This window comes from Lepus europaeus, chromosome 15 (assembly GCF_033115175.1).
Source record: "Lepus europaeus isolate LE1 chromosome 15, mLepTim1.pri, whole genome shotgun sequence".
Lineage (NCBI taxonomy): Eukaryota > Metazoa > Chordata > Mammalia > Lagomorpha > Leporidae > Lepus > Lepus europaeus.
The window spans coordinates 71,297,894-71,442,072 of NC_084841.1; the positions used below are offsets into that span (position 1 = coordinate 71,297,894).

The 144,179-nt window shown below is 39.3% G+C and overlaps 1 protein-coding gene across 1 annotated transcript; it reads left to right on the top strand.

The window, feature by feature from the left end:
• The first annotated feature begins 2,324 nt into the window (after positions 1 to 2,324).
• On the top strand, positions 2,325 to 69,560 carry SLCO4C1 (solute carrier organic anion transporter family member 4C1). Its single transcript, XM_062211815.1, has 13 exons — positions 2,325 to 2,658; positions 6,478 to 6,741; positions 39,248 to 39,430; positions 41,934 to 42,030; positions 44,064 to 44,185; positions 46,027 to 46,145; positions 48,510 to 48,654; positions 48,992 to 49,187; positions 52,892 to 53,045; positions 57,166 to 57,356; positions 62,473 to 62,537; positions 64,895 to 65,032; positions 67,136 to 69,560. Exons 1-13 carry the CDS (start codon positions 2,337 to 2,339, stop codon positions 67,279 to 67,281), a joined length of 2,142 nt encoding a protein of 713 aa, XP_062067799.1. The 5' UTR covers positions 2,325 to 2,336; the 3' UTR covers positions 67,282 to 69,560.
• The last annotated feature ends 74,619 nt before the right edge of the window (positions 69,561 to 144,179 follow it).

The following is a 144,179-nucleotide window of genomic DNA, read 5'->3' on the forward strand; positions in this document are numbered from 1 at the left end:
AAAAATATAGCACCTGAAATCCACTAAGAGAATTTATCAATTATATTCTGAATTTTAATATGACATATTTTCACTATGCTTATTAGAGATAGATTAACTTCAGATTGAGCAAAGAATTAATTTTTAAAATGACAGGGACATAAACTACCAAGTATTTTTTCTTTGTCTTTGCTGCAAACTTGAACCCTCTTCCTTCCATTGTTGCAGCACAAAGCATGTAAGAGAACAGGAAAGTGGTGTTGGCAATAGCTTCAGTAAGAGCAGGATGTATTTAAGATGCAGCAATGGCATTTTTGCTGATCCTTCAATGGGGTTCTACTCTAGCACTCTTAAGAGTGGGGCTTTCTCCTTGATGTTCGTGAATTGACCCATGTCATGATTATACTGCTCTGAGTTTGATAGTATAGTTTGAATTCATTAATTCAAAGCTGCAAAATAACCTTAAGGTGAGTTTTTTTTGGTAACTACATCTCATTAAAGCAAAACTTGCAGGTTGGGTAAATTGCTAAAGACCATAGGTTAAATGGTGATCATGGCTCTTTACGTATTTCGATACCTACTCTGAGTTCATTTCTTTCAGAAGAAGGCCTAGGAGGATTACACACCACACTTAATTTGGATACCTCCAAAGTCTGAAGTGTTCAGAGCAGCATTTGTCCTCTGAATCTTGTAAGTATCAGGGAAATCCAAGTTTGGGATCTCAGAATTGCTATGCAATAATGCTGAAGTAATTATACAAACAGAAAAGGCAAATCCAGGGAGGATGCGTGGCTGAGGCAACAGAGACAAAATCCTAAATAAGTGGCAAAACACTTTTTAGCTCCACGACTTAGCTTCTGATCCTCTCTAGAATGTGGTTTCTTCAATGGATGACAGATGTAGGTAACAGCTACTGCTCTTATAAGTACTAACAACAGGCAAACAGCAGATATTTCAATATGTTTCTACTTCTACTCCTTCCCCAAGTTCTAGGCCTGTCAAAACTTTGTTTTTCTTGACTTTGAGGGAACAGAAAACAGAATGTGTATCTGATGAAAAGTAAGACATATATTTTACGTCTCAACCCCTCAATTCAGTAAACACAGCATTATCTAAAATTGAAATGAAAGTTTTAGCTAACAGTACTTGTTTATCCTATTATGTGCCATTACTTATTATCTGTATCCTATGGGAATGAAAACATTATAAGAAGAGGGACATTTGTGGGTGCTTGCTCACTCCTGTACCCCAAGAGCCTAGAACAGCTGTGAATGAATGAATGAATCTGCCATCACACAATGGTGTGAATTTGTTTGGTGTTTTTCTTATTAGTTTCACAGGTAGAAACCATTTACATGGCTAAAAGTGCTGGTGATCTTATTTTTTTAAAGTTTATTTTTTCATCCATTGGAAAAGCGGAGAGACAGAAAGAGAGAAGAGTTATCTTCCATCTGCTGGTTCACTCCCTAAACGCTGCAAAGCTCAGGCCTAGGCCAGGTTGGAGCCAGGAGCCAGGAACCCAACTGAGTCTCCAGTGGGGGGTAGGGCCCCACCTACCTGAGCCATCACCTGCTGCCTCCCAGGATGAGCAGTAGCAAAAGGCTGGATGGGAAGCTGCCTGGACCAGACCCTCGGCAGCATGGCTGATTCAGATATGCGGCAGAGAGAAGGTCCCATACGTGCTTCTCAAGTTTCTTCATGTCTCTGCCCTTCAGTTTCTGTTCCACCAAACACGTGGCTCTGCTGTGATGTTAATGACGGTTACCCTGTGATGCGGGGGTGGAGTGCGGGGCGGCTGACACATCAGTCATCCTAAAGTGCTGAGCCTGGCCTGCTGCACGCTCTACGGCATCTCGTGGCAGTTCGACCCGCGCTGCAAGTACCAGGTGGAATGGAATCCAAAGCAGGACACATGCGGCTCTGGACACTTGGCGTCCAGCCCCAGGCCGCGTCGGCCAGCCAGCGGCAGAGCAGGAACGTTGAGGCTGTCATCTCCACAGGCCTTCGGACTCCCACTGTGTCTACCAGAGTTCCTGTCAGCACCCTGGGGGCGGTGGAGGGCCTGGGGCCGCAGACTCCCGCCCTCTCCGCTCCCGCCGAGGCACTGCGGGCTCTCCGCGGGTCGCCCGGCCGCCGCAGGGGCCGCACGCGCTCAGTCCTGCATTCCAGCCGGCCCCAGAGGCCACAGGTGAGGCGCCGCGAACTGCGCCAGGAGGCCCAGGGCGGCGGCGTCCGAGGGCAAGGAGGCGGCGTCCTCCCGCACGGGGGCGCTGTCACCTGCCCGGGGGCGGAGCCAGCGAGGAACCTGACTGCCCCGCGCCTCCGCGGCGCCGGAGTCGGGAGAACCCAACCTGATCATGAAGGGCGCCCAAGGCATCGAGAACCCGGCCTTCGTCCCCTGCAGCCCCGACACGTCGCGTCGCCTGTCGTCGTCGTCGCCATCCCAGGTGCAGGTCTCCGCCGCGTCCTCCGACGCCCAGGGAGCCGAGCCGCGGCCGCAGGAGGAGCCCAAGTCCCCCGAGGCGCCCCCAGCCTCGGCGGAACCGCCGGGGCCGCCGTCGCTGTCCGAGTTTGAGGAGGGGCCGTGCGGCTGGAGGAACTTCCACCCTCGGTGTCTCCAGCGCTGCAACACGCCCCGCGGCTTCCTGCTCCACTACTGCCTGCTCGCCCTCACACAAGGTAAAAGCCCCGCGCCCCGCGCCAGGTGCGAGGGGGACGCACGCCCACCGGCCCGCCGCCCGCCGCCGAGCGCCGCGGTTTACAAACTTGCGGGGCCAGCCGGTCCTCCGCCGCCGGCCGCCTCAGCGTAGCGCGCGGCGGTCCTCGCCCGGCTCGGGATGACAGGAACCTGTCCGCGGGGAGCCGGACACCTGGGGCCGCGAGTCCGTCCCAGCGGCCGGAGCCTGCCGAGCCTCTCTCGGCGGGTTTTTATCATGATGGTGGCATTTCAGAAGGACTCACCCATTCATGGATTGGCAACGGAGGCTGTGGGGGAAAAAAACTACTTAAAAATCTGAGGTGTGAAAGGGACGCCCGCATCCCCGGTTCCGAGAGGGAAGGCGGAGGGGGTGAGTGAGGGAGCCGCCTTCGCGCGCCCAGGCCACGGGAGTGGCCCGGGACCTGTTTATTCCACGATCTCCTCTTGCTTGTTCTCCCTGGAGTTGACGGATTTAGTCCAGGTTTACGCGCCCCTGGCCCTGGGGATTCCTCAGTCTACACTGAGTTTGCGGGAGAGAGGGATGCTGTGCAGGGAGACGGCTCCCTTTGCGGTAAAAGCCGGGATGGAAGAGAAGGCAGTGGGTGCAGGGGACCCACTGAGGCGCGCTGCGCGTGGGGTCTCGCCCGCCCAGGGCTTCCTTTGACTTTGGTTAGGTTTGATGCTTCAGGTCCCTTGAGTCACCGTCTCAAAATATGTTGTAAATAAACAATCAAGGATTGCCTGGGAGAAATGCAACCCAAGGAATATTTGGGGAGGGGGGGACGGTTGGTAATTGCTTTTTTTTTTTTTAAATAAAGTTCATATGAAAGTAAGCCAGTCTTAAGTTGATAAAAAAGGAAATCAAAGTAGGTACTTCCTGTTCTTAGTCCTGCCCAAGGCACCTAGCTCTCCCAGCTTTGCAAGTGTTGTGCTAGGTAAGTACTTCCTGCTGAAGGTCAGTTTTCAGCCCCTCGACAGTGTTCTGCCTGTTCCGCCTTGATGTCAGTTGTCTAAGATGAGTGGCAGTGAGGCATCTTAGTGTGCAAAGCATGTGAAGTGCAGAAAGTTGGACACTGAATTAAAAATGTTTTTTATCATACAGTTTATTCTGAAATGTATATATTATTCCAGAACATGTCATTTTGTAGTCAACAGAAAATATCGTTTCCTTGTCAAACATAATTGGCATTCATAGAAAAAGTCACGGGTTTAGCCTGGAGCGGGATCTACTGGGAGGTTACCAATTAAGCATAATTTCAGATAAAAGTGACGGATCACTTAATTCTTATTTAAGATCAAGTTTGAATGATGGCAAAATACTGTTGCCCTGTTTCTCAGAGTCCTTGGGAAGACTATTTCCACCATGTATTAATAGATATCTTTTGGAAGAAAAACAAAAACACATCAAATGCATTTATTTTATTTAAGCTGGCATTTCTCAAAGACAAAATAGGTTTCTCTTAGCACTTAATTTCCCAAAGTACTTCCTATCTTCATGCATTAACAATAGATAGGATTTTGGCATTTCATGTTTTTTTTTTTTTTTAAATTTTAAAGCAGTATTCTTGGGAGGTGCATAACTTAGAATTCACTTTGGAATTCATAGGATTATAATGCCATTCTCCCAGGGGAACTTCAAGTTCAAGTTTTTGAAAAGGAAGTTTTACCATCAAGGCAATGATTCATCATGACTGATTTTTAATCAGTATGTCAGATGTGTTGGGAAATTGATTTTTTTTTTTTGGATGGAAAGATTTTCATGTTATCAGATAAATTTATCTCCTTATAAAAGTGTCATTCCTGGGCACTTTATATTTACCTTGAAAGTTCAAGAATTATAAATTGGTTTATAGTGTTATTATACTGGCATAAAAGCAAAAATCATGTTAGGTCTTTTAAACATTGCTATATCAATTTTATTGAAATATATTTTCAGTTACAGTCTTGATAAAACAACAGTTAAAGGAACTGTAGTGATCATGCAATGTGTATAATTGTACTCAACTAAAGAGTGAAAAGAATTCATAGTGCCTCAAGTAAGAGGAGTAACCAGTGAAAATTTGCTTATAAGCATTGTATTTTCAGTTAATACCCTTGTTTTAAACTCCTGTGTTATTTATATGTAGATGGAACATTTTGAGATCCATCCAAATTGGATTTTCAGTCTCTCCTGTTTAGCTTCTACTAAACCTTCATTATAATTATAATAAGCAAATGAAATATATGTATTTTTTCTTTTACCTTTTGTTTGAAGAGGTTTATTTAAAGAGGTTATTTATTTATTCACCTATTTATTTGAAAGGCAAAAATGACAGGGAGAGAGAAAGAGAGAAAGTGAGTTTCCATTTGCTGATTTCCCAAATGCTTGTAACACCTGGATTCATCTACTTGAATTATAGGGACCCAAGTACTTGAGTCATCACTTTGCTGCCTCCCTGGGTGCACATTAGCAGGACGCTGGATAGGAAGAACAGCAGAGACTTGAATCCAGGCATTCTGTTAGAGGATGCTGGTGTCCCAAATGGTGCTTTTTTTATTATTATTTTTAAAGATTTATTTTATTTATTTGAAAAACCCAGTTAACAGAGATGTGGAGGCAGAGAGAGAAATCTTCCATCTGCTGGTTCACTCCCCAATGGCTGCAACAGCTAGAGCTGAGCTGAGCTGATCTGAAGCCAGGAGGCAGGAGCTTCTTCCGGGTCTCCCACACGGGTAGAGGGGCCCAAGGACTTGGCTGCATCAGGAGTGGAGCAGCTGGGACTTGAACCTGCACCCATATGAGATGCCAGCGCTGCTGACCAGGGCTTTAACTTGCTTTGCCACAGCGCCGGTCTCTTAAATTGTATCTTAACCCCTGTGTCAAATACTTGACCGTCCCTTTTACTTTATGATTTAGAATGTGAGTGGTTGAAATAAAACAGCTTATTTTTGCTCAAAACTTTTAAATGATAACATTATAAGGCTGTTAGAAAAAAAATGTCTTAGGCAAGAAAAGGTTGAGAACTCAATTTCTCCCTTGTTGAGACTTAGTTAAGATGGTCTCTTATAATAGATAAGTATGCTGAAGGATTTGGTAACTTGGGGAGCAATTGAGCATAACTGAACTAGTACCTTTTGTACTCTTCCCAGTGAGGTGCACAGGAGTACACTACACTTGAAATCTATTTAGCAAACTGACTTCATGGGACTGTATCAGTCTGACTTTGTGGTTGTCATTTAAAGAGAAGTAAAGTAAGGCCAGTTAACTACAGTTTAGTATGTGGCAATCATCAGTTTTGTTGAACACCTGAAAATTAGCAAATATATAATTTAAAAAACAAACGGATTTTCAAGGAAGTATGTTTGAGTTGCTGAACTTTGAAAGTTTAAAAAAAAATGGACACATTTAAAACTAAGCAAACAGAAAACCAAACTTTAGCACATTAAAAAAATTATTTACTTATTTGCAAGATAGAAATACAAAGAGAGAGGGAGGGACACACATAGGCACACTCCCCAAATGGCCACAACAGGCAGGGCTGAGCCAGGCCAAAGCCAGGAGCCAGGAACTCCATTCCATGTGGATTGCAGGGCCCAAGTACTGGGGCCATCTAGTGCTGATTTCCCAGGTGCATTAGTAGGAAGGTGATCTAGAAGTGGATCAGCTGGGACTCAAACCAATGCTCATATGGGATGCCAGCATTGCAGGTGAAGGCTTGACCAACTGCACTGCAATGCTGGCCCCAATGCATTGGTTAAGAATAGTAATGTGTATGATAAAGTTGTAATAATGCATATGCATTTCCTTTGGTTTCTTTTAGGTATTGTAGTAAATGGCCTCGTAAATATTAGCATTTCCACGATTGAGAAGCGCTATGAAATGAAGAGTTCTCTTACGGGCCTGATATCATCAAGCTACGATATCTCATTCTGTGTGTTGTCTTTATTCGTCTCATTCATTGGTGAGAGAGGACACAAGCCCAGGTGGCTGGCATTTGCATCCTTTATGATAGGACTGGGAGCACTCGTATTTTCATTGCCACAGTTTTTCAGCGGACAATATCATTTGGGATCCATTTTTGAAGGTAAGTTTCTGTTGTGCTTTTGTTTGGTTTTCATCTCAAGAAGTGGCAAATGAGGAAATTAACTCTATATTGCAGTTCACTTGTACTGTAGGCTGAGGATCTGAGTCTCAGCCACTGCTCACTGCTTTGTTGGTTACGTGAATTGTGTGAGGTAGGAGATTAGAGGCGGATTGTGTATTGTTCATTGCTTCCGTGGTTCTCCCAGTTTTTAATCCTCTGATTCTGGTTCCCCAAGAAGAGATGATGATCTGTCCTTTACTGGTGGTGTGACCTCCCTGGGGTTTTGAGAGCTGTAGTATTCCTTTTTGTGCTTTTGTTACCTGTGCTCTGCACCCTGGGTGTGTTTGCTCTTGATTTGAGACAATAAAGAGAGGTGACACTTGTAGGGTAGGACATTTCCTGAGAACTGAGGCCAGCCCAACTGGACTGTGGTTAGAGCCACAAAACTTTAGAGCGGCATGTAGTGTTGCTCTGGTTAGATGAAGAAGTGCGTTATCCCAAGACTCAGAAAGAAGACTTGATTATCTAAATTTGTTTTCAAAGAATAATTTTTAATAGGAAAAACAAAAATCATAGAGCCAGAGGAATGTGCTAGTGAAAGTAGTCCTTAAAAGTTTTCATGTTCTTCCTTGGGTGTTTAATAGCAAATATTGAAGTAATTAAGAACAAAGTCAGATGATTACAAATTTAGAAGCTGTCAGAGGTTAAGTCACTGGAGAAAAGTTTATAGTAAGGAGAGAATGGAGAATTAGAACTTGCTGCTCTTTAGACATTATTTTTTAAAAAGTTAAGAGTGCTATATTTTTGTATTAATATTAAAAAGTAAGGTGGTAGTCTCTTTCTAGATCATTTTCTCATTTATAGAATTGGAAGAAATGGAGAAAAGATATTAATGTGAGATGTTAACGGGAAATGGGTGAGGGATATATGAGAACTCTTGTATCACTGTGCCGTATTTTTGTTTTGTGAGCTTAAAACTATTCTGAAATAACATGTTTAAAAATTGTTAAATATTGTCAATAACATGTATCTACTATGCAGCATGGCTTTTGCTGTTCTGAATTTATTAGGTAAGTAGAGTTCATATTAGAAATGAGAATAGAATATGCAAGTAGTTGGATGAATAGAGGGAGTTTATAAAATATGGCTGAGTTTGGAATGAATAAAACAAGGAGAGTATGTTATCAGTGGAAAGAATGCTCATGTAGGTTCAGGTACACTATCCAAGATTGAACAAGACTGCATAAAGCAAACTTGACCCTGTCTCACTGGGGTTAGTTTTAAAAACTAGTCAAATATTGCAGCATCGGCTTTAGTACATCACTCTTAAAATCTGAATGGTAATGGAAATCTAAATTTTAATCTGCCATACAAGAAAATGAGATCCTGATCCTCTGATAATGAAAATGTTCTGGGCTTTGTAGCATTTAGGTGGTAATCTTTGTGCTGTGTCTTGGCCCTTGCCTTTCAGGTTAAAATCATGTGTCCTACTTGTTTTTAAAGTAAACACAGAAACTTTGCTCAAAAATCTCTGACTCTGTAAACTAAAACATAAACATCTCTCCCAGTACAACAGCCTGATCTGTCTTGAGCTATTTTGGCTTCCTCTTTTGCTATGTACACCTGGTGTTACAGCCAACTTGAACAATTTATATTTCCCAGTGGAAATGGCCACAGGTTAAATTGTGTGGATGGCTAGAGACAAAACTAAGAAGATAGTTGAAGCCAGATCATACACTTTTTGTATGCTATTTTACACTGTGCAGGTTGTCATTGAATTCTTGATAAAACTGACTTTTTTGGTTATTTAAATAGATTATTGAAATAGATTAGATAAGGCAGTTGACTGATCTGTAAAATTTCCTCTCCAAATAAATTGACTCATAATTCAAACAATAGCTTATCTATGACAAATGAAAGGAAAAACTCGAGTTGCTGTTATATTGTCATTCACACACTGAACATTTGTTGGTATGGAGCTGAGATACAGCAGTAAAACAGTTCATGCCATCTGCATGGGAATAGATACACAATTAAGCACACAAGGTACCTGACGACTGAGAAGAGTGGATGAAGGGAACAAGTAGTATGAAGTGCACATAAGGGTATACAGGTAGACCAAGGCAGTACTTTAGTAATTAGTTGGTAATGAGGAACAAGCTTTTGAGTTTACTTTCCAGGCTGGAGAAAAATATGATTAAGGGCTTCGTAGTAGGGAAGAGCTTGGTAGGTTTTGGGAATTGTCAATTTTGGCCATCATAGTCAAAGCCCAAGAGAGTGTGGCACGAGTGAACTTGGAGAGGCAGGTTGATGCCAGTGAGGTATTTAGATTTTGCTTTGACAATGCAAAGTCATGGACTAGTTTACACAGGGCAGTGCATGATCTTATTTGTGTTTTAAAATGATCATTTTGGCTTCTGTGATTCCAAAAGGCAAGTGTAAATGGCAAAATTTCATCCTTTTGATGGCTGAGTACTATTTCATTGTGTATGTGCCACATTTTCTTTATTTGTTCATCAATAGATCCACACATACATTATTTTCATTTTCTGGCTATTGTGAGTAGTGCTGCAGAAAAAACATGGGAGTGCAGATGTCTCTTCAACAGATGGATTTCATTTCCCTTCGATATATACCCAGGAGTGGGATTGCTGGATCATTTGGGACATTTCACTCTGTATATCTGTAATAAAACATCACACAGCACTCCATAAATATTTATAATTTTCATACATCTGTTACTTTTTTTAAATAAAAATTTTTAAAAAGAGTAAATGGGAAGATATCACTCACGAGATATATTTCTTTAAGGATATGATTTTTTTTGTAAAACTGTACTTATTTATCTGTTGAAAGGCAGAGTGACCAAGGGAGAGACAAAGAGGGATCTTGCATCCATTGGTTCACAACTCAAATGTCACAACAGCCAGGGCCAGTCAGCAGCTCCATCCAAGTCTCTGACATGGGTAATAGGAACCCATGTACTTGTTCCATCATTTGTTGCTTCCCAGGAGCATTAGCAGACAGCTAGATGGGAAGCAGAGGTAGAACTCTGATATGGGGTTCAAGTGTACCCATGCAGCAGCTTAATCCACTGTACCTCAGCATCCCCCCAAGGGGCTTTTCTTTAAAGGCCAGGTGAGGGATGAAGATGGCTGGGACTGAGATGGTAGCAGTAGAGATCCAAAGGATGGCTGAATTTTGATGTTTTTTAGAAGAAAAAGAGATAAGATTCTCTATTGGATTTGCTGTGAAGTAGGAATGAATAGTGAGTCCTTGGTATTTGACTTGACCAACTGTGGCCATTTACCATAATATGGAAACTAGAATGAACAGAATTGGCAGTGGAACCCAAGGATTCCTGTTTGGACTGGTTGAGTATGAACTGCATACATACTATATTATATCTTCTGTTGCAGTATATAATCTGCAAACGTGTTCATGTAAATGTACAAGTCATTCAATGGTCATGATTCCTAGAAGTGTAAATACTGTATTTTAAGAGCTTCTGCATTCTAATTTTTAAAGGTAATGTCACATTGACTTTCAGGAAGAGATATACTAGTTCCTCTTCTACTGTCAGTGCATGAAAATGGCTATTTTTAATTTCTGCATTCAGTTTTCACCCCTGGAAAGCTGGAAGTTTTCCTTAACAGTATTGTTGGATGTGTGTGTATGTATGGGTGTGCATGTGTATGTATGCAGGCGTTTATGTGTCACAGATTAGCTATGAATATTGCTGAAATTACATTATATGCCTAAAGGAACCTAGGCATTCAGAAACAGAAGCAATGGTAGGAATCATGAATTCCTTCTTTTTATAACGTGGAACCTTAGGAAAAGAGAAAGTGATTTCATAAATGGTTAATAACAGCTAAGATGGATCTAGTTTTTATGTTTGTTTAATGCTTTTCAAGTTTTTTATGCTTATTACTCATAAGGTTACTAAGGATATTAAATGATTTCAGACTTTTATGAATTTAAACCATGTCTTTTCCAATTTCAAGTAGTGAAGTGTGATGGCTTACATCTTCTTTAACACATCACACTAGTCTGTTCAAGTAAATTAATCCACTTTTGCAATATGGGAACTTATTTAAGAAAAACAGAGGAGAAAATTAGGACCTTATATGGGAAAAGGAAAACAAATTAGTTGAAAGCTTCCTGGAAATAAGTTAGAGGCAAGGGAATGTGCAGTCTTCTTGAGCAACATAATGTAATGTAACCTAGTGAACATAACAGCAAGAGATTAGTATATTACTTGAAGTCAGACATGTAATTTAATTAGAAATGGACATTGAGGAAATAAACATACACTTGTATGCCTTTTTTGTTGCTGTTATTTTTTTGAGCATGAGCAAAACGAAAGTCATGGCTCATTTTACCTGAGATAATCTCCATAAGAGGAGATTAAAGTAAAATAATACAAGGAGAAGGTAGAAGTAAACAAAATATGAAAGGTGATAGGCATCTATAGTTTCTACAGGTGTAAGGCTAACATAAAAAGAGATTAAGAGGTAGTAAAGGGTAGAAAGATGTATTTGGAAATGGCCTGAAGTTTCTATTGTTTTGTAAAAATACAAATTTAAGTCAGTTTAAGAGAGGTTTTTGGAAGAACTTTTCTTGAGACATAGGGTTGCAAGTGATTATTTAGCTTTGGAGGTGATAAAATTTGTCAAAGTAAAGTTTTGGTGGTTGCACTGGATAAAACAGGGGAAGTGTTAAGAGAAATAAATACTTCTAAGTAGTAATTTTTGTCCATGTTAACCTGAAAACAGATTAATGTTCTAAAAACATTTTCAAATTAATCACATTTGACCTTAGCCTTTTAAAAATATTTATCTGTATTTGAGAGAAAGAGAGATAGAGAGATTATCTTCCATCCATTGATTGACTCCACAGGGCTGGGTCAGACTGAAGCCAGGAGCACAGAACTTAATCCAGTTTTCTCCCATGTATGGCAGGGACCCAAGTACGTAAGCTATCACCTGTTGACTCCCAAGGTGTATGTTCATGAAGCAAGAAATGGAAGCAGTAGAGACTTGAACCTAGATACTCCAAATAAGATACAGTATCTTACTCAGTGCACCAGATGTCCACCCTGGAACTCATTTTTGATGTATTTTAATATAATATTGACATAGCAGCATATTTTAATGTAACCTTTAAACATTTAAAATGTAGTAAATAAGTTTTTACCTCATAACAACAGTTTGTTTTCATTCAAGCACTTTTCAATTCCTTTTGGATTAGTGTTGTTTTAATATTGCTAAGAAAGATAATCTTTTTGTCTTTTTGAGAGAAGTTATTAAAAACAAGGAATTATAGAAAAGTGATGACTAAATCCAAGAAAATTCTTTTACTGACTGATAATTGGCAAATTTTTTCCTACATTGTATTGTTTCTAATTTCCATCACTTTCCCTCAAAAGTAAGACTTGATGATAAAAATTTTCACTAGCTGCAGCAGTAAATTTTTAAGGTGTTAGTTTGATGTTTTAGGGAGGTTTCTGTATGAAAGAACGTTGGTTATATTGGGGAACTACTTCACAAAGCTGTTTTAGGGAAGTGATTAGAATGGGAGTCAAAGTTGGGCTTAATTTCTGGTTACTATTTTACCTTTATCTGTGTCCTGAGTTTTTTGTTTTTATTTTTTAATTTGGAATACTGGCCTAGACTGGAGAAGACATCAGTCAAAGAATCCTTACAGAGATTTCCAAGCATTAATTCAATATAGGATGCCTTAATTCGGCTTGGCCTTCTTCCTTCTTTCATATTCTTAATTTACGAAAATCACTTTAATCTTTCTTGTATTTCGATTATATTGTAACTGAAATTAATAAAGACCTAAAGGGAAGTTATTTCCTAGGTTAGGAGATACAATGGTGTAATGAGACAAATGATTCCAACTTAAACTTCGTACACACCAGAACAGGGCTGGAGCTAACGTTTAGGGTAGTCAGTGCTCTAGTTGAAGCTATGATGGTATTTGTTGTCAGAGTACTTCAGTCTTCCTCAAACTGTGAATTACTCTGGAGAGTTGCTATTCCTATTTAATGCTATTCTATTCCTATTCCTATTTAATGCCACCTGTTATGGACCCTGATTCAGTAAATCTGGACTTAGAGATCAGTATTAAAAAAAAACTACCAAGGTTGTCTTTGTCCAATTTGGGACACACGTGCCTTCTGGTGTAGGCTCTGATTGTTTTCAGACTTTCAACTGTGGAGGTATTTATTTTTATAATGAGAATTTCACAAGTACCACAAATACTAGGTGCTCTAATGTAGCCAGCTTTGTTGAAATTCCAATGAATAAATATCTGAAATGGAAAAACAAACTCACAGAGAAAAATCAGTATGAAAATGTATCAATGAGATGATAGCACAGGCCCCCACTTCTATTCACATGTGGAATACAGGTTACTAGTAGGTAGTAGTTTAAAACATCCAGAGTTACAGTGAAAAAAAAAATTACCAATGTCTTCCAAAGTACAGTCTGCAGAACAATTTCTAGAGATATTAGGAAGATGTCCCAAAAGTGTTCAGTGTTTGAATGAGTTGGGAAAAAAATGGGAGCTAGGAGCTAAACAGGCATATTTAGTGCATCACTATGGTAGTGACTGCATTGAGTAACTCTTTGGTATGGGATCTGGTACGTGCAGTCCTGAACCTACTGACTGAGGGACTCCACTGCTGTGCTTGTACCTGTCATCCTGTTGCCGGCTTCCACTTCTCCTTTTCTCCTTCAGGTACAAGCTTCAGTGAACACATTTTAAGAAAAGCTGCTCTGTGTTGTCTTAGGTCTAAGTCTGTGTTTTTGAAAGCCCTTCTTGAATTTAGAAAACTGCATTATGGGTGCTAGCCATAGTGCTCAAGCAAAAAAGTTGTTGAGTTGTCAACTGTATTCATTAAAGAACAGATCCCTTTTATGGAGCAGAGTAGGAGCCTAATGACAATAAGACTAGATCATAGCAAATAAAGGCAGTTTGAGGTTTCCTGTCCACATTTTCCATAAACATGAGCCAAAGAATGTGACTTTCTCTCGCTCGCTCGCTCTCTCTGCCTCTGAAAGTGGGAAGAATTGTGTTCAGTAACAAGAGGCAACAATTATCTGCCATAAATAATCTTTATGAGTAAGATTTAGATTCTGAAAAATTTACAATGTGAAAAAGGAAGCTAAAATGAGAAGCATATTCAGAAACAGTTGCACACAGATTTAATGTTCTACTTTTGGTTTTTGTCTTAGCTATTTGTTGAAATGATTTCATTGTAGTACTTTTAAGGTGATGATAAAATGTCAGGATTCTCTTTTGATAGGTCTTATTTACCTTCATGTGTAAAATAAATTCTATGACAGGGCATTGAAGTTGTATGTAACAGATATACATGTGGGAGGTAATGATTAAGCAATTTTTTGTAGCTTCCTCAGAAAGATTGGTAAAAATGTGGTATGTGGCAAGAAATGAGGAAACTCTACTGTCTTAGTCACAGTCCTTAAATATGCACAAATTGGCCAACGTGTGCTTTGATGCATTCTTTCTGTACTAAATACTATTAGCACATGACATTTGCAACATAGCAAGAATAGCAGGGTCAGAAAGAAGTGAGTTTAAATTTTTGCACACACACTGTATAATAGAACTGTGTAGTTCTATGTAAGTTTTTTCAAGAATAATTCATACTAATAGCATGACGGTTTCCAAAATGTTCTTGGGAAATTTGTATAATCCTTCAATTCAATGTTTGCACCAACTTTTGGAAGCCCTCCCTTAACCATTGCCTCACAGAAGATTATGCATATGCAGTGATAAGGCAGTGCTGGTCAGTAAACCAGAGCAATGGGTAATAATGATGCTCTTGATAAATAATCTCTATCTTGGTTTGTTTAGTTATTGGTGATAGTAGTTACAAAATAACATAAACAAGTAAAAAAATCTTCCAAAATAGTAAAATTTTTTTGTAGGTTCCACTTGGTCTTGACATATTTCAAAGTCTGACCAAACATTTTCAAAATAATACATTAGAAAAGAGTTTTAATGATATGTTTTCAGGACAGTATTCTTTTTACTTATTTATTTGAGAGGTAGAGTTACAGAGAGTGGGAGAGACAGAGAGAAAGGTCTTCCATCTGCTGGTTCACTCCCCCAATGGCCACAATGGCTGAAGCTGGGCAGATCTAAAGCCAAGAGCCAGGAGCTTCTTCTGGGTCTCCCGTCCAGATGCAGGGGCCCAAGCACTTGAGCCAATCTCCATTGTTTTCCCAGGCCATAGACAGCTAGATCAGAAGAGGAGCAGCCAGGACAGAAACTGGCAGCCATATGATATGCTGGCACGGCAGGTAGCCTACTATGCCACAGCACTGGCCCTGGTTGTATTCTTTTTATAAGGAAAATGTATTTGTTTAGGTTAATTGACTTCATTTAGCATTAAATGTCGACTCATGAAATATCCTTTATTTTTAAAAAATTTTAAACATGATATGTACTTTGTAAGACATTCAGTAAATAGAAAAACACAAGCAAAAATAGAATAATAAGGGTGATAATTTTTTTCCTAACACAGTCTAGATTAATCCCTGTTAATATTGTTCAGTCTTTTTGATGTATACATACATTCACAGGCATTAACACACATGTATCATACATCCATCATGTATGACTGGCATTAACACACATTCATGCACACACTAACACCCACTTAACTTTTCTACCCCTCACACATATTCATACATCCTTGCATCACATTCAGGAAGGAAAAAGGTTTTGAACCTATGGATATCTAATTTAAAAAAAACTTGTGGCCGGCGACGCAGCTCACTAAGCTAATCCTCCGCCTGTGGCGCCGGCACCCCAGGTTCTGGTTCCAGTTGGGGTGCCAGATTCTGTCCCGGTTGCTCCTCTTCCAGTCCAGCTCTCTGCTGTGGTCCGGGAAGGCAGTGGAGGATGGCCCAAGTGCTTGGGCCCTGCACCCACATGGGAGACCAGGAAGAAGCACCTGGCTCCTGCTTCAGATTGGTGCAGTATGCCGGCCGCAGTGCGCCGGCCATGGTGCTACTTGGGGGATGAGCCAACGGAAAAAGGACGACCTTTCTCTCTCTCTCTCTCTCACTGTCTAACACTGCCTGTCAAAAAAAAAAAAAAAGAATTTAAAAAAAAAACCTTGTAGTACATTTTGGACATAATTTTTATTAATAAAGATGGAACTACAGGATCTTTATACATTTATTTAGTTCATTTTATAGATTAGCCAATCATCTGTTGTTATGTTTGTTTGTTTTTCTTTGAGAGACAGAAAAACTAATTAAATTGAAAGTAGATCTTTGTAAAAATTGAGAGGGAATGAGAAAGGAAGGAGGAGGAAGGATGGGGGCATGGGAGTGCAGGAAGGTAGGGTGGTAAGTATCACTATGTTCCTAAATCTATATGTATGAATTACATGAAATTTGTTTACTTTATATCAAATTTTTTTAAAAGACTGAGTTCCTATCAGCTGGTTCACTTTCTAAATGCCTGCAACAGCTGGGTATCCTGAGGGTGTAAGCTGGGAACTCACGTCCCCCATGACGGGGGCAGAAACCCAACCATTTGAGTCATCGCCACTACCCACTATGATCTGTGTTAGCAAGAAGCTGGAGTCAGAACCCAGCATTGAACCCAGCACACCAGTGGGGAATGTGGGTGTCCCAACCAGCATGTTTTTAAAAAAGATTTATTTATTTATCTGAAAGTCAGAGTTACACACAGAGAGAAAAGGAGAGTCAGAGAGAGAGAGAGAGAGAGAGAGAGGTCTTCCATCCAACTGGTTCACTCCCCAGTTGGCCGCAGTAGATGGTGCTGCACTGATCTGAAGCCAGGAGCCAGGAGCTTCTTCCAGGTCTCCCACATGTGTGCAGGGGCCCAAGGACTTGGGCCATCTTCTACTGCTCTCCCAGGCCATAGCAGAGAGCTGGATTGGAAGTGGAGTGGCCAGGACTCGAACTGGAGTCCATGTGGGATGCCAGCACAGCAGGCGGCAGCTTTGCCTGCTACACCGCAATGCTGGCCCCACAAACAGCATTTGAACCTCAGGCCAATCACTGCCCCAACCTTGCTATGTTTTTATTAATGCTTTTTTAATTTTCTGTTTAGAGAGTTTCTATAAGTCATTGCAATTTGGATAACAGCAAGAGAAAAAAATACCCCAATTCACTGTTACTGTTTTCTTGAGAACAACTTTGTTGTAATGTTTCTACTGTTCTGTTTTTTAGTTAATATATTTTCAACCTGTGAGCATTTTTATTCTTGCATAACATTGCATTTTACATTTTAGTCATTTTCATAAATCTGAAAACTTTTAAAGTGTTTTGTATTATAAATTTATAATAAACATTTTTATGTTTAAAGATTTTGCCATATTTCAGTAAGTATATAGTATATTGCCTTTTAGAATTGGCTTTTCCTACTCAACATAATTCTCTTAAAACTCATCAAGGGGCTGATGCTGTGGTATAGTAGGCTAAGCCTCTGTCTGTGGCACCAGCATCCCATATAGGCACTGGTTCATGTCCTGGGTGCTCTTCTTCCGATCCAGCTCCCTGCTATGGCCTGGGAAAGCAGTAAAAGATGGCTCAAGTACTTGGGCCCCTGGACACACATGGGCTACCTGGAAGAAGCTCCTGGCTTCTAGCTTTGAATAGGCTCAGCTCCTGCCCCAGGAGACCATTTGGTTCCTTCTCTCTGTAATTCTATCTGTCAAATAAATAAATAAAATCTTAAGAAAAACTCATCATGTTTCATGCTTTTTAAGTGCTGATTAGTAGTCCAGGGTAGGGAGTGCCATGATTTGTTTAACCATTTCCCTGTTAAGGGACATCTGATTAGTTCCTGGTTTGGGGTTATCACAAATAAAGCTCTGAACATTTGTGTATGGATTTTTGTGAAAATGTAAGTTTTCGGGTGAACCAACGGCAAAAGGAAGACCTTTCTCTCTGTCTCTCTCTCTCACTATCCACTCTGCCTGTCCAAAAAAATAAAAAAATAAAAATAAAAATAAAATGTAAGTTTTCATTTCTCTGGGATAGATTCCTTAGAGTAAAACTGCTGGATCATATGATAGTTCCATGTCCATCTTTTCTTGAGAAAATCAAGTGTTTTCCCGAGTCATTGTACTATGTTATTTTTCCTTTGGCAACATGTGAATAACCCCGTTGATCTGTACTTCTTGCCAGAAGTTAGTGTTGTCATTCATTTTAATTTTAGTCATTCTGATCTGTGTGTCGTGTTATCTGATTATCTTTTAATTTGCCCTAAAGGCTCATTATAATATATTTGCCAAAATAAAAATTTGCCCTAAAGGCTGATAATACTGAGCACCTTAGCTTGTGCTAATTTGTCATGTGTATATCCTCCTTGGGGAATTGTCTCTTCTTGTCTTATGCACATGATCTACCTGGACTGCTTATTTTTTTACTGCTGACCTTTGAGAGTTACACAGGTATTCTGAATACTTTGTCCCATAGGTAATGTGCAGACATTCATCTGTCTATCACTTGCCTTTTCACCCTTTTAACAGGTTTTTTTAAAAATTAAGTACAATTTATCAGTTTTTCTTTTTCTGATTATGCTTTTGATGTCAAGTGTAAGAAAGTCAGATCAAGGTTCATTTTTATGATTTTCGTGTATATGTCTATAGGTGTCCAGTTGCCCCAGCACCATATCTGTGTGGATCTATTACTTGGGTCTCTATTCTGTTCAGTTGATCCATGTGTCTATCAGTATCACAGTACTGATTATTATTATTATTTTTTTTGCTGGATCCATATATTTGAAAGGCAATGAGAAAGAGGGAAGAAGGGAGGGAAAGAGAGAGAGAGGAGGAAAGGTAGAGTGAGAGAGAGGCAGAGAGAGAGAGAGAGAGAGGAAATCTTTTGCCTGGTTCACTCCCCAAATGACTGCACTGGTTAAGAGTGGAACAAGCCAAAGCAGGAGCCAGAAACTCCATCTGGGTCTCCCACATGGGTGGCGGGGGCCCAGGCACTTGTGAAATCTTCCATTGTCTTCCTCGGTGTATCAACAAGGAACTGGATTGGAAGTGGAGCAGCTGGGACTTGAACCAGCACTCCAATATGGGATGCTGGTGTCACTAGTTGTTGAAGTTGATTTCTTCTGAGAGGATTCATTCTGAGAGGAGGAGCGTGGTGGGGGCAAGAGGCATGGAGTCACCACACAGACCCTAGGAAAGTGGGCCAGAGGCAAGCAGCCTACAGACTCATTTATTTCAGTTGCTACAGCTGCTTATATAGCCAAGGCAGCCAATCTGGTCAAGGGGCGGTCTATGCCCTAACCAATCACAGCTGTTGCCAGGCAGTTTCCAAAGCCATCCAATCACAGCCTGTTGCCAGTCAGGCTCTGTTGCCAGGCAGTTTCTGAAACCATCAAATCATGACCTGTTGTCAGTCAGGCTCTGTTGTCATGTGGTTTCCGAAGCCATCCAATCACGGCCTGTTGCCAGGCAGTTTGTTGTTAGCAGCCATCTTGGCATGACCTTCTCACCTCTGTGGCCATCTTGGCATGACCTTCTCACCTCAGTGACCATCTTGGCATGACCTTTTCACCTTCTCATTCCACCACAGCTAGTGGTGGCATAATCTGCTGCACACACAAGGCCAGCCTCTATTGTATTGGCTAATGTAGGTATGCAATCAGTTTTGAAATCTGCTAGATTACTTCCAACCATTTTATTTTTAAAAATTGTTTTGACAACTGTAATTCATTTTAATTTACATACAAATTTTAGAATAAGCTTGTTTACAACTTTCTGCTGTGGCCCGGGAGGGCAGTGGAGGATGGCCCAAGTGCTTGGGTCCCTGCACCCGCATGGGAGACCAGGAAGAAGCTCGTGGCTCCTGGCTTTGATCGGTATAGTTCCGGCCGTGGCAGCCATTTGGGGAGTGAACCAATGGAAGGAAGACCTTTCTCTCTGTCTCTCTGTCTCTCACTGTCTGTAGCTCTACCTGTCAAATAAATAAATAAAATATTATAAAAAAAAAGCTTGTCTATATCTATAAAATACTTTGATAGAATTTTGACAGCAATTATATTAAAACTGCAAACTGGTGAATAGCCAACTTTATTGTGTTGAGTCTTCCAATTCATGATCATGTGTATTTCTTCATATATGTAGATAATAATTCCTGTCATTGGTGTTTTATAATTGGAGCTTGTAAGTTATGTACATGTTTTGTTAAATTTACACTTAAGCGTTTACCCTTTTATGATGGTAAATAGTACAATATTTTAAATTTGTTTACATGTATTCATCACTAAAACATAGAAGTATCATTGACTTTTGTATATCTTATTTTGTGTTTGTGACCCTACTGAACTTATTATTAACTCTTAAAAGTTATTTTGTAGATCCCTGGTGTTTTCTTTGAAGACAGTTGTATCTTGTGCAGACAGGGATGGTTTTAATTCTTTCTCTACATTCTGTGTATCATCAGTTGTCTTTTCTTGCCATATTGCACCAATTAGAAGTTCCAGTATTATTTTGAATAAGAGTGATGAGTGCAGACATTCCTACCTTGTTCTGTATCTTAGGACAGAAGCTTTCAGTCTTTCACCATTGCTGTAGGTTTTTATAAATGTTTTTTACCAAATTGAAGGAGTTATATATCTCCACTTTTTCTGAAAATTTTTTCATGAATGATTGCTGAATTTTGTCAAATGCTTGTTCTACATCAATCGGTAGAATCATGATTTTTTTCATCTTTAGCCTGCTAATATAATGGATTACATTTTGAAAAAATATTGATTACTAACCATTCTTGCATCTGAGATAAGCCTCACTGGACAGAATTATATTTTGATATTTTTCTGGATTCTGTTGGTAATATGAGGCAACCTTAATAAGTTTGTGGAAAAATATTATTAAAAGATGAATTTATTTTGGTGTAAAAAGTGTGAAATTCATAATAGTTTTGTATAATATGCATCTTCTGTGAGTGTTTGAAGATCTTCATATTTTATTAATAATCTTTGTATCTGTATTCACAAGAAATGTTAGTATATCATTTCCTTTATTGTATTGTCTTTATTGGTTTTGATTTCAAGGAATTGCTAGCTTCATAAATGAATTGAGAGGTGCTCCTCTTATTTTTTTAAGAGATTATGTAGGATTTTATTTCTTTATATGATTGCTAAAATTCTCCAGAGGAAACTATTTATGCTTCAAGATATCTGTTTGGGAAGTTTTCCAATTAAGATTTTAATTTTCCCAATAGTTACAGGACAATACAAACCTACTTCATATTGGGTGAGTGGAGGTAATTTGTGCTTCCCATTAAATTAGTCCATTTCAATAAGTTGTCACATTTATGTGTATTATATTCCTGGTATTTCTTTATCAATAGGGTCTGCTTGGAAATTCTTTGATTACTGACAATCTATAATATTTATCTTCTCTCTTATTCTTTGTCAGCTTTGCTGAGGTAGCCAATTTCATTCTCCTTTTAAAGTAAACTTTTAGTTTTATTGATTTTTTTTTCCTATTCTTTGTTGAAACTCATTGTTTCTACTCTTTATTTTCTTCCTTGTGCTTGTTTTAGGTTTATTTTCTTTTCCTTTTCTCTAGTTGGTTGATATAGAAACTTGCATTATTTATTTTAGACTTTCCTTATTTACTAATGTGTGCATTTTAGTGCTATAAGTTTTCCTCTTAGTACTGCTTTAGCTATGTCTCATAATTGTGGTATACTGTATTTTAATTTTCATTTAATTCAATATGCTTTTTTCCCTCTGGAAATTTTGACCCATGGACTATTTGAAATTGTGTTTTTTTGTTCCCAATATTTGGTTATTTTTTTTCTGTTGTCTTTTTTTTATTATTATTATTATTTTTGAGAGGCAGAGCTAGAGAGAGAGAGAGAGATGGAGCGAGGGAGAGAGAACCATCGACTGGTTCACTCCCCAAATGGCTGCAACTGCTGGAGCTGTGTCAATCCAAAGCCAGAAGCCAGGGGCCTCCTCCAGGTCTCCCATGTGGGTACAGGGGCCCAAGCACCTGGGCCATCTTCCACTGCTTTTCCAGGCCATAAGCAGAGAGCTAGATCAGAATAGCAGCAGCCAGGACAGGAACCGGTACCAGAGGCAGAGACTTAGTCTACTATGCTACAGTGCGGGCCCCTGTCTTTTTCTTAAATCATGTTTAGTTAGATTCCACTGTGTTAAGAAGACATACTGGGCCGGCGCCGCGGCTCACTAGGCTAATCCTCTGCCTAGCGGCGCCAGCACACCGGGTTCTAGTCCCGGTTGGTACGCTGGATTCTATCCCGGATGCTCCTCTTCCAGGCCAGCTCTCTGCTGTGGCCAGGGAGTGCAGTGGAGGATGGCCCAAGTGCTTGGGCCCTGCACCCTATGGGAGACTAGGAGAAGCACCTGGCTCCTGCCTTCGGATCAGCACGGTGTGCCAGCCGCCGCGGCCATTGGGGAGTGAACCAATGGCAAAGGAAGAACTTTCTCTCTCTCTCTCTCTCTCACTATCCACTCTGCCTGTCAAAAAAAAAAAAAAATACTATATAAAATTTTAATTCTTTTAAACTTATTGAGGTTTGCTTTATGTTCCAGCATATGATCTCTCCTCATATGTGTTCTCTGGGAACTTGAGAAGAAAGGATTTTTGTTGATTGTTAGGTGATGTGTTTTATAAATGTCAGCTAGACTCTTAGTAGATACAGTTAAGTTGTCCTATATCCTCGTGAATTTTCTGCCTAGTTGTTCTATCAATTGCTCAGAGGTGAGTGTTAAAATCTTATCTGTTTCTCCTTTCATTTTATTAATTTCTACTTGACTTTTTGCAAAAAGGTTTATTTAATTGAAAGAGAGAGAGAGAGAGAGAGAGAGAGAGAGAAATCTTCCACCCACTGGTTTATTCCTCCAAATGCCCTCAACAACCAAGGCAAAGCTAGGCCAGGCTAGGCTAGGAACCAAGAACTGTATCCTGGTCTCCAGCCAGGGCTGACAGGAGCCCAAGTACTTGTGGCATCATCTGCTGTCTCCCAGGTGCCTTAGAAAGAAGTTGGATCAGAAGTACAGAGCAGCCAGGGAATTGAACCAAGCACTCCAGTATGGGATGTGGGCATACCAAGCAGTGGCTTAACCTGCTGCACCACAACACCTGCTCCTACTTCATGGTTTACAGCTCTGTTGGTGAATATGGGCTTAGGATTACTATGTCTTTTTGGTAGATTGACTATCTTCTCATTATGTAATGTTGCTGTGTCTGATAAAGTTTTTGCTCTGAAGTCAGTTTTGTTCTGATGTTAATATGCTCCTACATTGTATTTATTGTTTGTATGTATTTTTTATCCTTTCATTTTCAAACTACCCATGCCATAATATTTGGAATGAGTTTCTTGTAGACACCATATTGGTGGGTTATTTTTAAAAATTATTCTGCTAATGTGTTTTATTTATTGTATTTATTTTCAGTGTAAGAATAGTTAATGTTTACTCTTGTACTTTGTTTTGTGCTTTTTTTAAAAGATTCATGTTAGAATTGTATCTACAAATTACATTGTGTTAAAACTAATTTAAATTAAAATTAAAAATTTAATAGATTTATTTATTTGAAAGGCGGAGTTATACAGGGAGAGGGAGAGATAGAGAGAAGGAGAGACAGAAAGAAAGAAATTTTTTGTCTACTAGTTCACTCCTTAAATGGCCACAACCCTGGTTGAAGCCAGGAGCCTGGAACTCCATCCAGGTATCCCATGTGGGTGGCAGTGACCCAAGCATTTGGGCCATCTTCTGTTGCTCTTTCAGGCACATTAGTAGGGAGCTGGATTGCAAATTGGGTGCCCAGGACACTCATAGGTGATTCCAGCATCACAGGCTAGGCCACAACACCAGCCCCTTGTTCTGTTTGTTTCTTCGTTTTATCCTTCCTTGCTTCTCATGAGTTACTGAACGTTTTTTAGAGTTCCATTTTGGTTTGTGTAGAAAGTTATAAGTGCATTTCCTTGCACTGCTTTTTGAATATTTGCTATAGGTAATGTACTCTGTTTGGTATCGTATTATTAAACTCTGCATCTTATTTAAACCTATTTATCTGCTCGCTGTGACACTGCTCTGAAGGGTTTGACATGGGTTGTGTGCTGCCTTGTTGTTGCCAGGTGAGGAAACAGTCCAACTTCCTGTATTGGCCTAGATTGACATACAGTGTTCTTGTTATTGGGAGCGGTATGTCTGGATATCCCCTAAAGAGGGTTGGAAGTGACTTGTTCTATTCCCCATGCAGCCTCTACTGAACCCACAGAAGAGAAGGGTGACCCAGTTCCCAGTGGATTATTGTGAAAGTCCTAATTTCATTAAGCTTCCTCTTGTACCACCCCAGTAACAGAGAGGGAGGGGGGTGCCTCATTACTGCATGGACATGAGAACCAAGGCAACCAACATAGGTCCCACTGGCACCAGGTGTGGGGCAAAGCACCTGTTGATAGGGTTGAAAGTCCCAGATGCCTTCTCAGCTGTGATTGGGCACCTTGTTGTAGCCTCTGTTTATGTGAATCTGTTGCTGCAAGTGGGGGTGTGGGTGGCACCGGTTTTCCCCTGCTGTGTTAGACTGAAGTAATTATTTTCTATTTTTTTTTCTGCCTTGCCAAGGTGCCCCTTTCTTGGTCTTATAATGAGGGTTTTCTGTTGGTTTCTCACTCCATTCCCTCACACACTGTATCATTTGTCCTTTAGCTCCAAATCTGGGAAAACTGAAGCAAAAACAAAACCCAAGGAACCACCACATTGTAGTTTGAGTACCACTATTGCGAGTCAGTCTGTCTTCTCTTTAACCTCAGAGGCTTCTTATATTTGTTTTAAATACAATACTTTTAGTTCTATTATCCTGTCTCTTTTCCATTTGGTTTGTATTGTTTTATTTGTCATCACCTCCTCAGCACTTTACATAATGCTTAGACTCTCTGGTTATGTTTGTTGAGTGGCTGAATGAAGGTCACTCAACCTGCAGTCTGGATAAATTGTCTATGCTTTAGTAACATACAGCCCTAAAATTTGAATGGCTTCAAAAAGTCTTATCTATTTATCTTTTACTCAGTATATCATTCATGGGTGGTTGCAGCTAATCTCAGGAAAAAAAAAATAAATGAAAACTAAAACTAAAAAGGAGGAGGATAGCAAAGGAAGCTTTCTGAAGGAAGAGAAATAGACCTCAATTGTTATATTGTGGTCTAAGAAAGAAATGAGCAGGCAGTTTCTGTAAAGTACAAGACAGTGAATAGTTTAGACTTACAGGTCATTCAATCTCTTGCAATTACTCAACACTATTGTTATAACCTGAAGCAGATGTAGCAACCTATAAACAAATGGGCTCAGTTGTGTCTCAATAAATTCTTTTTTATAAAGACAGCCAGTGGGCTGGAATAGGCCCTTGGGCCATAGTTAGCATTCCCTGATCTAAGAGACTGTTGCTCTTTGGTGTTGTGCTGTGCTACATTCCCATCTGGGAAAACAAATACAATGACCCTGGAGTACTCCACCTGCCCCAGAATTGCTTTTCCTAGAAATGTAAGTTCTTTGGGCCCAGGGATTGGTCTTGTTTATTGCTGTATTTTCTATGCATAGGGATTGTGTATAAAGCGTTTGGTAAATATTTGTTAAGTGAATGAATAGCTTTTAGCAAATTTAGGATCCAAAGAAAAATTATGCACCCTTTGAGGGAAATAAAAACTGTAAGGTATGGACATTGTGGCATGGTGGGTTAAGCCATCATGTGGGACACCCACATCCCATATTGAAGTACTCTGTCTCTCTCTCTCTGTCTTCCTTTGAAGTAAGTGAAAATAATAGGCATTCAACAAAAAGACCTTGTTGAGAAGAGAATTCATATTTTCTCTCTGAGTATATTTCTTTCCCTCCCACTAGACTCGAAGAAGGAATAATTGTTTTGGTCACTTCTTATCTAACATAGTTATGCACAAAATGGATTAGTCACTCTAAGAGGAATTATAGTTACTATTTTAAATAAAATAATTAGTCATTACTGAAAATTAATTATAACATCAAATGTCAGCAACCTTTACATATCAGTAAATGTTAACACCAAAGTTATGTAGTTGAGGAAGCCTCTTGAGCAAATTAATGGGATAATAGTGGCTTTTGGACATAAATTCTTTGACTTTTTCTGCCCTTCATCTTCCATGTTCCCCCATCCCATGTAGCAAAACTATGAGCATCCTCAACTTTTCCTCATTGTGCTGATTGCCTTCCTTTTTCCTGATAGAACTTGCCTACTGTCTCTTAGATATCTTTATCTACTTCCATTTCAGTAGGTACATTCTTTCAGAATTCAGTACATAAATGTTTCACATTTCAAAAAAAGGAGAACACCTCTCTTGATTCCTTATTCCTAGTTTGCATTCTCCATTCCTTCTTTTAACAGCTTAACCATATGAGAAATGCATCTGTCATATTAGTCATTGCTGCTTGGAAAGGAGAAGATACACGGGAGGTTGTGGCTCGTGGGAGTTCTGAATCTCCCTGGGAAGATGTTATTATGATTATTTCTTGGGTAAACTCTACTTCTGATTTTTAATTCCTAGGGACTTCATTGCTCACTGTTCTCCAGGAGTCCTCTTTTGGTTGCTTTCTGTACTAATCGGCTTTTCCCTACTTCAGAATTTCTGAGAGGAGCTTCTCGGGAAGGAAAAGGTTAATTTTGGCATATGGCTTGGAGAATTAGACAGCCCCATTAGTCTGGTGGAGGCTGGCCATGGTGGAGCATGTGTGGAGGAAGGGCTGCTTTATCAGTCGGGGAGCAGAGAGAGAAGCTGGGTTTAAATTACCAACCCTTTCTCGAAAAACTGCCTCCCTAGGGCAAGTCCCCGGTGACCTAGAGCCTGGCCCTACCTCCTAGCCACCATTAGACCATCTCCACCCCAATCATCAACAACCAGTATTAACCCATTAACCTTTCTAAAACAACCTCTTACCTAGTTGATCCCAGGTATAGATTCCACACTTTTTAAAATACACCCTTTAGGTTTGCTATATGGCTGATATTTCGAACTTCAGGTCTCTTGTCCCTTCAGACTGTACGGACAGGCACTTTTCTCTGAGAACTGTCTTTTCCAATAAAAAATATTTGCTTTGGTTCTGCCTTAATTCTTTCAGTGGTTTTAATAAAGGGTGAGGCCATTTGAATTTTGATCTTTTGTTCTGAAGTCTTCTGAGTTTTATCTTTTAAAGGATTTCCATGGAAAGCAGTTGCTTCTTTCTAGTCCTCCTCTAGTTCTCTTTCATCATATCAGGGATATTTGGCAGAGACTCAGAGGCCAATACAGATGTTGTTACTGTCAGTTTTTTGGTTATAGGAGGAGATCAGAAATGCAATGACATAAAAGACTCTGTAGGATGTTAAAATATGTTACTTTAAAAAGGATTCTAGGGCAGGTGTTGTAGTTCAATGGTTTAGGCATTTGCACACCCAATATGGAGAGCCTGCTTCTTGTCCTGTCCTTGGTTTCCTATCCAGTTTCCCACTAATACACCAGAGAAGCAGCAGGTGATGGCCCAAATACTTGGGTTTCTGCCACCCACGTGTGAGACCTAGATGGAGTTCCTGGCTCATGGTACCAGCCTAGCCCAGGTCTAGCTGTTGTGGACATTTGGGGAGTGAATCAGTGGATGGAAGATCTCTCTGTCTCTTCCTCTCTCTCTCTCTGTCACTGTGACTTTCAAATAAAATAAATGAATCTTAAAAAAGAGTTGCAGCTCACCACGTTGCTGTTGCACCATTGTTTAGCATGTTGTCACACAGTTAGTAGATAGTTGGTGATCAAGGGGAGAGATGAAAAAAGAGAAGAAGGAGATGTTTCCAAAAGTTGGAGAATAAACAGTTAAAAATTTCTTTATCGAAATACTCCAAGTACCTTTAATATTAAGTTGTTCATGGGGCCCCTAGGAATCATATGTGGAAAACATTTCTTTCCTTAAAAATTGGGAAAATCTCTGCACCCATGCCATTTTCTTTTTGTAAATGACATTTCCCCTTGTCTCCATATTATTATCAATCTAGTCTTGTTTCCAATTTCAGTTTTATAAAAGCAATTAATAAATCTGTAACAAAGTATTTTATTTTTTTCTGCAATTTTTAATGGGATTGGTGCTGTTAAAATAGTACATAAAGGGGCTGGAATTGTGGTGCTGCAGCAGGTTAGACTGGCGCTTGGGACACTGGCATTCCATATTAGGACACTGGTTTGTGTCTGGGCTGCTCCATGTCCAATTCAGCTTTCTGCTAATGCACCTGGGAAGGCAACAGATGATGGCCCAAGTACTTCAGCCCCTGCTACCCATGTGCAAGACCCAGATGGAGTTCCTGGGTCCCGGCTTCCGCATGTGGCCATTTAGGGAGGAAACTAGCAGATGGAAGATACCAGCTGGGACACCAGCATCAAAGGTGGTGGCTTAACCTGCTGCTCCATAACATTAGCACCTAAATGTTTAATAAATTTATTAGCATCAAGAGCTTTATGCTGTTTTATCTAATGTAATCTTATATTCTTATAGTAGCCCTTACTTTTCAAAAATTTACCAAAGACCTATAGAATATATTGTACTGTATATTTTTCACTTGTCCTCCCAGATCCTAAACATAAAGTTAATTGGCTAAGCTAACATTAGAGGCAAAGTTGTCTCCAGTCACCAAACAAGTTGTCAGGACTGAGTTGATAAATGGAGAATTTTTAAGTCCCATGAACAAAAATATATTCTGAATCTTTGTAGCAGAGATTGACAACCCTTTATTGGATTCCACAACCTAAGCCAGTTCATAGACCTAGTTTATTATTCGCTGGGATGATGGATCCCTTTGGATGTATTTATAACATGCCAGGAATGTCTCTTCCCCTAAACCTATCCTGGAGGGACCTGAAGGCCTTTACTGCAGTGTTGCAGGGAGAAGTCACTGGGGGTCACTTAATGTTGTCTCTGAACTGAACCTGATCTTTGGGTTCTGGAGTGCTGCCATGGTTCACTGAAACACAGGCCTTGTGGAAGTCCAATGGTAGAGCAGGCCCTGGATGATTTTTTTAACAGAGAGCCCAGAGATACCATCCTGGAGTCATTTCTCTACCTCTAAGGTTCACAAAGTACACAGATGCACTAACTGGCAGAACTAGTGGATTGGGAGTATTATTGTTAGAAGAGCCATGAAGAAACCCCTGAATGAGATAGTAAAGTAGCAGTGACATAGCAGCCCTGAGAATAAAAGAGCTTAGTGATAACAGCAAAGATGTGAAAGATTAGAAATATTGATTCCCACTATACTCTCATTTTTATTCAACTATTTGTCTAGTGCAAATGCAAGATAATGTAATGGAGAATGACTACAGATCAGGTATCTAATATGTAGTGATCTAGCTAATATATTCTTTGACTTCTCAATTGCAAAATCAATCAGCCTGGTTCACTTTTTCAGGCTATCCCATCATTAATGTATCATCATGATCTCAGTGGCATAGAAATTGTCCTGGTCTCTGTCATAAGGGTCTGGAACAATGTTTCTCCAGTGTGGCCACTTTTCCATCTCCAGAGACATTGTTTACTGTTATGGCTGTGATGAAGGATGCTACCTGTCTTTCATGGGTAGAGCCCATGGAGACTGATAAACATCACGCACAGGAGAGTCCCCTACAACAAAGATCAACATGGTCTCAAAAGTTAGTAGTACCAGGTTGTGAAACTGCAGTCTGGAGGTACCATGATCAATTTGCTGTTCTATAGTACATCTTGCAGGGATTCACATGTGTAGTATGCAGCTAATTTGATTTGGAGAATTGAGAATTATCTTGGATGCCTTTGTAAAAAGGATGCATGCCAGAGGATAAGTGACAAATAGCAAAACATGTAGGGGCCTTGTAGAGAAAGTTTTCAGAGGTTCAGCGTCCAGATCTGTGTCATGTTATCTACTCTCTGCATACTAAGAATGAGACACAGTATTCGGCATAGATTTTCAGGATTCAGAGACAGCTTGTGCTTCATTTGTGTGCATTCCTCCAGTAGTTGGTAGGTTAGAACCAAACCTATGATTGTGAACACCGTGTGACCTGAACTTCCCATTGTGAAGTGTCTTTTGTACCAATTGTAAAGTTTGACCTGTAGTGTGACATTCACTGTTGGATGAGTGGTAGATACAGATAGATATGGAAGGTACAAGCAACCACGTAGGCAAGGATCCCCAGGCTACTATCATGTTTTCTTTTACTGCCCTGCACTTGGCCTTTTTAAAATGGAGGAAGGCACTTCTTAGAGGCAGAAGTTAACATGACCTTACTGAAAAAATCTAGGTGTTCTCAATGTGGGATGCTCCCAGAGAATTCCTTGTGGCTGCTAAGAGAGGAAGAAGAAATGCAGCCTGGTATTCAGAGAGTTTGCAAGGTGTGCTGGCACCTGCGAAAGGAGACAGCTCTGAATAGTAGCTGCAGTCAAGCATGTTCCTTACAGGCGATGATGCATGGAAATTCGCTTTTGATAGGGGAGAAGTCCTGAGGTCCACAGAGACATGTGTTGACAACACTAAGACTATCTGGCCATTCAAAAGCTTGAAGAAAATGAAAATGGAAGCTTTTTTTTTTTTTTTTTTCCAAATACAAGGGAATTGTAGCCAAAAGATATGTAGATTGCCTCTTGGAATGCACTGAGAATGTAAAGGTGGTTCTGTCACTTGACAGTGCTTATCTGAGATTGTTGTAGAAGAGGCTCCCAGGCAGGATGAGAGCATGACCTGTTCAGTAATTATCCAATAGCAATGGTGGTATTTGTGAGATTGTGCAATTGTTTTGTGTCACAATAGCCTTAACTGGATAAAAACAGGTTAAGCGTGTGAGTTCAAGATTACACAGTTTTCCGTATCAAAGTGTTATAGCTCTCCCCATTGCAGATTGGTTGCTTGATTTACCAACTTCAAAAGTAGATCCTGAGGCCCTGTTACCACAGCATTTCCCAGGTCAATCAACATTCCCCAGGTCAGCCAATGTCTGTCTATTCTGAGTGCAATTTCTCCTTCTGGGATAGATATGTAGTCTAGATATGAATCTGTTTCCATGCCTGAAATGCTTCTAACAACACCCAGCATTGACTTATGTAATGTCTTATTTATTATCATTATATCCAGAGTCAGTTTTAAAAAAAGATTTTATTTGTCAGAGATAGTTAGAGGGAGAGAGAAAGTGAGAGAGGGAGAGGGAAGAGAGAGATATAGAGAAAGGGAGAGGATCTTTCATCTACTGGTTCACTCCCTAAGTGGACGCAATGGCCAGGACTGAGCTAGGCTGAAGCCAGGACCCAGAAGCTTCATCCAGATCTCTCTTGTGGGTGGCAGGGGCCCAAGCACTTGATCCATTCTCTGCTGCTTGTCCTAGGCCATTAGCATTGATCTGGATCAGAAGTGGAGCAGCCCGGACATGAATGGCTCCTGTGTGGGATGCCCTTGTCACAGGAAGCAGCTTAACCCACTATGCTACAATGCTGCCCCCTAGCATTATTTTGATGGAGAAACTCGTTTGTAACTCCTGCTCATGAAATTCACTTGTCTCTTCATAAATGCCCCCACACCCAGAAGCTGCTGGCTTGATAGAATGGTGTCTGTTGAGGAATAACATTCAGAATAAAGTTTCTTCTGCTACAGAATGTGTGTGTGCGTGCGTGCGTGTGTGTGTGTGTGAAAGCAGAAACCTCTCTGTGGAGCTGGATCCTCCAAAACCAGAATGTCCAGGGTAGAGAGCTAAGGGGTGAGGGTGGGGGAATGGATTGGTGCTTCTTGCTACTGTATCTAAATCGGCAACTTAATGGAAATTTTGCTTCCTGCCTGGGTCTTGCTGAATCCTACTTCCCAAGGGACAGATACCTCCATCAAGGGACACCATCATTGTTCCCTTAAATTCACAGCTAAATATGTTCCCTAATCATTTTTCATCTCACTAAATAATAATCAGGAAGAGAAGAGGGTCCCCAGACGAGTAGAATTGAGGGGTCCTGGTGACTGAGGGGAAAGAATGGTTTCCTTACGTGTACATTGAGAGTGTGTGTTGGAGTGAAGGGTTTGCTACCATGCCTCCTCACTCCCCCTGCCTGACAGTATGTGAGTCTCCTATGGAGGGGCTTGTAAAAGTCTCTGTCAAATCCCGAGTGCAGGGGTACAGGGAACACAGTGTGGACCGTGGGAAAGGAAGCTATACTTACGGCTCAGGCTTTTTGATGAGCTGTAGGGGAAGAACCACAGAGCTTGGTAGCTGTCCCACTGCCTTGGGTTCCTCCTCCTCCATACACAAAGATGTCTACTGATAGCTAACCTGGCGGTGTTGGCGTCAGGTGGGAGAGTCACTGACATTACCTAACGCTGTTATTTCACTGATAGTTTCCTGAAGATTCATTATACAAAGTGGAGTCATGGGAAAGAGAGGAAAAGGCTCAGGGCAGGGACTGTCTCCCAGAGCCAGCCCAACAAGACAGCCTGCCCTGTCTTTAAGACTGTTTTTACTTGGCAACTGCTGCAGAACTTCCTACTCTAGCTGGAAGACTAGTTTTGCATAGGAACTCACCGCTCCTCAGTCAGAGCCTCCAGCTCGCTCCAGCGCCGAAAGCGCCAGTGAACTGTGTTGTACCGTGATGTGCATAGATTGCTCTGTCCTCCTAAAGCCTGGGCTTCCTTTGTCCTCTGGGCATGCCAGAGACTGCCCTGGTGTGTGCATATGTGTCCTAGGTTGCAATCCTGTTTGTTTATTCCCAAATAAAAGTTCCTTTATTGGAGGTTCATCTCTATATTATTACTTGGCTTGGACAATTTTTGTGGGTTTCTGGTATTAGAATATTTTTCCCGGGGCCGGTGCTGTGGCTCACTTGGTTAATCCTCCGCCTGCGTCACTGGCATCCCATACCAGGTTCTAGTCCCGGTTGCTCCTCTTTCAGTCCAGCTCTCTGCTGTGGCCCAGGAGAGCAGTGGAGGATGGCCCAAGTGCTTGGGTCCCTGCACCTGCGTGGGAGATTGGGCAGAAGCACCTGGCTCCTGGCTTGGGATCGGCACAGTGCCAGCCGTGGCAGCCATTTGGGGAGTGAACCAATGGAAAGAAGACCTTTCTCTCTGTCTCTCTATTTCACTGTCTATAACTCTGTCAAATAAATAAATAAAAAATTTAAAAAAGGAATATTTTTCCCACAAAGATAAAAATGGATGCTAAGTTACCAAAAAAAAAAAAAAAAGCCGCATATACTTAATCATTTACTTAATTAATTTAGGATGGGAATTCAAAACACTTCCTTATCTATCAAGATCAAATAAAGGGGCCACGCTGTGGTGTAGCGGGTAAAGCCTCCGCCTGCAGTGCCAGCATCCCATATGGGTGCCGGGACTTTGGCTCAAGTCCTGGTTGCTCTACTTCTGATCTAGCTCACTGCTTTGGCCTGGGAAGGCAGTAAGATGTTCCAAGTCCTTGGGACCCAGCACCCATGTGGGAGTCCCAGGAGAAGCTCCTGGCATCGATCAGCACAACTCTGGCTGTTGCAGCCATCTGGGGAGTGAACCAGCAGATGGAAGACCTCTCTCTCTGCCTCTGCCTCTGCCTCTCTGTAACTCTGCCCTTAAAATAAATAAAATAAATATTAAAAAAATCAAATAAAGTAAGAAAAATGACAAAAGTTTTGATGTAAGGTATGACTAGCCGTTAAAAGAATGCTAAATTACGGTAAAAAGATAAGAAAAAGGATAAGAAAAACCAGTACCATGAACTAAATGAAAAGGAATGCTGGCTGGTGCTGCGGCTCAATAAGCTAATCCTCTGCCTGCGGCACAGGCACACCCAGTTCTAGTCCCGGTCGGGGCGCTGGATTCTGTCCCAGTTGCTCCTCCTCCAGTCCAGCTCTCTGCTGTGGCCCGGGAGGGCAGTGAAGGATGGCCCAAGTGCTTGGGCCCTGCACCCACATGGGAGCCCAGGAGGAAGCACCTGGCTCCTGGCTTCGGATTGGCGCAGTATGCCGGCCGTAGTGGCCATTTTGGGGATGAACCAACTGAAGGAAGACCTTTCTCTGTCTCTCTGTCTCTGTCTCTATCTCTGTCTCTCTCTCTCTCTCTCTAACTCTGCCTGTCAAAAAAAAAAAAAAAAGTGGAGCATCCAAGGACTTGCACTGGTGCCCCTATGGGATGCTGTGCCATAGTGCCAGTCCCTAACCTAACCTTAATTTTAGTAAAGGCATGCTGCTCTTTTTCTCAGAACATCTTTCATAGATGCTGTGGCAGCTTCTTTAGCAAATCACTTACTTGATGGACTTGCTCGGGTTCCTATGGCAAGTGAGTAGCAGGCTCACCTCCCAGGTAGGCGTCTTGTGTAGGCAAAGGTTCTTCAGGCCCCTAGGAGAAAGAGAGTGCTGGATTACTTGAGATTGCTTGTACAATCTCAACCTCTTTCTATCCCCATTCTCTATTCTCATGAATATGAGAAGCCCAGGAGGCCCCTGCTACCTCTTGGCTCATCCCCTGTTTCAGGCAAGAATATGAACTTGGACTTGAGTGTGGTGCTCCTAACCTTCAGGAGGAATATTTTTCTTGCTGCCTTTGGCCTGGTTAAAACGGGCTCTGTGCTGGATCCTGGGCTTGGAGGGCTGCACACATCCCAAACATGGAAACTCAAAGAGCCTTTGTTTTTCTTTACGTTTCTTTACATACATAAGGAAAGTTTCAGAAAAATTGGTTATGGGACAAGTGGGCGGAGTTGATAGGAGAGGAATGAGCCCCAGCCCCTAGGCTGGGAGGTACACCTGAGACCTGCGGCTGATCAAGTGTTCACAAAAATAGCAGCTCTTTCCCCTTCCCAGGCAGTGGCTGGGAGGTGGGGAGTGGGGCCCAGGAAGGAAAGGGCACCCACTTCTTGGGAAAGGCGAAAGCTGGGCTGAGCTTGTGGAAAGGTGGTTGCCTCAGAGACCCTGATGCAGGTGCTTACAGAGGCTGGGTTACCCAGAAGGCTGTGCAGCTTCATTCCTCCCACTGCAGGAGACATAGGCACCCCTTAGAAATCAGGGCGGTGTGGCTGGGGAAGGCAGTCCTGTCTCAAAGTAGTAGCACCTGCCCAGGGGAATTCAGTGCAAATACCTGGAGAAAAGGCTGTAGACTTCTGTGTGGAATTGGTGGCTGGACTCACCTTAATATTTAACTTCCAAATACTTTGACTTACAGTAGGAGCATTTTCTCTTGTCTTCTCGCTGTGCGCTTTGCATAAGCAAACATTGACTGGCTCCTGGTTTGTCCATTCAGTGAAGGCCCGATCCTCCTGAACAACGTAGGAGCTCCATCTTGCGGCGTATTGTCAGATCGCAGGCTTTGTATTTCCTGTTCAAAGTACTTTTCTCAGCAATTGATTCCTGGTGAGATGAGGGAATCCTAAGTTCTGAAAGGTTACTCAACTGCAGTCCTGTGTAATTCACAGAACAGGAAACTTAGCTCTTATATAAAACCATACTGTAACCATACAATGGGATACGTTATTTTATGCTTGCTTCTGATGATCTGTGGGCCCTCATGGCATCTCTGAATGAACACTTCTTGGTGTGGAAACGTAGCATCTGGTAGTTTTTAAAACTACGGTTATCTTTAAAACTGTCCTTGCCTTTATCTGAATGGGATTCTGACCACACTTGAACTGTGTGAGTTGCAGCATCTGTCACCACTTGTTTTCTTAGGGAGACATAGAGAAAACTTTCCCGAAATAAATGCTCGATTTCATTGGTAACTTTTAAAAAAGAAGTAAATTTATCTACATTGCTTGAGCCACTTAGATGGATGTGATTTCAGTTTCATTGTGTAAAGTGTTGCTGCTTTGTTTGTAGGGCTGAGTATTTGCGTAACAATTTGGCAGGTTGACAATTTCAAAATATAAACATTTACATTTCAACCTACCAGTTTCACTCTTTGTAACTTGTTGGGCAGGTAGGTTTGCACAAATTTGCCAAAGGTAAATTTATACATCACAACCTATTTGTAATAAGAATAGCAAACAATGATCTAGATAGATGTATAATCTGATTAATATTAACAATACATAGTACATTATTCATTATTAAATATATGTGGTGGACTAGGTAAATAAATTAGAGGACATTTCTACTGTGAACATTATAAGAGTGCCAAGAAAGAAATTCAAATATAGCTTTATATGCTGGTGTTAAAAATGCTAGGGACATAATCAGTGAAATTCAGAAATTCTTGAATACATAGGTGGTGTGTTTAAGTACGGCCATATTTGTTTTAAAAGAATGAAAAAAATGTTCAACATGTAAGTGGGTGATTAAACACCTAAAAATTCTAGAAGGTACTCTTAATAGGAGTTACCTTATCTCTGTGTCTTGGGGAGTGGGTATAAAGTGAGTGTAGCAGTGGGGAGGGTTTTTTTGTTTGTTTGTTTATGTTTCTCTTAGTATTCTTCTGTGCTGTTTGAAAAGTATTTAAGAATTTCTTTCTCTGAAAAGTAAACATAATTGTCCCACATTATACTCCCGAAACTGAAATGCCCACCAGATTAGCACAAAAGACAGATGCCAGTTATTCAAAGAGGGTAATTATAAAAACAGAATTAAGAAAATATAATAAAGCAAAAATGCATGTAGGTAAATTCAGTTTCACTGTGTTAAATCTTAAGATATTGTTAGTCCAATCTACTACCTCAAGAAAGTGATTATTAAGGGGCCGGCATTGTGCCACCAAGGGTTAAGCCACCACCTGTGATGCTGGCATCCATATGAGCCCTGGTTCAAGTCCTGGCTACTGCACTTCTGATTCATCTCCCTGCTAATCTGCCTGGGAAAGCAGCGGATGATATGTCAAGTGCTTGGGCCTCTACCACCAATGTGGGAGAACAGGATGGAGTCTCTGGCTCCTGACTTCCACTCGGCCCAGCCCCAGCTATTGCAGCCATTTGGGGAGAGAACCAGCACAAGGAAGATCTCTCTTTTTCTGTCTCACCCTCTGTCACTTTGCCTTTCAAATAAATAAAATAATTTTTTTAAAGAAAGTGAATTCTGATACCAGGGATTACAACCCCAGCAGGTGCTATGGCTGGGAAGTAATATCAATACAGTAGATCCAGCCAGGTTATGAACATAAATTATCTTTCAAAATATTCATCAAACTTTTATAACATGAATATAGGTGTCTACAATGCTGGACAGTATATTTCAAGCTTAAGATGTAAAAATAAATTTTTTAAGATTTATTTATTTATTTATTTGAAAGGCAGAGTTATAGAGAGGCAGAGGCAGAAAGAGAGAGCGAGAGCGAGAGCAAGAGCGAGAGCGAGAGAGAGAGAGAGAGAGAGAGAGGTCTTACATCCACTGGATCACTCAACAAATGGCCGCAACGGCTGGAGCTGTGCCAATCCGAAGCCAGGAGCCAGGAGCTTCTTCCGGGTCTCCCACAGGGGTACAGGGGCCCAAGGACTTGGGCCATCTTCTACTGCTTCCCTAGGCCATAGCAGAGAGCTGTATATGAAGTGGAACAGTCAGAACTCGAATCAGCACCCATATAGGATGCCAGCACTGCAGGTGGCGGCTTTACCTGTCACGCCACAGTGCCAGCCCTCAAGAGTATATGTGTTATGCATCAGTTGCACCCCATAATTTGATGACCATCAATTTAATTTCTTCATTTCAATTAATAGTAAAAAATCCCAGATGGAGAATCTCAGGATTTGTGCTTTGGTGGCCTTTTCTTATCCACAAAGAAATAGTACATCTTCATCTGATATCAAGGAAATAAAAATAGAATTAGTTGAGATGATTGTTAAAATGCAGATCCTTGGCCGGCGCTGCAGCTCACTAGGCTAATCCTCCGCCTTGCGGTGCCGGCACACCGGGTTCTAGTCCCGGTTGGGGCACCGATCCTGTCCCGGTTGCCCCTCTTCCAGGCCAGCTCTCTGCTGTGGCCAGGGAGTGCAGTGGAGGATGGCCCAAGTCCTTGGGCCCTGCACCCCATGGGAGACCAGGATAGCACCTGGCTCCTGCCATCGGATCAGCGCGGTGGCCGGCCGCAGAGCGCCTACCGCGGCGGCCATTGGAGGGTGAACCAACGGCAAAAAGGAAGACCTTTCTCTCTGTCTCTCTCTCTCACTGTCCACTCTGCCTGTCCAAAAAAAAAAAAAAAAAAAAAGTAGATCCTTGAGGACTACACCAGATTCAAAGAGAAAGAGCAAGGAGTAGTAGTTTTGTTTTGCTTTTATATTTTATTTTATTTATTAGAAAAGCAGAATTACAGATAGAGATGGGGGCGGGTAGAGAGAGAGGAATCTTCTATCCATAAAGTCCAAAGCCTTAAACTCCATCCGGATCTCTCACATGGGTGGCAGGGGCTGATGCCTGGGTACTTGAACCATCTTCTACTGCCTTCCCAGGCACATTAGCAGAGAGAGAGATTAGAAATGGAGTAGCCAAGTGGCCAGGTCTTGAACTGGTACTGTGATATGGAATACTGGCTTTGTAGGCAGTGGCTTAGCTTGCCCCAGGAGGATAGTATTTTTTTTTTTTAAGATTTATTTATTTATTTGAAAGGGAGAATTACAGAGAGGCAGAGGCAGAGCGAGGTCTTCCATTAGCTGGTTCACTCCCCAAATAGCTGCAACAGCCAGAGCTGGGCCAATTCGAAGCCAGGAGCCAGGAGCTCCCCACAATGGTACAGGGACCCAAGCACTTGGGTCATCTTCTACTGCTTTCCTAGGCCATAGCAGAGAGCTGGATCAGAAGTGGAACAGCTGGGTCTCGAACTGAACCCCATATAGGATGCTGGCACTGTAGACAGCAGCTTCACCTGCAACAAGCATTTCAGTCCGTTAATGTTTTATCAGATCAATTTGGAAAATAGGTACATACTATAGTAGTCAGTCTTTAATTTGAATGTGATTTTAAATAAGATTTTGATCGATTCTTAAAGATATCAGTTTTTCCTTTGATAATATTCAAAAGAATACCCTATGGCTCTAAGTATTGCTCCATAAAAATTTTATAAAATAATTTGAGCTATAACACATTAGATACAACTTTAGCATTTCTGCTTTTTAATGAATATTCAGGATTACTGTTTTGGCCCAGATATTGTACAAGTTAAGTTCATTTTTCAAATATGTTTAAGGTATATAAATTCACTATGGTGGTCATATTATTCTTAGGATTTAGAAAAAATAAAGGGTAGTTTTTTTTCTTTCTTAATTAAAAAACTATTGTTCCGGTTACCTCTTGCATCAATTATGCTTGTTAGTTTATCTGAAAATTTCTTTTGATTCTTAATGCAATGTATCTCAATTTTGTTCTATATTTTCTGAATTTTGACATGGTGATTTTCTCTAAAGTAATTTAAATTTAACCAAAGTGAAATGGTTGGAAGAAATAATTAAAGAAAGTTATGTTAGGTGAGTTTAACTTGTGGATAGATATATAAATTATTAAATTTCTGTAAACTTACAATTAATTTTTTTTCCCATCAAAGATACTTGCTTAACAGCAAGGAATAGCACCAGTTGTACCTCCTCAACGTCCTCACTTTCTAACTATCTGTATGTCTTCATCCTGGGACAACTGCTTTTGGGCATGGGGGGAACCCCTCTCTACACCCTGGGAACAGCCTTCATCGATGACTCTTCACCCACGCACACGTCTTCTCTCTATATAGGTAAGTTATTCTCAGGCACAGCTTTCTCAGTATGATTTTATTGTTTTGTTTTGTAAGTAAAGGATAACATAGGTTTATTAAAAATTAGTTGTAATGGCCTAGGTGTTTTTATGTGATAAATGCCATATGAATTTTATTTGTTTAGTTACTTGCTGCTGTACTGAGTCAGACAATGAATGCCATGATTTTGGTTGATGTCTTGCTCTGTTTCCTGCTCTGGACATGGGGAGTTTGAGCTCTACTCTTTTGTGTGGCATTACATCCTAGATTACAGGTATCCACTAAAGAAACCACCAGATGGTACTCAGAAGTTCTATGGAGTTTTCCATCTTAAATGAAATCTTTGTGTGAGTGCATGTGTGTGTGTGTGTGTATACACACAATATATTTATTAAGCAGTCTTTCCCTTTGTGATCTCATTTCTGGTAGCATATGTTTCTTTTAAATTCCCTCCTTGATGTAGAGGTAGAGCTCACTAGATTACGCATGGTTCCACATGTACTTACTGCATAATTTTTAAATTAATTGATTAATTTTTATTGATCTAAGGGCGGAGAGACAGAGAGAGGGAGGAGGGGGAGGAGTGAAGGAGAGAGATGAGACAGACAGCTCCTCTCTTCTAGTTACCTGGTTAACTCTCCAGATTCCTGCAGTGGCCATTACTGGGCTGGGCCAAAGGTGGGAGTAGGGAAGCCAATCTGTCTCCCACATGGAGGGCAGGGACCCAATTACTGGAGCCATATCTGCTGTCTCCCAGGGTCTACATTAGCAGGAAGCTGGGATCAGCGTCTGGGGCTGTGAATTGAACCAGGCACTCTGATACACTGCATAACTTTTTTAAAAAGATTTTATTTTATTGATTTATTTGAGAAGTAGAGTTAGAGACAGGGAGAGGGAGAGGCAGAGAAGAAGGTCTTCTTTCCATTGGTTCACCCCCCAAATGGCCACCATGGCTGGCACTGCGCCAATCTGAAGCCAGGAGCTGAGTGCTTCCTCCCGGTCTCCCACGTGGGTGCAAGAGCCCAAGCACTTGGATCATCCTCCACTGCCCTCCCGGGCCACAGCAGGGAGCTGGACTGGAAGAGGAGCAACTGGGACTAGAACCCGGCGCCCATATGGGATGCCGGCACCGCAGGTGGAGAATTAACCAACTGAGCCACGGCGCCGGCCCTGCATAACTTTTTGTACGTGTGTTTTCTATTTATCAGTCTATTGTTTCAACATAAGGAGATGCATTGCCACAGTCACTGGAAGTTAGTACGTGCAGTCCAGCCTGACAGAAGCTCCTCAGGCTACTTTAGCACATCCCTAATATGGAAATTTCTATAGTACTTTTATACCTCTACCAAATTTAAAAAAAATATCCCTACAATTTATCAGTCTAACCAAATCAGAAATTATAAAACATATAAAGGTCTGTTACCAAAAGTAATTTTCAAATCACTTATCTCCAGCATTTTTAATTATGTACCTTTATCCATAAAATTTTGAGCATGAATCCTTTATACTTATGTATATAAAGCACCTTTAAAAGTTGATGAGCGGTTCATATTTTGAAAACCCTATGCATGGTTTTTTTGCACCAATATAAAATTACTATTTAATTTTTTCATGAACTTTCTGAAATAGCTTCAGAAATACATACCTTAATTTATCTACTAATATATTTTCACATTTTAAAATAGAGCTGTAATATAAATTAAGATAGTTGGCAGATCAATGAAAGTTCATATACATTTTCATTTCATCTTGTGTGATCTTTTCTTTGGAGACGTAGCTACTTTGCAGGTCATTTTTGTCATTGATGTATGCTAAGTTTGTCTATAAAGCAAAATTTCCTGTTCTTTAGTGCATTAGGGTGAGAATCTCAGCAGTTAATAAGATATCTGGATGGTGGCAGTTAATCAGGACACTAGTATATGCATGAATGTTTTTTACAAAAATGTAATTATATGTTAAACTTTTAGACATCTGACAGAGATGAGCTTTATTTAATTCTCCTGCTAGTGAAAGTGGAGAGGGTCCCCGAGAGCAGAAAGTTTAGCTAATGGCCTGCGTTGAAGAGCAGACTTAGCAGATCCAGGCTCTGAAGTCAGCTACTGTAGCACAAGATGAGGAATGCTTTCTGAGCGGGTGCAGATTGAAAAGCCTTCTTGTTTCACATCATTTTCTTCCACAAGATTATAAACTATAATTATTAGCACTATCAGTAAAATAGTAGATAAACTACTCCTGCCACAAGTTATAACTTTCCATAGATTTATAATTGTTCAGTTTGTTACAGATATTAGTAGATCCAAAAGCTTTTGCATTGGGTGGTACATTTTAGACTTCTTGATTTGGTTGTTGTTTGGAAGATACCACTGAGATAGTAATTTGTGTAATTTTGGTGTGAATCTAATCATTTAGATAGTTCTACAATGAAATATCTCTTTCTTGCTATCACTAGCCATGTCAAGCAAAGATGTACAAATGACTATTTTCAATGTCTTTGTTCTCCTAGGAATTGGCTACTCTATGTCCATCTTAGGCCCTGCCATAGGCTACGTGTTGGGAGGACAGCTGCTCACCATGTACATTGATGTTGCAATGGGATTAAGGCAAGGCAGTATCTATTTGTCCTTTATTTGCATTTCATTACTTTTAACAGTGCTAACATCATAGAAGTTTCCCATGAGGCGCTTTTTGGGAAATAAAACTGAGGACACACAGTTTTTATATAGTATGGTATCTTTGCATATTTCTTTATGCATGTGTGCCACATCATCTCTTTGTGTTGTAATTGTTTATAGATGAGGAAGTTCAGTGGAATCGCCTGGTGAAATAAAAAAAAAATACATATATAGGATGCCAGGAATTTTTCAAAACTGAGAATTTAATAAAAGTCGGTTATGTTTTCAGTAGATTTAGATGAGGGTAGATAGCTGAAGCAGTCTGCAAGGTGTGAGATCTGGGGAGTTCTGTACTAGCGCCAGTCAAGTCACAATCACAGCTGTGCTGCCTTCACACCAGTGACAGTGAGGGATACTAATTAGTAACACACATTTGTCCTGTGCTGTGTTCCACATGACATAGTTTGTGTGTTAACTTACTACACCATTTTATTTAATCCTCTTGATAATCCTGGGAGTAGTTGATACACACAAGTTGGTAAGTGACCAAGATGTAAACTGAAGCGGACCTTTTGACTCCAAAATCCCCCTCTTAACCACTGAATTCCCCCTTCTCTTACTGAATTGAGAAGTTAATGACCTTTGCCAAGGCCGTATTTTCTCATTTTACCAGTAGGAATCATGACTGCACTATGCTTTGTGTGACTGTGGGCAGTGAATAAGAAAATGGGGTCATGGATTTGTGATTTGCTGTCTGAGCTGCTGGTCCTGGGTTAATCTTTTAGAGATGATAAAAGAGCGTACAGAAACAGAGAGTCAGGTTTTTGAGAAAGGACATTTTCATTTCTGTGGAGAATTAGATGAGTACTAGGGATGGTGTAATTTTGCAAAGGGCCTGCTGATTGTAAAATGTGAGACCTATTATAAAATAGAGTCAATAAATCACTGTAAGAATAATTTCAAATTTTAAGAAATGCCATAACTGAAGCACACTATATGGACTTCTAACATAGGGATTTGCAGTGAGTTTTTTCTAATTTAATACAGCAGCAGAGAAATGCTTAGCCAAAGTTAAATAAAGAATATTCAGAAATTCTATGTATGTTTTCAAATATTTGAAATAGTTACTATTAAATATCTTAAGCTTTTGTGTCATATTGTCATTTGAAAATACTTTGTAAACCATTGTTCTTTTTTTAAAAAAATATTTATTTATTTGAAAGGCAGAGTAACAGAGAGAGAGGGAGAAACAGAGAAAGAGATGGGGAGAAATCTTTCACCTGCTGGTTCACTCCCCAAATGGCCACAAAAGCCAGAGCTATGCCAGGCTGAAGCCAGGAGCCAGGAACTCCATCCAGGTCTCTCACGTGGGTAGCAGGGGTCCAAGTATTTGGGCCACCTTCTGCTGCTTTCCCAGGCACATTAGCAGGAAGATGGATGGGAAATGGAGCATCTAGGACTCAAACTGGCACTCATGTGGTATGGCAGTGTCACAATCAGTGGCTTAACTAGCGTACTACCATCCCAGTCCCTAAATCATGAATTTTTTTTGACAAGTAGAGCTATAACAGTGAGAGAGAGAGACAGAGAGAAAGGTCTTCCTTCTGCTGGTTCACTCCCCAAATGGCCGCTATGGCCAGCATTGCGCCGATCTGAGCCAGGTGCCTCTTCCTGGTCTCTCATGTGGGAGCAGGGACCCAAGTACTTGGGCCATCCTCCACTGCCCTCCCGGGCCACAGCAGAGAACTGGACTGGAAGAGGAGCAACCGGGACTAGAACCTGGTGTCCATATGGGATGCCGATGCTGCAGGCAGAGGATTAACCAAGTGAGCCACGGTGCTGACCCCAATCATAATTCTTATAACACACATATCTGTCTGCTACCTGTTGTTAATAGTTCCATTAAAATTTACAATAATATTCTACCGTATGCACTTGAATTATAAAGTAAGTGTTGGTCATAAGTGAGTGCTATTAACGAGATGGAGTTGATCTTGACCTCTTGTTTTCCTCGCTGACAGCACTGATATCACTGAGGATGACCCCCGATGGCTGGGGGCTTGGTGGATTGGATTCCTCATTTGTTGGCTCTTTGCTTGGTCTTTGATAATACCTTTCTCATGTTTCCCAAAACATTTGCCAGGTAAGTATGCTTCCTTTCTTGGAAATCAGGGGGCTTCTTTCTAAGTCAGATGTTGTTTTCTGTGATTAATAAGACCATACAGTCATGCTATTTTTGTTAGATAATTTGAGTTCTCTGCCTATGAAAGCATTTGACTGCCAATGTTCGTTTTAGGAAATATTGGATATTTTAATATTCATGTTCAGTGGAATCTTAATATTCATGTCTTTTCTTTATTAATAATAGTAATTGGTAAATTAATAATTAATAAAATTACATATATACCACCTAACTACTTACTAAATTTGTTTATTATTTTTAATATAGAATTTTGCTTTTTTTAAAAAAGATTTTATTTATTTGTTTGAGAGGTAGAGTTACAGACAGAGAGAGGGAGAGAAACTGGTTCACTCCCCAAATGGCTACAATGGTAGGAGCTGGGCCGATCCGAAGCCAGGAACCAAGAACCCCATCTGGGTCTCCCTTGTGGGTGCAGGGGCGCAAGCACTTAGACCTTCTTCCACTGCTTTCTCAGGCAACTAGCAGAGAGCTAGATCCAAAGAGGAGCAGCTGGGACTCCATAAACTGGCACCCATATGGGCTTTCAGCGGCACAAGTAGAGACTTAGCCACAGCGCCAGCCCCTAGAATTTTTGCTTTATGTGTAACAAGATACAATAGCTTTTAAGCTATTATTCTGAATTAAGCAAGTCATCAATTTCAAGGACACATTTGCCTAAAATAATTCTTAATTGTTTGTAATTGAAAGTAAAAGTACTGATTTTTAAAATTGTCACCGAAATAATGGTGCAGTACACATTATTATTATTATTTTACCAGATTTCAGTACTAGCTTGTCATAAAAGAAAAGGTTGATAGGAAAGACTACTTATTCCTCTTTTAATGAGGTCTTGCTTCTGTATTATTGTGTAATTAAAATACATGTCTGTAGCAGTATTTTTTTCTAGGTTGAAGGTATCCAGTTTTTTCTTGTTTATTTGCATTAGAGTACAGCATTCTCTTTTTTTATGATTTATTTATTTGAAAGGCAGGACGACAGAGAGAGATCTTCAATCCACTGGTTTACTCTCCAAATGTTCATAACAACCAGGGCTGGAGCAGGTTGAAGCCAGAAGCCAAGAACTCCATCTGGGTCTCCTATATGAATGGCAGGGGTCCAAGTTCTTAAGCCAACATTCACTGCCTTCCCAGGCACAGTAGCAGAGAGGTAGATTGGAAGTGACCCACCAATATGGGATGCTGGTATCACAAGCAGAGGTTTAACCCATTGTGCCACAATGCCAGCCCTAGATGATTCTTTTTGGAGCTGGGAGTTGGGAGACAAGAAATAAATGGACTTACTAATTGGTTTTGATCCTGGGCAATCTAATTCATGATTCCATATTTTAACGTTTCTGATATTCATCATACTCTACTATTTTTATTAAAAATTAAAGAGACATGATGATACATAACAAATACTATTTCATTTGCTGAACTTGTTAAAGGCAGAAAAGGTGAAAAAAAAAAAAACCCACATAAATGTACCTTAATATATAAAGGATGAAAAAGAGAAACAAGTGAAAAAGGAAGAAAAAATGTTAACAGATCTTATAGAAAATAACAAAATTGTCCCCTGTTAATGTCAGACAGATTAGAACTTCCTTAGCTAGTGATGACAAACATGTGGCCTGGACCAGCCTGATTACGATGTAGATATTTGTACCAGTGTGTTGACAGAGAGGAATTGACATCTGTGTTAGGGAAGTTAGATATTTTGGAAGTCTGTGTCAATTAAAAAAATAAGCATTTTATGAAGTAAAGAGTGAAGTGATAGAGCAAATACATTTGCTTTGTTTTTAGGTACAGCAAAAATTCAAGCTGAAAAAATTTCCCAGACTCATCAGAATAAGAGTAGCTCCTCACAACACACAGATGAGAATTTTGGAAAAAGTTTTAAAGATTTTCCAGCTGCTCTAAAGGTAAAAACAAACAAACAAAAAACACCTCAAAAAGACCTGTGCTGTATCTATATCTCTCTCCTTGATGTACGCACATGCTCACATACATGTACAACTCCACATGTGTGTATATGTAATGCATACATGTATTACATAGTCACTTAAATGGCCACATACTCACACACACACAAACAAATCTTTTCATAATTATTTGCCTATTTACCAGTGTTCTAACTTTTTTCTTTAAAATTTTTGTTAATTGTCATTTTATTTTTAATGTAGCAAAATGAGAGAGAGAACCAGACAGAATGAGATCTTCCATTTGCTGTTTTACTCTCAAAATGCCTGCAACAATCAGGCCAGGCTGAAGTTAGAAGCCTGAAACTCAATCTGGGTCTCCCTTGTGGGTAGCAGGGACTCAAGTACTTGAGCCATCACCAGCTGCATTCCAGGGTTCTCATTAGCAGTAAGCTGGAATTGAAGTGGAGCTGGGACTTGAACCCAGGCACTCCTAAATGGGATGTGGGTCACCCAAGTGGCATCTTAACTACTCTACCAAATGCCCTCCCCTCTAGCTCTTGTAAAAAACTCTTCAGAGGTAGTTTTATTTTCTTTCAGAAAATGAAAACTGTTCCAGAGTCCAAAGGTTGAAAGAGTGTTAGCAACAGCAATGGCGATAATAATAATTAGTGGTTTCTTCTTAGCACTATAGCCCATTATTCTGTGCCACTTCCCTGTGTAATGGATTCATCAGTTACCACTGAATTGCAGATATATTTGAGAATGCAGATTAATATTTTTCTGTTGTGAAAGAGATGGTGGTCAATGGTAACTTGGTTTGAATTTGAGGTCAAGGAAACAGAAGTTGTATAGTTCATTCTGTTGAACTCAGCAGAAAAGCATTCTTTAATTTTAGCATCATAAAATTCTGTTCTTAAGAGAATTTACAACTTTACTTTTAAAAATATGCAATTATTATTATTTTTGTCTCCTTCTCAAATGAAAGCCTTACCATGTTTTTATACCTCCACTCTGCTCACTTTTCAACACTCCCCTCCTGGTCCCTCACACAGGAACATCCCTGTGTTAGCTGAGATTGTTCATAGTTTTAAATACTAACTACTATTATCTTATAGTAATTCGCCTCTATTTTTATATATCTCTGTTTATTTTATAAGTTCTAATTTAAATTTCCATTTCTCACCATTGCTACTTTTGTCCTTAAGACCTTGTGCCTGGAGAGCCATGTTCTGACTCGGGTCCCTGTGGGTGGTATCTTATTGCTGGTTCCCTTGCTTGGGGTCCCGCCTACTTGTCCCTGACTGTCTGAATGATGTGGATTTGGGGGATCCTTCTCTCCTTGGATCCCAGTGTTCTGTGGCCACTGTTGCTCTTCTCTGTGTAAACATATTGCAGTTGAGGAGTTCCCTGTTGGTATGGTTCTGACTCCTCCATCTGTAAGTCTGCGTGTTCTTTTCCATTTAACTTTGATTTCAGGAAATCTACTTTATATCTAACAATGTGGCTTTTTTGCATTAATCCTTCCTGGGAATCTATTATCTTTTTCAGTTGGAGGACTTAAGTATTTTCTGTTGTTATTATTAAGTTATTAGCACGTCTCCATCCAGATACTTTTTCTCCTTTTGTCACCCTTGTTAGTCTTAGGTTATGTGGCTTGGCTCTGACTTTGAAAATTTCTTAACTTGCTCCTTTGTAATTCCTGTGTGTGTGTGTGTGTGTGTCCCAGTTTTATGAAATGTTTTGCACTGAATATTCTTGAAGTATAATTTGGTTTTTATTTTGTGACTAAATATGTTAAAAATAAATCTCTATATTCTTCTCTATAGTTCTGTAATATTCTAGGAGGTCCAGCAATGCATATAGCTGTTTAAAATTGCTTAACCTCAAACCTATCAAAGGTTCTAATTACTGAGCCCTTTAGTCATGGAATAGTACTGCAAGCTTGGTACTTACCTGCCATTCTCATCCCTCCTCACACTCTCAAATTCTCTGCTTAGTGCACACAGGAATTCAAAGCACAATAAAAACTTAAACAGCCTGGGGAGTCACAATGAGTATGAGGAAGGAAACCTTTCTGAGCAGATTTTTGTTGCCTTTCCTTGGTTCCTTGTGATAAAGGCATAATCAAAATATTGATGAATCATAGTTTTATAATATCTCACATATAAATTTTCTCACCATTGTATCCATGAATCTATTAATTGTCCATAGTTACATTCTTGTGCTGGAGGAAATGCTGGAATCTTACAGTTCATTATATTGTGTTTATTAAAAATTCTGCCATGTCATCATGATACCAGTCTCCTGCTGCACTTTGCAGTATAATCATAATTATTCATTTGGTGAACTGTATTTTTTCTTTAGAATTTGATGAGGAATACTGTCTTTATGTGTTTAGTTCTATCAACTTCTTCAGAAGCCTTAGTTACCACTGGATTTGCTACATTTTTACCTAAATTTATTGAAAATCAGTTTGGATTGACATCCAGCTTTGCTGCTACCCTTGGAGGTAAAACATTTTCTTTGTTCTTACTGAATCCAATGAATTCCCTTTACTGTGCTAGATTTTTCTTAGGATAACATTAGGCAACCTATTGTACTGACTGAGAGAGACAAAGGCTATGAGGCTTAAAGAGAAAGTGTACTTATCTGAGTGCTCAATATTAAATTTTATTAACCCCTCAGTGGAACTGTTAACTCATTTATGCATATATTTCTATATCAAGGGAATACTCTTATATGTTAAAATCATATTTCTGTGCCCATTTTTGGTATTTTCCAATTGTTAATATGTTACTGATTAGACTCGTGTGTTTTCTTACTCTCTGTGTCTTCTTTCTCTTTAGGGGCTGTTTTAATTCCTGGAGCTGCTCTTGGTCAGATTTTAGGTGGTGTCATTGTCTCGAAATTCAAAATGACATGTAAAAATACAATGAGGTTTGCACTAGCCTCATCTGGGGTTGCACTTATGCTGAGTTTTGTGTTTATTTATGCCAAATGTGAAAATCGGCCATTTGCTGGTGTGTCTGAATCATATAATGGGTAAGTATATTCAGTGCTTTTTGATATTAATATCAGAGTAATAAACTAAACCTGAATTTCCAAATATATATGCCTTCTTAAATGGTGAGGAATTAGCTTCATTTTTTATTAAAAATAATTTTAATTTATTTATTAGGGAAACAGAGATAAGTACACATGACAGGGAGCATAGAGAGTCAAGCGGGTACACCAGACAGAGCGCCCATCTGTGGGTTCATTTCCCAAATATCTGCAATGCCTTGGGCTAGGCTTGGGCTGAAGCTAGCAGCTGGAAATTCAGTTCAGGTCTCCTACATAGGTGGCAGGAACCCAATTTCTTGAGCCATCACCTGCTCCCTTCCAGAGTCTGCATTAGTAGGAAGCTGGAGTTAGGAGCTAGAGACATATTCAAACCCCACGTAGTTTTTTTTTTTTTTTTTTTTTTTTTTTAGAAAACTTTTATTTAATAAATATAAATTTCAAAGTACAACTTTTGGATTATAGTGGTTTTCCCCCTATAACCACCCTCCCACCCACAAACCATCCCATCTCCCACTCCTTCTCCCATCCCATTCTTCATTAAGATTCATTTTTAATTATCTTTATATACAGAAGATCAACTTAGTATATACTAAGTAAAGATTTAAACAGTTTGCACCTACATAGACACACAAAGTATAAAGTAGTGTTTGAAGACTAGTTTAATCATTAATTCTCAGAGTACAATGCATTAAGGACAGAGATCCTACATGGGGAGTAAGTGCACAGTGACTCCTATTGCTGATTTAACAATTGACACTCTTATTTATAATGTCAGTAATCACCCGAGGCTCTTGTCATGAGCTGCCAAGGCTATGGGAGCCTCTTGAGTTCACAAACTCCGACCTTATTTAGACAAGGCCATAATTAAAGTGGAAGTTCTCTCCCCCCTTCAGAGAAAAGTGCCTCCTTCTTTGATGGCCCATTCTTCCACTGGGATCTCACTCACAGAGATCTTTCATTTAGGTCATTTTTTTTTTTTTCCCACAGTGTCTTGGTTTTCCATGCCATATCCAAATGCCTAAGGACTGATTCTGAGGTACATGGGTGTCTTAACCAGTTTCTTAAATTCTTCTAAAGACCTGCCCTGAGGGATTGGCTGATTGAGAATATATCATTTCTTTTTTAAAATTTAAATAACTGATATCTTCTTAAAAGTTGAGAGTATTTAGAGAGCATGGTACTGGGTACTGTTCTTGGCTCAGGGGCACAAAAAGTTATTGCAATGGAATATTTACCTTTGAGGGATTCACATCTGGTGAGCTTCAGATGTGTCCACGAAAACTTCATGTGTTGTAGCTTAATCTCCAAAATCAGATTAAATAGGAGATGAGTCTTCTGGAAGTAATTACTTTGAGGTGAGGTCATGAGGATGGGGCCCCCATGGAGGCTTAGTCGTTTTGTAAGAAAAGGCAGTGCGACCTGAGCAAGCAGCTTGCACTGTCTCCGTGTGATGCCCTCTGCCATGTCATGATGAAGCAGGAGGGGTTTCGCAGGCCCAGTGCTACTGGGCTACCCAGCCTCCAGAACCGTTAGCCAGATCTCCTTCTTTTCCTTCTCCTTCTCCTCCTCCTCTCCCCTTCTTTTTCCTCCCCCTCCTGCTCCTCCTTCTCCCCATCCCCCTATTCTTTCTCCTTCTCTGCCTCCTCCTCCTCTCCCTCCTCCCCCTCCATTCCTCCTTTTTTTTTAATAAATTACTGAGTCTCAAACACTTTGTTATAACAACAGAAAACAGATTTGAGACAACATCCTGTGGAGAATTTCATATTGTATGTTTCCACTGATTTAATTTTTTAAAATGAAAATGACTCTGTGATAAAAATTTCTTAACATGTGGGCTGAAAGCAATAGAAGAGAAATTAAAATAAAGCTAGTCCTAGGTAATGCAAATCATTGTTGCATTTACTGAGAAGTTCATGTTTGTGGCAGAGAAATAAATAACTTGTTCTGACCTGTAGACATGTTCCTGTCTGTAACTGGCTTGGGACTTTATCTTCCTTCATCTAATTTGTTTTGCTTTGAAATTCTAAGCCATGAATAGGGGATTACGAAGGAGGGCATTTCACAGCAGTGTGTATTATAGCTCAAGGTACTGCATTAATTTTTTAATTGTGTGTGTTTGAGGTCGTTGAGGGAGCTAGCACGCTAGGTCAAGGACTGTACTTTTGTATAACATGACATTCACATGACACAAATAAAATGTACTTTGGAAAGATTTGCCAATCACAATTATCGGGATTTGTTGCTACTCTTCAAGTACCTGTCATTCTTGTACATTTATGTGAAGCTGAGCTTTCTCGAGCAGTGTTTTGTTACACTCCATTACACTCATTCATTCTTTGTGGAATGCTTCCTCTGGCTGACCTTTATGGCAAAATCCCTACAACAATGCATTAGGTAATGGGGCATTGTTACAAAATCCGAAAGAAGGAGGTTGTTTTTTTTTTTTTTTTCCTTCAGTTTATTTGATAGACTCAAGGAGAGCTTCATGATGTAGTAGCCAGCAAAATGGAGGTTAAACATCCTTTAAGGATACAAAGAATTTGGACAGATCAAGATTTGAGAAGAAGGAAAGGGGAGGCGGAATATGCTAAAACAAAGGTGTAAATGCTATAAAAAGTGAGGGTTAGGTTCAGCAACCAGTTTAACCGAATTTAGGTTTAATCTGCATATAGAATATCTAAAAGTGTTGACAGGTAGGTAGAGGTGAATTATGCAGATTCAGCTTACACCCTTATAAACTGTACCAAGATCCAGTCTGGCAAACAACCTTTCCTGTGTGCTCCATTTGGAAAGGTGGAAAGTTCTAAGGCTCAGGCAGCGGCTACTGCAGGCCCCCTTCTGTAAACTTCGGCTTCTGTTAGGGTGGCATCCTCAGAGCTTCGGAAGCGTACACGGGAGACGTCTCCAGCCACACTCAGCACGTTGGTGCCTCCTTGTATGTGTCCACCTCTGCTCCAAGACTGAAATCGCAGAGGACACAGATGGGTTACTCACAGCTTCGTATTCCCACTACCTAGTGCTTGCCCAACATACAGTGAAGCATGAATGACTTGTGAATAAATGAATGAGGGGTTGGGGAAACCTCTGTCTTTAGAAAGCAACCCTCCATGGTAGGAAAGAGATTGCTTCCAGTTAAGGGGCAGCCTGTGACAACACTGGATCTGGGGACCAGGAAAATTAACCTTTGACAAAGAATATGCAAGTAGCATCTCTAGGCCTAAGGTTTCCTGAGGCTGACACTAGTGTGTTGTACAACGTGATGTCATTCATCCTCCAGGTTTAGAATTTTGCCTGCACCCCGAGCCGACGTGGCGGTGTCTGGAGAGATTCTGGTTGCCACAACTCAGGAGAGTGCTGCTCGGTGTGTTGGTGCAGGTCTGCAGTGCCGCTGAGATCCACAGGGCCAGCCCGCAGGGAAAAGTCATGGAGAGAAAACCTGCTTTCTTCCCTTCCTCTACCCCATTTTTCTTATCACCGACAGACACTCTGTTCTATAGCCAGTGCTTTTAGTGCCTCTCCCTGAGCTGCATGGGCGAGGCAGACATGTGTTTTTTCCTTCAGTCATCCTGTGTTGAGTGAATGAATGCTAGACTGACTTGCAAACTGTAACCCAGTGCTTTTGAACTGTTCACTGAATGGGGATGGCGTAAACACTTTATCCTTCTTTCTTTTCTTGTTCGCAGGACAGGAGAACTAGGAAACTTGAGTGCCCCTTGCAATGCCAACTGTAACTGTTTGCGATCATACTATTATCCACTCTGTGGAGGGGATGGAGTCCAATATTTTTCTCCCTGCTTTGCTGGTTGTTTAAACACTGTTTCAAAATCGAAGCCAAAGGTAACTGTGTCTGCTACTTTCCCCTCAAAGAGGCAATGTGTTTGTGCATTTAAAAAACATTTTATTTACTTAATTTTCACTTTATTTGAAACACAGAGAACTAAATGCCCACTCCCTAAGTGCCCACAACAACCAGGACTTGCCTGGTCAAATCCAGGAACCTGGAAATGCAATCCTTGTCTCCCACTTGAGTGGCAGGGACCTAAATACTTGAGCCATCCTCTACTTACTTGCAAGATACACTTTAGTAAGAAATTGGATCTGGACTGGAGGAGCCAGGACACAAACCAGGCACTCTGATTTGAAGGCAGGCAGTAAAGTAGAGTCCTAAGAGCTGTACAAGTGCCCCCACCCCCATATTTGTGGGTTTGCTGTTGTCTTTCTTGATCCCTGCAGGGGGCTCATGCACCTGCCTGTTCTTTTCCTGCTGCCCCTCCTCCTCCATTAAGCAGCCTTTGACCCCTGCAGTGAAAAGACTCCTCTCCCTTCATACCTCACACAATTTGCTGAAATATCAATTAGGCAGTTACTCACATACTACTTTGCAATAGCACTTCTGTTGTAGTGGTGAAAAGAATATTTCCCTTTTTGTTTTGTTTTTACTCAATGACAGTTTAAGATACTTGGAGGCAAGAAACATACTTACTCTTTCAAAAAATAAATCAATTATTTGTATTTTTTTTGAAAGAGAGGAAGAGATTTTCCATGCATGGATTTACTCCTCAAATACCAGGACTTGGCTAGGCCAAAGCCCAGAGCAGGAAACTTGCTCCCAGTCTCCCATATGGGTAGTAGAGACCCAACTACTCAAGGCATCACCTGCTGCCTCCCAGGGTGTACATTAACAGGAAGTTGGAATGGAGAGCAGAGCTGAACTTGAACCTAGGTATTCTGACATGGACTGCGGGCATCCCTAGTAGGGGCCTAACTGCAGTACCCAACACCTGTCTTATTTTTCTTAAGTTTAAGATGTGTAATAGAAAATAAATATTTGTTTAAGTGATTCACTCTGGATATATTTTAAAATGTCCAAATCATTCATTCATTATCAAATACAAATTTAATTGTAATTGTGGATTACAATGAATATTAGTTTACTCCAGTGCCCTTTCTTTTTAATAGTTATATAGTTTAAGAGAATAAACAGTTCATTTTAGCTAAATTTAAGAGTCTTGGAAGTGTGTATTATTCAGATTGTGCATGGTACATAATATATTTTGCATTAGTAGATATTGTGATAACTTTAAAAGGACCTGTGAGAAGTTCATAGTATGGAGTGAGACCATAATGAATAAAATATGTAAGAGTTTTATGAAAATATTGAACATTTGAAATACAGAATAGTGAAATGGCATTCTTTTTCCTGTATAAAGATCAACCGATTATAAAATATTTTTACATAAATAAATTATATAGCAATTCTTTTTTAAAAGGCTTTTTTTTTATTTACTTGAAAGTCAGAGCCATGGGGGAGAAGAGAGAGAGATGGATTTTTCATCTGCTGATTTACTCACCAGATGGCTGCAACGGCCAGGGCTGAGCCAGGCTGAAGTCAGGAGCCAGCAGCCTCATCCAGGAATCCCACATGAGTGCAGGGGTCCAAACACTTGGGCCATCTTTCACTACTTTTCTCAGGCCACTAGCAGGGATCAGAAATGGAAGTGGAGCTGAGACATCAACCAGTGCCTGTATGGGATGCTGACATCAAAGACAGTGGCTTTACCTGCTATTTCACGCCAGCCTCTATATGTCAATTCTTTTGAAAGTTAAATAGGTAGCATTTCCTGTATTTAAATATGATCAATAAATTGAATTGATTTTGATCAGAAGAAGAGTATGACAGGTAGTTAAATTATTAGAAGGATTTTACTTCCATAATTAAAGATGGATGGACAAAAAATATCATGTTCAAAGAAAACCCAAAACAAAATACATTCACACAACAATAACAAAACGCCAGCACAGTTGATTATTTTTATATAGTTAAACTGGCATTCATATTTTTTGCTAAATGCCAAGATAATTGCCATCACACATAGAAAATTGTCTTCTAGTTATTTTGACCTCCAAATTTTATGTTTGTCTTGGTATTTTTATATTCAGTCTAATTTATTTATTTATTTATTTTATTTATTTATTTTTTTAAAATTTTTGACAGGCAGAGTGGATAGTGAGAGAGGGAGACAGAGAGAAAGGTCTTCCTTTGCCATTGGTTCACCCTCCAATGGCCGCCGCGGTAGGCACACTGCGGCCGGCGCACCGCACTGATCTGATGGCAGGAGCCAGGTGCTTCTCCTTGTCTCCCATGGGGTGCAGGGCCCAAGCACTTGGGCCATCCTCCACTGCACTCCCTGGCCACAGCAGAGAGCTGGCCTGGAAGAGGGGCAACTGGGACAGGATCGGTGCCCCGACCGGGACTAGAACCCGGTGTGCCGGCGCCGCAAGGCGGAGGATTAGCCTAGTGAGCCGCGGCGCTGGCCTATATCCGATCAGTCTATATAAAAATACACTGATTCTCAGGGTGCTTTTTTCTTCTGAAATATTTCTCTTATAGGCAAAATGTATTTATAATAACATAATAAACAACAGTAGACGTTTATTCATAGAAATATTGGTCTTACATGTCAAATCAGTGACCCAAACTACAGGCTGTTGACTCAGTTATACCGAAAACCGATGTGTTCTTTTGTGTCGGGAGTCGTGTAGTTTCATCTGGATAGGAAACATTTTCTAAGTTTTCTGACGTAACTGATTGTGGAGTAGGTCATGGTCAATGTGGAGGTGTCATTTGCATATTTGGCTTTCTTGAATTAGTACCATTTTCTTTGAATTGGCACCCAAGAAGGGACTCTGGACCTTGGAACAAAGAGAGCACCTTTTCTCTTTGACTTTGCCAGCCTGCTCTGATTTTGTTAAGGTTTTACATGTGCAAAAGATTTATACTAGGAATGGAGATGAAGCATCAAATACTTTAAGAAATAATTATACCTAAGAAACTTATAAACTTCTGAATTTTGTTTGTTTTGTTTATTATTTTTGAGATAACATATTTTTAATTTACATTATAGTCAAATGCTTAATGCTTCATTAAATAGTTCAACAAATAAAAATAAAAGCCCATCTTTTAGTAGGAAAATAGGCAAGGGCTATAAACAATTACCAAATGAAAAGGTTTCCAACTATATGCTGATAAAGTAAATTCTAAAATAGCCACAAAAATCATTAAAACTATAGTAATATATAATTAATAATTTGTCAAAGATGTAAAGCTAAGTTTGACAAAACACTGTATTTGCAACAAAACTTACACACAGGCATTTCTTTCATTTTTGTTTATTGATTTTTTTTTTTAAATTTTAGCCCCCCATTAAAGGAAGACATCCTGTTAAATGAAATGAGCTGGATACTAAATTATTTCTCTTACAAAGAAAATACTTGTTATTTTATCATGTTGCCTTCCTACATTTCATATTATTAATGTATATATATATATACACTCATATTTTATGAGAGAAATTGTTAATGTGTAATTCTATGTAAAATAGCCTCTATTCTAATATTCTAAATGTACCATTTTAAGAGGGATACAGTTTGCACTCAATTCAAAAATGTTCAGAAAATTGTGGTTAAAAGCAACAACTTTTTCAAGGTGTTAGGAGGCACTAGTTAATTTTATGATGGCACTTGTCACAATTGTAGTGTTTGTTTTTGCAAACTAGTGAAGATGATGATTATCTCTAAAGATGCCAGTTTTCCTTCCGTAATGGAAAAGAAGAAAGTTAGCAGTAAAACATTATTTGAACAACTATGGTCTGTTGAAAGTAGTCTAGTGTGATGTAACTATTGTAATCTCACCTATCTGTTTCACAAGTCAGGAGCCAATAATAGATTACAAGTTGAAGTAATGGCCAAAATATTCAAACTTAAGTGATTCTGCTTCCTACATTTGGTTTGTTTCCTTTGCTTCATTTCTTAGGGGTTAGTGCTCAGAATTCTTTGTTGTCTATGGATTCAGATAGTGTGTCTGTGTTTGCTCTATCTAAGTTTCACCCACTTTGCAATTAATGTAAATATATTTTCAAAGTAAACACTAAGTCTCTTTATGTCTGATATTTTACAGCTATATTATAACTGTTCCTGTACTGAAAAGAAAACAGAAATGCCATTGACTGCAGAAGGCTTAAGCTTTGAGGCTAAAGCTGGAAAATGTGAAACCCAATGTACAAACTTGCCCATATTCCTTGGCGTTTTCTTCATCACAGTTGTCTTCACCTTTATGGCTGGCACTCCTATAACTGTGTCCATCCTGAGGTAAGTATTTATAGTGACACTTGCAGTGGATACATGATTGGAAAGGGCTCTGTATCCCAAAAAGATGTCTGCACTCCAGGTTCACTGCAGCTTCATTCACAACAGCTAAGACACAGGATCAACCTAAGTGCCCATCAGTAGATGAACAGATAAAGAAAACATGGGATATAATACCACTGAACCTTAAAGAAGAATGAAATTCTGCTATTCGTGACATGGATCAAACAAGAGGCCATTATATGAAGTGAAACAAGCCAGGCACACAAAGACAATTACTGCATGATATTACTCACATGTGTATTCTAAATAAGTCAAAGAAGCGGAGAGTGGAATGGTGGCTTCCAGGGCCTGAGGATGGGGAAATGGGATGACACTGGTCAAACAGTACAAAGGTTCAGCAATGTGCATGGTGACACAGGTGACACTCCAGAGTCTACTTGCAATTAGCTAAGACGTTAGATTTTAAATATGTTCACCATATACACACAAATGGCAACATGTGAGGTGATAAATATCAGCCTGATTGCAGCAATTGTTTCCTAATGTATATGAAAACATCATAGGGCCCAGCATCACGCCATCAGAGTGCTGGTTCAAGTCCCAGCTGTTCTGCTTCAGATCCAGTTCCCTGCTAATTAGCCTGGGAAAGCAGTAGAAGATGGCCCAAGTACTTGCACACCTGTCTCCTATTTAGGAGAGCATGATAGCGTTCCTGAGTCCTGGCTACAGCCTGATCCAGACCTGCCTGTTGTGGTCATTTGGGGAGTGAACCAGCGTATACAGTGGAAGTGTTTTCTCTCTCTCTCTCTCTCTTTCTCTCTCTCTCTCTCTCCCTTTCAAGTAAATAAATACATCTTTTTAAAAATTGCATTGTATACTTTTAAATATATATAATTTTCATTTATCAATTTACCTCAATTTTTAAAATTTTTTAAATAAAACTAATAATTGTGCAAAAGAATATTTATTTTGATTCTGTTACTTTGTTAGTACATAATTCATACTCTAACACTGAGGCCAAAAGGGTTCAAATTTGAGACAATATAAAACAGTTGCTAAAGATCAACCTGATTAAACAAGGATTTTTAATTTTTAAAAAAGTTATTTATTGGCCAGCACCACGGCTCACTTGGCTAATCCTCCGCCTGTGGCACCGGCACCCCGGGTTCTAGTCCCGGTTGGGGTGCCGAATTCTTCCAGTCCAGCTCTCTGCTGTGGCCCAGGAAGGCAGTGGAGGATGGCCCAAGTGCTTGGGCCCTGCACCTGCATGGGAGAGCAGGAGGAAGCACCTGGCTCCTGGCTTTGGATCAGCACAGTGTGCCGGCCATAGCGGCCATTTGTGGGGTGAACCAACCGAAAAGGAAGACCTTTCTCCCTTTCTTTCTCTCTCACTAACTCTGCCTGTTAGAAAAAAAAAAAAGAAAAAAAAAGTTATTTATTTATTTAAAGTCAGAGTTACAGGGAGAGAGGTAGAGACAGAGAGATTCCATCTACTGGTTCACTTCTGCAATGGCCAGGGCTGAGTCAGGCCAAAGCTGGGAACCAGGAGTCTCCATATAGGTCTCCCATATGAATAGTAGGGTCCCAAACATTTGGGCCATCCTCCAATGTCTTTCCCAGGCCATCAGCAGGGAACTGGATTGGGAGTAGAGCAGCCAGGACATGAACCACCATCCAAATGGGGTGTTGGCATTGCAGATAGTAGCTTTACCTGCTACACCACAATGCTGGTCCCTAAACAATGATTTTTTAAGCAATGAGCCTCAGAGATGAATGAGACATAATGCTAACAAGAGAATCATTAAGAGATAAAAGATTAACTAGTCTTTTAAAGCAGATAAGTAGTTAAAAGATGACACATAATTTTTCAAAATGAATTTTTAAAATGCATATCTCCCTTCTCTACCTTCAATTTTCATGAAATGGATGGTTAATAATTTAATATTTTTAGATAGAATCTCCAAACTTTCTATTCATCAAAAAAAAGTATGAGGAGCTGGCATTATGGTGCAGTAGGTTAATCTGCCACTTGGAATGCTTGTATCCCATGTCAGAGTGCCTGGTTTGAGTCCCATCTATTCCATGTTTCTGCCAGCTTCCTGCTAATACGTCTGGGAGACAATGGAAGACAGCCCAATTGCTTGGTTCCTGCCTCCCACATTGGAGACCTGCATAGAGTTCCCTGCTCCTGGCTATTGCAGGCATTTGAGGAATAAACAGTGGAAGATCTCATTTTCTCTATTTGTCCCTCACTCTGTGTCACTCTGGTGTTCAAATAAATAAATACTATATATAAATGTAGATAGATAGATTATAGATATAATTGAAAGGTGAAAAGGCTAGAGATTGTTAGGAAATATGAAAGTACTCAAAACAGTTTTGGAAAAGAGAATTAAAAGTTAAGTTTATTTTGTTGCAAAAATATTTGGAATTCATGTAGTTTTTATATGACAATATTTCCATTAACGTTTTGAAGACCCCCTCATATGTATGAACTTCAAAAACTTCTTTGCACCAAAATAAATTATCTTATAATACTACATTCCAACAAACTTTCTGAAGTGCACTTGGATACAGAACAGCTATTTTGTAAAGCAATACATGGGGAGGAAGAACAACTGTAATCAGAGAATGTTGGTGAACAGCCAGGTGACTGCCATCTTATGAATTAGCATTATACACAGGAAGACTCAATACCATAGCACCTACCATGTAAGGCAGAATGCATGTCATTCTGATTCCAGTGTATGAGGAGTGTACTTAATTTCCACGAATGAACCTACCATCAGCTCACAACTGAAGCTTCATGAAAGAGGCAGAGAAAGTAGCACCGAGGATATGCCAAATGCACAATGTTAACACATTTTCACACACATGATCCCATTTAAACCTTACACACCTGGGGCTCATTTCCCTAGCATGTATACACAGTAGTGGAATTGCTGTATCAAATAGTGGTGCTCTTTTTAGTTTTTTTGAGAAGCTTCTAATCTGTTATATAATGATTGTACCAATTGACATTCCCACCAATAGTGTACAAAAATTGTCTTTTCTCCACCTTGCCAACATCTGTTATCTTGCTTGTTTTTGAAAATAGACACCCTAACAAGTGTTAGGAGATCTCTCTTTGTGGTTCTGATTTGCATTTTGTGAATGATTGTAATATTGAACTTTTTTTCATATACCCATTGTCCACCTGTATGTTTTCTTTGCAGAAATTTCTATTCCAGTCATTTGCCCATTTAAGAAAATTGAATTATTTGTTTTCTTGCCATTGAGTTGTGTGCGTTCCTTATATATTTGGGTATTAATCTCTTATGAGCTGCACGGTTCCAGATATTTTCTCCCATTCTGCATGTTGTCCCTCACTCTGCTAATTATCTTCTTGGCTGTGCAGAAGCTTTAGAAGCTTTTTGTTTTGAAGAAATCCCATTTGTCTGTTTTTGCTTTTGTTGCCTATGCTTTTTAGGTAATATCCAAGGGGCTGGTGCCGACGCCACGTCAAGCACATTTTCCCCTAAGTTCCTTTCTAGAAGGTTTAGGATCTTAAGCCTTTTTGTCCATTTCGAAATTATTTTTCCATATAGAATGAGATAAGGGTCTAATTTCATTCTTTGGGACGTGAATACCATGATTTATTGAAGAGACTTTTCATTTTTGACACCTTTATCAAAGAGCAAATGACTGTGAATGTATTGATTTCTTTCTAGGTTCTGTATTCTGTCCCATTGGTCTTTATATCTGTTTTTAGCCCCAAACAATACTATTGTAATTACCATAGTTTTGTAATATATTTTGAAATCTAAAAACATGATGCATCCAGCTTTGTTCTTCTTGCTCAAGGTTCTTGAACTATCCTGGATCTATTCTGGCTCCATGTGAGTGTCAGCAGTGTTTTTTCTATTTTGTGTAACATGCCTTTGGAATTTTTATGGGATTGGAAAAAATCTGTGCATTGCTTTGGGTAGTGTGGACATTTTAGCAATATTAATACTTTTTTTAAAAAAAAAGATTTATTTATTTATTTGAAAGTCAGAGCACAAAGAGAGAGGGAGAGACAGGAAGAGAGAGAGAGATCGATCTTCTATCCACTGGTTCATACCTCAGTGCTGGGCCAGGGAGAATCCAGGAGCCAGGAGCTTTGTTTGGATCTCTCACATGGCTGGCATCTTCCTCTGCTTTTCCCAGGTCATTAGCAGGGGGCTGGATTGGAAATGGAATGGCTACGACATAAACGGGTACCCATATGGGATGCTGGTCTTGTAGGCAGTGACTTTACTTGCTATACCACAATGCTGACCCTAATAGCAATATTAATTCTTAGAATTCATGACCATGGATTATCTTTCTATTTATGTATGTCCTCTTTAGTTTCTGTGTTATCGCCAGTGTTGTATATATTTTCAGCATACAAGTCTTTTATTTTTCTCATTATGTTTATTCATAAGTATTTTTATTTTTTGATACTATTATAAATGAGATTATTTTCATGGCTTCTATTTTAGATTATTGATTGTTAGTGTTTGGAAATACAGCTGGTATTTTATGTTGATTTCTTTCCTGAAACTTTATTCATTTGTTAGTTTTTTTTTTTAAAGTATTTTAGGGTTTTTGCATGTATGATCCTGTCAGCTGCACGATTTTGTTTGTCCTTCCCAGTTGGGATGCCTTTTATTTATTTTTTCTGCCTAATTGCTCTAGCCAAGACCTCCAAAACTATGTTGAATGTAAGTTGTGAGAGAAGCATCTTTGTGTCAGTCCTGGTCTTAGAGAATAGGCCTTCGGCTTTGCATCGTTGCCGTGGGCTAATCAGAGTTGGCTGTTATATGTTCAGGTACTTTCCTGCGCTTCATTTGCTGAGGGGCTTCATGAAAAAGAAGTCTTCTGAATTAATGTTAATTCATAGGGGCTAGTGACTGTTTTTAATGTTATTTTCAATATTTTATTTCAGATAAAAATTCTCTTATTTTGTACTTCCAGAAAGATTAAGCCATATATACTCATACAAAGAATATGTTTTTTTATTTGTACAGCATTTAATATAGAAATGATTAACTGGTATAAATATGAACTTACTCAACCTTTCTTGGTCTCATATTGTATTTAATATTTCCAGGTGTGTTAATCAAAGGCAACGGTCTCTAGCATTGGGAATACAGTTTATGTTGCTTCGATTATTGGGTATGCCATTTCAATTAATTCACTGGTAAATGTTGCCATTCTGACTTATAAGTGTTATTGATTTACATTTTTATGCCAAATATATAACTAAATCATAGTGGAAGACTATTTAATTGTTATTGAAGAAAGCTGTTTTTTTCCAGTGATTGAGATGTAGCGTTACTTAGATAAGACACTTACAAATATGACTTTACTGTTCACCTACTTGATTTTTACCTGTTGTTTCTAATTCTGTTGCAAATAAAACTTCAAAAGGCATATTTATATGAAAGGAAATATTGAATATGACATCAAAACAGTTTTTCCTCCCTGCTTTTATCTCCATTTGTGCCACTACTATGTTGGTTTAGCAAGAAAATCAATGAGTTAGTTTCTCTATAATAACTTTTGTAGATTTGTGACTAATCAAGAATTTATGGAAGAAAGAATTCATGCTAGAGAATTGTGTAAGGTTCTAGATGTAGGAAGAATAAGAAGGAAGGGGCAAATATAAACATTTCACTAAGATCAAATATAAACATTTCACTAAGCTCATTTTCTACAACAAAAGCAAAAAAGTGGTAACACAGAGGGCAGCTCATTCAAAGCTCCCATTTGTTCAGAAGAGTGAACTAAGGCCCTGAAAGATTTAGGATTTTGCTCACTGCTACACGGTAGATGGTGGAAATGTGGAAATGAGACCAATGATCCCTTTCTCTCAGTCCAGCACTCTTTTGACTGTATCATACTACAAATCAAAGAACAGACTAGAGGTGGCCAAAATATTTGTCTAAGAGCTATCACCTCAAATCATTATTTGATATATAACAACTAGAAGCACCTTAACTGTAGTTGTCTCTCAGTATCTGCAGGGAATTGGTTTTAGAACCCCCACACCAAAACCTAAGGTGCTCAAGTATCTTATGTAATGGCCTACTGTTTGCATATAGTCCACACACATCCTTCCATATTCTGTAAATCATTTCCAGGTTGTTTTGATATCTAATACAATGCAGACATTATCTAAATGGTCATTATATTATGTTGTTTAGGGAATAATGACAGGAAAATAAGTCTGCATATTTAGTGCAGGCACAGTTTTTTTTTTTTCAAATATTTTTGATCAGATGTTGGTTGAATCTGTGGATACAGAGCCCACAGATATGAAAGCCACACTGAAAATGGAAATTCAATGCCTCCTGGCCTGAGCTCATGAGTGTGTGTGTAGGATAGTAACACTTCAGTGTATGAAAGTCTGTATGTACATGTATATATGCTCTCACACATATGCACATGTTAGTGTATATACATGCACACATACATATACATGTGCACATTAATTTTTATACACATGAACAAACATTTTGACATAGCACATATGCAGTAGTTCAGTGCATGGTTTTTTTCTTTTTTTTCCTTTTTTTTTTATCTTTTATTTAATGAATATAAATTTCCAAAATACAGCTTATTGATTACAATGGCTTTCTTCCCCCTGCCATAACTTCCCTCCCACCTGCAACCCTCCCCTTTCCCGCTCCCTCTCTGCTTCCATTCACATCAAGATTCATTTTCAATTCTCTTTATATACAGAAGATCAGTTTGGTATATATTAAATAAAGATTTCAATAGTTTGCACCCCCATAGAAACACAAAGTGAAAAATACTGTTTGAGTACTAGTTATAGCATTAAATCACAATGAACAGCACATTAAGGACAGAGATCCTACATGAGGAGTAAGTGCACAGTGACTCCTGTTGTTGACTTAACAAATTGACACTCTTGTTTATGGCATCAGTAATCACCCTAGGCTATGGAAGCCTTTTGAGTTCACCGACTCTGATCATATTTAGACACGATTGTAGTCAAAGTGGAAGTTCTCTCCTACCTTCAGAGAAAGGTACCTCCTTCTTTGATGACCTGTTCTTTCCACTGGGATCTCTCTCACGGAGATCTTTCATTTAGGTCATTTTTTTTTTTTTTTTGACAGAGTGTCTTGGCTTTCCAAGTGCATGCTTTTTTTTCATCAGGAATAGTTTATTTTGATTTTTTGGAGGTGCAATAGCTAATTTCAAAGACACATTTTTTCATTATATTATAAATGCTAACAATATAGTTCTGTGAAAATACATTTTGAGTTGATTAGAAATATCAAAATATATCAATAACTATGTTAATGTACATGATGATAATTACATATAATTTTCTAAAAAATTCATCTATACTACAAGCCTTTCACTTGTACATGAATTAACTTGCTTATAGATACATGAATGCCTATTTTTATGTATATAAAATATATGTATAACCCTGTACATGAAAAATCTGTAAATATATATTGTAATCTTTACCAATATGTGTTCACCTATAATTCTTTTAGGCACAATACCTGGACCAATTATATTTGGTGTCACAATAGACAGCACATGTATTCTCTGGGATATTAATGAGTGTGGAATTAAAGGAGCTTGCTGGCTTTACAATAACATCAAGATGGCCCACATGCTAGTAGCCATAAGTAAGTGGTAACTTCTCAGTAACCTTGGAGTAAACTAGTGGCGTCAGCAACGACTTGGCATAGCTACTGTTCAGTCAATTCTGTTGGACAATCCTGAGGTCCAGATAGATGGAAGGCCCAGTCATCATAGCGTGTCAGGAGAGGCTTTGAATGGACCTTGCAAGCCTCAGTCTTCAATAGAAGAAAATACAATTTTCGCTTTCATTATACCACCTGTAGTTTAGTTTTCTTTTAACAGTGTCTCTTAAACTCTTTTGAAAACGATACCCTAAAGCCAAAAGGGAATTCTGAGAAACTCACTGGGGTGGTTGTCACCTGTGTGTCTGGGCTTTGGAAAACGCAGAGATGCAATAAGGAAGGATCCATTGCACTAAGGCACTTCTGAGAAACTTTCCTAGTATAGGTCAGCCATGAAGGTTAGCCTTTTTTCTCCTTTATAGTCTACAGTCTTGGTTAACAATAAATGAAAGTTAAGAATAAGGAAGTGAAGAGGAGCAACACATCTAGTTTGTAAAATAAACCTTTATAATTTCAAAAATAATCTGAGAAATTAGAGTATTAAAAATAGAAAATTCTGAAATCAACCATCATTTTCATTGCTGTTATTTTGACACATTTATCAAAATAAGCTTATTGCTCTTTATGTGTTAAAATCCCAGCTGAATTTATGACAGAAATAAAATATCCACTGAGGAAATAAATATATAAACTTTAAAAAGCAATGAAGGAATAAACACTGATGAGAACAGTCACAATTAATCTCCTCATCACTATTAGCTGCTTTCTTTAAGATTTAATTTTTATATTTATTTGAAAGGCAGAGTTGTGGAGAAAAGAGGAGATGCAGAGAGAGAGAGGGGTCTTTTTTCCTCTGATTCACTCCCCAAATGGCCGCAACAGCTGGGGCTGGGCAAGACTGAAATCAGAAGCTAGGAGCTTCTGTTGGGTCTTCCACGCAGGTGCAGGACCCAAGGATTTGGGCCATCCTCCACTGCTTTCCAAGGCACATTAGTAGGGAGCTGGATGGGAAGTGGAGCAACTGGATCTTGAACCAATGCTCATATGGGGTGCCAGCAATACAGGTGGAGGCTCAACCTGCTACAGCAGAACACTGGCCCTTAGCTGCTTTTATAAACCATTTTTTATTCCATGTGTTTATATTTATAATTTATTTAATTGCTTGTGCATATATTTTCTGGCCATATACATAATGCATTCTGCCTTTTCCTATTCTGTGATGAGTGAGAGAATTCACTCTCCTCCTCTAAAACATATACACCTTTAAATTTTCAAAAGCCAACCAACCAACCAACCAACCAAAAACCATTAACAGTTGTACTTGTGTCACTAACACTCCTATAAATCAAGTAATGCTTACATCAATGAGCAAGGCTGTTTTTCAAATAAACATTTTAAAATATTAATGAATAATTAAAAGCAAGAAGATACTGAAAAACTACACATGTCATTCATTTACAAGCTCTTATTAAATGCTTGTGTTATAGTTAGAACATTTTCTCTTCATGTAGCTGAGCTCAAAATCAAACCCAGTCAAGCTTGTGAATTTGAATGTTTTATATTTTTAGTTGATAATTGAGAGAAAATTGGGGTATTAAATGTGATATATTCTCTAGAGCTTTCCTTCTAAGAACTCCAAAGCCTTTTTAATTTCCAGAATTGTTTTTTATTGTAAACATGAAAAATTACGCAATTTATCAAGTTCAAGGGTGGTTTGAGCTATTTGGTTTTGTCATTGACATTTGTCTGCTTATAATTGTTGATAGATATATACTGTGTTGAAAGCAGAAATGGAACATGGATTTATTTAATCCTATATAACACTTTTTACAAGATCAGATGATCATGACTGACAATAGGATAATTGTTACCATGCATTTTTTATCATTTAGAAGGAAAATAAATACCATTTCATCAAATTGTGTATAAATATTTTATTTCTCCCTAATGTCTTAAAAATGTGGAGCATAAAATTAATGTTCCCAAAATTCTTCACTTTAAACTGGTGAGTTTCTATTCATGAATAATTTTTGTGTGAGGATATAAAGGCCTGATGTAAGGTTTTTTTTTTTTTTCAATATTTAGGTGTTACTTGCAAAATTATCACCATTTTCTTCAATGGACTTGCAGTCTTTTTGTATAAGCCGCCACCATCAGGCACAGATGTGCTGTTTCAGAACCAAAATGCAGTGGTAGTGGAACATGTCAGCAAAGCAGAAGATGAAGGGTGACACACGAGAAGACAACTCTATACACAGCTGGAAGATTGACTTCTATTTCCCAACACACACATTGCCATGGCAGCATTATCTACCCAGGGTGGACTGACACACTTAAGAATTCACGTTGTGTAATTGAATGTGTTTTTATGTATATATGAGGACTCGTTTGTTTTTGTTTTACTGCAAGAGACAGTTTGGTGCCTTCAAACCCCACCAAAAGCCTGGAAACAAACATATTTGTTTAATTCCCTTGGCTACATGTGGAATCCCCAATTGTTAACAAGACAAATTGCCAATACTCAGTTTACATTCAGATGCTTTTGTTTCTTTTACAATTTGTTTTAATTTTTATTGCCAGTAGTTTGGATTTATTTAGAAAATTTATGATTCAACAATTGTTACTAACCAAATTTATGTGATGATTTCTAGGAATTATTATTGAATACCCATGAATTTGAAACCAATTTTATAATCAGGGATCTTAAAAAAGCGCATGGAAGATGAATGTTATGAATAAAGTATGCACAGATTTCAAAGTCTTTTTGCACCAAAACAAGCGTCTTTTAACTTTGTTTTTCCATGAACTTTTTGAGGCCCCTTCATACACTAGTCAGGCCTTTGTTTATCACAGCAAGTTATTGAATTATTGGAATTTAAGTTAGTTATCTTTGTATCCTTATCTATAGTGAAAACAGAAATATCAGCATTTTATATACAAACTTTCAGTTTATCTCAGGGATTCCAGGAGGTAATTTATTGATTTTGCTGATCTTCAATGTTTAACTCTTATTCTGTGATAGTATTATTCAATTACATACATTCCAGTGGAAATTACCAGCTTCAGTAAAAACCAGTGCCAATTAGACAGGGGAAGACTTCTTAATGAACTACTGATCAATGTTTACATACTCAGTACTTTGATTTTTCTTGTTTTAAAAAGCCATCTCCTAGCACATTACTTGTAGCAACTAACGTAGTGCTTTGCATGCGCAGGCATGTGTGTAATATTATTTGATGAAAACATTAAAGCCTATTCTTTAACTGATAGATGTATCTGAAGCTTGAAATATTTCACAAACCTGAAAACATTATATCTTCACTCTAGTCGTTCAGGTCAGACTTACGCCAGTTCAGAACATGGCAGAAGTAGACCAATGAATGTCAACAAAAATAATTTCTATCTTGATTAGGATTTTACTAATTAAGAAATGTGTCAACACTCAAACTCAGAGATGATTGCATTTGGAGTTTTCATAAAATAAACGTTGCTCAACTGATAAGATTCATTATCAGATTTCACCTATGTTATTTTTTGAAGCAGTGTTACATATGCACTCTAACCAGGAGAACACAAACTGAGAATGAAGATGTGGGTAACCAGAATTATAAGCACTCGAAATTTGCAGAATTTAAGAGGTTATTTAGGGGTGATCTTTGGTCAATGATGAGTCAACCAGATGAGTCTGTAAACCAAAATTAAAAGGGAAGGAATGAGTCAGGAGCTAGCCAAGGAAGCACATCTTTGTATTAGAAGAGAGAAACCATCAGTGAGTCAGAAATCTAAAAGACCTACTGACACCCAGCACATGGAAGTACCAAAATTCAAAACCATATAGGTAGCACATATTGGGGAAACAAGAAATAAAGCAACCAAAGGTAAACTTTTAGACAGGGGACTATAGATACGTGATACCTCGATTGAGAACCTCCTCTTCAGCCAGCCAGACACTGTTACAGTGCTTGTTCTTGTTGGAGCCAAGCTGATGGAGACTTGGCATTTTATGTGTCCTGTATGTGGGGACAGAGTTGAATGGAAGAATTTCATAGCTGTTAGGTAATCACAGATCTGAAGGAACTCACTGATAGAGATGTGGAATGAGTATAAGTGAGGACACAGAATAGCTGCAAAAACCGTGTAGTCTAGGAGCATTTCCTTTAGAGAGAAGAAAAGCAATCACTCCATACATAGAAATAATTTGATAAACAGGGCACTACATGGTTGGTATTCATACAGTTTCTTGGTGATCAAGGGCAACTCTGTATACTCAGTTTTATAAAATGATGCAGGGTTTTGTTTATTTTTTACAAACTTAAATGAAAATGGTTAAAGAGAACCAATGATTTTGACACTTGGGAGCTGGACTCTTTCATTTATGATATGCATATTTTGAAAGAATACCTCCTTTCACAGGTGATACACACACTACTATGATTATAATCATTGCTAGTACTGTTAGATTCACCTATATTATATGGGTTGGCTTGTTACTTCAAGAAAAAATTTTTCATGATACATGTTTTTCACAATTTATACTGATTCTGAAATAAAATTGAACTTATTCATTGACCAGTTATGATTTTGTACATAATTAAATATATGTCTTAAAACTTTTAATGTTTGTGTGTCCTTGGTTGTAGAAAATGTAAATGGAAAACTTTATACATGGAACAAATTGTACATAATTGACTCTACTATGTAAATTGAAGGAAAGCATAAATAAAAATTTTAGATCTATTTTCCTTCAGGATTTTCTATTGTAAACAATTATGCAAAATAAATTTACATACATTTCATTAAATCAGAATGCTTGTATAAGGTTGTTTTAAGTGTTTGACCTTATTAAATGGCATAGATTTTGAAATCTGGGTTTTCTCTGTGAATATAAGCATTTTTTATGGATGGTAAAGGGAGACCAATGTACTTCTCAGTTTAGTGACCATAATTCAATTCCATGATTTCTGGTGTCTCAAATGATGTATTTGTTACAATGAGAACCACATTCCTGAGGCCAGAGATGTGGCGAAGTGGGTAAAACAGCTGCCTGCAGTGCTGACATCCCATATGGGTGCTGGTTTGAGTCCCTGCTGCTCCGCTTTCAATACAGCTCTCTGCTATGGCCTGAGAAAGCAGTAGAAAATGGCCCAAGTGCTTGGGCCCCTGCACTCGCTTGGGAAACCCAGAAGAAGCTCCTGGCTCCTGGCTTCAAATCAGCTCAGTTCTGGCCATTGAGGCCATCTAGGGAGTGAACAAGCAGATGGAAGACCTCTCTCTCCCTTGCTCTCTCTCTCTCTCTCTTTCCTCTCCCTCCACTCCCTCTCTCTGCCTCTCTGTAACTCTGCCTTTCAAACAAGTAAAAATAAATCTTAAATAAAAAGAAATGCAATTTAAAAATTAAGAGAGCACTACTTGGTGCTTGAAGTACATTGGTGATGTACTTCAGCGATAATATGTATGGAGCCCTACAGGATATTTCACAGACAGATCCTGGAGTAGTAGGATTGTACTCATGGCCTCAGGCAGTGATGGAAATGTGAGAAATCTTGGTAAGGGACATGGGGTTGACACCAAGTTGAGGTGTCAGATACCCTGACGTGTTCTGCAGCCATATACATATATTTAATGATTTATTTATTTGAAAGGTTGAGTTACAGAAAGAGGGAGAAAGAGAGCGAGAGAGAGGGAGACAGATCTTTTATTTGCTGGTTCTCTTCCTGAATGGCCACAATGCTCAAGGATGGGCCTATCTGAGGCCAGGACCCAGGACCCAGGAGCTTTTGGGTCTCCCACATGGGTGCAGGGGCCCAAGCACTTGGGCCATCCTCTGCTGCTTTCCCCGGTGCATTAGCAAGAAGTTGGATGGGAAGTGGAGCAACAGGGACTTGAACCAGTGCCCATATGGGATGCTGGCACCGCAGGTGGCAGCTTTACCTGCTATGCCACATTGCCAACCCCTGCAGCTATATTTTTTAAAGGTTTATTTATGTATTTGATAGGCAGAGAGAGAGAGGGAGCTTAATATCTTCTTTCACTCCCCAAATGGCTGCAATGTTCGGAGCTGTGCCAATTTGAATCCAGGAGCCCGGAACGTCATCTGGGTCTCCCACATAGGTGACTGAGGCTCAAACTTTTGGGCCATCTTTTGCTGATTTCCCAGGAACTTTAGCAGGGAGCTGGATCTGAAGTGGAGCGACTGGCTTTCCAGCCTGCACCCATCCAGGATGCTGGTGTTTCAGGCAGGCGATTAACCCACTGTACCACAAGGACAGTCCCTGCAGCTCCTTCTTGAGATCTTTCAGATGATCTGCCCAGCAGCAGAACTTGCTGCTCTCTTTGCCAGCTGTCAGCAAAGCCAGGGCCTTCCTGGAGAGAAGGGGAAAGTAAGCACAACATCAGACGTGCCTGAATTTGATTCCTTCTCTTGCCTTTGAGCATCTTGCTTTTGTCATCACTGGGTTAAATCAGCCAGTTATTAGCTTTCCTTTTGTATGAGTAAATGTTGTACTGACAGTGCTGTCTGTCCTTGACAGGTGATTTGAAGGTCTGGAAATCTTAAGATGCAAGAATTTGTTGAGTCACACTTCCTGTGCTAACACTTTCCAAAAGCCTCTAACAAAGATCAAGTAATTCTAGGGAAAATGACGTAGCTGTCAGTTACTGGTTACCTACGTGGTCTGAGGAAATGTGCTAGAGGCAGTAAACATTTTACGCTTACACGTAAGACAACTGAAACTCAGGGAAATTGTTTTCAAAGTGGAAAACCACTGTCAGTACTAACACTTGAGTCTAGGTTCCTGTGGCCCCAAATCTCAGGCTTTGTCTTTCTGCACTAAAATATTCTGAGGCTAACTTCATAAATTAAAAACAAATCCACAACTTTTACTTTAAAAAATTAGAAAGATTTATTTATTTTAATGGCAGAGTGACAGAATGGGAGATTTTCCATCTGTGGATTCACCCCCAAATGGCCACAACAGAGAGGGCTGGGCCAGCTTGAAGCCAGGAGCCTGGAACAGCATTTGGGTCTCCCATGTGGGTTGCAGAGACCTAAGCATACGGGCCATCTTCCACTGCTTTTCCAGGCACTTTAACAGGGAGCTGGATCAGAAGAGCAGGTGGGACTCAAACTGGGGCTCTCATATGGGATGCCGGTAGCTTAACCTGCTGCATGCAGTACATGCTGACCCAAATCCACAACTTTTAGAAATGAGAATTCAATAATATTTTTTTAAATGTGACATTTTACTAAATAATCAAACCAATCTTAGGCAGTTTTAAAAATGAAATAGTGTCAGGGGCCGGCAGTGTGGCATAGGGAGTTAAGCCACCGCCTGCAGTGCCGGCATCCCATATGGGCACCAGTTCGAGTCCCAGCTATTCCACTTCCGATCCAGCTCTCTGCTATGGCTTGGGAAAGCAGTGGAAGATGGACCAAGTCCTTGGGCCCCTTCACCCACGTGGGAGACCCAGAAGCTCCTGGTTCCCAGCTTCAGATCGGCGTAGCTCTGGCTGTTGTGGCTTATTGGGGTGAACCAGCAGACGGAAGATCTCTCTCTCTCCCTGTGCCTCTCCTTCTCTCCTTGTGTAACTCTGACTTTCAAATAAATAAATCTAAAAAAAAAAAAAAAAGAAGAAGAAGAAGAAGAAGTGTCAAGGAAAAGTGTTTCTTTCCAGACTTGCAATTTCCATGTAACCAGCAGGTGGCAGTGTTGCTTTACTAGCACAGAAAAGGTGCTTTGTTTTCTGAACCTCTGTGTTCTTGATGGAGGCCTATTCTGGCCTCCTGCAAAAATTACATTTGCATTTTCTCATTATCATTGTTCCTATTCTTCTACTAATTTTGCTGGAATTCTTTTCTCAATGCAGATTATTGCAAACATTTCTCGTTAGAAGAGAAATGATAATGAGAACTATTTTGTGAATGCAGCTTTCTTTTCTATTTTGGGAATAAAATGAGAGATATTTGTTATCTCACAGGTTTTACTTACAGATATTGGCCAAGAGTGAATTTTTGATACTGTTCTATAGCTTATCTTAAAATACCAAAAAGAATTGTCAAGAACAAAGTATCAAGAAATGACAAATCTCAAAATCTTCTCCAGGTTGTCTTTCCACTGGCAAGGATGAAGACTTTCTACTAAAAATATTGGCATTTATTATTGACATTTTCTCCAATAAATGTCTATAATACCTTTTCAGAGTAATTTTTAATTTTATTTACTTAATTTATTTGAAAGGGAGAGAGAGAGAGATACACAAAGAGAAAGAGAGGAAGGGGGGAGGGAAGGGGGAGAGAGAGAGAAGGGGAGAGAGAATCTTCCATCCACTAGATCACTCTCCAAATGCCTGCAATATCTGAGTGAGTCTGAGCCAATCTGAAGCCAGGAGCCAGGAGCTCCATCCAAGTCTTCCACATGGACTCAGATACTAGAGCCATCGTCTACTGGGTACATACTAGCAAGAAGCTGGGTCAGAAAGGGCGATGGGACTCAACCCCAGGCACTCTGATGGGATGTGGGTGCCCCATCGTGGAGCAGACATCTCGAGTTCCCGAGTGTCTGCTCACTTCATTCTGCATAGCTGATGCTGCTTTTTCACATTAGAGGGAATACAGAGATTACTAAGCAGTCTTTTGAAAGGTAAACCATCAAGTCCCCTGAACTTCCTGATCTTCTTCTGAAGGACCCAAAGCTGGCGGGATCCTTGGTAGCACCCTGGGGACCCAGAAATTCAGACTCCGGACACCGGAGATGCAAACAGCAAGAGGTGGTTTATTTACATTTTGCGCAAAACGGACCCCTCCCTCCTGAGAGAGTGAGGTACTGGACGAGGGTTACAGGCAGTATTTAAAGGCAAAAACCACAAAATTATCTTAAGCAAGTGAATACAAAGGGGAAGGGGGTTTTTGTTTACAGTAATTTCACTTATCTTAGTATACAGCAGTTCTACTTATCTCAGTACACATCAGTTTTACTTATCTTAACCATTGCACAAGGGGGGTTTCCAAACTGCTATTCCCTGTTATCTGCTAAGTTGCAGTTTCCCAGAAACTGACCTTTCTTGAAACTTTCTAACTGACCTTTCTTGAAACTTCCTAGTTTTTTTTAGCAGGTTAGTCTGGTAAATTTTCACAAGTCCTTCACTTCCTTGGAATGTTGCTCAATTCATTTCTGTATTTTTTAAAGTTTTATTTGTTTATTTGAAAGAGTTACAGAGAGGCAAAGAGAGAGAGAGAGAGAGAGAGAGAGAGAGAGAGAGAGAGAGAGTTCTTCCATCCACTGGTTCACTCCCCAGATGGCAGAAACAGTCAGAAATGGGTGGATCCAAAGCTAGGAGCCAGGACCTTTTTCTGGGTTTCCCACATGGGTGCAGGGGTCCAAGGACTTGGGCCATCTTCTACTGCTTTCCCAGGCCATAGCAGAGAGGGAGGAGGAGCAGCCGGTGTCCATATGGGATGCTGGCACTGTAGGGGGCAGCTTTACTGGTTACAGCACAGCAGCAAACCCTGCCCCCCATATGCTCTCTAGGAAATATTTTTTTTTCTGCTCCCTCTTCCATCTGCCTCCTATTTGAAGTGTTCAAGATTCTCCCTTTTTTGTAGAAAATGCTCCCTCTCCCGCCTGCTTTCCAAATGCCCAGATCAAACTGCAATGCCGGCCTATAACCAGGTTTGGTGGACTTCTCCCTTTGGTTGACTGGCTCTGTTTGTCAGCAGTTAAATTCACAGCCTAATCCACCCCCACTCTGTGCTGTCTTCCCTCTACTGTTTTCTGCATTTTGACTAATGGCAGTGCCCTATGATCCAGGCTCCTTCTGAGCCCATCCACAGTACCTACCTCAACAACAGATAGTAAACCGGCACCAACTATCACATAGAAGGACTATAATTGCAAGGAAAGGATAGCATATAAACATCATTTAAAATCTCTTCATTGTTGGTTTTTACTATGTCAAAGCAAAATACAATGAATGCCATAACTATATATGGACTATATGCTTTTGGCCATTATCAAGAAACTTAATTAAGGAAAAAAAAATGAAGAGTGACAAAATACTTAATACCATTTCTTATTTTAAAATGTTATTTGATAAATGTATGCTAATTTAATAATCTCAAATTTAAATCACTGATATAAACAAGGATATAGAAATGCTTTTTTCTTGGAATCTTACTTTCTAGTTTCACAAAACACAGCTCATAGCCCAGAAAAGGCTATGGAAGGAAGTTGATGGTTTTGAATATTTTTAAATACTTTTGTCAGGCACTTGGATGTCAAAGTAAAAATTGCGTTAGACAAAGTTTACCTGGTAAGAAAGCTTTATTTAAGGCTATTGCATTAGGGAGAGACTCCAGAACCCAGTCTGAACTCAGTTGCACTGAAGCAAAAGGCAGTAGGAAGTGAACTGAGAGGGAGATTAGAGGTATCTGTGTTTTTCAGGCCTCTTTACCCAAAGGAAAGTAAACTCCCCCTTATCTTTAGGACAGGAGGTGGTTTTACAACCTGGAGGAAGGAGCTCACTGATGTTGGAATCCTGCCTTACCACAGAAACTGGGCTGCTCTCTTTCAGGGAGATTCTATTTCAAAGGAATGGCTCAGGGGTTTTGAGAAAGACATTCTTGGGCCATCAAACCTGTAAGAGGCTTTTAAAAATATTTGCATCTCAAAGGTGCAGTGAAAGGATGGATAATACAAGTTGCCTGTAAGGAAAGGGAGAGGAGGTCCCAGGTTGAGTTAGGCCTAGGGAAATGGAAGGCTGGGTTGGCCAGGGGGATGTGATTTCCCAGACTCCGTTTCGATTTGTCCTGGAGGCTTTCTTAGCACGTTCGGTACTGTGGTTGCTTCGTATTTGATTTCGCTCTCAGAGACCCAGTAACACAAAAAGCCTTCTTAAATTTTAGTCTGACTTCACCCATTATTTTTTAATTAAATCGCACGTCTGTCATTGGATTTGTGGTTTTAATCAAATGAGTATAACAGAACAATTAGTAGCTAGATACTGAAACAGGAAGCCACAGTGTCCTCAACAGACATTGATCCTATTTTTAGGCTTTTAAATTCTAATGTAAGAAGAGTGCTCATAGAAGACGGCTGTGAAGAGAGCAGGCTGCGATAACAAGGCTCCCACGCAGGAAAGCTAATTACCAATGGTGAATTGTTTGAATGTGGGCCAATAAGAGATTGGGGAGTAAGCATATTAAAGCCACTATAATAGAAGACATGAAATGAGACAAAAGAAATGAGGGATGGAATTGTAATGCAAGGGAGGGAAGTCATACAGGAGATTAAGAAAATTACACGGCTATTGTATTTTATTTCTGCTAAGGTAAATGGCCCTCTTTGGCAATGGCTCATGAATCAAGTTTTTTTTTGTTTTTTTTTTAAGTGAATTTGGACACATACAACGGTTGATGGCATGCAAGCTAACTGCTTTTTGCTTTCCTGTGTTTTTTTGCACCTTTATGGCTTGCATAATTAGCTATATTGCGGATGTACAATCTGTACATGAAACCCCAATGAATGGAAATGGAATAAGCTATACTTAGCTAGCTGAAGGTGGGACTTTTGACGTCATGTCTTCCCCATCAGTCACACAACTGGTAGATTTACACATGAATAACTGTTTAGTGGTGAAGGGATGTGTTCTTGGAGCACTTTGTCAATTTTCAGTGAATTTCTAACTGTAGCTGGGTGTCATGGTCCTCTGTTAGGTGAATATTTTAATTTTGGTATAAAGTTTTTTAAATTAATTTATTCTTATGCAAACATAAATATGAAAAATATGTGTCATTATTTCCATGACAATAAAGCAGTGGGCCTTGGGTTTGGTGAGAGGAAAGGAAATCAAAGTTGGGCGCCATCTTGGATCTTGGTTCTTTCTTCCTACATAAAAAGATTGTCATAGGACCCTGGTCATTCTAATGAATATGCACTTAATTCTCAGAGGATAGGAGATGAAATAACTTTCTAAAATTATAGTGAAGAAAAGAGACACACACAGAGGTGAGTTTACAGAGTCCATTGATGAGTGCAATAGTTTTGTAGATAGCTATTGGCTGAGAGTTTCCCAGACTGCCCCAGTTCTCAGAAAACTTGGTGTCTCAGTACTTTTTCATAGCATATATAGAAGCAAACAGAAGTCTAACATTTATGTTTATTAACCATCTATTAACAAAAGTAATTTTGCAGTTTATCATTTGAAAAAACAATAAACATGCATTTAAAAATACACTTTGATTCTTAAAGAAACACAATTGGCAATGTGTGCACCCGTTGGACATTGTACAATGCCTGAAAACCTTGGAAACAGATTGAATACTGCCTAGTTCCTTTCCAATTCCACGTTGATTTTCACAGGTAATTGCTTTTTATGATAGTGGTGGCTGAAAATTCAGTGTGGTAGAGACATACCATCTATATATATATATATATATATATATATGTATATATATATATATTTACTTATTTATTTGAAAGTCAGAGTTACACAGAGAGAGGAGAGGCAGAGAGAGAGGTCTTCCATCCAATGGTTCACTCCCCAGTTGGCTGAAACAACCAGAGCTGTGCCGATCTGAAGCCAGGAGCCAGGAGCTTCTTTCGGGTCTCCCATGCAGGTGCAGGGTCCCAAGGACTTGGGCCATCTTCTACTGCTTTCTCAGGCCATAGCAGAGAGCTGGATTGGAAGTGGAGCAGCCAGGTCTTGAACTGGCACCCATATGGGATGCTGGCACTGCAGGCCAGGGCGTTAACATGCTGCGCCACAGTGCCGGCCCCAAAACATATCTTAAGGAATAGAGTGCAATCAAATATTAAAACTCTAAATTCCCCAATCTTCCAGGTAACAAGTCTAACTATATTTTCTGGCAAAAAAAAAAAAAAAAAAAATCGAGTGTCCTCTAAGTTCCTTTTAGTCTGTTAGGGCACACTGGGTATGTAAGGGCAAATGCAAATTAAAAATAAGAGGTTCAGGTCTTCCTATGGAAAATAAAGAAAGAGATTTCTCCTCTTGCTTTTCTTAAAGCACTTATTTTAGAAAATCTGCAGTTGTAACTTCTCTCCATCTCTTTGAAATACATGCAAATATTTTGCAAAGCTAAATGAGCTTCTTGCTGACTCATTGACCCAGGAATATCTTTCTCAAAGCCCTGGGAACCAACTGTTTTAAATGTAATAATGTGAAGGGGGGTGTTTGGCCTGCTGGTTAAGATGTTCACCTCCCATATCAGAGTGCCAGGGTTTGCGTCCTGACCCTGGCTTCTGAGCCCAGCTTCCTGCTAATGCAGACCATGGGAGGCAGCAGTGATGTCCCTGCCGCAACTAAGTTCACAGCCTCTGCTTGGGCCTGGCCCAGCTCTAGATGTTTGCAGGCTTTTGGGGAGTAAACATCACTCTGTCTGTCTCTATGTCTCTCAAAGAAGAAACCAGAAAGAACACCATCACCCATCATCAGAAGCTGAACCACAGTCTTGACTGTGAACCTCCAGAAACGTAAGAGGGAATAACCTCCTCCCTTCATAAGCAGTTTATCTCACATATTATGTGACAGTGAGGAAATGCCCGCAGCCATATAATTGGTGGATGAGTGGAGAACAAGGCAGCTTGTCAGAAACTTAGTATTTTCTTCTACCACAATGAAAAGTCAATGGATAATAGCTAGAACTGACGAACAAAGAACTGACAACACATTATTTAGTAATAGGGGAGTAAATAAATAAATGAATAGAAAGATAACAGACATACTTTTCTCTTGTCAATAGGATGGTGTTTGTTTATGGAAGTAGGGTAAAGAGGTAGGCATTAGCAGAAACTCTTGTTTTTGTTAAGCTTTCAGAACCATTAACCCTTCCAAACTCTGAGTGTTCGATTTAGGCAAAGATTACATCTAAAAACCATTCCATTCATGGAGGAAAATGAAATGTTTTTAGGAGAAAAGCACATTGATTTACAAAGGTTCAGTGGGTTTTCCAGTGGAATGTCTAATATTTTCCTTCCATTTTGATTTTGGAAGTTTCTATGTACCTTTCATGGCCTGTCTGCTTTCATTGTGTGTCTCCTTGGTACCTATGAAAAGGGTGCCCAGAAATTGATTGATCTCAAAGGGGAGCAGAAGTTGGAAGACTGTCCAGTGTGCCAGCTTGGGAGAACTGTGATTTGTCTGGAACTTTGGAATAGTTATAGGTCTCCATTTTATGTGATGCCAGAATAATCGGCTCCAATTGTAAGAATTTAGTCAGTCAAGAATATGCAAAAATCTTTTGACTCATTGCCAAGTTTTACCCATCTGGTGTAGACAAAAACTCAGTGCTTTCCAGCATTTAATACATGATTTTTCAGAAAAGTTTTTTAAATGTGGAAAAATTACTCAAAATGAACTATTAACACAGACCTAACAAACATTTCAGTTGCCCTAGTTCATTCCTCTAGATTCCAATTATTTCATCTATAAAAGGGGAATATGCAAAAGTTTTGAAAAGATTTGTTGTGACATAGTTAAATATTGTTAACTTCCAACTTTTGTAAACACATACAACCACACACACACACACAAATCCACTTCTCACTATGTGTCTTTTTTTCCCCCTAATATAGAAGGAGTAAATTCTTGTTTTGAAAAAGTTTTGACCACAGGGATTGAAATATGTAAACACAGAATGCTTCATGTTAATGCCAGAAGTAAAACCTTAAATTTATTTGATTGAAAACTCAATGCTGGCAGCTTATGGAATGAGAATAGGCAGGAGTTGGTCAGAAAGGCCAGTGCTGTGGTTTGTTCCTGTAGGATTAACATCAGTGGACTATGGGTCTTGAGAAGTATGTGTTCCACATGACTTTATTAATCAGAAACCTGTAGAAGAAGAAAGTAATCATTATTTCTCTATTACCAATAAGCAGCCCTCAGCAAAAAGGCTGAAGCATGAGAAACCTTCTGCTAAAATCATCACTGAGTTCATTTACTATCAGGGTATCAGAAGCTTTCATGTTAAACTAATGAAAGGGAAACAGTTCATTCCACTGCTGAGATGCTACAATGAGAGATAATAAGCCTGAAGAGAACAAGCCAGCAGGGCCTCACAGTGCTTCTTTTTTCTTCCTGCTAGGACATTTCAGGAATGATTTTAAGGACATTTCTTGAGTCACAAAACTGCTAACATTTGGACCTGAAATGCAACTCTGATTAGGTGAACAGCATTTACAATGCCAACAATGGCTAACTTGGCAGTGGCAATGTTATTTTAGGTTCTTTCTAAATTAGAAAAAGATATGAAACAGGATTCTTATTAAGCAAGGTCAAAAGAAAGTCATTTGGACTCAATGACTATAGCTATGGGATATTTAATAATGAGTCTAATAACTGAGGTTGCAAACTAGCTGTCAACAAAATAGCTTGTCCAGAATATTCTATTTTCTTTATCACTGATTTTTTGAATAGGTGTTGAGAACATTTAAAATGTACTCTCAGCAAACTTGAAGTGTAAAATGTAGTATTTAATATATTCACAGTACTGTACATGAAATCTTCAAAATTTATTCATTTTTCATGGTTGAACCTTTGGATTTCTTGGCTAATATTTCATTTTTCCAGGCCCTGAAGATCACCGTCTATGCTCAGCTTCTATAGTTTAAACTTTTCAGTTACGTATATAAGTGAGATCATATAGTATTTGCCTTTCTCTCTCTGGCTTCCTTTTTCTTTGTCTTCTCCTTCTCCTTTTCTTTTTTTAAGAGATGGGGAAAGAGAGAGTTTCCATCTGCTCCTTCACTCCTCAAATGTCCATAGCAGCTGGAAAACTGAGGCTAGGGGCTGGAAACTCAATGCAGGTCTCTCATGTGAGTAATGGAACCCCAACTACTTGAGCGATCATCACTGCTGCCTCTCAGGGCCTGCATTAGCAAGAAGCTGGAGGCAGGACATCCTAACCAGTAGCTCAATGGTGAGGCCAAATGCCTATTCTTGTCTGGCATATTCAGTTAGCAAAACGCCTTCCAGATTCATCCGTATTTTCACAAATATCCATATTTCTCTTTTTCTTTTTAAAGACTGAATATGATTCCTTGTGTGTAACACCACACTTTTCTTATCTATTCATCTTTTGATGGAAACTTAGATATACTTGCTATCCTGGCTATTCTGGATAGTGCTGCAAAGGACGTGGAGTGAAACTATCTTTTAAAGATATTGATTTCATTTCCCTTTGATATATACCCCTAGGTGGGATTCTTGGATTGTAAGGATATTCTATTTTTTTAGTTTTTAAAATACCTCTCACTGTTTTCCGTAATGGTTGCACCAATTTATATTCCCCCCAACTGTGTCTAAGGTTCCCTCTTTTCTACATTTTTGATTTTCGTCTTTGTGATAGAAGTTACCCGTACAGGTGAGGTGATATCTCACTAAAGTTTTGATATACATTTTCCTGTTGGCAAATGACCCGTTAGTCATTTGTAGTTTTTTTTTTTTTTTTTTAAGAAATCTGTGCAGTCTTTAGAATATTAGGTTATTTGGGGGTTTTTCTTCGCTATTGCATTGAGGGGGTTTCTTATATATTTTGGATGTTAACCTCCTATCAGATGTATAGTTTGGGCTGGCACCATGGCACACTTGGTTAATCCTCCACAAGCGGTGCCAGCATCCCATATGGGCACTGGGTTCTAGTCCCGGCTGCTCCTCTTCCAGTCCAGCTCTCTGCTGTGGCTTGGGAATGCAGTGGAGGATGGCCCAAGTGCTTGGGCCCCTGCACCTGCATGGCAGAAGAAGAATCACCTGGCTCCTGGCTTTGGATCGATGCAGCGCCAGCCGTGGCGGCCATTTGGGGAGTGAACCAACGGAAGGAAGACCTTTCTCTCTGTCTCTCTTTCTCACTGTCTATAACTGTCAAAACAATAAATTAATTAAAAAAGATGTGTAGTTTGCAAATCTTTTCTCTCATTATTTAGGCTACCTGATTATTTACTGAAAGGGACTTTTCAGTCAGTTATAACCCCACTTGTCTATTTTTGTTTTTATTGCCTGTGTTTTTGGTGTAGTAGCCAAAAACCATTGTCCAGGCCAGTGCCACAAAGCATTTCTAATGTTTTCTTCTAATAGAAAAAAAATATTGTATGAAAACTCCAAATTCAAAACTTAAAAAGAAAGGTCTGATGAATTATTTTTCTCTTTTCATGATTAGACACATACTCTGTGGAATTATGTATGTAAAAGAAATAAATAATAGGGAATGGAAGTCTCAATTAAGGGCACTCTTACTTTTTAGTAAATGAGTTCCTTAAATAAAAGGAATTCTTAAAGCCAGTCATTATTCTGTATTCAATGGTCATATCTAATGGATTTGTTAAAAGTATCCATCTACATACCAGAAACTGGATGTGTACTATGTATCTATTCTTCAATCAGAGTGAAATTGTCAGAAAAATAGATTTGTGTAGTTAAATATAATGTTAATTATTAATATCCAATTTACCACTTTGTTTTGACCAATAGATCTTATTTTTCATATACTATTAGTTACACATACTTTAGGGACTCCTCTTTCCATTATTCACAATATCCTAATGGTTTGGAGAAAGTGAGTCAGAATCTATTTTCTGAAATGAGGTTTCTTTTAATGGAGCAAAAAAAAGTAGGCAAACAATAAGAATTTTTGCAAACCTTAATTGTGGTCAGATAATAATAGGACATGGGGTATCTGAAAGATTTTTTTTAGGACGTATTTATTTGAAAAGCAGAATTACACAGAGAGAAGGATAGACAGAGATCTTCCATGTGCAGCTTCACTCTCCAGATGGCCACAATGATCAGAGATAGGACAGGCTGATGCCAGGAGCCAGGAACTCCATCCAGATCGCCCACATGGGTAACAGGGGTCCAAATGCTTGGGCCGTCTTCTGCTGCTTTCCCAACTGCATTAGCGGAGAGCTGGATTGGAAGCAGAGTGGCCAGGACTTAAACTGGGTGCTCCAATGTGGTTTGCTGGTGGTGGGGTAACTTGTTGTACCACAGCTCTACCCCTGAAAGTTTTTTGGCATCATTGCCTCATCTTTGGAATTAATGAAAAAGACAAAACAAGTTTCTGTCTATAGAGTAACTTCCATGTTGCAAAGTCTTTGTGCATATTTCTTTTTTTATTGGAGAGATTCCAAGATGGTGGAATAGGGATGGGCATATTGCTCTAAGTTAAATGGTAAACACCTAGCTGCCAGATTGATTTTATCCAAGTCTGGTTTTCATTCCGCTGGTTCTATCATTGTGATTGCCACAGTTTGGTATTCCCAGACTTCCATTCCTCCAAGCTGATTATGCCCCAGATCCTTTATCCTTGCTGCACCCTCAACCTGACCCCAGAACACAATTCCCCAAATCCTACCTGACTGGGACGTTCCTCCTCAGTCAGGTCTCCCGTAGAATGTCACCTCCTCAGCCTGCCCTTCCTGGACATCGTGGCAGGAGCAGCTTTATCATTCTCTGCACACTGACCTGCTGGTTTTGTCCTTAGCTGTCTCTCTCCTTAGGAATGTTACAGGAATGTCGTCCTGTCCATCACTGGGTCTCCGTGTTCAGCCCTATGACCTCGCAAAGCTTTCAGCTGTGGTCTTCTGTACTTATCACCATACCCAGGGGGAGCACCTCCTGGAGGAGACTAGAACAGGATGTGCTGAGTTTCTCCAGCTACCTATCATGGTACTCCTCAGCCATTCCCTCTCTGTCTCCTATTTCTTTTTATTTACTAATTTCCACAGCAAGGATTCCCAAAAACAAGCATCCTCCTGTTATTCTCAAGAAGAAAAGCTTTCAGTGTTTCACCATGGAGCATGGTGTTAATGTGGGTTTTTTTTTATATATATGACCTTTATTATGTTGAGATGATTTCCTACCTTTCCTAGTTTGTTGAGTGTTTTTTAATCATGAGTGTTGAATTTTGTCTTATGCATTTTTTACATAAGATAAACATGTGGTTTGTTCCCTTTTATACTCTTAATGCTTGACATGAAATAATTTTTGAATACTGAGCCATCCTTGCATTATAGGAATAAATCTCACTTTGCCATCTCGCATGATCATTTTAATATGATGAGGTCTCAATCTGTTGAGTATTTAGTGGAGGGGTTTTGCATCAATGTGAATAAGAGATATTAGTCTCTCCTTTTTTCTTGCAGTGTATTTGTATCGATGCAATGCCAGCCTCATAGACTATGTTCTGCAGGACTCTCTCCTCTTTTAGTTTTTGCAAAATTTTGACAAGTGTTTGTGTAAGTTCATCTTTAAGAATTTTGTAGAATTCACTGGTGAAATCACCATGCATGTCACAAGTGGCACCTTAATCACAGAACCAAGCACTTGTCCCTTTAGGAGTTTCTTGAGGCCACCAGTCATGTGATGAGCAAGACTGGAGTAGGAGCATAGACTATTCAACCATAGTTATAAAAGAGAAGGCAGAAGATTTATTCATTCTTCTACTGCCTTGAGAACAATGTCCCCAGCTCTCACATCACCCAAATCTGCACTAATTTTCCTTACGGCCCTTAGTTGATTTTGTCTCCCACTTTTCCAGAATAATCTGAGCAATACAATAAAACTATCCCATCATTGCACCTCCAAGTCTGCACACTCACCTTGCATCCCTGCATGTTCTCTCTGTGGTCTCTTCTTTCCCACCAGGTTATGCTGTTTCTAAGAAGTCATACTGTGGGGGCTGGCATTGTGGCATAGTGAGAAGAGCCACTTGTGACACCAGCATCCCATATGGGCACCAGTTCAAGCCCTGGCTGCTCCACTTCTGATCCAGCTCCCTGCTAATGTCCCTGGGACTTGGGTCCCTTAACCCATGTGGGAGACCTGGAAGACGTTCCTGGTTTCTGGCTTCAGTCTGGCCCATCCCAGGTTGTAGCTATTTGGGGAGTGAACCAGTGCATAGAAGACCTCTCTCTGTGTCTATCTGTCTCCCTCTCTCTAAATCCAAATCTAAATTCAAATAATAATAATAAAAAAACCTTTAAAAACAAGAAGTCATCTGGGGAGGATCACTACATATGATCCCTTGATCTTGGACTTTCCAACCTCAAGAACCATGGGAAAATTCATTTCTATTGTTTATAATTTATATGGCTTGTGTTTTTCTGTTATAGCAGAACAAGAACAACTAAGGACAGCCTAACTTTCCTGAACCTTCCCCCCAAAAATCCTTTTTAGACTTGATCCTAGATGAGCTGATCTGTTTTTATGGCTTTAAATACTGTTTCTATACTTGTAGCCCCAATTTATATTTCAAGCACCCATTATTTTCTTGAAATCAGATTTCAACAACTGAATGCCTACTTGATGTCTACACTTCTCTGTAGAATAGTCTCTGTAAAATGTCACATGTCCTAAACTCTTCGTCTTCCCCATAAATCCAATAGTTCCTCAATCTCAATAAGTGACACCTCTGCTTCCCCACCAAACCATGGCTACGCAGTCATCTCAATATTCAAAAGTCTATCCTGTGTGTGGGCATTTGGTGCAGCAGTTAAGATGCTACTTGGATGTCTGCACCCCACATGTATGTTAGGGTTCAAGTCTCAGCTCTGCTCTCCATTTCAGCTTCCTGATAATGTGCACTTTGGGAGGCAGCAAGTGATGGCTTAGGTAGCTGAATTCTTGCCTCTCGTGTTTAAGACTTGGATTGAGCTCTTTGCCCTAGGCTTAATCCTGGCCCAGTTCTGGCTATTGCAGGCATAGGACAGTGAACCAGTGGATGGGAGGTAACTCTCTGTCTCTAACTCCGTCTACCTCTCAAATAATAAATTTAAAATACATACCTTGGACTTAGCTCTCAGTTTCTCTACTGCTGCCATACTTGCCCAGGCCACATAACCTCTCACTTGGCTACTGTGACAACTCCAACCCAGTTAATTCCCACATGTCAACCTAACCCTCTGCTCAAAGCAATCTAACAGGGTAGCCACACCCTCACAGTATAATTCAAAATTTTTATCATGGCCTGGTAAGAAGAATTTTTTCCATTCTGTCTATAATTTGTGCCCTCTCATTCTTTTCTATTTTTATTAATTTATTTTTCTCTTGAGTCATTTGGAAATATTTTGTTTATCTATTTGAAAGGAAGAGTTTTATATAGAGAGGGAGAGGGGTAGAGCTGTTACCGGTGAATGGCAGGGTCCTTGTCTTCACACAAGAAATAATTCAGGTATGAGACAGAGTAAGTGGAAAGCAAATAGCAAGGTTTATTAGGGTAGGGACATCCATAAGAACGAACGGGCACCTGTCCAGACAGAACCTGAGAGAGAGTGCCCAGTCACTCAGACTGGAGGAGAGTGGGGTTACATGGTTGAGTGGAGAGAGTACACCTGGCCAGGCCAGGCAGGCGGCTCAGCATAGAGGCAGAGGACTGAGTGCACAGTCTGGTTGAGGCCGGAGGTTTTTAAGGAGATGAGTCTTGCCTTCCCACATCTTCTTTTCCTGAAACAAAAGACTTTTTGGATGTAAATACGAAAAGTTCCTATCTGAGTTTTCCTCCTGAAGTTATCAGACAGGAGGAAGCCTGGCTGGCTCTGCCCCACCTTAAAGGAGCCTTAGAGGAAGGATGGTTATTGGGTAGAAGGGGCGTTTGAAGAGCAGATACTGGGCTGCACCTGAAAGATTATCAGGCAGAAGGGGCAGGGACCCCCACCTGGAAGGCTATCGGGCAGAAGGGGCAGGGTAGGATGCAAATACTGGGTTGCCCCTGGAAGGTTATATTGATGACTTTGAGATGCATATGCTTGGACCTAGATGTCAAGTCTTTAGGCCTTTGTCACACACACATAAGCTCATATCTGGCATCCTACCTAACAGAGAGATAGAGAGAGAGAATATCTTCCATCTGCTGGTTCACTTCCCAAATGGACACAATGACCAGGGATGGACCAGGCCAAAGCCAAGAGCCAGGAGTTTCAGCCAGGTCTCCCATGTTGCTATAAGGACTTACGCACTTGGGCCATCTTCTGTTGCTATCCCAGGTGCATTAGTAGGGAGTTGGATGGGAAGTGGATCATCCAAGACTCTAACCGGTGCCCATACATAGGATTCTAGCATGCAGGTGGTGACTTAACCCACTGCAACATAGTGTTGGCTCCTCTCCTGAGCCATTTTTAATAGCCTGGACACATGGTAATTATATTACCTGCTTATTAATTGTCTACCCTTCACAGTTGAGTGTAAGATTTAAGAATAAATTTTCTTTCTTCATCTATTACATTATCGGACAATTCATATGGCTCAATGATTAACAAATAAAAAAATTGATTGAGACATGGGAAAACACCAATAAGTCTGAAAATTCCTAGGATTCATGCATGACATGTATTAAATATCTTCTAGCCACAGTTTTCATTCTAACAGCTGTGCTTTGGGACAAGACATAGCATATTTATACCTCAGTTTCATCATCTGTAAGATTAGTTTTTTAAATTATTTTATTTATTTGAAAGGTTGCGTGACTGAGGGAGGAGAGGGAGAAAGAGCGAGAAAGAGAGAGGAGAGAGAGAGAAGAGAGAAGGAGAAAGAGAGAGAGAGAGAGAGAGAGAGAGAAGAGAGAGAGAGAGAAGAGAGAGAGAGAGAAAAGAGAGAGAGAGAGAGAAATCTTCCATCCATTGGTTCACACTCCAGTGCAATGGCCAGGGCTGGGCCAGGCTGCTTAAATCAGGAGCCTGAACTCCATTTGGGTCTCACATGGGTGGCAATGGCCCAAACACTGGGGTCATGGCATTAGCAGGGATCTGGATTAGAAGCAGGACAGCTGTAACTTGAACTGCCACCCTGTTATGGGATGCTGACATGGCAGGTGGCAGCTTAGCCCATTGTACCACAATGCAAGCCCAAATTAGGTTTTTGTGTATATTTCTTTTTTATCATCATATGCACGTATCACTTAATATGGGTTCTCCTGTACCTGCTTCCGCTTGTGTTCCAGAGCACAGCCCTCTCTTCGAGTTCCCTGGATGCAACAAGTTTCAGGAGAGGCTGACTCTCAGCACCAGTTCCATATGGTTCCAAATACTGTCTAAATTCCCGGTAATGAAAAGGAGTAAAGTTTGATAAAACTTCTATTTGGGCTGCCCGCTGTTTGTGGGGGTGTCCTATTTCATACTGTCATTAATCAGATTGCTTCTTTTGGCCCCTTCTTCTAAGAACGTTTAATCAGAATTTATTGTGTGCAAAGCCTGTGCAGATTTGGAGACAATGAAGAAAGTTGTTGTCATTGAAAAGACAAGGCAAAGAATTAGGCTTCTGGGCTGAAAGACAGCGTGAATGATATCATGGGGGTTGGAGAGACTGTAGTGTTTTCAAGAGCTTCAGTCAACTCTACCAACTGAAGAGCATATTTAAAATTGAGGTAAAAGTTGCAAAAAGAAATATGAGGATACCACATCATTTCTGATGACATTTACTGCCTTCTGATGTTACACATACAAGAACTCAGGATGCAAGATTGTTTTTATGACTTGAACAGCTTAGATTTAGATTGTAGGAAGGTGTTTTATCACACATGCTACTGGGAGTTAAAAGAAAAATTCTGTGCGATGATAATTTTTCAGTGTTCTGAGTGACTTGATTTAAGTTGCAGAGTTCAGTTGTGAACATAGTACTTTGTTTTATGTAACATTTGTGAAGATGCAGTCTCTGGACTTAAGGATGCCAAGCAAAACACAAAGGGATATCAAGTTAGAGTTTACATAAGTATGGGCTATTGACATACATTTAATTGATACTTTTTCATTTAATTATTATTATATGCATTCACATTATTAATTAATGAGAAACACATGTAATTTAATGTTTGTCTTTTAAAAATATTTATTTATTCATTTTGAAAGTCAGAGCTATGAGGAGGAATGGCAATTGTTTTTCCATCTACTCTTTTATTCCTCAGATGGCTGCAATGGCTTGTGCTGGGACAGGCTGAAGCCAGGAGCCAGGAGCCAGGAGCTTTATCCAGGTCCACTGAATGGATGGCAGAGATTCAAACACTTGCATGAACGTCTGCTGTTTTCCCCAGGCCATTAGCAGAGGGTTGGGTCAAAAGTGGAGCAACCGGGACATGAACTGGCATCCATGTGGAACACTGGCATCACAGGTGGCAGCTTTACACACTACACCACAATGCTGACCTCATAAGTTACTTTTAAAACTAATGAATTGCTACTTCTTTACTATAATATTCCCATGATAAAGACAGTATCATCACACAAATATATCCAGGGTAGAATATCTGCATTTCATGAAAGGGCTTGATATACCAGGTCCCTCCCAGTCCTCACAATGGATCTGATCCAATGTACTTATATGATTGTATTTTCACACATTTCAATCTATCCTTGATGATCCATCTGTGCTCTAGAAGTAAGTCAAGGTAATGAGAAACACAAAGCTCTTCTTTTTTTATTTTTAAAGATTTATTTTTTGAGTTTAAGAGAGAGAGAGGGCGCTGGATTCTAGTCCCAGTTGCTCCTCTTCCAGTCCAGCTCTCTGTTGTGGCCTGGGAAGGCGGTGGAAGATGGCCCAAGTGCTTGGGTGCCTGCACCTGCATGGGAGACCAGGAAGAAACACCTGGCTCCTGGCTTCGGATCGGTGCAGCTCCAGCCATAGTGGCCATTTTGGGGGTGAACCAATGAAAGGAAGACCTTTCTCTCTCTCTCTCTCTCTCTCTCACTGCCTAACTCTATTTGTCAAATAAAAAGAGAGAGAGAGAGAGAAAGGGCTTCCATCCACTGGTCTACTCCCCAGATGGTCATAACAGCCAGGGCTGAGCCAGGCCGAAGCCAGGAGTCAGGAGCTTCCACCAAGCCTTCTATTTAGGTAGCAGGGGCCCAAGCACTTGGACCATCTTCTTCTGCTTTCCCATGCCATTAGCAGGGAGCTACATTGAAAATCAAGCAGCCAGGACAGAAACCGGTGCCCATATGGGTTGCCAGCACTGCAGGTGGCAGCTTTACTGGGTGAGCCACAGCACCAGCCCTACAAGGCTCCTTTTATCAGGCCTCTGATGGGGCTTTGCACTACTGAGGTGAATCTTTCTGACATCTGGCCCCAGGCACAGGTAGCCTATCCAGTGAAGGAGAACCCCTGAGAATGCTGTCCTGGCCACTCTGAATCCCTTGCAGTTTTTCAGAGTCTCAGGTTATCCCTTCCTGCCAGGTGCAAGATCAAAGCCTTGTTGAGAATTATGCAGGGGACATGACTTGCATTTCTTTATCACATTTCAATTAAAACAAAACTCAACAAGGATTAAATGTGAAAAATCTGTAGACTAGTGCACTAGGCTTAAGCATTTCAAAATTGTCACGTTTTAACTTGAATAATCGATTTTCTATTTCAGGACCAGTATTAGCAGTTTGCTTTATATCCAGCCTGTAACATCTCCTGCTAACCTACCTGCTTTTCAGTGTTTTTCCTTCTCTGGTGTCCTTAGAACTCCTTCCTATAGGAGTTAGAAAAGGTATTCAGCTTTCAGATACAGAAATCAGCATCCTAAATAGAGATGTGTCTTTTGAATGTATAAGATTTAGGAGGTGGGCAGGTAAGAACTAACTAGCTTGTTGGTAATATGGTATCAGATCCCCTTGACTTTTTCCATCTTTCTGCTACACCATCCTTAGCACATGTCTATCTTTTGAAACTTGCCTCAAAGTACAATATGACTGATGAAGTTATCACATCCTCTTTCTAAACTGTACCAAAAAAAAAAAAAAGCAGAGATCTAAAGCATTTCTAAGAACCCATGCTATAATAACCATGTCTATCTCATTTTTTATTTATGTTGCAAAATATTTTTTGGGCTACAGTCTGGACGTTTTGCATCTCTGTAAAATTCATATGTTGAAATCTGAATCCAGAAAGTAATGGAAGTAGGAAGCAGGACTTTGGGGAAGAGATTAGATGATTAGGGAGCAGCCCTCATGATTGGGAGTATTGCCCTTATATAGAAACCCCAGAGAACTGGCTGGCCTCTTCCACTCTAAGGGGATAAAGTGAAAAGTGCCATGGATGAGCCAAGAGATGGGCCCTTACTAGACTTTGAATCTGCCGTAAGCCAGAGCCTTGATCTTGGACTTGCCAGCCCTCAGAACTGTAAGCAATAAATCACTATCATTTTATAAGCCACCCAGGGTATAGCATTTTGTTACAGCAGCTGGAGTAGACTAAGACAATCTACTATGTTATACTTAGTGTATGACCTATATTTATCCAAATCCACTCCTTGGAAAGTATTGCTGGTTGCATTTACAGTGAAAGGTGTTTTCATTTATCAGGGTGCAGGTCTTAAACCAGGATTTTCTACATGTCAGTCATTTTAATACCACCTCCTACTTCCCGCATACCACCTGTATTACTGTTTAATTAGCACATTTATTTTGTCATAAATAGATTTAGCATTATTTTCTGCAATAATTGGCCTAATAACATAGGTTTAATATTTCTGTTAAACTTTTTCAAGTAGGTGTTAAAATAAGTAACAGACACAACTGTTCAAAAAGCTAAATGCCTCACTTCAAGCAATTTGTTCACAGTTAATTAGTTGTCCCCATACCAGCTGTGATGGTTAATATACTGTGTCAACTTGGCTAAGTTATAGTGCCCAGTCTTGTGGTGAAACAGTAGTCCAGATTTATTTATTTTAAAAGGTATGGTTTTTCTTGGTATTTATTTTTCAATTATTTGAAAGGCAAAGAGACAGAGAAGGAAATAGCAGTGCTCCCTGGTTTACTCCCTAGATTCTTGCAACAGCAAGGGCTGAAGCCAGGAGCGCATAACTCAATCTGTGTCTCTCATGTGAGTAGCAGGGATACAAGTACTTGAGCCATCATCTACTACTTCCCTGGGTACATTAGCAGGGAACTCGATTGGAAGCAGAAGAGCAAGGACTTATACCAGGGGTTCCAATATACGATATGGATGTTTCAAACTGGTGTCTTAACTGCAGCAAATGACTGCCTAAGATATTTTAAAGATGTGAGAAGCAGTTATAGTCTGCAAACTTTAAGTAAAGCTAACTACCCTCTATAATGTAGAAGATTTCTCTCCAATTAAACTGCAGAACTGAAATTTCCAGAGGAAGAAGAAATCCTGCCTTAACATTGCCACATGGAAACTCTGAATTTCTAGCTTACTGATATGCCCCCACAAAATCTGAACTTGCAAACATATAACAATCATGGGCCAAGTCCTTAAAGTAAATCCCTCTCTATATGATTTATTGACTTTATGATGGTAAGAAATTGTATTCATACGACTGTTTTGCTTTTCACTTCCAGTATAGTGTTCAATAAATTGCACAAGACCCTCAACACTTTATCATAAAATAAGGTATGTGTTAGATGATTGTGCCCAACTGTAGCCTACTGGAAATGTTCTGAGTATGTTTAAGGTGAGTCAGGCTAAGCTATGATGTTATGTATGATGGGTGTACACCATCCTTTGGAAAATATTGCTTTAAGCCAAAAAATTAAATCTATGAAAGTAGAATTTTAAAATAATATTTAAAATTATTTATCCAAAGGTGATATTTGTTCATGATGTAAAATTCTATTTATACATAAGGATAAATGGTAGAATATATGACTCCTTCACAAACATTGGGATCCTTTCTAGAGAAAATCACTACTGAGGTGTGTTTAGCACAGCATTTAAGAGCTTGCATCCCATATCAGAATGCCTGGGCTTGAGTCTTGGCTCTACTTCTGATCTCAACTTCCTGAGAATACATGAGGTCATGGTTCAAGTAGCTGGGTTCCTGCCACTCACATGGAGACTGAAAATGAGTTCTTAACTCTTGCTTTCAGCCTGGCAGAGCCTTGGCTATTATGGGCATTTGGAGATGAATCAGTGGATGGAAGATGTTTGCCTATCTGTCTCTGTACCTCTGCCTTTCAAAAAATTGACTCAAAATACTGAAAGTATCAACATTTTGTAACCATAATATTAATGTAGACTTTTAATGAAAAAATATAAAAACCTCAAATAATAACTCCTACTCAAATATTACTATTGTATAACTTAGATGCATCAAGAACTTTTAAAATTAAGTGGATATGTGACAGAAATGATAACTATTTTATATTTAGATACTATTATTTAGAGAAAATCCTAAATTTCATTCTGAGGTGCATGGATACATATTAATCCTTTAAAAATAAATTATTCAGCTCTGTTTTGCTGCTGCTCTCCCCCCTTGCAGTCTCTTGGCTGCTCCCTGAAAACAGCTGGTATGGAATTCTCCCCATTTACTTTTTCTGACCCACTCTCTCTTAATGAAGCCCTCATGTTCCTCTATATTTTTCCCACTTTCTGAATAAATCTTGAAATTAAAAAAAATTCTTCAAATTTAAAAAAAAGTAAGTAAAAAGGAAAATCCCTCACTACAACTGCCCTGTTACTTAGCTCGAGAAATATTCTATACATATAGAATCAAATGCATTTATACCTACATAATTACACATTCACATACTCCTGTATATTTAACATGTCTGAATTCATGATGAATTTTATTGTTAGTAGTAATTGTGCTTATTTTTTAAATTTTATTCCTGGTGGCAAAACTGGGCAATTTAACCGAAATATATTTTAATTGGTAAACCAGTTAAGGGTCATCTGTAAAAAGAATATGATTTTAGTAATTTATTTTAATTAATTAATTATTTTTTTTTACTTTTTGACAGGCAGAGTGGACAGTGAGAGAGAGAGACAGAGAGAAAGGTCTTCCTTTTGCCATTGGTTCACCCTCCAATGGCCGCTGCGGCTGGCGTGCTGCGGCCGGCGTACCGCGCTGTTCCGAAGGCAGGAGCCAGGTGCTTCTCCTGGTCTCCCATGGGGTACAGGACCCAACCACTTGGGCCATCCTCCACTGCATTCCCTGGCCACAGCAGAGAGCTGGCCTGGAAGAGGGGCAACCAGGACAGAATCTGGTGCCCCGACCGGGACTAGAACCCGGTGTGCCAGCGCCACTAGGTGGAGGATTAGCCTGTTGAGCCACGGCGCCGGCCTATTTTAATTTTTTTTAAAGATTAATTAATTTATTTGAAAAGCAGAGTTACAGAGAGGCAGAGGCAGGTAGAGAGAGAGAGAGAGAGAGAGAGAGAGAGAGAGAGAGAGAGAGAGAGATATCTTCTGTCTACTGGTTCACTCCTCAAATGACCACAATGGCCAAAGACAAGAGCCTGGAGCTTCATCTGGGTCTCCCACGTGGGTGCAGGGACCAAAGCACTTGGGCCATCTTTTATCTTTTATTTATTTATTTATTTTTATTTAATAAATGTGAATTTACAAAGTGCAACTTTTGTATTGTGTGGCTTTCCTCCCCCAACCTCCCTCCCTCCTGCGGCCCTCCCCTCTCCCACTCCCTCTCCCATCCCGCCCTTCATGGAGTTTCATTTTCAATTACCTTTATATACAGAAGATCAACTTAGTAAATACTAAGCAAGGGTTTCAACAGGCTGCACTCACACAACCACACAAGATATAGGGTATTGTTCGACTAGTAGTGTTGTTTTTAAGTTTCATAGTAAAACACATTAAGGACAGAGATCCTACGTGGGGAGCATGTACCCAGTGACTCCCGTTGTAGATTTAACAATTGGCACTCTTATTTATGACGGCAGCAATCACCTGAGGCTCTTGCCATGAGCTGTCTAGGCTATGGAAGCCCTTGAGTTCACCAACTCTGAACTTGTCTAGTCAAGGCCGTATCACAGTGGAGGTTCCTTCCTCCCTTCAGAGAAAGGCGCCTCCCTCCTTGATGGCCTGTTCCTTCTGCTGGGGTCTTGTTCACCAAGATCTTTCATTTAGGTTGCTTTTGCCACCATGTCATGGTTTTCCACGCCTGTGAGATTCTCATGGGCCTTTTAGCCAGATCCGAATGTTGGGCCATCTTCTACTGTTTTCCTAGGCCACAGCAGAGAGCTGGATCAGAAGTGGAGAAGCTGGGACTCAAACCAGTGCTCATATGTGATGCCAGGGTCACAGGGGCTCTGCCACAGCACCAGCCCCTGATTTTAGTAATTTAAAAACACTCTTCTAGATACATTTATGTAGAACAAGATAGGACTAGTGTCAAAATCTGTAGCTGAGTATCACAACCTGAAGGAAATCCTGGAGAGTGCAGTGCAGGACTCCTGTAAGGCTGCTGTGCCATCAGCTCTGAATGGCACGGAGGATGGCATCACGTGGGAAAATGCTTCAGAAAGTCAGGGCTTCATGATGAAGAAATTTTGGTAATAAGTGATTTTAATATATATGGTCAAGAAAACCACGATTAAAAAATGCACATTTAAATTGGACTAAAATGTCTCTTCCAAGGAATATAAACAGGAATTTTAAACTGTAAGACGGCATTGTGTCATTGTTAATGGCTATCACTTGTTAATTGATAGCAGTTTTTAATCTCTTAGTAATATATATACAAATGATGGTGTCCCTGGTCAGTGTTTTAGATACAGTATCTGTGTGTATGTGTGTTGAAATATGTGCAATTTTTATTTAAACAAATAATCAGATGTGTAAACCCTTCAATGGACAACTTCAAGGGAAAACTTTTCTTAGTAAATAAAATTGTCTTTATTTAAGCTTTACAACATTATGTTTTTATATACATGTTTATAGAGAAATGGTTAGTATAGTGAAGCTAAATTGTGCATCCTCACTTTTTTGTTTTTTCTTTAAAAAAGAATTTATTTTATTTAATTTATTTTGAATGGCTGAGTGACAGAGAGCAGGGAGAGACAGAGACAGAAAGAGATCTTTCATCTATACTGGTTCAATCCCCAAATGGCCACAACAACCAGGCTTGGTTGAGGCTAAAACCAGGAGTCAGGAACTCCATCTGGGTCTCCCACATGATTGGCAGGGGCTAAGGGACTTGTACCATCTTATGCAGCTTTCCCAGGTACATTAACAGGGAGCTGTATTGGAGGTGGTGCTTGGACCAGCACTTGACATAGGATGCTGGTGTCACAGGTGGCAACTTAATTTGCTGTGCCACACGTCAGCCCATTCTTTTCCTGTGCTAAGAACATGTAGGATATTTTCCCTTCGAAAATATCATGCCTGAGATCTCCAGAACTCACACAAATATTGCATAATTGAAACTTTGGACAACTGGGCCAATATCCCCTCAATTCCCCTTCCACCAGTTTGGCAACCACCATTCTACTCTCTGCTTCTAAGAGTTCCATTGTTTTAGAATCCACATACAGGTGAGACCTTGCAGTGTTTGTCGTTCTCCGTCTGGCTTCTTTCAGTTAGCAAAATGAGTACAAGGTTCTTCCATATTGTCATAAATGTCAGGATTTCCTTCTTTTGTAGTTCTATATGAATTTTAATATTGTCACTACTAGTTATGTGAAAATGCCATTGCAATTTTTAAAAATTTCGAATCTGTGGATCTCCAGATTGCTTTGGGTGTATGGGCATTTTACCAATTTAATTATTTAAATCATGGTATATCTTTCCAATTGCTAGCATGAGATACTTTGCAACCTATTTGTGTCTTCATTCATTTCTGTCTTCAGTGTTTTACAGGGTGTGGTGTCTTTCAGCCTTTCAGGTTAAATTTATTCTTATTATCTTGGATATCATGCCATACCACTTCATATATTTTGTTTCATTCTTTTTAATATTCCATTGTATTTCACAGTAATGGCATATCCTGGGTTAAACAATCCACTTTTGATCATTATTTAATTTTGATTAGGATTTTTTATATTTTACTCTTATAAATGTTACTGAAGTATACTCATACGTGTTACTTGATCAAAAGATGAGTATATTTTAGAATGAGATTAGTGCATAATATTTGAGAAGGATTTAGAAATGGAATTGCCAGATCAATGGTTGGGTAAAGTTTACATTCTGATATATATCGACAAATCATTCTTCATAGATGTGATGTCCAACTGTGCTTCTACCAGAACTGTGTATATGAAGGTACTTCCCTATAACTTTACAACTTGAAAGTTGAATGTATAATACAGAAAGTCTTGGCAAGTAATGGGATTGATGAAAATGTCTACATTAATTAGGACTTCTACAATTACAAGTGACTGAAGCAGTTATTTAGCAAACATATCTAAATAATTAAAATCATTTATTGGAAACTATGGAGGAGACTTGAAGAAATGGATGTAGAAAACATGGGAGTCCCGTTGTCTTCCTAGACTTGAGTTAGGTGATTTATGCAGCAAGGATCCTCTGTTTGAACGACCCCAATTTCGTGGTCGTCAGGATGGCGACCCCAGAGACCCAGACCTCAGGCCAGACGATGCAAAGATCACGAGGCGGTTTATTGAACATTTGCGCAAATGGGCTCCCCAGCACCACAGGCAGAGAGAGCCCTGAGCAGGGGTTGCAGACAGTTTTTAAAGACAATAGCCACATGATTATGCGGAGCATTTGGTGATTAGCTATTTTGAAGGGCGAGGGAAGGGGTGATGGTCTTTCCTGGAAAAGCCCCAAAATGTTCTGCTCGCTAATCTAGGGTACATTTGGTGCCCGTGTTGGGAGGGGGTAAGTTTATACAATGGTCACTAAGTTACAGAAACTTATTGCAGCTCTTTTCGGACATCTGCAAGCATTATCAAGTGAGACAGTTACACAGAGCAGTTACACAAGGCAGTTTCCCAAGGTTATTCTGCAGGCGGGTGGAGACACAGTTATCTTAAGGGATGTCTACTGCCAGCAGCTAAACTTTTTAACCCTTTACTATAATATTATTTTAATATTTACTTTTAGCAGGAGTCTTACATGTTTGTTCCTCAACACTTTTTCTCTCAGAATGCTGCTGCCTCTCACTAGGGCTTCTCTCTGAGGGAGGAGCATAGCCCTGAATATCCCAAAGTCATGTCCTCCCAGGATATATCCAGAGAGAAAAGAAGGTCTTTTCCATCCAAAGAAATGGAAAATTCAGCGGAGAAAAGGATTCTGGTTAGCCTGGTCTATGTATTTTGCCCAAGTTTTGACAAAGATTTGTGGGGTGGAGAATGATGTCCCAGCCTTTGTCACTTGTCCACCACAGATCATCTGGACAATTGCAACTGCTGTCACAAGTGTGACAGGTAGCTTCTATCTGCCACTCAGATCATACCATGTGGCAAAACAAACCACTTCTTCAAGTCTGGCTGTCGAGAGAGAAGAAAAAGATCCTTGTGATAGTGTACAGAAGATCAGGAAGAAGAGAGAAGTTCCAGGAAGAGTGAGGGGGGTGGAAAGACAGTAAGTGGATTCCAGTAAATGTAGGAAACAGAAGCTGGAGAAAATAGAGCAAGGGTAGATATGAGTCACACTAAATAATGAAACTAGGGAAACAAAGAAAAAAATGACAAGGAACAAAGAATGGGAATTGCTAACAAATTGAAAACACAAGTCTTTCTCAGAGCTCTGAGCTTTAGCAAAAACTTATATGCCCATGGAAAATTTTGACTACACTTTGAAAAACATGTCTTTAGACTAAATGCACTAGTTATTTGAAAGAATAGGAATGAGGTTTTATTAGAATCATTTTTGAGTATTACTGCCTGACTGGATATAATGGAAAATGGTTATTATCTTTTAAGTGTTTTATAATGTGTGGTGAATTGTGCCCTGGACTCAAACCCATCACCATAACCTATTTTTATTTTTTGCTATATGGAACAAAGCATCACGTACATCTTATATTCTGCCTTAAAACCACATGAGAAAGAGAATTGGCTGGTAGATCTGAATTCTTTGCCTAAGACCAAGCAAATAACATGAAAATATATAAGCCAGTTATCACTTTCACTTTTTTTAACTTTTATTTAGTAAATATAAATTCCCAAAGTACAGTTTATGGATTACAATGGCTTTTTCCCCCCCATAACTTCCCTCCCACCTGCAGCCCTCCCATCTCCCACTCCATCTCCCATTCCATTCACATCAAGATTCATTTTCAATTATCTTTATATACAGAAGATCGATTTAGTATATACTAAGTAAATATTTCATCAGTTTGCACCCACACAGAACATAAAGTGTAAAATACTGTTTCAGTACTAGTTATAGAATTAATTCACATTGGACAACACATTAAGGATATTAGAAAATATCTTTGGGAAATGGCAGGGCAAAGTTACTACTTATCAATAGTCACATTGAAAGTTAATGGCCTCGACTGTCCTGTTAAAAGACACAGATAGGCTGATTGGGTTAAGGAACAAAACCCATCTATTTGCTGCTTACAAGAAACATCTTTCCAACAAAGATGCATACAGACTGAAAGTGAAAGGCTGGAAAAAGATATACCATGCCAACAGAAATGAAAAAAGAGCGGGCGTAGCCACCTTAATATCAGACAAAATAAACTTTAACACAAAAACTGTTAAGAGAGACAAAGAGGGGCACTATATAATGATTAATGGATCAATTCAACAGGAAGATATAACGATTATCAATGTATATGCACCTAATTACAGGGCACTGGTTTATTTAAAAGATTTGTTAAGGGACTTAAAGGGAGACTTAGACTCTAATACAATAGTACTGGGGGACTTCAATACTCCACTCTCAGAGATAGACAGATCAACAGGACAGAAGATCAACAAGGAGACAGTAGATTTAAACGCCACTGTAGCCCAAATGGATCTAACAGATATCTACAGAACTTTTCATCCTACACATAAAGAATTTGCATTCTTCTCAACAGTACATGGAACCTACTTTAGGATTGACCACATACTAGGCCATAAAGCAAGTCTCAGCAAATTCAAAAGAATTAGAATCATATGATGCATCTTCTCAGACCATAAAGGGATGAAGTTGGAAATTAGCAACTCAGGAATCCCTAGAGCATATGCAAACACATGGAGATTGAAAAACATGCTCCTGAATGAACAATGGGTCATAGAAGAAATCAAAAACTTTCTGGAGTAAATGAGGATAACAGCACAACATACCAAAACTTATGTAACAGCAAAAGCAGTGTTAAGAGGAAAGTTTATAGCAATGGGTGCCTACATCAAGAAATTGGAAAGACATCAAATAAATGAGCTTTCAATTCATCTCAAGGATCTAGAAAAACTGCAGCAAACCAGACCCAAATCTAGTAGGATAAGAGAAATAATTAAAATCTGAGAAGAAATCAACAAGATTGAATAAAAAAATTACAAAAAATCAGCCAAACGGGGAGCTGGTTTTTTGAAAAAATAAACAAAATTGACACCCCAGTGGCCCAACTAACTAAAAAAAAAGAAAAGACCCAAATCAATAGAATCAGAGATGAAAAAGGAAACTAACAACAGACACCACAGAAATGAAAAGAATCATCAGAAATTACTACAAGGACTTGTATGCCAACAAACAGGGAAATCTATCAGAAATGGATAGATTCCTGGCCACATGCAACCTACCTAAATTGAACCAGGAAGACATAGAAAACCTAAACAGACCCATAACTGAGACAGAAATTGAAACAGTAATAAAGGCCCTCCCAACAAAGAAAAGCCCAGGACCAGATGGATTCACTGCTGAATTCTACCAGACATTTAAAGAACTAACTCCAATTCTTCTCAAACTATTCAGAACAATCCAAAAATAGGGAACCCTCACAAATTCTTTCTATGAAGCTAGCATCACCTTAATTCCTAAGCCGGAAAAAGATGCAGCATTGAAAGAGAATTACAGACCAATATCCCTGATGAACATAGACGCAAAAATCCTCAATAAAATTCTGGCCAATAGAATGCAACAACACATCAGAAAGATCATCCACCCAGACTAAGTGGGATTTATCCCTGGTATGCAGCAATGGTTCAATGTTCGCAATACAATCACTATGATACACCACATTAACAGACTGCAGAAGAAAAACAATATGATTATCTCAATAGATGCAGAGAAAGCAGTTGATAAGATTCAACACGCTGGCTGGTGCCGCGGCTCAATAGGCTAATCCTCTGCCTGGCGGTGCTGGCACACCAGATTCTAGTCCCGGTCGGGGTGCCGGATTCTGTCCCGGTTGCCCCTCTTCCAGGACAGCTCTCTGCTATGGCCCAGGAGTGCAGTGGAGGATGGCCCAAGTCCTTGGGCCTTGCACCTGCATGGGAGACCAGGAGAAGCACCTGGCTCCTGGCTTCGGATCAGCGCGATCCATTGGAGGGCAAACCAATGGTAAAGGAAGACCTTTCTCTCTGTCTCTCTCTCTCACTGTCTACTCTGCCTGTCCAAAAAAAAAAAAAAAAAAAAAAAAAAAAAAAAAAAAAAAAAAATTCAACACCCTTTCTTGATGAAAACTGGGTATGGAAGGAACATTCCTCAATACAATCAAAACAATTTATGAAAAACCCACATCCAGCATTCCTATTGAATGGGGAAAAGTTGGAAGCATTTTCACTGAGATCTGATACCAGACAGGGATGCCCACTCTCACCACCGCTATTCAATATAGTTCTGGAAGTTTTCGCCAGAGCTATTAGGCAAGAAAAATAAATTAAATGGATACACATTGGGAAGGAAGAACTCAAACTATCCCTCTTTGCAGATGATATGATTCTTTATTTAGGGGATCTAAAGAACTCTACTAAGAGACTATTGGAACTCATAGAAGAATTTAGCAAAGTAGCAGGATATAAAATCAATGCACAAAAATCAACAGCCTTTCTATACACAGGCAATGCCACAGCTGAGGAAGAACTTCTAAGATCAATCCCATTCACAATAGCCACAAAAACAATCAAATACCTTGGAATGAACTTAACCAAGGATGTTAAAGATCTCTACGATGAGAATTACAAAATCTTAAAGAAAGAAATAGAAGAGGATACCAAAAAATGGAGAAATCTTCCATGCTCCTGGATTGGAAGAATCAATATCATCAAAATGTCCATTCTCCCAAAAGCAATTTATACATTCAATGCAATACCAATCAAGATACCAAAGACATTCTTCTCAGATCTGGAAAAAATGATGCTGAAATTCATATGGAGACGCAGGAGACCTCGAATAGCTAAAGCAATCTTGTACAACAAAAACAAAGCCTGAGGCATCACAATACCAGATTTCAGGACATACTATAGGGCAGTTGTTATCAAAACAGCATGGTACTGGTACAGAAACAGATGGATAGACCAATGGGACAGAATAGAAACACCAGAAATCAATCCAAACATCTACAGCCAACTTATATTTGATCAAGGATATAAAACCAATCCCTGGAGTTAGGACAGTCTATTCAATAAATGGTGTTGGGAAAATTGGATTTCTACATGCAGAAGCATGAAGCAAGACCCCTACCTTTCACCTTACACAAAAATTCACTCAACATGGATTAAAGACTTAAATCTATGACGTGACACCATCAAATTATTAGAGAGCATTGGAGAAACCCTGCAAGATATAGGTACTGGCAAAGACTTCTTGGAAAAGACCCCAGAAGCACAGGCAGTCAAAGCCAAACTTAACATTTGGGGTTGCATCAAATTGAGAAGTTTCTGTACTGCAAAAGAAACAGTCAGGAAAGTGAAGAGGCAACCGACAGAATGGGAAAAAATATGTGCGAACTATGCAACAGATAAAGGGTTAATAACCAGAATCTACAAAGAGATCAAGAAACTCGACAACAACAAAACACACAACCCACTGAAGAGATGGGCCAAGGACCTCAATAGACATTTTTCAAAAGAGGAAATCCAAATGGCCAACAGACACATGAAAAAATGTTCAAGATCACTATCAATCAGGGAAATGCAAATCAAAACCACAATGAGCTTTCACCTCACCCTGGTTAGAATGGCTCACATTCAGAAATCTGCCAGTTATTGCTTTCAATTAAATCAATTTTAAAATCAACAAACCCATCCAAAGGGGTTGAGAGCAGGCATCACTTAATTGGTTTTATTTCCACCTATCAATGGGTTCCTTAAGAGGCCAGTGGATGGTATGGTACCTATTTGATGGTTAACATGAACCCACTTGCTATAAATACAAATGTGTTATCTTCTAGGAGCCTGGAAATTCATGTGGTGATTTGGCTTTATTGACATAGATAACATGAAATATTTATGTACAAATGGCTTTTGAAACATATTGCAATAGGATTAATGACAAGCAATTCTTTTTTGAGTATCAAGTTTAATCTTAAAAATGTTTGCATTTCATTGCACAGCAAAAGCATACACACTGCTTCCCTATGGAAGATTAGTTGACTCCCAAATCTGATCATTTGTGCCCATTTTTAGAGTACTATTGTAGTGCTTTTGTCTGATGAGTGAGTCTCCTCCCAAACGATTATGTATTACTTGAAATCCAGAATACCTCATCTTCCATATTCTCTTAAAAATGTCTCGCACATATGGAAGCATATAGTGCATGCTTAATTTGTAAACCCTTGGTGAGGTTTACCTTATCTTGTCATGGCTGACAGCAACATGGTGTGGATCAGCCTGCAAAGTGATTTCCTTCCAGAGTTCTGGATTCCCAAACCCCTCTGTCCTTGGCATTCCTCCCAATGATCACATTTACTGTTCCTGACCCTATCTGAAGCAAGGCTAACAGAGCACTTACAAGGTTCTGTGTGCCACTGTCTGTCCTTGGTCCTTCTGTCTCACTATTTATTTATTTACTAGGTAGTACCATATTTGATGACCTTTTTTTCAATCTTAGCTGCCTGTGTCACTGAAACATCTCATTATATTCTCGAGAAGTTTGGTCTATGACTTATTACTTCTTTGTGATGGCATTTTTGCTCCTGAATCCAGGCTCATAGTTTTGCATGATGCCTCACATCCAATTTGGCAAAGCAAATCATGGGTCAAGGCCTAAAATCATTCAGAACGGGTGATGTTGCAGACTGAATTTTACCCCTCCAATAAGGCATATGTGGGAACCCAGTCTCCTATATTAGTATATAGGATTTTTAAGGAAACAATAGTAAATGAGCTCATGAGGTGAGCCCTGAGTTAACACATCTGGTGTCTGTGAGAAGACGGACATCAGGGATATGTATGTGCACAGAGAAATCTGTGTGAGGATGCAACCATAAGCTGAGGAAGCCACCTCCCTCCTACAGTCTGATCCCATTCAGCCTATAACTTTTGCAATCACTAATGTCTTCTCTAACTCTGTATCCTTTGTCATTTCAAGAATCTTATATAAGTTGGATAATGCAGTGTGTAACCTTTTGAGATTGACTTTCTATACTCAGCGTAATTACCTTGACATTCATCCAGGTTTCTGTGTGTAGCAATATTTCATTCTTTTTTTATTGTTGAATAACATTCCATGGTCTGAGTGCACAACATTGTTTAATTTTTCAGTCATAGTACATGTAGATCGCTGTCAGCTTTGGCTGTTACAAATAACTGAATATTCATATGCAGTATTTTTGTGTTTTAAGCTTTCATTTTTCTAGGAAACACAGATAGACATGCAATTTTAAATTCAATATATTACTTTATTATTATTAAAGAATAACTTATATAGCAGATAAAAGTATAAAAATTGAAAGCACTCATGTAATCACCATCCAAGCAACTTAGTGCAAAGTTAAATCTTTTGATATTGAATTTACCTTTCAAGTTTGTAAAATCTTAAAAATAAAAGCATGTCATTCTTTTGGGTCTTTATTTTTAACATTTTTAAATTACTCATTTGGAAGGTAGAAATTCAGAGACAGACTGATACACAGAGAGAGATTTCCCACTCTCTGGTTCACTGCCCAAATGCCCATGGGAGCCAGAAACTCAATCTGGCAGGGAATGAACTACTTGAGCCATCACCTGCTGCCTTCCGTATTGTGAATCATAGGGAGCTGAAATCAGAAGCAGAGTCACAACTCCAATGTAAGTACTAAGATATTGGATGCAGGGTTCTAAGAAATATATTAACTACTGCACCAAATGCCAGTCTCTGTGTCTTATTTTTTAAATGGCAATTTCATTGTACTTGTCCAGTGGTCTCATGTAGTTGTAACTCACATAGCACTTTTTATATGAATACACTGTAATTTTTAATTGGCTATATGATTTCAGTTGGATAATTTTTAATTGGATATTGGTTTGTTTTCAAGGTATGACACATTATGAATATGACACTATTATGAATATTATTTTTTAAAAGATTTATTCGTTTACTTGAGAGGCAGAGTTACAAACAGAAAGAGGAAGAGACAGAGAGAGAGAGAGAGAGAGAGAGAGAGAGATATTTCATCCACTGGTTCACTCTCCAAATGTTGCAATGGTTAGAGCAGGGCCAGCTGTAGCCAGGATCCAGGAGCCAGCAGCTTCTTCCGGGTCTTCCTTGTGGGTGCAGGCCCCCAAGAACTTGGGTCATCTTCCACTGTTTTCCCAGGTGCATTAGCAGGGAGCTGGATGAGAAATGGAGCAGCCAGGAATTGAACTGATGCCCATATGGGATGCCGGCTCTGCAGATAGATGAATATTCTCATACATGCATCTTTAGGTATGTGGGTATCCATTTTTTTTGGATATACACTTTGGTGGAGAATTTCTTGGTTATCCATTATGTTTGTGTTCACAAAATAAGATGATGGCAGCTTTGCAAAAATGATTTTTATCAATTTATTCTCCTTCAATAATGGAAATTGAAGAATAGGTTGCATTTGTACCAGTTCATTGTACCAGGTTCATTTGTACCAGTATTTGGAAATGTCAGAAATTTTAGCAAAATTAATGAGAGTATAGAGGTATCTTTTCTTTTAATTGGTATTTCCCCAATAATAATGAACTTCAACAACTTTTCAAATGCTAGCTCTTCATTCTTTGTAGAAAATACCAACATAAACCCTTCAAAGTAGAGTGCCTTTTGAAGTCTACTTTTCAATTTTCCATTGGGTTGTTACTGTATATTGGATTGTGGAATTAGCTTTAATATTTAATATTCAATTATTTGACAAACGTGTCTTCTACAAGTATATAAGCTATTGGTTAATTATTTCAGTAGCTTCATTTTTAAATAAAAGAAACATTTTAATATAGTTCCAACTTACAACCTTTATCTTTTTATGATTTTTATGCCAGATTTGAGGAATATTTCCCTATATTAGATTATGAAAATATTTTATTCTGTTATCCTTTCAAAGCTTTATTGTTTTCATTCATTATTTAAAATGTTTTATTTATTTCTTTTACTTATTTGGGGGAAGGCAGGGAGGAAGGGAGGGAGGAAAGGTGGGAGACAGAGAGAATATGAGGACACTCTCATCCACTGGTTCACTTCTTAAGTGCCAAGGAGCTGGGCAATGAATACAAGTCTTTTACAATATGGGCAGCAGGGATCCAATCACTGGAGCCATCAGCTGCTTTCTTCAAGGAAGAGCATTATCAGAAAGCTAGAATTAGGGGCAGAGCTGGGACTTGAATCCAGATACTCTGATACAGGATGCATGCGTCCCCAAGTAGTGACTTATCCACGGTGCCAAATCCCAGTCTCTGTTTTTATTTATGTGTAAGTCAACGATCCTCCTGGCACTACATTCTGTGTGTTGTGTGGTATGGGTGAGGAATCAGTTTTTTCCCCCTTTGTGAACAGATGATTAATATTCTTTACTTTAAAAAAAACCCCAGTGTTCTACATACATTATAATTTTTGTAATAAGATAGCATCAACCTATCGATCCTATTCATTGGTATTTGTTCTTTCTTGCACCAATATCACATGGTCTCAATCAATATATTTTAAAACTAAATCTGTTATTATCAGCATACAAAGGTATATATAAATTAATATTACATATTATTATGAATTATTATACATTATATGAATCACACTTATAGTGTTATGTGTAATATTATATCACTCCTTTTTTCATTAGATTTATTCCCAGTTCTTGATATTTTTAATGTAGTAAATGACATTTCTCTGTTTTGCACATGTATGCATTTGATTGCTTTATTATCACTGCTTGGTTGAGAGTAATGTAAAACAATCAGTTCTAAAATTTTAAGGCAGAACGGTGTGAGATGGTTATTTTAACTATATTATGGTGGGGTAATTTGATTATTTAACTTTAAACAAATTTTCAATTTTATTTATTTACAGAGTTTTGAAAATTTAGTTGGCATAGTATTTGTCCATATTTAGGGGATAACTGAAATAAGTCAGACAGAAAAAGACACGCTGAAGCCAGGAGCCCAGAACCTAATTCTTGTGTCCCATGAAGGTGGCAGGGACACAAACATGTGAGCCATTAGCTCTTCTCAAGGTACACATTAGTGTAAAGCTGGATCGGAAGAGGACAAGTGAGATTCAGCCAGGTACTCTGATGTGGGATGTGTGTGTCCCAACTAGTGTCTTAACCATCGAAGAATGTCTCTCAGATGATATTTTTCTGCTGTTTTCCTCCAAATAATATCAGGGTTACTGACCGGGGGAGGGACACCGCCATTCTCATGACATCTTGTCAGTGCTATGTAACAGTAAGATGACTTATTCTTGATGTTACATAAATGTTATTTGTCAAGTTTCTCTATATTTTATGCTTAATGCAGCCTGCAAATACTGCATGCTCATACTTGGGGAAGCTAAAAAAGTTGATCTCATTAAAGTAGATGGTAGAGTACAGAATGTTTGTGGCTTTTTCTCAAAAAAATCCCGGAGAGTTCCTGATGCTCTGAACCTAGTCCCATTAGTATCTTAATAAAGGTTTATTTATTTGAAAGGGAGAGAGAGAGAGAGTGAGTTTCTATCTATTGGTTTTCTCTCCTGATATCTGCAACAGCCAGCACTGGGCCAGGATGAAGCCAGGAACCAGAAACTCCATCCTGGTTTCCTAGGTGGGTGTCAGCAGCCCAAATACTTAGGCCGTTATCTGCTGCCCCTCCCCCCCAGGTGCCTTAGTAGGAGGGTGGATTGGAAGCAGAGGCAGGACTTGATCCCAGGCACTCTGATATGGGATGAAGGCATCCCCAGCAATGGCTTAACCCACTGATGCCTACTCTCTTATTAGTGTCTTACATTATTATCATACATTTGTCAAAATTAACAAACTAATAGCAATATACTATTATTCATTAAAATATGCTTAGGGATTCCATCCAGAAATCATGCTTCTTTGGAGTCATCTTGGACCATCTTCTACTGCTTTCCCAGGCCATAGCAGAGAGCTGGGTCAAAAATAGAGCAGCTGGGACTCAAACCGGTGCCCATATGGAATGCTGGTACTGCAGGTGGTGGCTTTTACCCACTGTGCCATGGTGCCGGCCCTGACAATATTTTCATGTTATCATGACTCGAAGGATAATTTTACTGGAGTTTATATTTTATACTTTTCTTTTTTTGCTGATTACCCCAATGAACTACTACTCTGCAACAAACTGTTCCAAAAATAAGCAACTTATAATAATAAACATTTCTTTAGGTTTGTTTCTGTAAGTTTAAATTTTAGGCTGGGCCCTGCTGAGGGCTTCTTTTGTTTTAGCTGGGATTCCTCCTTCACCTCAAAACAGCCACAAGTCAATGAGACCATTCTGCATCTAAAGATTGGTTGATTGTGATTCTGGGCATCTTAGCTGTTATTAGTGTTTTATCTTATATGTGTGTCTCACCCACCAACATGTCACATGGCTGTGGCAGGGATCAATGAGAGTACACTGGAAAGTCACAATTTTTGAGTCACAAATCCAAAAAGGGTATGGGAAGAGAATCTCCTTAGATTAAAGGATCTGTCAAGTCTCATCCCAAAGGCAGTGAATGCGAAAGAGAGGTGGCAACTTGGGATAATTTTGAAACTAGTCTACCACAGAGAGCTTCAAACTTCACTGGGAAGTCTTTGTAGGTCCTTAATATTGTCAAGAGATTTTAAAAAAATTTTCATCTGTATTTTATATTCTCCTTGCTATGCTCACCTCAATAGAAACTTGTGTCTGACACAATTTATTTCTGTTGGTCTAGCATCGTGGTATAGTGGGTAAATCCACTGCCTGTGACACTGTTCCCTTATGGATGCCGGTTCTAGTCCTGGCTGCTCCACTTCTAACCCAGTTCCCTGCTAACGGCCTGGGAAAAGCAGTGGAACATGGTCTAGGTGTTGGGGCCCTGCACCCACGTTAGAGACCCAATAAAACTCCTGGCTCTGGCATTGCCTGACACTGGTGATTGCAGCCATCTGGAAATAAACCAGCGTATGGAAGATCTCTCTGTCTCTCCCTCTCTCTAACTCTTTCAAATAAATATATGTCGTTAAAAAACAAACAAAAATCCCAACTTATTTCTCTTAAGCTGGAGAGGGAAGTCCTACAATGATATGTTAAAAACATACCTTTTGTGGGAGTAGGAATATTATTTGCATTTTTGTAAAAGATAGACATCTATACTGTACGATTAAAATGGTATATATCGCTTGAAACACAGTTCAATGTAATTCTGATTTTCTTTGTGTATAATGAATGTAAGAATTAAGATAATTTAGCAACAACTGCCTAATCAAGATAGAAATAGAGCAGGAAAAGGAACATGGCAAGCATTGTTGTAAGAAAATAGAATATGAATGAGGAATCAAGATGAAGCAATAGATCTATGTCCAAAATGATGACTAAATAAATGAACTTGCATGTCAAGAACATAGTAAGCACAAGAAAAGAGGCACAGTGACTAGTGTTCTTTCAGTGCTAATGCGCATTTAAAAAAACCAGTGAAATTGCTTTTTAAGGATAAAGACCAACAACAAGACAAATCACACAGTTTCAAACATAGTTATTCTGAATTCAACATGGTATTTCTCATAACATCTCTCTGTTGTAATATATGACAAAGCAGTGTAATTCTTTAAGTGAGAGTAAATTAAAAAAAGTTATTAAGGATCTTTGTGAAATGTATATTTTAAATACACATTTTTTAAAAAATATATTTATTTGAGAAGCAGAAAGAGGGAGGGAGGAAGAGAGAGAAGGAGGAACAGAGGGAGGGAGAGAGAGAGGGAGAGACAGAAAGAGAGAGAGAGAGAGAGAGAGAGAGAGAGGGAGATCCTGATGGTTCACTCCTCCAACTCCCCAGTGCCACAGTACGCCCTGTGGGCCAAAGCTAGGAACCTGCAACTGCATTCAGGTCTTCATGTGGGTGACAGGAAGGAACCAACTTGACCATCACCCACTGCCTCCCAAAATAAGCACTGACAAGAAGATTCAAACTGGAGCAGAGCCAGAAATCTACGCCAGGCATTCTAATATGGAATGCAGTCATCTTTACTGGTCATTTAGCTATTGGGCCAAACAACTGCTCCTTAAAATAATTTCTCAATAAGAAATCAAGATGTTTGCTTTCAAAATAATGGAGAGAACAAGCACACATATGTTATAATATATAATACCTTGAAGACAAAATTTAAGAAAGTTGTCAAGAGAACATGGAAGTAGAAGATATTAAGCAGAAAAACTGAAATTAAAACTAACATTCTTAAAATAATTGAAGCAATGAGACTAAGTGGCATAATATTTATTATCTATTTTTTGTAGAGTATTATATTTGATTGTTAAAAATCAGCCTGATTCAGTAACATCCCATTTACAAACTCGAGGTCTCATGGCTTTTTTTTTTTTTTTTAAGATTTATTTATTTGAAAGGTAGAGTTAACACAAGAGATCTCATGACTTGAGGAGTGCCTGTCTTCAGTGACAATGACCAACTGGAGCCAGAGCCTCAGCAGTTCATGCTCACTATTGTGCTGGGTAATATGGAAGCATCGCCTCTTGCTCCTCTCAGGTGCCTCTCATTTTCTATCCATCCATATCCTATTTTGGTAAATGCCAATTAAAAATCAAAAAGGAATATTTGGTAATAGTAAAACTAATTGAAAACAACCCATGAAAATAATCAGAAAAATGAAGCTTCTCCAAGTGTTCTATATTCATTAACCAATTATGATTTTCGTATCAATTGCACTGTCACACCAAATGCATCATATTTCAAAGCCTGCACAGTGAGCTCAACTGATTATCACAAAATTAAGCTACATGCTTTCAAATTAATACACATCACCCACAATAAAAATTTGGAGTGTGAATGAAGTTTGCAATTATGCTGATGCACAGGAAAGCTTAGAACACAAAGGAATAGTTTTGCTTTGCAATATAGATGTGTTTTTTTGGTAAATTCTCCAAGTGAATAATCTGTACTTGTACTGCTCTACACATATCAGAAGCAGTTGAGAGTGGATAGATTATAACTGCAAAATTCCATACCAGGGAAATGGCCTTATTAAACTGATGTCATATGGCAGAAGCTTTGCTTTTCATTATGCTGTTCACACCAACCCACAGAAGACAAAGTGAGGGCAGATGATGCAAGAAGTTTGTGTCTTGTCAGCCACCATGTGAACATCTGCTGTATGCTTCCTCTGCAGCTCTAGCCCAGTCCATGATGCCTTTTGGCTGTAAATGCCATGGGTATGTATCTGTCATTATAGCTGATGCCACCTTGACAATGCTGGTATCAGTGTTTGAACCCAGATTCTGACACCCAAAGCTGGGATTCAGAGTAGTGAGTGCACAGTACCCAAAGCTGTCCTGGGTATTCAGTGGAACTTGAGATAGTGTTGATTTTATGACTCAAGCTTACATTTTCTTTCTTTTTATTATTATTATTATTATTATTTTTATTTTATTTTTTATATTTTTATATTTATTATATATATTTTTATATTTATTTTATTTTTATATTTTATTTTATTTTATTTTTATTATTATTTTTATTATTTTATTAATTTATTATATGTTTTAAAGACAGAGTTACAGAGAGGCAGAGGCAGAGAGAGAGAGAGAGAGAGAGAAAGAGAGAGGGAGGGAGAGAGGGAGAGAACGACTTCCATCTGCTAGTTCACTCCCTGAGTGGCCATAACGGCCAGAGCTGTGCCGATCAAAAGCCAGGAGCCAGAAGTTTTTACCAGGTCTCCCACATGAGTGCACAGGCCCAAGGGCTTGGGCCATCTTCTGTTGCTTTCCCAGGTGATAACAGAAAGCTGGTTCAGGAGTGGAGCAGATGAGACTCAAACCAGCGGGCACCGCAGGCAGTAGCTTTACCATATTTACATTTTCTTACTTAAGGACTGGCACCAAGCCCAGTTCAATTTGCCTGAAGCCTCACTGAGCACTGGGATAGGTTCAGACTTCATGCATCCAATTCCCCTCGTGAAGGTAAGCTCAGGAGACATATTGCCTGCCTATTCTTCTCCAGCAGGTATCACACATGCCTGTCAACTTTGGTTCTCAGAACAGAACACAAGATGGGCTCAAGCTGCAGCCTATGACACAGAATAACAGAAATATGTATCAATAAATATTTAAGTTTTACTCAAGCTGGCATTTTGTAAATTTTCCATTGCTTCTCTTAACACAGTTTCTTTCTTTGACACAAACTGCTACATCCAAAAAGATGTCACTTAAGACTGGAGCTGGTGTTTCGATTGGATCAGAATTTTGCCTCTTTACAGATTATTTTCAATTTCTGAAGGCAAAAATCCCAGCAGTAATATTTGTGTTTCTAAATAAGGATTTCCTAAAGTAAATATTTTTAGAGGGCTGATATTTGAGACTAGTAGAATTCCTATTCTATCAATCTTATTTGCTGTTGTTCTTTTTTACTATTTCAAGAGTAAAATAGTTCCATAGTGACCCTGCAATTAAATTTTGTGATCAAACTGCAGACCATTTTCTGAGGTGAAGTCCACTAGTTTCTAAAGTGAGCATACGTGTGTAAGTACAGTGAGATTTCCCAAATATAGTCTTGACTACACATCTCTTAACATATTGAAAATGAAGGCAAGTATAGAACTAATTTACACAGGGCCGGTGCTGTGGAGCAGCAGGTTAAAGCCCTAACGTAAAGGGCCAGCGTCCCATATGGGCGCCAGTTCTAGTCCTGGCTTTTCCTCTTCCAATCCAGCTCTCTGCTACGACCTGGGAAAACAGTAGAAGATGGCCCAAGTCTTTGGGCCCCTGCACCTGCAGGAGAGACTTGGAAGAAGCTCCAGGCTCTTGACTTTGGATCTGCTCAGCTCTGGCAATTGCGGCCATTTGGGGAGTGAACCAGTGGATGGAAGGTCTCTCTCTCTTTAACTCTGTAACTCTGTCTTTCAAGTAAATAAAAATACATCTTTAAAAAAAGAAATACTTTACTGAGCTGGAGATAGAGACACATATTTCTGTTGTCCATAAAAATCCATACATCTAGAGTCCATGGGACACTGAATACATGCTATATACCTACAGTATTGGAAATATCTCTTGATAAATGGGGTTTTGGAAACAGTCTTATAATATATGTGGCGATGTTAATCTGTGCTGAAGAGCTCACTGACAGAGGAGCACTCCAAAGAAGCCAGAAGCGTGGGAGCATTTTCACCTTTATGGTTCTCAATTTCCTAGGGATTGCCACATGTTCTCTGTCACTTGCACTCTTTGCTCAATGTGTCATGGGGATAGTTATGGGTCATGGATTACAAAGCATCTTAAACTAAGGCACAAAGATGAAATCTTTCAGAGTCTTCCAATTTTCTGTAAATGCTCTGCCCTGCCTTTTACTTAGCCCTTGCCTCCTCCCAGGCTACTGGGATCATCATCTGCTCTGCCTCCCTCCCTCCCACCTACCCCACCTCCCCTCGACTCAGCGAGAGTTGCTCCCTTTGTCATAAGCTACATTATCTTTCTCTTGAAAATTATCTTGTTCTGGAATTTTTTTTTTTTTTTTGACAGGCAGAGTGGATAGTGAGAGAGAGACAGAGAGAAAGGTCTTCCTTTTTGCCGTTGGTTCACCCTCCAATGGCCACTGTGGCCGGCGCATCGTGCTGATCCAAAGGCAGGAGCCAGGTGCTTCTCCTGGTCTCCCATGCGGGTGCAGGGCCCAAGGACTTGGGCCAACCTCCACTGCCTTCCCGGGCCATAGCAGAGAGCTGGCCTGGAAGAGGGGCAACCGGGACACAATCTGGCGCCCCGACTGGAACTAGAACCCGGTGTGCCGGCGCTGCAAGGCGGAGGATTAGCCTGTTAAGCCATGGCGCCGGCCTGGAATATTCTTGAAAAACATTCTACTTCTGCTTTACAAAATTCATGCTTTCTTTTTAGATCCTAATACTAATGTTGGCAAATTTTCATGAGTGATTTCATGGGCAAATGTAATTGGATGCTAATCTGCAACCACACCAGAACATGGCACTTATGTTTGATCAAGATTTTGTTTTTTGAAATAATAACAAAATAAATTATAGTTGAGCACTTAAGGCAACAGAGTATGCATATAATTGTATTTGTCTCAAGGCAGGTCTTAGCCTAGCTCTCCAATCAATCAAGTAGGGAGATGGGACTTAGAGTGGCCTCTGCTTTAAATTGCATGTGGAGCTGCCTGCATTGCATGTTGGGAAATTTACTGCATCATCATATGCATTCCTTCTGTCAGTGTCAAAGTTAGAGAAAATCGTAGAGGCTTCTGGGTAAACTTTGACCTTATAGCTTTTATCTGGACTACTACATGAGGGACTTCAAAAATTGAATGGAAAATGCAGATTATGAAAAAAAAGCTATGCATGGATTTCAAAAGTTTTGCACCAAAATAAACATTAAAATATGTATTTGAAAGGGAGAGAGAGAGAGAGAGAGACAGACAGACAGACTGACAGACAGAAAGAATCTTGAGTCTGCTGGTTTGGGCCAGGCCGATGCCAGGCACCAGGAACTCCACCAGGGTCTCCCATGTGGATGCTAAGGACCCAAGTTCTTTAATTATCACCTTCTGTCTCTAGGTGTGTGTGCATTAGCAGGAAGGTGGGACTGGAAGTGGAGCCAGGACTTGAACCTGGGCCTCTGATACAGGATGTGGACTTCCCAAGTGGCATTTTAACTTTTGTGCACAATGCCTACTCCCAAATATATTTTAATTCTGTTTTCCATGAATTTTTGAAGTTTGCTTGTATAATGCTTCATACTAAGGCTTTTTCAGACTTCCACGTTGCTTTCTACTTGTCTGGAAGCACTCAGCAATGGTGCCCCTGTATTGGTTAGTGAAGTTCCTCTGCGCTATATCAGATCCAGTGGCTGCCTGTTCAGGGCAACATTTTCAGTCTCAGGTGACTCTCTCAAGGCGATGACATCCCACGGAGAGAGAGGCCTTTGGGTCTCATGACTGTCAGCTTCCTTGTCTACCAACTGCAGCCACAAGATGGCAATGTAACAATTTAAATAAAATAGATAAATAAATAAATAAAAGCTTTGTTTTATTTAGCTGAGAGGATTTTATAGTCAGTAGAATCCACATTGAACAAATACTTTGCCCGAAGTGGGCACTGTATCCCACAACGTATTAATACTTGGGCTGTGGTTCAGACACTGAGGGAATGACAGTCAGAGGGATCCAGGCTGCGGCAAAACAGGATTCTACAGCTACACCTGCTACCTTGTCTTTTCCTCCTCTACAGCGCTTTAGTGTAACGGTCGATGAAAGTCCATAGATGCTACTTTTGCGCAATAACAAGAAAGTTTCAAACAATATTGTTGGTCACTGGAGGACAATGGTAGACACTCTGATTTTATTTTTTTTCCTGTGAGTTGTGACTGAGTAAATTCCCACTGAGAAGTTAGTTTCTGTAGGACAATAAATCCCATTTTTTTACAGCTAAGCCATTTAACAATTCCTCCAAAATTCATTATTTTCTCAGTGAATAGATGTATAATTAGCTCTACAGAATTAAACTTTTATTAATTGATACTTGATCTGTGTTATAGAATATAGAAGGTTTCATCATAGGGAAGTGTTAACCCTATCTGGGAACCACACAGTTTGGAATGTAGGCAAATGGTTACTTTTCAAGAAGTCTAGAGCATGATTCCTTCCTTAAGACAGAGAATTTCAATAACATATAAAAAGTAACTATTTAATAGGAAGTTTCTGAACAATAAATAAATAATTTTTTGTAAGACAGTATAGTTCTTGGAACATAGACATTAGACAATAAATGCTAGCTATTCATTTATTAATATTACTTTTGTTGTAACACTCATTGTTGGTGTTAAATTGGTATTTGTCCATTGGAACCAGTTAGCTTGACTCTGTTACAAAGCCACAGGTAAATTTTCTTACCCAGTTATGAGTCTTGGAAATATAAAGAATATATAAAGAAAAATAAATAAATACATAAGAAAATAAATAATGTATAAATATAATAAAATAAATATAAAAATAAATATAGATAAAACATTATCAAGAGTTAATTTATGTTGAGTACAGCTTTAAAGTGAATTTTCACTTGCTATTTTCCTTGACTGGGAGCTAAGGGGAGGAGCCCCATCTTCTTGGCCACACCTACCTTAAGCTGAACTTTTGTTAACACAAAATGATGAGATGAGATGGAGGAGAAGGATGGAATGCACTTTAACCCCAGGGCTGTAGTTACTTGCAGTTCTTTCCAAGATTTAGTAAATATTATTGAATAAACGTTTCTTCCTTTACTGTCCCTGAAAAAATTGTCAGACTTTATATAACTGTTTTTAAATAGTCTTAATCAGTTATGATTGGTTTTCTGGGAAACATGTCCCCAGAGCTCCTCATGCTGATTCTGGAAGTGCCAATCCTATAAGCATTCCTATAACAAACATTTACCGAATGCTTAGTGTATGTCATCCAGGAGTAAACATGCAAAAGCTATCTCATTTAATCCTCCTAAGTATGAACTTTGAGCTGGTGGCTGCCATTGACCTAAATCTAGGTGGTAACACTGTGATTAAGGTAACGTATCTTGTACACAGTCACATGACTGGTAAACATTATAGTTTAGACTTCACCAATGTCTCTCTGACTCCAGATCTCACTTGACTGTGACCATAACAGATGGTCTGTGTGGGGCTCTATAGCCAGACTGCCTTAGGCTAAATACTGGCTCTGCCTCTTACTAGACAGGGGGCCTGGAGTGAAGGACTTAATTGCTTTTTTTTTTTTAGCTCATATATACTAGTGCTTTTCCTGTAATGTTTTGACTATTGAAGAGGAAGTATATGGAATGTAATTATAACAATTCTTGACACAGCATGGGTTTATTAGTTTTTGTTATTATTATTTTTATTCCTATTATTCATCTACTTAAAGAAATACATCTTTTAGTTGCAAAGGAATAAAGAAAGAAGATCCCTGTCCACTGGAATATTTGTTGACATCCTGGCTGAATTCAATCCTTTGAAGAAAAGAAGGGTGTTGGGGGAGAGATACTTATAATTCATATAGCTTATAATATTTCTTTTGGTAGATTTTGAATAATTGACATTTAAAACGGGTGTAATTTTAAAATATAGGACTGCTTTTATTATCAATATTTTATTTAAAAATAACGGCACTTTTTTCGTCTCTCTTTTGATACAGGGACAAACTGTAAAAATATTAACTTATGTTTTCCACCGGGGCAACATGTCTCAGCCTCAGAGTTTGACTTGTGGCTTGAGGCTATGGCTGATGTCAGGTCAGAGCACAACTCAGCTGCTGGAATACTGGGCTTAGACAGGAGAGGGATCACTTTCATATAGTCTGCTATAGCAAAGCACTGTGCAATTGGCAGCTTTTAACCACAGAAACCTATTGGCCAGAAGTCCCAAGGCAGTGTCACTGGGTCAGATTCTGGGACTGTGCTCCCTCTGGAGTCACCAGGAGAATCTATGGTTTGGATTCTACAGCTTCTGTGGCCACCGATCTTCCTTGACCCACGGCTCCATCACTGTTAGCTCTGCCTCCATGGTCCCTCTCCTTCTGTCTGTATGAAATATCCTTCTTTTCCCATATAAGAACACTTGTGATGGCACTGATACATATACATATACATATACATATACATATACATATACATATACAATCCAGGATAATCTATCCTTATCTGGGCTCTTAATTTAAATATCTCAAAAGATCCTTTTCCCTTATAAGGTAATATTTAGCATTCCATGAATGAGGCACTCCTCATACAATGAGTCTAGTTTCCTTATACGTAGAGGAAGAGATCCCAGAGCTCTTTCTGCACCGAGTGCAAGGGGAGGAAGGGCCTCGTGAGGACACAGGGACAAAGTGATGTCTGAAATCCAGGAAGAGAGGCTTCACGATAAACCCCCTGCTGGACCCTGTATTTGGACTTGTAGCCTTCACATCCATGGAAAAATAAACCTCTGCTGTCTAAGCCACACAGTGTGTTATTCTGTTATGGCAGCCCAAGCAGACTAACGCATTTGTACTGTAAACGAGCAGTTACAGCCACTCCTGCAGGCAATGGCACGCTAACATGGGGCCCAGTTCCTCCTAGGATGAGTTTGGGTATTAACCACCCCCCACCCCCCACCCCTCGCCTGAGGCCAGCAGAGGTGGCAGCTGAGAACCAAGGGGACCCAGTGAGGGTAGTGGAGGGAGGCAAAAGCCGCTATCCACGACGGATCAAGCAGCAGTTATCCTATACATCTTTGTCTACATTTCTCCCGGGTAACCAGTTCAGCTAGATCCCTGAAGCTGCTATTTCCTGAACATACACACAGAGGAGCATCTCTGTGATGCTGAGTGTTCTGTATGGACAGGACTGTGAGCCACCCAGAGCTCCCTCTAAGAAAGGACTTTCTGCCCCAGGACCGGCCAATGGTCTTCATCTGTCTGCTTGTTCAGCGATTGTCTCCGCTGCGCAGCTATCTTAGCTAAAGGCACTGTCTTACCAGGGTCGGCGCTCATCCAGTGTCTGCTGGAGTAAAATAATCCCCTTGTTTAGCCCAAAGCAGGGTGGCTCTGAAGGGCCACTGGAGCGCTGCCTGATTGCTGGGGTGTGGTGAGGCTTCCAGACTAGCAGTGCGGTTGGCCCTCTCCCTCTGTGCCAGTCGGCTTCCTCCCCTTCCTGTGCCCATGTGCTGATCCTAGTGCTGTTTCCTGATGAACATCCTGCGCACTAGACTGTGTCAGGCTGCTTTCCAGAGAACCTGACTTGCTTCATTCACTAACTACTGGGGCGATCTTATTAGAATAGGGAAAATTTAAAACCTCTGCTTTATCTTAGGGGTCCAATTTTGTAGCAAAATGCAAAGTCACACTCAATATTCTGTTTCACTCAGCAATTGCCTTCTAACTGAAATTTGCATTTGTTTGTTTTTAATCCGAGTCCTAAATGTACCTAATAAATGGGGGACTTATCCCTGAAAATAGGTTCCCATGTTTTGTTGTAGCCTGCCCTGACAGGACCTAATCACTTTGATGTTTCATTTCTTTCGATGCCATTAAGTGTTGGAGGGAGATGACAAAAGGCTACTATATATAACAGAGCGGAAAAATATTGAATTTTTCTTTCATGGGTGATAGATAGCCAGGGATAATCTTATAAGCATTGTGCCAAAGCAACAGCCATTGTTCTTGATATTAGAGGGAAACAACACAAATGGGACAAGCTCTATGTGATTTGACTGAGATTAGGCATCCATCCTGAGCAGACAGCCTATAATTCTGCAATTATATTCCGCAAGCTATGTGCAGTTGCAACACCAAACAACACGATGTTGAGGATGCACATCACGTTAGGAGCAACACTGTAAGTACATCCTACTCTATTGATTAATTGCCTTTTGAATAGTTCCTGTAGTGTGACATGTGTTTGTTGCTTTGAATCTATACATTCCATGAAACTTCTCCTTTGGTTAATGGTAGTCCTCTACTGAAGCTTGTTCTTAGAAAGGAAAAAGAGAAGGATCTTAAAGCATTTCAATCATGAAAAATCCTCAAAAATGTTAAATTGTCTATTTTGTTACAAACAAGAAATTAAATAATAAATTTAAATATTAAAGGGAGTTTTTACTGTTGGTTCTGTTACAGCTACATATCAAGATTAATGGTATTTCTTGTTTTAAAACACACTTTAAAATTATTTCTTTGAGAATATATTTTAGATAGTGTCATCTCACAAGAAATGATAAGCATGTAAATAAGATATGCTAATTATCTTGGTTTCATTATTTCATCATATATACATATATGGAGCTATTATGTTTTATACCATAAATGCAGACGGCTTTTATTTATCAATTGCAAGTAAATAGAAATATGCCCTTTTAGTCCTTTATTGCATTTATTTCTGTGCCCCACATTTTAAAGTCCTGAAGTCCATCATTACCCTATTTACTAAGGTATGTACATTTCTTTCATTTCCAAGTTCATTGAAATGATTACATACATCTATTTCCAGAGGAGGCTTGTTGCTCACATGGTGGCCTTGCTACCTTTGCTCAGCATGTAGTCCCTATTCTGTTGGTAATGTCGTTTGTTTTCACTGTGAACAACTTGTGAGAGGTAATACTCAGATGCCACACAAGAGCTTCATGGACAGAGAAGAAAAATACTCACTGGAGTTCGTGTGTCCAGCTGTGTGGCTGCAGCCTGTACAAGGACATTTAGCAGCGTCGGCATCTCTGACCATCGGAGCTTCCCTGCCTCCGTCCTTTGCATCCAGCTTAGACCTCTGGTTAGTCCCACTGATGTTCTGAATTCCCTGATATCTTTCTAACAAATTCCCTCTTCACTGATAGCAATAAAAACAGAATCTCCTGACTGATTAAAAATGTGAAGAGTACATAAAACTATGAAATGTCACATTTCTGTAGGGAATATAAAATAGGGAACCATTATGTATAAAGTGTTATAAAGATAAGGAATTTTGAACTTTGTCATTTGAAAACTATGTTATTCATTTTGTCCTTGATCATGTAATCTACTTTTAGGATATTTTCTCTTTATGTTTCTGTAATATATTTGATCCAAGAACATATCTTCATTCTATTTCAACTTTTTTTTTTTTTAAATTTTGGAGCAGATATGACAGGTTGTCATCAGAGGGAAGGGTCTTTAGTAATTCAGATGATCAGGATTGGAGGATAGGATTTGAATCCTGGAGCAATTATGCTTTTATTCATCCTATCCATTATTCATCCATCCATTGGACAAGTATTTACTGTGAACTATGTATGCCAGGTATATTGAAAGGAGGTAGTGAAATAAACAGTGAATTTCAATTTAAGACGTTATATGCCCTGAGAAATGGAAGCATGGAGTGCTCAAGAGGCTCCTGAAAGGGCTGTAGCATTTTTATTGAGAAGATGCTAGTTTGGAACTTTGAAGAATGTGTAGGAACTATTTAGGCAAAGATTGAAAGAAGAAAAAAGAACAAAACACATGGGCAAGATCACAGGAAAGAAAACTTGGTGCATTTGGAGAGACAAAGTGGGCCAGTGTGACTGGAACAGGATTTGAGGGATCTTGTTAGGAGGGTGATAAACGAATCTGAAGAGGGTGATGGGTGCCAGAGATGGAGCTATTACGCTCTGCATTCAGGAGTTTTGGCTGAGCTATAAGTCCGTGATGCACTTAGGAGCTGTGGGGTTAAGATGTGCATTCTAAGAAGGGTGATTACCATGTCTCTGCGCACATAATGATTTGTAGGAGATCTAAAATAAAAACAGATAAAGCAATTAAAACTGAAAAGTCCAGATGCAGTGTTGGAAATGAGAACTAAGACAGAGGCCAATACATTTGGCTTGAATGCCCAGATAATTGTTAAAGGTCAATATGACTTTTCAGTGTTCATTTTGAGCATAATGCAGATTTCCCTCCTCCATTCAAAAATGTTTATGTCCTTCTCAGGAGCTATTCCAGTGACTTAAAATACAGTAGTAATATTGTCTACCCTCATGTGTATCAGTCAAGAGACAATGACACATCCCAGGTTGCCTAATTCAAGACTGCTTTAGAAAAGGAATTATTTTCAGAGATGTGTGCAGAAACCAAGAGTAGAAGGTTGTTTTATGGGGCTAGTAACAGATGCCATCACCTTTGACTTGAAGAAGCAAGGTGAGAGAATGGTTTATGTAACCTGGAAAAATAAAACCCTGTGGAGAGGGCCCACACTGAAAGCAGGTGTGACTCTCAGTGGGGTGGAACAATCTGATAGTCTGAGGTCACTTCTCACGGAGGGGATTAGAGAGGAAACATTGCCACTTTCCCATTGTCATACTGCTCTGTCTTTCCCATATACTGCCAGGGATCCCAGTTGGGTCAACCAAACAGGAGAAACAGCAAGTTCTCTATGCAAGGACATAGACCGGATCTCCCCTCCCCTCAAATGTTGCAGAAGACTGGAGGGTTGACTGGGAGAGAAAAAAAAAAAAACAGAACAAAACAAGAAAAACACAAGAAAAACTTGTGTTAGCTTCACTTTGGCCTCGCCTATGAAAAATGTTGATATGGGCCGGTGCCGCGGCTCAATAGGCTAATCCTCCGCCTTGCGGTGTCGGCACACCAGGTTCTAGTCCCAGTCGGGGCACCGGATTCTGTCCCAGTTGCCCCTCTTCCAGGCCAGCTCTCTGCTGTGGCCAGGGAGTGCAGTGGAGGATGACCCAAGTGCTTGGGCCCTGCACCCCATGGGAGACCAGGAGAAGCACCTGGCTCCTGCCATTGGATCAGCGCAGTGCACCAGCCACAGCGGCCACTGGAGGGTGAACCAATGGCAAAGGAAGACCTTTCTCTCTGTCTCTCTCTCTCTCTCACTGTCCACTCTGCCTGTCAAAAATAAAAATAAAATAAAATAAATTAATTAAAAAAAAGAAAAATGTTGATATGATGGGCACCTGGGCAGCCGGCTAAGCCAGTGCTTGTGGTGCTCATATTACATATCAGAATGCTGCTTTGCGTTCTAACACGTCTGCTTCCAATTCAGTTCCTGAAAAATTCATCCTGGGAGGCAGCAGTTGAAAATTCAAGTACTTTGTGTCCCTGCCACCCATCTGGGGGACTCAGATGGAGTTCTAGTTGCCTGGCTACAGCCTGGGCCAGCCCTGACTGTTGTGTGCACTTGGGGAGTGAACCAGTGGAAAGAAGATTTCTGTCACTCTCGCTCTCTCTCTTTTCCTCTCCTGTTACTTTGTCTTTCAAGTAGATGAAAAATAAAAATAAATATTAAAAAATATGAAATGCTGGGGGGAGAGGTGGGGTCAGTATACTGTGGTTTTCCCTGTGTTGGATCTTCCTTGGGCTACCTCTCTTTCTTTAAAACCATCTTCTCTTTGAGGTAGGTAGGCACTTTTATAACAAATAGATATCAAAAGCTCTAACTTTTATAATAGTGTATCCAAAGTAGTATGCAAATGACACCTATGTGTATTTACTTTTCCCTCAGAGTACTGCACACTAGGAAAACTTTAAAATATTTAAAGAAGCATTTGGATAAAAAATGTACACACAGACCTTTTCCCTTTATTATCGGTTATGTTTGTGCATGTGTGAATTATTCGGCATTTTTGCTTTCTACAATGTTTTGGGTTTGCAATGATAAAAAGCGCCAGCATTAGGTTTGTAAAATCCACTGCCCTCTGTTACCCTTACCCACATAAATAGAAAGTGACAATAGCAGTTTTTCTTGCTGGCAATTTCAAATCCATTATTCTGAGTAGAACTGACATTAAGGCTCTTAGTTGGTCAGTGACAAAGTAAAAGATGTGAAAATGACAGGCAGAGTAAATTTACCTAAGTAGTGGGAATTTGTGATTGTGTATTTATATTTGATAAACTGAAACTTCTTGACATTAGCATTCTCTAAATCAGAAAGAAAGACTTAGGTAGTAAGGAGTTGAAGATTTTAATCTGTTTTCAGATGTGTTGTAAATGAAAATTAATAAAATTGCTTTGATAAGACAGAAAAGGGGGTTGGGTGTGATCAACTGTGCCATTATTTACTTCAATGATATATGCAAAGGTAATGCATTTTTACTTTTTAAGATTGTGCTGGTGTTTGGAGGAGTACCATTCATCTTTTTATACATAAACAACAAAGAAATGCCATGGGATCTAAAAATAGAAAAGTCCTTGAGTCAGGTGACATGATAAAATAAAATGCCCTGCACTTTCACTGGCAAAGAGAATAAATTAGGAACAATGTAGTAGGGTAGTGGGACAAGAGGAATCCAAATGCAAAAGGTTGCATTGTATCCTTTGGGAGGTATGAGCTGGTCAGGGGTGGATTACTGGATTACCAGACTACCATCCAACTACACATAGTCTGTATCCAGGGAATGTGAAAGGCCAAATCCTCAGAGGGCCTCTAAGTAGTGCTTGCTACTCCATGCCTCACATAAAACCCCAATTTATCAAAGAGAGGGCCCTTGGAGGCCATGCAATGTGAGTCAGGAAGAGAGAAGTCTAGTTAGAACATTTTACTCAGAGACTCCAAACTTCAAACAGGCTCTAGAAAAGCCACCAGGTAGAAGGAACGAAACCAAGCTGAAGTGAAGGAACAGGTTTGGTGTCTCCTACCACTGATCTGAAACAGTGGTTTCAACCTGTATTGGGGGAGAGAAGTTTTAGATTGAAAATTAGATTAAAATTTTGATTTGGAATTGACAAATTTCTTAATCCCCAAAGTTGGATTTTATGTGCTGTGTGTGGATTTGAAAATGATCTGACAGTTATGTGCTGTGTACAAACTGTGCCCAAATAAATTCAAATGGAGGTTGAACAGAGTGTGTGTGAGGTCAGAGTCTGTAGAAAAATGAAGCTATCTCCTGATAAGCTGATAGTAGTATTATCATAGATTTTTCTACATATCATTGAATTTGAACCATAATAGCACAATTAGTCAACACTGTGCTTTCTTAATAATTTTATTTCTTCATCAATGTAATAAACAGATTGAATTATTTGGGTTGTTCAAGAAAAGTATAAGCTTACATCAGTTACCTGGAGTCAGTCGAGTCTTAGTCTCCACACCTGCTACTTTTTTCCTCTTATATTTCTGTCTTTAATCTCCAGGCAATTTTCCACTAAGACTGACTCAGCCATGATCTTGGTAGCACTACATCCCAGTTTCTGATATAAACATCTCGGATTAATGAGCAAAAATGGGTAAACAATTGAAATCTGCATTATTGGGAGTTTAAAAAAAGGGGGTAAACTTTAATTTTGAAAAAGGAAGAGCAATTAAAGAAAACAGCAATTGTAAGGAGAATATCTATGCAACTGGAAAACAATGATTAATTCAGTGGGTAATGATCAATTTTCTGATAGTTGTAAAGAAGGGTTAAAATGTGTGGGACAGCTGCAAAAGATAATAGAGTTAGGCAAAATGAGGAGTTTTTCCTCTTGAAGAAGTTTTTTCTGTTTTTCCAGGGAGAGAGAGAGAGAGGAAGAGAGAAGAAATAGGGAGAAATACAGGATTGATAGGAAAAGCAAACAATAAAGGGAAAATTTCAAGAATGTTGTAGATGTAACTTAAGAGGGTAAAAATGAAATTCTTTTGTTTTGTGAATTTGGTGAGTTTTATGCATGGCATTATGTCATTTTTTGATAAATTGCTACAAAATTTGAACCAAAGTACTTCCTATGCTGCTTAAATTTTAATCATGTATTTTCCATATGTATTTTAAACTTAAATGCATTTTAAGCTTAAAGTTGTTGGGGAACTGGGCAGAATACTACTTTTGCTCTAGTGATTCCAAGCGAGCATTTTTCTATGAAATCTGGAGGAGTTCACAGTGGAGAACAGAGTCCCAGAGCAGAGCCAATTAAAAGCTTATTTTAGCCAAAGGAACTCATTACACCAATTCTCACTCCAGGCATGGCTTAACTACCACTCACTGGAGTGAGGAATGAGTTGAGACATCATTAGCATGCTTTTCTGTGCTACCTTGTTGCAGAGTGCTCACACTATTCTTTATGTTTCCCTTTGTCTCACCTGATAGTTCAACCTGCAGCTTTCTTTGCAGGATTTCTAAGCAGCACCTCAGCGGTTTGTAGTCATGACTGTGGCCTATGTTGATCCTACCCACTTAGCTTGTATTTTCAGTGAAGGTGACACCACGGTTTTGATGTTTCCTTTTCATTTCTTTAGGGTTTTTTTTTTTTCTTCTTATTTGTTTCTGGAAGGGATCATTATTTCCTTCAGTAGTTGGCTGGGAAAAGATATAAAATTTATATATCAGGCAAAGTATCCAAAGCATTGAGTTGTTTATGGAGCAAAATTCACAAGGTACTGATATTTGTTCATTTAGCGTACACAATAAAAATCATCCTTATTAGAGAAGAGATGGCATACCTAGACTATTTTTCTCACTTTATACTTTAAAACATTGATCTTTAAAAAGCCAGGGTAAAAGACAGGTAATCAGGAACTTCCTTAAACAGTAACTTACATTTGATATATGTTCCTGTCCTCTTTACAAGCTTCATGCTGGCCTCAAATTTTATATCTCATTATGCTTACGGGCATCTAATGTAAAATGCCAGTGTATAAATCAACTATGAGATTAGCCTAAATTGTGTAATAAATTGTGTTATACTTCAGAGTTTTTAAAATCTTCATTAACCTCTTTGTAACTTTCCTCATTGGGACAAAATGGAAACTTGTTCTTTTTCCTTTCATGTATAAGCTACACACACAAAGCGCGCTTGCCTAATCATTTGAGGAAATTATCATTACTGAGTTTTTTAAACAAAGATTTATTTATTTGAAAGGCAGAGCCCCAGAGACAGAGAGCAAGAGATCTACTCACTGCTTTGCTCCCCAAATGACTGCAATGGCCAAAACTTGGCCAGGCTGAAGCCAGGAGCCAAGAACCAGGAGTAAGGAGCCAGGAGCCAGAAACACCATCTGGGTCTCCCACATGGATGGCAGGGGCCCAAACACTTGAGCTATCTTATGCTCCATTAACAGGAAGCTGAATCCAAAGAATAGTTGGGACTTGAACTGGCGCTCCAGGACGGGACTCAAGCATCATAAGCAGCAGCTTGACCTGTTGTGCCACAACACTGGCCCCTATTGCTGAGTTTTACATTAGAAAACAATTTAAAAGTTTTTCAGAAATCTGCATGTACCCTGGATTTAGAAAGTGGAAAAAATGTATCACTGTGAATCACATACAAAAGCAGGCTAAATAAACTGTTATTTAAAAAAAAAATTATTTATTTATTTGAAAGGCAGAGTTACAGTGAGAGAGGGAGAGACACACACAGAGAAAGATCTTCTGTCTGCTGATTCACTCTCTAAATGACCTGGGGATTGGCCAGATTGAATCCAGGAGTTTCATCTGGTCTCCTATTTATGTGTCGGGGGCTGAATCACTGGGGTCATCTTCCACCACTTTCCCAGGTGCATGAGCGGGGAGCTGGATCGGAAGTGGAGCAGCTGGATGGCTAACCAGCACGTATAAGGAATGCCAGCATAGCAGGCAGAAGCTTAGTGTGCCTCTTAATCTGGCCCCGTAAATGCACTTTAAAAATCATAACACTTTTGAACTCATCACAGAGCTGAAGTTGTAGGCCTAACAAATTACTTGTCATCTGGTTTCTTCAAGAGATTAAGGGCCTAGAATAACTCAAATGTGCAGAGGAGAGGAGCGTAGGATGCTGCATAGATTCAGTTAACTTTTCTAACAAATGGATATAGGCTCTGTGTGAACAATGGTGAGAGAATAGGCCTTGTCTGGCATTCCAGAGACAAGTATCTCTGCACTCACTCCTGTTCTTCCCATGAACAAACCAGCGGGTTTCACAAGAAAAGGTGGTGTGCAAGACTGAGGAGGTCTTGTGATGTGTATTGAAGAAGAGAAGCAACCAGCGCTCTGGACAAGGCTCTGTGGGGCTTCTCCTCTGATGATATTAAAGCCCTCAGCCTCTGGAAAGAGTGAAACAACTCTTGTGACCTTCAGAGACCAAGTGAGCTTCCATTTACATATAACGCCAAAAAGTATTATTTCTGAAAAAGGGCAAGGGGAGGGGGGAGAGTCAACTGGTCTTGATCAAAATGAAAAACTTTTGCCTTGAAAAAGATATTGTTAAGAGAATGAAGTGACAAACAACACAATATACAAAAACATTGGTAAGTAAACTCATAACCAGAATATGTAAAAGATAAAATACTGGGGCCAGTATTATGGCCTAGCAGGTTAAGCTGCCACCTGTGATAATTGCATCCCATATGGTCAACCAGTTCCTGTGCCAACTGCTCCACTTCAGATCCAGCTGTCTGCCGATGGCCTGGGAAAAGCAGTGGAGGATGGCCAAAGTGTTTGGGCCTCTGCTGCTTACATGGGAGACCTGGAAGAAGTTCCTGGCTGCTGGCTTCAGCCTGACTTTGCACTGGCTGTTGCAGCTGTCTGGGGGCGTGAACCAGCAAATAGAAGATTCTCTCATTCTCTCTCTCTCTCTCTCTCTTTCTCCCCCCTCCTTCCATGACTCTGACTTTCAGGCAAATAAATAAATCTTTAAAAAAAAGCTTAGAATCAGAATATACACAGAACACTTAAAACACAGCAGACTCATAGAATGGCAGATGTCCTAAACAACACTCTGACCTCAGAATCAGTCCTTAAGGCATTCGGATCTGGCTGAAGAGCCCATGAGAGTATTGTAGGCATAGGAAAGCCAAGATACCATGGAAAAAAAAAAGACCTAAATGAAAGATCTCTGTGAGTGAGATCCCAGTGGAAAGAACGGGGCCATCAAAGAAGGAGGTACCTTTCTCCGAAGGGAGGAGAGAACTTCCACTTTGACTATGACCCTATCGGAATAAGATCAAAGTCAGCGAACTCTAAAGGCTTCCATAGCCCTGACAACTCATGAATAGAGCCTAGGGAGATTACTGACGCCATGTACAGGAGTGTCAAATTGTTAAGTCGGCAACAGGAGTCACTGTGTACTTACACCCCATGTGGGATCTGTCCTTAATGTGTTGTCTAATGTGAAGTGATACTATAACTAGTACTGAAACAGTATTTTTACACTTTGTGTTTCTGTGTGGGTACAAACTGATGAGGTCTTTACTAATTATATACTGAATTGATCTTCTGTATATAAAGATAATTGGTAATGAAAAAAAAAACAACCTGGTATTAAATTGGAAATGGCATAGAAAATTAATTAATTTAAAAAAAAATTATGTAGGATCTCTGTCTTTAATGTGCTGTACACTGTTATTTGGTGCTATAACTAGTACTCCAACGGTAGTTTTTTCACTTTGTGTTGCTATATGGGGCAAACTGTTGAAATCTTTACCTAATATATACTAAACTGATCTTCTGTATATAAAGAGAATTGAAAATGAATCTTGATGTGAATGGAAGGGGAGAGGGAGCGGGAAAGGGGAGGGTTGCGGGCGGGAGGGAAGTTATGGGAGGGGGGAAGCCATTGTAACCCATAAGCTGTACTTTGGAAATTTATATTCATTAAATAAAAGTTTAATAAATGAAAAACAAAACAAAACAAAACAAAACAAAAAACATGTTTGAGGCCAGCGCCACTGCTCAATAGGCTAATCCTCCGCCTGCGGCACAGGCACACTGGGTTCTAGTCCCGGTCGGGGTGCTGGATTCTGTCCCAGTTGCCCCTCTTCCAGTCCAGCTCTCTGCTATGGCCCGGGAGTGCAGGGGAGGATGGCCCAAGTGCTTGGGCCCTGCACCCATATAGGAGACCAGGAGAAGCACCTGGCTCCTGGCTTCGGATCAGCGTGGTGTGCCGCCCACAGCACGCCAGCTGCAGCGGCCATTGGATGGCAAACCAACGGTAAAGGAAAACCTTTCTCTCTGTCTCTCTCTCTCACTGTCCACTCTGCCTGTCAAAAAAAAAAAAAAAAGAATGTTTGAAAGGTTTAAATGCATACTTCAAGGAAGACATATGTAAAGAAAATATGGAAATTAAAAGATGCCCATCAAGGGATGGCATGGTTGGTAAAGCTGCTGCTTCTTATGCTTGCAACCCATATGGGTGCTGGTTCATATCCCTGTGGCTCCACTTCTGATCCAGTTTTGTACTAATAACCTGGGAAAAGCATCAGAAGATGGCCCAAGTGTTGGGCCCCTGCCACCCATGTGGGAGACCTATATGAAACTCAGCCTGGCCCAGTGTTGGCCATTGCAGCCATCTGGGAGTAAACCAACAGATGAAAGACTTCTTTCTCTCTGTCTGTCTACCTCTCTATATAACTCTACTTTCTAATAAATAAATAAATAAATAAATCTTTTAAGAAAAAGATGCTCAGTTTATCACTAGATAAATTAAAATTAAAACAACAAGATGCCACAATACATTTTTTTAGAAGAAAAATCCAGAAATTTGACAACACAAAAAGGGGTAGCATTTTGTGATTTTACCATTTAGAAGATGGTTTTGCTACTTTCTGTAAAGTTAAAGAGAGGCATATACTTGTGGTTTTCAGTTCCACATGTAAGAAGCTTGAGAGCCATCACTCCTTCCCAACTACATGCAAAACAGACAGGGAAATCAGCAACTCTTGTTGGATCTCTAAGAGAGGGGAGGATATGGGACAAACTCCAACTGCAACACTGCAGAGACGAACAGGAAAGTGCTGGAATCCCTGGCTTGTGCAGAGCAGACTCAGGAGTGGGAAGCCACTGATGGAACCTGTGCTAGGGTAGAAAAACCTAAACTGTAATTAATACATTGCTAGACAGTGTCAACAACTCTGAGAGTTAAAAACTCTAGGGAGACCCAGTCATAGAGGGGCCACCACAGTCATGAGAGATTTGTCTACAGATGCTCAGCCAGGTGCTTGCAGTGCAGATTGAAGAAAAAATTCCTCATGTATTCAGATGGGAATGGGGAAAGGAGCATTTATAAAAGACACCAGAGCATTGTATTCTGAACAAGGTTTTCCCTAAGAAGAAACTCAATGGAGCCTAAGCTGTGGGGGGACTGTCAGAGCATTACTTATCAAGGGTAATGGAAATGTCCAATTCCATTTGACTGTACTCAATCCATCACATTACAAAAAGCCTATTTATAGTAGTTTCTTTTACCTGCTAATCACATTTGACAATCAAATAATTATGCAATGTATTAAAAGAAAAATAATAAAATGCAGAGGCAGACATTACTAGAACCAGACATGGAAGGGATATTGACTTATTAGACTGGGAATTTAGAATAACTAGAATAACATACTAAGGGCCCCAATGAATTAGGCAGATATCATGAAAGAGAACATGGGTAATGTTAGCAGATGGAAATTCTAAGAAGAACTTAAAAGAAATGATAGAGATCAAAGCTCTGTAACAGAAATGAAAAATACCTTATCAGGGCTTATTAATAAACAGATCACATTTGGAAAGAATCTCTGAGCTTGAGGATTTATCAATAGAAACTTCAAAATCTGAAACACATATCCAAAGGCTGTGGTATAATTATAAAAGCTGCAACATATAGATACAAAGGGAATACTAGAAGAAGAGAGAAAGAACAGAAGGAATAATAAAATGGTTGACAATTTCTCCAAATTAATGTGAAACACCAAATCCCAGATCCAGGATGCTCAGAGAACACCAATCATAATAAATTCAAAAACAGAAAAAATCTGATCTAATCTTTCCAAATTACAGAAAATTAAGGATATAGAAAAATATTAAATGAGGCACAGTGGAAAAACTCCTAAATACAAAGGATCAAGGATCCAAATCATATCAGATTCACACCAGAAATGAGATAAACTAGAAGGGAGTGGAGTATGATATTCAAGTGTTGAGAGAATTACCCCACAGACTTAGAATTTTGAGCCCTGGGAAATTAACATAAGTCAGAATTGAAGGAGAATTAAAGATTTGCTAAATGAATCCGAAATTGAGGGCATTTGTTGTCAGCAGATATGTCTTATAAGCAAAATTAAAAAATGTTTTTATAAAAGAATCAAAATTATATAGGTAGGAACTCAAATCTACGTAAAGAAAGGAAAAACACCAAAGAAGAGATAAGTACAATTAAAATAAAATGAATTTTCTCATTTTAATTGATCTAAATGATAGTAGTTTGTCCAAAATAATAATAGAAAGCATGTATTTGACTGCCTAACCAAATATGTATGCTACATACACTTATGTGAAAGTGAAGTGAATGAATGTCCTTTCACAAGTGATGAGAAGCAAGAATTATGATTATTTTGTTATTATAAGGTATATGCACTACCCCTGAAATGGTATATTATCTGAAAGTGGTCTTGGTTATTTGCAAATATATATTGTAAAGTATAGGGAAGTCATTAACAAAATGAAAAACAAAACATAATTAATAAGTAAAAAAGTAGAGAAAATGGAATCTTATAAAATGCTCACTTAAATTACAAAAGGCAGAAAAGGAGTTGAGGACAAAAATAGAACAAAGACAACAAATAGAAAACAAACATGGCAGATGATGATTAAACTATGTCAATAATTACTTTGACACACTTAGTAAAGATACACTCAGATTGAAAGTAAATAGGTGGACAAAAATACTGCACTGACGTTAATCAGAACAAGGTAGTGACTTATGTTAATTTCAGACAGAGTAGATTTCAAGGCAAGGAAAGTTATCAGAAATTAAAAACAGGCATTAAAATGACAAAGGAAACAATTTTCAAAAAGAGTAACAGTCCTTAATGTGTGTGTACACAACAGAGCATTAAGCCACAGGAGGCAAAGACTAACAGAAATACAAAAAGAAATGGATGGATGCATTATCATGGTTGGAAACTTCCATACCACTCTATCAGAAATGGATGGATTCATCAGGCAGAAAATCAATAAGCACATAGTTGCATTGAACAACATTATCAGTCAACTGGATAAAATCAACTCAACCCATCCAATAACAGCGAAATACACATTATTCTCAAGTCCTCATAAAGCATTCACCAAGACAGATTGCATTTTGGGCCCTGAAATAGATCTCAACAAATTAAAAATAAAAGAAGTCATACAAAAGCTGTTCTCAAACCAAAATGGAACTAAATTAGAACTCAATAATATAGAAATAACTGGAAAAGATGTTATGTAATTTAAATATGTGGAGATTAAATAGCATACTTTTAAATAACACATTGTTCAAAGAAGAAATCTTCAGGCTGGCGCCGTGGCTCAATAGGCTAATCCTCCGCCTTGCGGCGCCGGCACACCGGGTTCTAGTCCCGGTCGGGGCACCGATCCTGTCCCGGTTGCCCCTCTTCCAGGCCAGCTCTCTGCTGTGGCCAGGGAGTGCAGTGGAGGATGGCCTAAGTCCTTGGGCCCTGCACCCGCATGGGAGACCAGGAGAAGCACCTGGCTCCTGGCTTCGGATCAGCGTGGTGCGCCAGCCGTGCTTTCTCTCTGTCTCTCTCTCTCACTGTCCACTCTGCCTGTCAAAAGTAAATAAATAAATAAATAAAGAATTTTCTAAAAAAAAAAAAGAATTCTTCAAAAGAAAGTAGTAAATATTTTGAATTCCATGAAATGAAAACACAATTTATGAAAATTTATGCAATACAGCAAAATCAGGGATTAGGAAGAAGTTTATACATTGAATGCTTATATCAGGAAAGAAGAAAGATAAAAAATCAGTAATTGAAATTTCCATTTTATAAAACTAGAGAAAATTATATATTAAACAGTAGGAAAGAAATAAAAAGAATTAGAGTAGAAATTAATAAAATTGAACATGGTAAATTAATAGAGCAAAAACCAGTACAGCTAAAGCTGATTGCAAAGATCAACAAAACTAAAAAAGGATACAAGTTACTAATAACAGAAATAAAGAGTCCATCATTACAGATCCTATAGACACCAATGGGTTAATAATGGGGTACTATGAAAAACTATTCTCGAAAATTCGGTTTCAGATGAAATTACTTAAAAGATACAACTTTACAGCACATACAATAAGAAATAGACAACTTGAATAGATCTGGACTTATGAAATAAATTGAATAAATAAATAATAAATTTCCAAAGCAAACGAATCAGGGCCAGCAGAGTTTACTGCTTAAATTCTATTAAACATGGAAGGAAGAAATTATACCTAATTCTCTACAATCTCTCCCAAATGGTAGAATCAGAAGGCATATATTCTAACTCATTCCATGAGACTAGCATTATCTTTATACCAAAACAAATCATAGATATTACAAGAAAATTGTTGTCTTATATAATTCCTTTACAAAACTGCAAACATCCTCAACAAAATATTAGCAAATTGAATCCAACGATGTATAAAAAGTTATACACCAAGATCATATGGGATTCATTTCAGCTAGTTCAATACTGAGAAACAATTTAGTCCATTTTATCAACAGGAGAAAAAAAATTGCTTGATCATATCAATAGATGCAGAAAAGGGGCCTGTGCTGTGGTGTAGTGGGTAAAGCCACCGCCTGCAGGGTTGGCATCCCAATATGGTTCCAGACCCAGCTACTACACTTCTTATCCAGCTCTCTGCTATGGCCCAAGCCCTGCACCCACATGGGATACTCAGAGGAAGCTCCTGGTTCCTGGCTTCGGATTGGCACAGCTCCTGCTGTTGTGGTCATCTGGGGAGTGAACCAGCAGATAGAAAACTGGTGTCTCTCTTTCTCTGCCTCTGCCTCTCTGTAACTCTGCCTTACAAATAATAAATATATGTATTAATTTTTAAAAAATGTAGAAAAAACATTTCAAAAAAATCTAACAATGTTATAATGATTTCCTCAATTTGAAAAATAATATGTATAAGAAACCCACCTTGACATCTTGCTGAGTGATGAGAAGCTGAGTTTCAAGATCAAGAACAAGGCAAGGATAACCCTGGTTAATACCTTTCAATACCATAGTATACAAACTCATAAAGACCAGAAATGGAAATAAAATGCAAAGAAAATTAAAGTCATCCATGAAAATCACATGGGATTTCAGATTACAATATTAATATATACAAGTCAATTATTTTTATGTAGTAGCAATGAACAAGCAAAATCCAAAATGCAAATCACAGTCCATTTACATCAGCACCCCCCAAATTAAAAAAAGTTAGGTAAAATGTAACAAATAGTACAAGGCATATATGGAGAAAACCACAAAACTCTGACGAACTAAAGCAAAAAAAAGTAACTTAATAGTCCGTGTACATGAATACAAAATGCAGTGTTAAGATATCAGTTCTTCCCAACTTGATCTATATATTCAATTCAATCCTAGTTTAAATCCCAGAAAGTTATTTAGACAAACTAATTCTAAAGTTTATATGAAGATGTAAAGACCCCAAATGATCAAAATGATATTGAAAGGTAAGAACTGAGTTGGAGAACTGACACTACTCAACTTTCAGATGTGTTTTAAAGTTTTAAAGCAACAGTACTAAATATCACCAGTGAGAAAATAAACAAATGAGTCAATGGAACAGAAAAGAGAATCCAGAAATGGACCCACATAAAGATAGTCAACTAATTCTGACAATGAAGCAAAAATACTCTTTTCAATATATGATGTTGGAACAACTGGACATCCATATGCAAAAAAATTTGGATCTAGATCTAGAAGTACACCTTAAACATTGTATAAAAATTAACTCATAAATAATCACAAATGTTAATTACAAAGCTAGCATCTTCCTAGGAGACATCACGGGATAAAACATAAATGAGCCCGGATATGATGATGAATTTTTATGTACAGCATCAATGCATTATCTACAAAAGAAATAATTGATAATCTGGACTTAATTTAAAATGAAAAACTTCTGCTCTGCCAAATACAATGTCAAGAGAGTGAGAAACAAATCACAGACTGGAAGAAAAATATTTTCTAAAAACATGTAGGAACTCTGTCCTTAATGTGTTGTACTATGCAAATTAATGGTAAAACTAGTCTTCAAACAGTACTTTATACTTTGTGTGTCTGTGTGGATGCAAACTGTTGAAATCTTTACTTAGTATATACTAAGTTGATCTTCTCTATATAAAGATAATTAAAAATAAATCTTAATGAAGAATGGGATGGGAGAGGGAGTAGTAGATGGGATGGTTTGTGGGTGGGACAGTGGTCATGGGGGGAAAACCTCTACAATCCAAAAATTGTACTTTATTTTATATAAATAAATTTATATTTATTAAACAAAAGTTTAAAAACCTATCTGATAAAGGACTCATTCAAAAATACTAAGAACTCTTCAAACCCCACAATGAGAAAATAATTTAATTAAAAATTGGACAAAAGACCTTAACAGACACTTTATTGAAGAAGAAATACATATGTAAAATAAGCATATGGAAAGATTCTTCACTCACGCTATCAGGGGAATTCAAATTACAACATTAATGTACTTCTACATACCTAATGTCTAAAATCTGGATCACTGACAACATCAAATGCTGGGAAATGTATGGAGAAACATATCTTATTCATTGCCAAAGGGAAAATGGTGCAGTTTTAAAGACAGTTTGTGGGGCTGATGCTGTGGTATAGTGGATAAAGCTGCTGCCTGCAGCCATATGGGGGCCGGCTGGAGTCCTGGCTGTGCCTCTTCCAATTCAGCTCCCTGCTGATGTGCCTGAGAAAACAGCAGAAGATGGTCCAAGAGCTATGGCCTTTGCACCTACATAAGAGACCCAGATGGAGCTCCAGTCTCCTGGCTTCAGATGGTCCCAGCTCCAGTCTTTGCAGCCATTTGGGGGAGTGAACCAGTGCATGGACAATTTATTTATTTATTTATTATTATTATTATTATTATTTTTGGACCGGTAGAGTTACAGACAGTGTGAGAGAGACAGAGAGAAAGGTCTTCCTTCCGTTGGTTCACTCCCCAAATGGCCACTACTGTTGGTGCTGTGCCGATCCAAAGCCAGGAGCCAGGTGCCTAAGCACCCGGGCCATCCTCCACTGCTATCTTGGGCCACAGCAGAGAGCTGGACTTGAAGAGGAGCAACTGGGACTAGAACCTGGCGCCCATATGGGATGCCGGCACCACAGGTGGATAGTGAGCCATGGCGCCGACCCCTGGAATATTTCTTCTCTGTCTCTCTGTACCTCTACCTTTCAAATAAATAAGAAATCTTTTTAAAAAAGGATAGTTTGCCAGTTTTGTACAAAGCCAAACAAACTCTTCCCACACAATTAAGCGATTGGTGCTATTTACTCATATGAGTTAAAAATTCATGCTCACGAAGAAACCAGCACATGGTTGTTTATGGCAATTCTACTTATAATTACAGAAACTTGGAAGAAAAAAAAGATGTGCTTCAGTAGATGACTTGTGAAAGAAACTAGTATATCTGGAAATGATATGCTATTTATCATTAAAAAACACAGAGCTATCATGTTGTGAACACATGGAAGTGTCTTAAATGTACATTACTGTGAAAGACGTCAGTCTGACCCCATACTGTATAATTCAACTATATTAAATTCTGAAATAGGTAAAACTATAGAGACCATGAGCATTTCAGTGATTGCCAGTGGTTTAGATGGGAGAGAAGTGTTAATTGGTAGAGCACAGAGAATTTTTGGGGTAGTGAAAATGATCCATGTGATTCCATAAGAGTAGATAAATGTTATATATTTGTCTAACTCCATATAATGTACAACACCAAGAGTGAGCCCTAATGTAAACTATGGTATTTCGGTGCTAATGATTTATCAGTAGAGGTTCATCAATGGTAACGTATGTATTGCTCTGGTGGGGGGTGTTGATAATGGGGAAGCTATGTAGGCAGTATATTGGAAATCAGCATCTTACCTTCTCTAAGCTTTGTGATGAACCTAAAACTGTTTTAAAGATTATATTCTTCAAAATTTAAAATAGGTAAATTTAACATATCATGATATAATCACACTCTTTGGTATTTATCCAAGTAAGTTGAAAACATATTTATACAAAACAGGCACATAAATATTTATAGCCGTTTTATTCATAATTGCCCCACACTGAAGCAGCAGATGTTTTTCGACAGGTGAATGAATAAACAAGCTGTTGTATATACCCACAGAGTGGTACAGATGAGAGGATGAAACTGAAGTTAAATATGAAAGTAAATTTTTTTTTGTTTTTTAATGATCCTTAAACTTTTCTTTCTAAACATTTTTAGCAATATAAACAGGTTTCATGGATACAATTCTAAGATAACCATACTTTTCTCCTTTCCTCAATCCCTCAAAACATCCTCCCTCTTTCTTTTTTTCCTTTAATTTTTGCAAAAACTTTTAGTTGTATTTCATATATATAGGTTTTTTAAAGATACTTTTTATTTATTTGAAAGGAAGAGTTAGAGACAATGAGAGGGAGAGACAGAAAGAAAGGTATTCCTTCCGTTGGTTCACTCCCCAAATGGCTGCAATGGCCAGAGCTGTGCTAGTATGAAGCCAGGACTAGAACTGGCACCCATATAGGAAACCAGCATCACAGGTGGCTGATTAACACACTGCACCATGGTGCTGGTCCCCAAATATGCAGTTTTTGAAAGCATAATGATACTTCCCACCTTACTATCCCCCTCCCCCTCCCTTGCTCCCAACATCTCTGCTTTCTGTTTTCTTATTTTTCTTTTAATTTTGTCAATGACATACTTCCAATTTTCTTTATAACCACAAGCTTAACCCTCGACTAAATAAGGATTTCAACAAGTAGTAAGCAGCAAAACCATTGCTTTTCAAGAGTATAGATAAGGGATTTAAACAATAATCAAATCTCAAATGTCAATTTTGCTCACATTATATTTTTGGTACTCTACTAGTTACCACAGATCAGGGATAACATATGGTATTTGTCTTTTTGGGATTGGCTTATTTCACTAAGCATATTGTCCTTCAGTTGCCTCCATTTTGTTGTGAAAGACAGGATTCCATCCTTTTATTGTAGGATTCCATCATGCATGTGTACCACAATTTCTTTATTCAGGTATCAGCTGATGAAGATCTGGGTTGATTCCGTACCTTAGCTATTTTGAGTTGATGTGCTATAAACATGGGGTACAGATAATTCTTTCACATGTTGGTTTCATTTCCTTTGGGAAAATTCCCAGGAATGGGATGGTTGGGTCACATGATAGATCTATTTTCGGGTCTCTGAGGAATCTCCATATTGTCTTCCACAATGGTTGTACTGGTTTACATTTCCACAGAGTATTAGGATAACTTTCCCCTAATATCCTTACCAGCATTTGTGATTTTTTAATTTTTAGAAGATAGCTGGGGTTAAGTGAAATCTCATTGTAGTTTTATTTACATTTTCCTGATGGCTAGTGATCCTGAGAATTTTCATGTGTCTGTTGGCCATTTATATTTCATCCTTAAAAAAGTATCTGTTTATGTCCTTAATTCATTTCTTAACTAGGTAGCTTATTTTGTTATCGTTGAGCTTCTTGAGCTCCTTATATAGCCTAGATATTAATCTTTTATCAGATATATAATCTGCAAATCTTTTCTCCCATTCTTTCAGAATCTTCTTTATTTTGTTGAACCTTTTTTGAAGACTAATTTTATTTATCTGAAAGACTCAGTTACAGAGAGAGATAGAGACAGAGAGCAAGAGGTCTTCCATCCTCTGGTTCATTCCCCAAGTGGCTATAATTGCTGGAACTGAGCCAATACAAGAGCCAGCAGCCTCTTCTGGGTCTCCCATGTGGGTACAGTGGCCCAAGAGTTTGGGCTATCCTCTGCTGCTCTCCAAGGCACATTAGCAGGGAGTTGGATTGGAAGTGGAGCGGCTAGGACTCCAACCGGTGCCCATATAGGATGCTGGCACGGAAGGCAGGGATTTTAACCCACTGTGCCACAACACTGGCTCCACTTTGTTGAATATTTTAAGGGAGAGGTCTTGCTTCATATTTATATATGCAGAGATCCAATTTTCCCAATAGCATTTGTTGAAGAGACTATCCTTTCTCCAAGGAGTGGGGTTTTAGCTCATTTGTCCAATATTAGTTGATTGTTGATGCATGGATTAATTTCTGGGGTCTCAAATCTGTTCCATTAGTCAACATGTCTATTCTTGTGCTAGTATCAGAATATTTTGATCATAACTGCCCTGTAATATATCTTGAAATCTTCCTCCAGCTTTATTTTTATTATTTAAGATTGCTTTAGCTATTTGCAGTCTCTTTTGATTCCATATGAATTTAGGTTTGTTTTCTCCAGATCTGAGAACATCTTTGATATTTTGATTTGGGATCACATTCAATCTGTAAATTGTTTTGGGTCATAATGGACTTTTTTTTTTTGACAAGTAGAGTTATAGTCAGTGAGAGAGAGAGAGAGAGAGAGAGAAAGGTCTTCCCTCTGTTGGTTCGCTCCCCAAATGGCCACTGCGGCCAGCGCTACGCCGATCTGAAGCCAGGAGCCAGGTGCCTCTTCCTGGCCTCCCATGTGGGTGCAGGGGCCCAAGCACCCGGGCCATCCTCCACCGCCCTCCCACACCACAGAGACTTGGATTGGAAGAGGAGCAACCTAGACTAGAATCTGGCACCCATATGGGATGCCGGTGCCGCAGGCGGAGGATTATCCAAGTGAGCCATGGCTTCCAAGCCATGAACATGAAAGATTTTTTCCATTTTTTTGTGTATTCTTCTATTTCTGTCCTCAATGTTTTGTTTTTTTCATTGTAGAAATTTTTCGTGTCCTTGGTTAAATTTATATCAAGATATTTAATTTTTGTGGCAATTATGAGACTGATCTTAAAGTTCTTTATCAGCCATGGCATTGTCTGTGTATACAAAGGCTATTGACTATTTTGTGTCGATTTTACAACCTGTATTTTTGCAAATGCTGTGTTCCAATAATCTATTAGTAAAGTCTTTTGGTTCTTTTATGTATAGGATCATATCATCTGCAAACAGGGAGAGTTACATTTTCTCCTGTTCCATTTGTATACCTTTGATTTCTTTTTCTTTCCTAATGGCTTTGGTTAAAACTTCCAGAATTACATTTAATAGTAATGGTGAGAGTGGGCATCTTTGTCTGATTCTGGAACTTGGTGGAAATGCTTTCAGCTTTTCCCCATTCATTATGATGCTGGCTTTGAGTTTGTCATATATTGACTTGATTGTTGAGGAGCTATGTTCCTTCTATACAAAATTTGCTTAATGTTTTTATTATGAAAGGATGTTGTATTTTATAAAATGCTCTCTCTGCATCTATTTAAATGGTCATATGGTTTTTATTCTTCATTCTGTTATTGTGATGTGTCACATTTATTGATTTGCATATATTGAACCATTCCTGCATACCAGGGATAAATCCCAGTTGGTTGAGGTGAGTGATCTTTTTGATGACGTGTTGGATTCAATTAGCTGTCAATTTATTGAGGATTTTTACCAACTATGTTCATCAGGGACATTTATCTATAGTTCTTTCTTTATTATATCTTTTTCTGGTTTTGGAATTAAGGTGATGCTGCTCTCATAGACTTTTTGAATAGTTTGAGAATAATTGGAATTGGTTCTTCCTGAACAGTTTGGTAGAATTCAGCAGTAATGTCATTTGGTTCTGGGCTTTTGATTCTTGGGAGGGTCTTTATTACTGATTCAGTATCCATCTTGGTTATTGATCTTTTTAGATTTTCTAAATCCTCATGACTCAGTTTTGGTAGATCGTATATGTCCAGAAATCTATCCATTTCTTCTAGGTTTTCCATTTTATGGCATATATCTGTGTGTAGTGATTCCTGTTGATGCTTTTTATTTCTGTGGAGTCCTTCATGACATCTCATTTCAGCTCTGATTTTATTAGTTTGGGTCTCTTTTTCTCTTTTGATTAGTTGGGACAATTGTGTATTAATTTTGCTTTTTTAAAAAAAATTAGCACTTCATTTCATTGATGTTTTGTCTCTTTTTTGGTTTCAACTTTGTTTACTTTTCACATTTTTATTATTTCTTTCCTCCCACGTTAAAAATAAATTCATGAATAAAAATTACATTTCTTTCTAAATAGCTAGAGGAGAGCACCAAAGAACAGCAAAGCAACACAAATCCTGTACAGCACAGAAACTCAAGATATCCACATAAAGAAGGCTAGGAAAGGAAGAACTTTGTCCTGTCATCTCTCCACTAGTCAGGATCAGCTAAGAGCCACGGGAGACATCTTCCTTTGGGGAAGTAGTAAGCAAGAGGATCCTAGCAGCCCCTTCATCTACAGACACTTGTGTGTCCACCAATGGAGACCCTCTAAGATCCCACAAAATCTGAATCCAACTAAGAGAGTTGAGCTACTCCTACAGGAGGAGTCAATGCTGTACCCACCCACTGTGGTTCATGATGCTGTGTATTATCTTATAACTGAAGCTTTTACTCTGGGGTATGTTAGTCATTGCACCCCTCCATTACTCTAGCTCACTTGCCACCATACCACGGCAACTTGTAGTGAGCCACCCCTAGTCGGAATTGTTGCTACGCCTTGCTTCCTAGAGCCCAAGCAATCATAGAGTTGCATCACCCTTCTGTTCCAGTCACTGGGGCACCCTCTCATCAGGGCTAAGCTGAAGTGGTTTATTATCCATCAGGAACCTGAAACATTGAACCACTGAGGTTGTCATACTTGAGAGCCATGGTCCCGGCAGCATCTTGATTCCAGGGACTTCAGGCCTCTTTTATACCAGAAGAGTCACACTTACCTGTCACAACTGATTCACTGAATCACCTCCAGAGATCCACTTCTCTCTTTCTCTCTCACCTCTCTCTCTCTGTCTCTGTCTCTCTCTCCTCCTTCTCTTTGCCTTTTAAATAAATAAATCTTTTAAAAATATCCAACTATATGTTTCCTATGGGAGATACAGTTAAGCTTTCAGGACACAGGTTGGTTGAAAGTGAAAGGATAGAAAAAGATATTCCATAATTTTATGAATTTCATGCATATATACATTCATTAGATTGACTCTACACTAAGTAAAGAGTTCAACAAATAGTAAGATGAAAAAAAAAACCACTGTTCTTCATAGTAGAGATAAGAACTGTAAACAATCATCAAATCTCAAAATGACAATTTCACTTCTATATGTCACATTTTTGTACTCTATTAGTTACCACAGATCAGGGAAAATATATGGGAATTGTCTTTTTAGGACTGGCTTATTTCACTGAGTTTAATGATTTCCAGTTGTATGCATATTGTTGCAAAAGACAGGATTTCATTCTTTTTTATAGCTGAGTAGTATTCCACACTCTGTATATATACTGCAATTTCTTTTTAGAGTCATCAGCTGATGGACATCTAGGTTGGTTCCATATCTTAGCTATTGTGAACTGAGCTGCAATAAACATGAGAGTACAGATTACTCTTTTTTTAAAGATTTATTTATTTTATTTGAAAGGCAGAGTCACAGGCAGAGAATGAGACACAGAGGTCTTTCATCTGCTGATTCACTCCCCAAATGGCTTCAACAACCAGAGCAAGGCCAATCCAAAGCCAGGAACCAGGAGCTTCTTCCGGGTCTCACATGTGGGTCTAGGGCCCAAGAACTAGATCTGTTTTCTACTGCTTTCCCAGGCCATAGCAGAGAGCTGTATTGTAAGTGGAGCAGCTGGGACTTGAACCAGCACTCCTATGGGATGTGGGCACTGCAGGCGGTGGCTTTACCTGCTATGCCACAATGCCAGCCCCCAGATAACTCTTTCACATATGGATTTCACTTCTTTTTGGTAAATTCCCAGTAGTAGGATTGCTGAGTCATACGGTATACTTATTTTCAGCTTTCTGAGATATTTCCATACTGTCTTCCACAATGCTTATACTAGTTTACATTCCCATCAAGGGTGGATTAGGGTACATTTTCCCCCCACATCCTCTTCAGCATTTATTGTTTGTTGATTTCTATGTGAGAGCCATTCTAAACGGGGGTGGAGAGTGGGGGGTAGGGTGAGGTGAAACCTCATTGTGGTTTTGATTTGCATTTGCCTGATGGTTAATGATCCTGGGTATTTTTTCATGTCTGTTGGTCATTTGAATTTCCTCTCTTGAAAATGCCTCCTGAAGTCCTTTTCCTATTTCTTAGCTGAATTGTTTGTTTTGTTGTTGTTGAGTTTCTTGAACTCTTTATAGATTGTGTGTTTTAATCCTTTATCAGTTGCCTAGTTTGCAAATATTTTCTCCCATTCTGTGGGTTGCCTCTTCACTTTGCTGAGTGTTTCCTTTGCATCACAGAAACTTCTCAGGTTGATGTAATCCCATTTGTCAATTTTGGCTTTGATAACCTGGCTTCTGGGATCTTTTCCAAGAAGTCTTTGCCTATGCCAATGTCTTGCAGAGCTTTCCCAATGTTCTCCTATAGCAATTTGATGGTATCAGATTGTAGATTTAGATCCTTGATCCATTGTTGAGTTGATTTTTGTGTAAGGTGTAAGGTCTTGTTTCATACTTCTGCATACGGAGGTCTAATTTTCCCAGCACTATTTGTTGAAGAGACTGTCCTTTCTTCAAGGATT

Excerpts from the sequence above, each read along its gene's own strand:
- SLCO4C1 (XM_062211815.1), top strand. The coding sequence starts at position 2,337 with ATGAAGGGCGCCCAAGGCATCGAGAACCCGGCCTTCGTCCCCTGCAGC. Across the intron at positions 57,357-62,472 it reads ATAACTGTGTCCATCCTGAG|GTGTGTTAATCAAAGGCAAC; the intron begins GTAAGTATTTAT and ends TAATATTTCCAG. Across the intron at positions 65,033-67,135 it reads CCACATGCTAGTAGCCATAA|GTGTTACTTGCAAAATTATC; the intron begins GTAAGTGGTAAC and ends TTCAATATTTAG.